The 112,824-nt window shown below is 48.0% G+C and overlaps 9 protein-coding genes across 33 annotated transcripts; 5 read left to right on the top strand and 4 right to left on the bottom strand.

The window, feature by feature from the left end:
* Window positions 1-5,001: 5,001 nt before the first annotated feature.
* On the bottom strand, window positions 5,002-5,955 carry Olfr523 (olfactory receptor 523). The gene has a single exon (NM_146518.1). It carries the CDS (start codon window positions 5,953-5,955, stop codon window positions 5,002-5,004), a length of 954 nt encoding a protein of 317 aa, NP_666729.1.
* Window positions 5,956-19,110: 13,155 nt separating this feature from the next.
* Olfr522 (olfactory receptor 522) lies at window positions 19,111-20,049 on the top strand. Its single transcript, NM_146952.1, has one exon. It carries the CDS (start codon window positions 19,111-19,113, stop codon window positions 20,047-20,049), a length of 939 nt encoding a protein of 312 aa, NP_667163.1.
* A 7,350-nt stretch (window positions 20,050-27,399) lies between these two features.
* On the top strand, window positions 27,400-31,431 carry Sprn (shadow of prion protein). The gene is made up of 2 exons (NM_183147.2): window positions 27,400-27,510; window positions 28,387-31,431. Exon 2 carries the CDS (start codon window positions 28,402-28,404, stop codon window positions 28,843-28,845), a length of 444 nt encoding a protein of 147 aa, NP_898970.1. The 5' UTR covers window positions 27,400-27,510; window positions 28,387-28,401; the 3' UTR covers window positions 28,846-31,431.
* Window positions 31,273-44,495, bottom strand: Mtg1 (mitochondrial ribosome-associated GTPase 1). 3 transcript variants are annotated; one of them, NM_199301.2, is made up of 11 exons: window positions 44,286-44,495; window positions 43,676-43,740; window positions 41,759-41,863; window positions 38,241-38,321; window positions 37,662-37,718; window positions 37,339-37,429; window positions 36,000-36,061; window positions 35,152-35,248; window positions 34,725-34,806; window positions 32,199-32,311; window positions 31,273-31,904 (listed from the first exon to the last, which is right to left on the bottom strand). In NM_199301.2, exons 1-11 carry the CDS (start codon window positions 44,392-44,394, stop codon window positions 31,786-31,788), a joined length of 981 nt encoding a protein of 326 aa, NP_955005.2. In that variant the 5' UTR covers window positions 44,395-44,495; the 3' UTR covers window positions 31,273-31,785. The 3 variants fall into 3 exon arrangements, with proteins under 3 accessions (NP_955005.2, XP_030098195.1, XP_006536233.1); XM_030242335.1 differs by lacking the exon at window positions 44,286-44,495 and adding an exon at window positions 44,212-44,282 and having other exon boundaries at window positions 31,444-31,904; XM_006536170.1 differs by lacking the exon at window positions 44,286-44,495 and adding an exon at window positions 44,006-44,205 and having other exon boundaries at window positions 31,444-31,904.
* A 3,229-nt stretch (window positions 44,496-47,724) lies between these two features.
* On the bottom strand, window positions 47,725-66,324 carry Paox (polyamine oxidase (exo-N4-amino)). 11 transcript variants are annotated; one of them, XR_001785516.2, is made up of 8 exons: window positions 56,177-57,042; window positions 55,244-55,733; window positions 54,352-54,551; window positions 52,789-53,041; window positions 51,762-51,862; window positions 50,300-50,412; window positions 49,521-49,678; window positions 47,725-48,049 (listed from the first exon to the last, which is right to left on the bottom strand). XR_001785516.2 is itself a non-coding variant. In XM_011249839.3 (8 exons), the coding sequence occupies exons 2-8, from the start codon at window positions 64,707-64,709 to the stop codon at window positions 47,906-47,908; spliced, it is 1,365 nt and encodes a 454-aa protein (XP_011248141.1). In that variant the 5' UTR covers window positions 64,710-64,812; window positions 66,119-66,264; the 3' UTR covers window positions 47,725-47,905. The 11 variants fall into 11 exon arrangements, 10 of the variants coding, with proteins under 10 accessions (XP_011248141.1, XP_030098194.1, XP_017177592.1 ...); XM_011249839.3 differs by lacking the exons at window positions 51,762-51,862; window positions 56,177-57,042 and adding exons at window positions 64,703-64,812; window positions 66,119-66,264; XM_030242334.1 differs by lacking the exons at window positions 51,762-51,862; window positions 56,177-57,042 and adding exons at window positions 64,703-64,812; window positions 66,119-66,262 and having other exon boundaries at window positions 55,244-55,668.
* Echs1 (enoyl Coenzyme A hydratase, short chain, 1, mitochondrial) lies at window positions 65,638-76,349 on the top strand. Its single transcript, NM_053119.3, has 8 exons — window positions 65,638-65,752; window positions 68,926-69,123; window positions 69,513-69,640; window positions 70,264-70,363; window positions 71,416-71,520; window positions 71,953-72,072; window positions 73,908-73,975; window positions 75,682-76,349. Exons 1-8 carry the CDS (start codon window positions 65,665-65,667, stop codon window positions 75,745-75,747), a joined length of 873 nt encoding a protein of 290 aa, NP_444349.1. The 5' UTR covers window positions 65,638-65,664; the 3' UTR covers window positions 75,748-76,349.
* Window positions 76,350-77,226: 877 nt separating this feature from the next.
* Fuom (fucose mutarotase) lies at window positions 77,227-84,248 on the top strand. 7 transcript variants are annotated; one of them, XR_003946558.1, is made up of 6 exons: window positions 77,227-79,791; window positions 80,390-80,458; window positions 80,657-80,727; window positions 80,871-80,969; window positions 82,107-82,256; window positions 82,353-82,589. XR_003946558.1 is itself a non-coding variant. In XM_030242965.1 (6 exons), the coding sequence occupies exons 1-6, from the start codon at window positions 79,668-79,670 to the stop codon at window positions 82,522-82,524; spliced, it is 525 nt and encodes a 174-aa protein (XP_030098825.1). In that variant the 5' UTR covers window positions 77,227-79,667; the 3' UTR covers window positions 82,525-82,589. The 7 variants fall into 7 exon arrangements, 5 of the variants coding, with proteins under 5 accessions (XP_030098825.1, XP_011248157.1, NP_001273146.1 ...); XM_030242965.1 differs by having other exon boundaries at window positions 82,107-82,180; window positions 82,437-82,589; XM_011249855.3 differs by having other exon boundaries at window positions 82,107-82,180.
* Window positions 84,249-84,855: 607 nt separating this feature from the next.
* Window positions 84,856-88,663, bottom strand: Prap1 (proline-rich acidic protein 1). Its single transcript, NM_009475.2, has 5 exons — window positions 88,591-88,663; window positions 86,961-87,027; window positions 85,857-85,909; window positions 85,279-85,385; window positions 84,856-85,177 (listed from the first exon to the last, which is right to left on the bottom strand). Exons 1-5 carry the CDS (start codon window positions 88,596-88,598, stop codon window positions 84,963-84,965), a joined length of 450 nt encoding a protein of 149 aa, NP_033501.2. The 5' UTR covers window positions 88,599-88,663; the 3' UTR covers window positions 84,856-84,962.
* A 10,824-nt stretch (window positions 88,664-99,487) lies between these two features.
* Caly (calcyon neuron-specific vesicular protein) lies at window positions 99,488-112,179 on the top strand. 7 transcript variants are annotated; one of them, XM_006536235.4, is made up of 7 exons: window positions 99,488-99,597; window positions 100,521-100,666; window positions 107,959-108,118; window positions 109,361-109,474; window positions 110,362-110,475; window positions 111,395-111,747; window positions 112,026-112,174. In XM_006536235.4, exons 2-6 carry the CDS (start codon window positions 100,659-100,661, stop codon window positions 111,710-111,712), a joined length of 714 nt encoding a protein of 237 aa, XP_006536298.1. In that variant the 5' UTR covers window positions 99,488-99,597; window positions 100,521-100,658; the 3' UTR covers window positions 111,713-111,747; window positions 112,026-112,174. The 7 variants fall into 7 exon arrangements, with proteins under 7 accessions (XP_006536298.1, XP_011248155.1, NP_081045.2 ...); XM_011249853.3 differs by having other exon boundaries at window positions 100,521-100,678; XM_006536236.4 differs by lacking the exon at window positions 99,488-99,597 and adding an exon at window positions 99,630-99,966.
* The last annotated feature ends 645 nt before the right edge of the window (window positions 112,180-112,824 follow it).

The following is a 112,824-nucleotide window of genomic DNA, read 5'->3' as shown; positions in this document are numbered from 1 at the left end:
CAAGAGACAGCTATATCTGGGTCCTTTCAGCAAAATCTTGCTAGTGTGTGCAATGGTGTCAGCGTTTGGAAGCTGATTATGGGATGGATCCGTAGATATGGCAGTCTCTAGATGGCCCATCCTTTTGTCTCAGCTCCAAACTTTGTCTCTGTAACTCCTTCCATGGGTGTTTTGTTCCCAATTCTAAGAAGGGGCAAAGTGTCCACACTTTGGTCTTCGTTCTTCTTGAGTTTCATGCATTTAGCAAATTGTATCTTATATCTTGGTGAATAAGGAAATGTCTAGAAACCATCTAAACATATACTAAACCACTAACATGCATAGACATGCATGCTTTAATCATAAGGCAAACCAACAGGCTTTCTCAAATCTTTTCAAATTTCACATGTCCATTGAAAACTTTGTATCAATCAATTTTTTGAAATTAAGGAATCCAATCAGGCTCCTTAGTGAACTCTGTCAAACATGTTGAAGCAATACAGTTCTCCACAGTCTGTCTAAGGAGAGTGGGCGGCATTTCCTGAGTCACTGTGCATGGCAAGCATCACCCTAGCACTTAACCCTGGCAAGGACTTTGTGAGAGAGTACTACAGGTGATCATCTCCCATGGGCACAGACACAAAAATTCCTAACAGAATATTGACATATTTTGCTTATTTCCAAACATAAGCATGTCCTGGATATATTACATTGAGGTCTAATAGTACGCACAGTTACTATTAATCAGAATAAAAATTAAGTGGTACATATTAGTATAAACAAGTGGTTAAAATTGTACATAGTGTGACTGGGTGTGGTGGTATACACCTTTGATCCCAGCACTTGGGAGTCAGAAGCTGGTGTGTTTCTGTAAGTTTGGGGCTAGCCAGGGCTACATAGTTAGACCTTCTCTTGAAAAAATTAAAACATAAAACTATATGTAGGTGTGAATGAATGAATGAAGACCAACCAGCAGAGATCAGTAAACGAAAACCATCCGTCACTATGTAGTCTTCCTGTTGTCATGGAGATGTGGCTCCTACTGGCCTAGAACAACACAGCTATCAGCTTTCTTCTTTGTCCTGGTTGGATTTTTTTCTCAACCTAGCATAAGATATAGTTATATTGCCACTCTGCACCTCTTTTTCCTGACTGTAATAATAAAGAACCTGGTCCAGAAAAAAAAAAAAAAAAAAGAGGAACTCAAACCGAGACAACACTTTCATCCAGATTGCCTACAAACAAGACAGTAAGAAGTTTTATTGATTAGAGATTGATGTGGGAGAGCCCAGTCCACATGGGTGATGTCACCAATGGACAAGTGGTCCTGGGGTGAATAAGGAAGCAAATGGAGCAGGTGTGGAAGGACAATCCAATAAGCAACACTGCTCAGTAGCTTCTACTTCAGTTCCTGTCTCCATTCCCTGCACCGAGTTCCTGCCCTGCACTTCTCTGATGATTGACTGACTGTGATGTGGAACTTCAAGTCACTCCAATAAATCTGGTGTGGATGGGGCGTGTGTGTGTGTGTGTGTGTGTGTGTGTGTGTGTGTGTGTGTGTACCTGCTACATCCACTCCAGTAGTGACAAGCGTGACAGGCCCCGAAAACCTGGACGCTGTCCCGAGGCGAACAGTTCACGAAAACTTAGTCTCCTAGAATCGTGGCATCCTGTATAAAGAATGCTCCAATGTCCTTGCTTTAGTTGGAATGGATCTGTGTGCTTTCCCTTAATATTGCTTTATTACAAGTGCTCCTAACGATTGATATTTTGACATATAGTTAAGTTAGATTCTAGGCAGTCCTTGATCCAACCTTGGGCATGGATAGCTAAGTCACTGCCCTACACAGAAATTTACCATTATCTAGGAAGAAGGAAGTTTGTGGCCTAAAGAGGAACCAGAGTAGGTACTTAGAACTATAGATAGCTGAGTTACACCCAAACACAAACAAGTATTTACAATGGCCTAGGGGGAAGGTGGACTATACAATAGACTAGAGTAGAAACTATGGCAAGAGCACAAAGCCCTTGGCCCTGGCTTCTAAGATTAAGTGGACCTTAGGTGGAGCTGTTTTTGATCCCAGTTGTTAACACTGAATTTTATCCCAGTTGGTTCCTGCCAGTTCTTCCATGTTTGCATTCCTCTGTTTTGTGTAAGAATCCAGTGACCTCTTTGTACCTTGCCGGTGTGTCACCCAACTTCCCTATTTTCTTCTGTATAAAAAGCTTGATGCTCGATTTGACAAATTACATTCAGATCCAGCACACTCTCTCGTTTCTGTGTCTGTCAAATCCCGCCAACTCTATGCCCATCTGTCCGAACCCCTATTCCCACTGGTTGAGGGGGCCGATGTCTGTGGCATGCATGTGCTCATGTGTGAATATAGTCATTGTATCTGCTCTGTTTCTTTACACAGCCCTGACTAATATATTCATCGTATGGAGAAAAATCAGTCACTAGAAAACAATACAAGGCTTTCCCTTTTAGCATTCAATAACCATCTAATTTCTAAACATAAGAAATAAATTCTGCTCCAAAAAGCTGAGTTTCCAGAAGAAGCTAACTTTCTTGGTTGGGAAAGGTGAAGTCCAGGAAAAACAGACCTACAGATGCCAAGGGACTCTGGACTCCTGAGAACTTAGTGTTCTGAGGACACTGCAGGGCCCATTTAACACCCTGAGCACTGCACCGCATAGTCTCCTGTCACGGCTGACAAAACTCTGGGACATTGCCAGGGTTGAGGGGTACTAGGTGGCCTCTGTTGGGCTAAGCCCAAAGATGGGAACCTCCACCCAAGGCTACATCCAAGTAAGTACCTTGACCCAAAGTAAGGTGGCCAAGGAGACATTGATTGCATTCTCTCTCTCTCTCTCTCTCTCTCTCTCTCTCTCTCTCTCTCTCTCTCTCTCTTTCTCTCTCTCTCACTCACACACACACACACACACACACACACACACACACACCAATTACCTATTCTGTCTCTCTTTCTCAGGGCCACCCAATAATGGCCATAATTTTCAGGGAGAGGATTGGTGAAGAAGCCCCTGAAAGTAGTGTCATTTCAGAAGGACAGGAGAGCGTGACTAAGGGGGTCCCTGAGTGCTGTCCCTGCTATATGGCCTCAGATGCATCAGTGGGGGCTCTCAGAGAGTCTGGCTAGCCAGCAGCACAGAGGCTGTTGCACAGCAGAGCACAGATACTGAATACAACACCCCTCATCCCTGACGTTACCTGTATCCCCCAGGAGTACTGGGGCCCACGAAACCACATAGGTGTAGTGTGTTATTGACTTCTCCATCAAACAGGAGTGGTTGAACTCAGTGCACTTTAATTCACCATTTGGAAAGTAACCACAAAAACAGAGTATGCAAGTTCCAGCAGCAGAGACGGCTGAGTGTACAAATTCAGTTGAGTGTGCAAGCCTGAGGGTCAGCACTTCCTCTGGCTCCAGACCTTGGGAGAAGAGGAATTCTAGGTGGGTGGCATCTTCACCTGTGGCCCATCCCAGGTAGGGGTCACTGCAGAGAGGAGCTTCTATGTCCTACTTGGGATTCCACTCTGGAAGACGGTAAAGAGAAAAGTCCGAGTGGATCATCTAGGCCTCAGACATGGGCTGGACAGAACAGAGAAGCCACAGAGGTTAGGACACAGGAGCCAGGAAAGTGTGAAAGCAGTCAGCCTGTGGTTAGACCCAGACGTGGTATTCGAGAGGATATGGAGGCCATGTCTCAACTTGGACAAGAGACACTCTGGCAACAATTCTCAAAAAGCCCAAAGTGCAAACTCTCTCAGAGCCACGGGGGCCTCTCCAAATCCTGACAGCCAACCACTTATTCTCAATATGGGCCACCTAAGGAGTCCAGTTGCTCTGGGGTCCCCGGGGACTGAGAGATCAGGGTGGACACAGGCACTATTGGTTGTCCAGAGTAAAATGAGGACACTAAGGGGACAATCTGAGCTCTGGGGTGTATAGCTCAGTCAGCTGAGCGCATGTTCAGCATTCACGAAGCCCTGGCTTCCATCCCCAGAACCACAAAACAGAGCATCAGTGCCATTTGGGAGGTAGAGGCAGGAGGGTCACAAGCTCAAGGTCACTCTCAGTTACATACAAAGTTTGAAACCAGCCTGAGAGGCGTGACTTTAAATAGACAGACAGGCAGGCAGGCAGGCAGACGGACCAATCTGAACTGCTTTATCTACTAAATTATAAAACAATATTAGTGGCATTTTTCTGGCCCTGTTATATCTAAGCACTTTGGACACACCAAGTCATTAATACTCTCCAGGTTTCCTTGAGACGGTACTGTCATGGTTACGTTTATGGATGAAGAAACAGGTTCGGTGTAGTGATGCTCTGTTTACCCCCAGGAGAATTACAACCAGAATCTGAGGCCACACAGGCATCCAGGGCCCCCGCTCCCTCTGATCCCTTCCTGTACCTCCACTCCCTACAGACAAAGACCCAGAAATGCAGTAGATACACCTTGAGACCCTAGTGCAAGCCCAGCAAGCCCTTGCAGGACCTCAGCTTCCTCTGAGCCTTCTGTGCTTGTTTGTTTGTTTGCTTGCTTGCTTGCTTGCTTGCTTGCTTGCTTGCTTGTTTTTCACCATGATTAACCTCTGTGAGCATGGACCCCCTGATGGCCTGGCATGTCCTTCCTGGAGATTCCAGGTATGGCTTGGTGACATCCATAGGGTGGTGAAGAGCCTATTAGGCCAATGCACAGGGGTCTGGCCAGAACTGGCGCACAGCTTCTGGTATTTATATTGGAGGTTTAGAGGGACCTCCTAGGGACTCAGAATCCTGTTTCCCTTCTAGTATCTTCCTGGAACTGGGGGCTGGAACAACAAGCACTCCTGAACAAAGCCATAAACATATAAACTAGGATAGATGTCCCTCTGAGCTCTGTAGAGAGAAGGGTGCAGATCACTGACTGACACTAGTCCAATCTGGCCCACAGGCCAGCCAATGACAGTCCTGCAGAGCAGCCTCTGACAGGAGATGCACACAGGGCCGTGGCTCACTTCCCCTTCATTGTCCTGCGCAGAGCCTCCTTCACATCCTTGTTCCTCAGGGTATATATGAAAGGGTTCAAGACGGGTGTGACAATGGTATTGAGCACTGTGACAGCTTTGGTGAGGTCCAAGGAGCTCTCTACCGAGGTCCTCACGTGCAAGAAGATAGTAGAGCCATACCAAATAAGCACCACAGTGAGATGGGATGAGCAGGTAGAGAAGGCGCGGTGCCGGCCCTGGGCAGAGGGAATCTTGATGATGGTAGTGATGATGTAGGCATAGGAGACTAGTGTGATACCACAGGAGCCCAGAATGACACAGAAGGCAATACCAAAAGACACTAGCTCTACCACCTGCGTGTCCGTGCAGGAAAGCACTATCCAGGGCGAAATGTCACAGAAGAAGTGGTTGATGACACGTGAGCCGCAGAAAGAGAGGCGGGCAATGAGGGCAGCAGGAACTATGATTGCAGAAAAGCCACACAGCCAGGATCCCAGGGCCAACCGTGTCGCCAGCCCAGGTGTCATGATGCCACCGTAGCGCAGTGGCAGGCAGATGGCCAGGTAGCGGTCATAAGCCATCACAGCCAGCAGGAAATACTCGGTACAGCCCAGAGAAAAGACGAAGTACATCTGTGTGGCACAGCCAGCCAAGGAGATGGCTCCACCCCGGGGAGCAAACGTGGCCAGGGTCTTGGGCACGCAGGCTGTGGTGAACCAGATCTCCAGGAAGGAGAGGTTGCAGAGGAAGAAGTACATTGGTGTCTGTAGGCATCTGTGGGCACCCACCAGGGAGATGATGGCCAGGTTTCCAGCTACTGTAAGCAGATACATGACCAGGAAAAGCAGGAAGAGCCCAATGCGCATGCTCCTTGGCCCCGGGAAGCCCAGCAAGATGAATGGTCCTGGTGTGGACAGGTTCTGGCCAGTACTCCAAGCCATTAAGTATTTTGAGGACATGGACTACCAGGCTGCCAAGAAGGGGGCTCAGCAAGTAAGGGGACTGGCCCTTTTCTGTTCTTCGTGGAGTCTACTCACCTTGTCCTATCATCCCAGGACCCACACAAGCCCAGCTCCCCTTGGGAGTACCTGGATAGACAGCATCAGCCATGCCCGTGCTTGTAGGAAGTCATCAGCATGCCATCTACCCACTGCCTGTCACCTAGGGGAGGGGGGGACTACAGTGTTTGTCTCCTGGCAGAGAGAGGTCCTTGTTCCAGAATCAGAGAGCCTAGGAAAAAACAAGAACTATCGGATCTCCACAAGTGAAATTATGAGAGCCTTGCTCTTCAGCATCTTTGCCCAGCACCCAGACGAGGCTCCTGTAGAACACTCCTATTGCACCATGGAAATGCCCCACACAAAAAGAGATATGTTCAGGAGTAACGGCCATAGGTCACTCCTCCTCTTCTTTTTCTCCTTCTCCTCTAGCTCCTCTTTGACTCAGGCTCTAACCCTAGTTGAGAAAGAAATGAGGCAGATTTCCTGAAATGTGTATTTAAAAAGCTGTCAATCTGAGCTTGTGAAGTGGCTCACTAAGCAGAGGCACTTGCTGCTAAGCCTGATGACCTGAGTTGAATCACCAGGACTCACATGGTGGAAAGGGAAAAGTGACACATGAAAAGATGCACACACACACACACACACACACACACACATACACACACACACACACACACACACACACACACACACAAAACTACACACACATACACACCACACATATACCATATACACACACTACATACACACACACACAACACACAAACATACCACATACAACACACACACACACCATATACACATGCCACACACACATACCACATATACACCATACACACACATACCACATACACAGTACACACAGTACACACATCACACACTCTCACATACCACTTAATGGACACATATTGATAAATAAATCATTTTGAGCTGTCACTCTTACTCCTCCTAGCCAGAGGCTGATGGGTGGGGCCTGGAAGCTACAGTGTGCATGGATGTGTTGCTGGGTGAGAGGGGTGTTTAATGGGTTCTGCAACCCAAGAAGCCCAGGGTTTCAGCACACTCCCCCAGCCCCTTCTCAGAGCCAGCAGCTCTGGACTGACCAGGAAGAAGTCAGGTGACCCTCTGTCACAGAGCCCAGAGGTGTCTTCCTGCCATGTCTCCCTCTTCCCAGCCATGCACAAGTGCACATACTACACAACAAGCACCTGAGCTGCCACTGGGCCACCACGCCCCACCTCCTGGGCCACCATGCTCCACATCCCGGTACTTACCCTCTTCCTGAACACAAAACCCACAGTCCCTCGCCCAGAAGACCTGAAGGTGCCTTGGGGGAGTTGGCTGTACCCTGCCCCAGATCCACAGCAGCCCTACATAGCTGCTCTTAATCCACATAGTAAGTCTGCAACCAAAACACAATGTACCTCCTTAGGCCTGTTCCAGATACTTGCTATAGAGAAGAAGTTCCCAGCAGCCTCCCTGGCCATCACCTCTGCAAGTCCATGGTTACCTCCATCATACCAGTGACATCTGGCCTGCTCAGGGAGGCAGTCTTAACTACATGGCACTGTCATCTACCCTCAGCCCAAACTTAGACAAGCTAACTTCTCATTTAGAAAAATAGTTTCATGGTTACCAAACAATGCAAGGGCCACAAAGAGAAAGAAGAAGCTGCCAAGCCCTGTTTTATGTGGAAGGTTACACTCTCAAGTGTGATGTTTGAGGACAGCCTCCTGCTTCTTTCTATACCCTACACACAGTGTTGCATTTCCCGCCCACCCAGAGCCATGTATGGATGAGGGAGGTTGCTTACCTGTGTGCGAAGGACACCCAGACATCAGAGTCACCTCAGTCATCATGCCACACAACTGCACCTGGCATGTGTCCCCTGATGCTCAGAAGACAAGCTTGAAGTTGGAGATTGTGGTCCCCAGCCAGAGCGGGGTCCATCGCCCTACTGCATATGATACTTGGATGGGTCCAGAGGTGATAGACTACCCATATGCCCAAAGGTGGCCTGGCTTCTCAGAGGTCAGGGATAAGCCTACAAGGATGAGAACTCCCTTGTCCAAGTTATCACAGAGACAGACTCAGTCCCTGTTGAGGCAAGGGATACAGGACTACCTTCCCAGGTCTTCAACATGCTCCCCTAAAGCAGCCAGGAAGCCAGAAGGTCAGCAGTAGCAACACCAAACTCTCTGGGCAGGGATACTCCCAGGCCAAGTGCACTGAGAGCAGCCACAAGCCTGGCTGACCTCTGGCTTGCACTGGGGTTTCCTGTGGGCTCAACCCTGCTGCTCCCATCCTACAGTCACAAGTCAGCCTGGACACTTAAGGAGCAGTTCAATTCCTCGTTCTGCCTTGGCCATTCATCGCTGTGGCCAACTGCAGATTTGGACTACAAACGAAGATACGGGCATGCGCTTCCTCCTTGGAATGTGAGGATCTCCTTTCAGCAGACTGGCCCCAGGTCCACAAAACTACCCTGATCAAACTACCCTGGCTGTGGTCACTGGGGAGTGACCACTAATAGCCCCACCCAGGTCAGACCTGGTACCTGAAGGATCGTGAAAGGGGATGGCTGCTCTGGTCCTTGGGATCCATCCCGGTTTCAAACAGCAGCCACAGAGGTCCTCCAGGGCCGAGGCCTGGAAGCAGTGTCTCCACCAAGCTCTTTCTGCAGTCAGCCATGTGGTGACCAGAACCCACTTGCACCCTGAGGCTGCTGTGTTCCTCTCCAGCCCACAAGCATCTGATGAGGTGGCAGATGTCTCCACCTGCCTGTGAGAGCCAGGCCAGCCCTGGGCCTGGCAGGAACAGCTTCCTGCACATGGTTATTTATGCCTCTCCCCGTTCTGGGTCTGTGAGGGCACTTTTGCCAATTATGTAGCTGGCAACAGCCAGGCCCTGGGGACTTAGAGGATCCCTGAGGGTAGACCTTCTGCCCCTGGGCTACACCACAGTTCTCACCCTTATTGACTTTCTCCTGGCACTGAAATTCAAGCCAGGTGCCCACACACCTGTGGAGCAACAGCCTGGCATATGCACCACCATATGGGATGCAGTTTATCTGCCCACCAAATGCTGGGTGCCACTGGAGGATTCCCTGTGCCTCAGTTTCCCTCTATGTAAGTAGGACATTGATATCCTGCATACCCAGGCAAGTTGGGAAACAAACTATGAGCTGTCCCTATTCTAGCACCCCTACAGCCTTCTGGAAAGAGCTGCTGCAACACATACCAATCCAGACTGGGTTTGCCTGGTCCATCCTGAGGCTACTCCTCTGAGGGGAGAATACCTCTGCTCATGTGGACAGGAAAAAGTTGTGATCCAGGCAAGGAACTGCCACTGATGACCATGCAGTGTGGGTCATGGCTCAACTCTGAGCTCTGTGAGCATCAACACTGAGAACTGCCTCCACCCCCCACCCCCCCCACCCCCCCCCCACCCCCGGCCCATACCTCTGGAACTCTCTTGGGTACCAGGAAGCAGCATGAGGCTTACAGCCACAGAGTGTATGGAGCTGGTCACATGGGGCCTGGGCATCAGTGGCAGAGACTAAGCAACATGGAATGGGGCCCCGGAGGTAGGACAAATGCCCCTGCCACCCTCAGTCCATTGCTTCCCTACAGCTTTGGGATTCCAGGACAGGGAATGCTTGGCAGCTGTTCAGGAAATGCATAGACCTCAATGGGCCACAATCAAGAATGGCACTGCCCTGGGGATGTAGCCGCCACACAAGACCCTGGATGCCCTAATAGGTAGCTCATTAAAACTGTTGCAAAATCTCTCCAAGGCCCCATCAATTGGCAACTGCTACAGGTGCTGCCTGGTCTGAGGAGACACGGGGCTGCCTTCTGTTAGGCTGGACATGCTGCCTCCCACTACGATGACACGGATACCTCAAGGATGAAGAAGGAAGGTTTCTCAGCACAGAGTGCTTGGAAGTCTGGATGTTGCTTGCACGTGGCCTAGGTTTTTCTCCCACGTGAACTTTCAGGATTTGCATTCTATGCACACACCCTAAGTTGCTTTCTCATTTAGCGTGAAGCACCCAGCATTCACAGAAAGTGGCTTAAGGACACCTCAGCTGTGGGAAACTCTGAGTTTCCATTCCCTCAGATGGTTGGAGCATTTAGAATTAAGTCTCTAGCTCTCCATTAACATAGCTATTCTCATGCAGGGAGAAGCTGGGAGACAATGAGCCTGGCACTCATAGGACACCCTACTCTTGGAATTCCATTTTCTATAAAACAGGTGGAAATCTTCCCCAAATCTCAGCCCCAGAGCTAAGTAACAGGACACCAAGTGGGTCTATGATGTACTAGCTTGGCTTTTGCAAAGAACAGTACATAACACTATAGATAAATGTCCTTTAATGGTGTGTGTGAGAGAGAGAGGTGGGGGAGGGGAGTTGGAGGAGCTAGGGGATAAATACATCTGTCACAGGCATTAGAACAAGGCCTGTCCTGAACCCATCCCAACTTCCACAATAAGGTAGCAGGAATATGTCCATTTTAGAGCTAAGAACCATGTCTGTGAGCTGTAGGCCTCCCACCCAGCTACAAATGGCTCCTGAGTGGTAGCCTCAGGAGTGGAGTGAGCTGGCTTACGTAATTTCATGCTATGGTTGGGGGTCACCACAACAGGAGGGACTGTATTAGAGGCTCACAGCATTAGGAACATTGAGAACCACTGCCCTGCAGGAAGAGCCTCTCTTCTGATCTAACATCCAGACTACATAAAAACAAGCGACACAAATAGGATCGACCCACCTAGAAATGAGCAAAAGACTTAAAACCAGACATCTCTCCTGAAGGAAAGGAGGACACCGAGGGAGGCTGGTCAGCCCTGTGGAAGGAAAGACAAGGCCTGGCCAGCCTCTCTCTGGCACTGTACTCTGTGCCCTACTTTGCTTCCTAAAGTGAACAACATGACCATAGCAACTTGAGGAAGAAAGGCTTTATTAGGCTCAGAGGTCACAGTTCATCATCCACAGAAGCTAAGGCAGAAACCAGCAGGCCGGAACTGAAGCAGAAGCCATGGAGGAATCCTGCTTACTGGCTTCCTTCCAGGCTCACCTTCAGCTAGCTTACCTTTCTTTTTTATTTGTTCTTTGACAGCTCCATATATATGTATGTGTATATGTATCTTATATAAATATGAATATGTATGGGTATATGCGTGTGTATTGTATATGATGTATATGTGTATTGTATATGATGTATATGTGTATTATATTATATATGGTGTATATGTGTATTGTATATGATGTATATGTATATTGTATATGATGTATATGTGTAATGTATCTTGGTCATATCCATCCCCAAGTCACTCTCCCAGCATATATTCCCTCCACCTCTATTCCTTCTTCCATTTCTCACTTCTTATTAGTCCTTTGAAAATATCAACACTATATTTTAGTCATATTTGTCCCTGCCTCCACTTTTCCCAGAGCCATCCTCCCTTTCCTCTCCACCCACTTGTGTGCCCTCTTTTATTTCTTTTAACCCATCATGTATAGTTGGTGCTACCCATATGCTCTCTGTGTTTGGCCATCCACTGGTCAACTTTACAGAGGCCACACCCTTAAAGAAAGCTTATTCCTCCTCTCCAGCAGATGCCAAGTGCCAATAGCTTCTTAGCTAGGGCAGGACTTCATGTTCACCTCCTTTCTCCATGCTGAGGTTTTATCTGGTTTGAGCTTGTCAGGTCTTGCACATCCTGTCACAACTGCTATGAGTTCATATGTGTAACTGCCCTGATATGTCTGGAAGACACTGCTTCCTTGTAGCTATTCACCACCTCTGACTCTTACAATAGTTCTTTCTCCTCTTCTGAAATGATCACTAAACTTTGGGAGGAGGGAGTGGGTGGTGATTTAAATGAGACTGGCCTCATAGGCCTCTGCGTTTGAATCCTTGGTCTTCAGTAGGTGGAACTGTTTGGGAGGGATTAGGAGGTGTGGCCTTGATGTTTCAAAGGCCCATACCATTCCCAGTTAACTCTTTCTGCCTCTTACTTGCAGATAAGCTGTAAGTTCTCAGCTACTGCTCCAGTACTATGCCTGCCTGCCTGCTACCATGCTGCCAACCGTGATAGTCAAGAACTCATCCTCTGAACAGCAAACACCCAATGAACTCTTTCAGTTGCCTTGGTCATAATGTCTCTTCACAGCAACAAAAAAGTAAGACAGGGTATGATGTAGATGTCTCATTCAGTGCTGAACATTCCACAGTCTCATTATTCTCTGAACCTTAACCAGTGATGGGTCTCTGCGTTGTCTTCTATTCCAAAAAGAAGCTTTCCTCATGAGTGCTGAAAGATGCATTGATGTATGGGTATAAAGATAAATCATCAGGAGTCGGTTTAATACTATGCACATTTATCAGAATAAAGCAGTAGATTCTCCACAGGGCTTACAACTTGTTTACTCAAAAGTTCTTGGATACAGTCCAGACCCACAGTGAGCTGGACCATCCTACATCAATCATCAACCAAGACCAAGAAAATGCTCCCACAGGCCATCTAACTTAGGCAATTCTTCTATTGAGGTTCTCTCTTCCCGGATGTCAAGGTGACAAGTAAAGCCTTTACCCCTTGTGAGTGGCAGTTCTCCAAGCAGAGCGTTCATATAGAAAGCACCCAGATAGTTTAAATTCCACTGAAATTGTAGACAAATGGGATGGCAAGGTTAAAAAAACAAAAAAACAAAAAACAACCCACGGTGGCACTGGGTCGTCACCCTTTGTCCTTTTTGACAGACACTGGTTACTGGCCTCTGTAACTGGTCTGGTAAGTACACCTTTAACTACTATGCAAGGAGCTAAAAGGAAGCTGGGCTTGATGGTTAAGTCTTGCAATGGTTAGTTCAGTGACCTATAAGAAGACTTCAAACAAGCAGATGAAGGAAGGAAGGAAGGAAGTTGGTACAGGATGTGAATGAAAAAGTCACATGGATGAAAAGAACTACAACAAGGAGAAGGAGAATCTGAAAAACAGCAACAACAACAAAAAAATCAGGCCGGGCATGCATGGCGTTACAAGCTTGAATCCCAGCACTTGAGAGGCAGAGGCAAGTGGGTCTCTGTGACTTCAGGCCAGTTTGATCTACACAAGTTCCAAGACAGGCAGGGTTCTGGAATCTAACAGAAATGTTAGAATGATGAAAAGCCCCACCCAGTAAGTCAGTCTGGAAAGCAATTCCAGTAGACCACATCAAGCAACAGAAAGAGCACTGAAGACTGAGGGGAAAGCTAAAGAAATACTATACTCAGATGAGTGACAAAGGAAAAAATAGCACCAGTGAAATGGCTCAGAAGGTAAGGGTACCTGTCACCAAGCCAGATACCTTGACCTCACAGATATCTGCTTGCCTCAGCCTCCCAAATGCTGGGATTAAAGGTGTGCCCCACCACCACCACCCAGTAACGTGACCACTTTTAAGAAATGCAGAAGTAAAAACTTTCTAATAAAAGCACAGACTAAAACAATCCATGACCAATATGCTGCTAAGAAGAATGAATATTCATAGATGATGGGTGGAATATTCTCCAGATGTCTCCTATGGCCTTCCAATCTGTGGTGCAATTTAATTATGTGCTTTCTTTCTTTATTGATTCCCCCCCCCCAGGAGATCTATCAACTGATGATAGTGGTATATTGAAGCCACTTAACTATTATTGTATCATGGACTATTTTGTCCCTTTAGGTACAATAAGACTCAATTTATAAAACTATGATCACTGGGCATTCCAATATTCAGAGAACAATATTTGTTTTATCTTCTTGAAGGATTTCTCCGTGTATTAATATGTAGTAGTGTTCCTTAGCTCTGAGTTTTCCCTGAATTCTATTTTTACAGGCTTGAACCCAGCTGCTTCTGCTTATTTTGGGATCTTGGTTGCCTGGCATAGAATTCTCCATCCTTTTGCATTTAGACTAGGTGATCTTTACCAGTGAGAATGAAATCCACCCCACATTCCCTCCCCCACCCTGCTTCCTCTTCTGTTCCCCCCCACTTTTCCCTCCCTACTTTATGTGCCTTTAAAATATCCACTGAGTCCATTTAATGCTATCTGTGTGCACCTGGCTATAGGACAGTCACTGGAGCATAGGTAGTCCCTCCGAGACTGCAGCACTGAAGAAAATTGACTCTCTTTCCCCAGCAGCAGCCAACTGCCAGTAGTTCCCAAGACAGGGATGACCTTCATGAGCCCCTCCCCCATCCGTGCAGAGATTTTCTGCAGATATTGTGTGACAGACTTTTCCTAGGGAGATGCCCACAACACCTATGTCTACTTACTGGAGAAAGTGAACCCATGAGAGACCAAAGTCCAACTTGATGAACCAATGGATTTTATTGAAATAACTTATAGGAATATGGCTGAGTGGTTAGTTACAGGAACAGAAACTACTTAAGGACAGCTGCATCACCTAAGCCCATCTCGACATGAGTGAAAGCCCACAAAAACACTAGAAGTGTGGACCACTCTGTACAGCCTACAAGTAGCTCAATAGGCTGGAGAGTATCCTTTTCAAGTAGCCCACTTGGTCTGAACCTCTTTCAGGTAGAATAGCTAGTTTTTCTTTCTTCTAGGCAGTTCAGCTTGTCTCTGCTGCTTTCACATTGTTCTCTTGGTCTCTACTTCGAGGCTGTCTGTTTTGTCTAAGAATCTTCATTTTAGTTTGTCTGAGTCTCTCAGTAGTCTTTTCTGTTTATATAATCTTGGAGGAGGGGGCTAGAAAAATCTGGTCAGTTTCAGGGACTTCCTGAGGCTATTTGAATTGTTCACTTCCTGTGTTAATGAGCTTAATTGTAGTGTGGAATGTTTCAACAGACCCTTCCTCAACTATGCTGTGATTTTTGGCTGGCTTGATCTTATGCAGGTCTTATGCATATAGACCCAAACACTGTAAAATCAGACATACAACTGCACTGCCATGTCTAGCAAATACTGTTCTCCTACAGAGATCTACTATCTCTAGATCTTGTAATGGTTTCTGCTTCCTCTTCCTACATGATCATATACCTTTGTCAACTAACTTCTTAGCTTTCAAGTGTGATTTAGTTATTGTTACTATCTTTAAGTTGACTTATGATATATAAATATATACATATTCACTCCTTGGTCCTGTTCCTCTAGAGAACCTTGACTAGATAGTCAACTTCACTTAGAATCACCTAGAAGACAAGCCTCTAAGTGTGTTGTTCCAAGGAAGTTTAACTGAGAGGAGAAGACCCACCCCCAATGTAGGTGGCCCCATCCCATGGGCTCTGGTTACAAATTAAATCGAAGGGGAAACAGGAGAAAGCGGGTGAGCTTCCTTGCCCGTGCCAATGTCCAAGCTGTTCCTGCCATCGTGACTCCCCTCCACAATGGACTACATCCCTGTGAACAGTCAGAAGAGACTCTTCCCTCGAGTCTTGTTTTGTCAGATATTTGATCCTTGAAACAAGAAAAATAAATTAAAAAAAAAAAAAGCTGGGCGGTGGTGGCACACTTTAATCCCAGCACTCGGGAGGCAGAGGCAATCGGATTCTGAGTTTGAGGCTAGCCTGGTCTACAAAGTGAGTTCCAGGAGAGCCAGGGCTATACAGAAAAACCCTGTCTCGAAAGAAAAGAAAGAAAGAAAGAAAGAAAGAAAGAAAGAAAGAAAGAAAGAAGGAAGGAAGGAAGGAAGGAAGGAAGGAAGGAAGGAAGGAAGGAAGGAAAGAAGGAAAGAAGGAAAGAAGGAAAGAAGGAAAGAAAAAGAAAAAGAAAAAGAAACTAATACACTTTAAAGAGGGACTTGGAAAGCATGAAACGCACTCTTACCCACTGGTGAGCAGATGACAGCACACAGCACTGGGGACAATGGCAAAAGGTGAGAGCCACACAGAAGTCAAAAACATGATGCTTTACACCATGACCCCTCAAAGAGTGCACAGTGTGTGATCTGGCATGGCTCCCGGCGGCATACCAGCATACCGGTGACACAACACAAAGGGCCCAAGGCTAGGATGGTGGCTGCTTCCTCTGTCACATGGAATCTCCCCAGGGGACTGGACCCTCCCCTGCAGGCTCACAGACAGACTCATGGACAGGCAAGTTAGAGTCTGCCAAACAACACTGGTTACACCCCAATTTGCCTTTGAATGCATAAAGAAGCCCTAACTGACTAAAAAGCTTATAAAATAAACAATAATGTTAGATCTGCACTCTGATGCTGGTCTCCAGAGTCTAAATCCCTGGCATCTTCGTGGGCTCCATCTCCATTTCCCCCACTTTGCAGTGTCTGTTCCCACAGTATTTTTTTAGATCTATTTGCTTTATTTCACATAGAAGAGATTATTTTCTGCACGTATGTATAAGCACCACATGTTAGCCACCCACAAGGGTGGGTCAATTATGGGCATTTGATTTCCTGGAACTGGAGTTAAAGCTGTCAGCCACTATGTGGGCACTGGGACCTGAACCCAGGTCCTCTGCAAGAGTAGCCAGTGCTCTTAACCATTGAGCCAGCTCCCCAGCCCCAAAACAATGAGACTGACTTGGCAAAGATTCAGAATTTGGCCATGCCATCTGGGCAAGGACCCATAGCAGATGTGTGGTTGATGTGGTCACTCTGAGAAAAGACTAAGACCTTCTTGCAAAACTTCCAAGTCCAACTCCGATATCCTCTTTCTCAGGTCTGGATCCAAGAGCAACTTTCAGACTGCAAACAAGAGCTATGTGCTGAAGTGTCACCCGGTGCTCTCCTCAACCGTCAAAGGCTGGAAACAGCCCAAGTGAGTGTGCTATGGTCACACCTGGGACAGCACACAAGGTCAGCTGGAGGGAGTGGCCCAGGAGGAGAGGATCTTGGTAACAAAAAGCAAGAACTGAGAGACAAGACAAAGTAACACCCTCTGCCATATCCTTCAAGTGCACACAAAGCCCAGCCATGTGGGGGGACAGGTCAACCATGGCAACCAGTGAGCGCCCCCTGAGAGGAAGGGGACTCAGGTAGGGAGCTGGGGTCATTTTGCACTTTTCTTCTCTTGTGTTGATTGTTCTTCCTGTCCCTTCATAAAATGAATGCGTGAACAGATGTCAGTCCTGAGGGGAAAAAATGAAAGGGGCTCTGAGATCTGACGGAAAAGCTTCTTGGTTCTCAGCCAGCTCTGGAACCGAGGACCCTGCGGGAAGCCTGGGGCTGGGGAGAAGACAGGAGACTTCCCAACTGAGCACAACTCCCCCTGGGCCTGCAGGAACCGCCACAGAACTCCACAAATTGTCCTGAGAACAATTCTGGTCCTAAGGCCTAGGGAGAGCTAGGCCACTAAGGAGCCCATAAAGATAATGGAGGCCCAGAGCAGCAGGCCCTGCGAGATACCGAGCACTTCCCCAAGACCTGCAGCTAGAAACAGGCAGAGATGCTGCAGGGATGCTGCCTGGCTTGCTGAGAACTTGAAACAAAGGGTTCAGGGAAAGCAATACCTTCCAGGGACCCTCATCTGCTGCCACAAGCCTGGTCAGACCTGGGAACTGGAGGTCCCAGCCCCGAGGCAGGGGTAGCATCCATCCTGTGCTAGGCTGCCTGCCTTTCATAGTACTCCGGTACTGTGAATCAAGCATGCAAGGGATCAGGCTGAAAGGCTTCCACCCCCAGTTTGCAAGTGGGACCCCTTCTTGTTTTGGTGACCCACTCCCTTTCCATGGTGACAGCCCTCAGGCTCCTCCCCGACTCAGCTCAAACCACCAGCTGGGATTACCAAGGACCCTGAGCAGTGGAGATTAGACCAGCAAGACCACAGGCTCCGGTGAACCCACGAGGGGCCATTGCCTGCTGTTAGTGAATTCACCATACCAGAAGAACCAACTGCCCAACCCAGGAAATAAGAACCAACTGTGGTGAGAGCTGCTCAGTTTGTGAAAACTACACTCATCCAGCAATCACCATGTCCTGTCCAGGAACAGAGAGCCTGGTGCTAGATGTGATCAAGGGACTGGGGCTGCTCCCCTTCCATAATGGGCCAAGGAAACCATGAAGTCTACTGCTCTGTTCCAGATCTTCCCGTCTGCCCTCAGACACCTAGTGACAGAGATGTCTCTACGGGAAATTCCCAAACTGCATATTTCACTTGAGAATTGGTGACAACACTTTCCACTCAATCTCCAACAGTAAGTTTGCTCCTTGGGAAACACAGGGTGGGAAATGAATTCTGGCTCACCAGTATCTGGGCCATGTTAGGTCATCAAATGTGGAGGTGAAGTCAGATGGAATCACATACCTGTAGCCCTGAGTACTGACTCAGGAGTCGGATGCCGGAAGATACTGAGTTTGTTGTCCACCTTGGCTACAGACACTGTCTCAGGGAGAAGAGAAAGGGAGAGGAGACAGTGAAAGTAGAGTGAGTCATCTCCCCCCTGCAACCCTCTGCTCTGTTCTCTCCTCCATTTGGTGGCCCTGTGACTAGTGGAGGCATGGCCTTTCACTCTGAACCTCCCGGGTTCCCTGGTCACAGGAAAAAGCATGAACTCACCAAGGTACCCGAGTCTTCAGACAGGATAGCAGACAAAAGCCAGGCCCTATGGCCTCTGAGCAGCACATGAGGCCAAGCAAGTTTTTTTTCTGGAACTGTATGTGAGCATGTCATGTGGTATGAGCATGTGTGTACATGTATGTATGTGTGTGTGTGCGCATATCTGGTATGAATGTGTGTGCAGCCGGAAAGCATATGCCTGTGTATTGGGTCAAGGAGGGTTACACATATTCACAAATGTGTAATAAGAGGGGGTGTTCCTGCTCATACTGATGTTCAGAGACCCCATTGCTCAGGTGTCAGCCCTTGGTAGATGTGGAAGTGAGTTTCAAGATGGAAACGAACAGTGAGAACTGTAGCAGATCCTGAAGGTGCACAGTGAGAATTCTCTCTGACCCATCCCTGCAAACAAGGCTGACCCGTCCTGGGAGCCCCAGCAGAGAAACATCCCTCGGTCCTGGGATGGTGTGGCAGCACTTGCCTTTGAGACTCCAGCAGGGCCTCAACAGATCTGACCAATAAAACAAGGGCCCATCACATGGGACACTTGAGGGCACTTGTTCCAGGGTGCTCAGAAGTGGCCTCTCCAGCTAGAAAGGGCCATGAGCAACTGCAGCAACAACGCTTTGGTGACAGAGTTCATTCTTCTGGGTTTCCCAGAGCTGTGCCATCTACAAGGGCTGCTATTTGGGTTCTTCCTCATCATCTATGTGGTGACTGTCCTAGAGAACCTGGTCATTGTGGGCACCATCAGTGCTAGCCGGCAGCTACACACACCCATGTACTTCTTCCTGGCCAATCTGTCTGTGCTCGAGACCCTCTACACCACAGTCACAGTGCCCAAGCTGCTTGCTGACCTCCTAGCAGGGGCAAAAACCATCTCCTTCTCGGGGTGCCTCACCCAGCTGTTCCTCTTTCTTTCTCTGGGCTCCTCTGAGTGTTTCTTACTGTCCACCATGGCCTGTGACCGGTACCTGGCCATCTGCCGTCCACTGCACTACCCAGCCATCATGGATTCAAAGCTGTGCCTGCATCTAGCTCTTAGTGCCTGGCTTGGGGGCTTCTTGGCCTCCTTTGTGTCCACGGCTCTCATCTCTCGCCTCAGGTTCTGTGGCCCCAATGCCCTCAACCACTTCTTCTGTGATATCTCACCTCTGTTGCAACTGTCCTGCACAGACACCACTGCCATTGAAATGCTGGACTTTGTGGCAGCTTTAGCAGTACTTGCAACCTCTCTGATAGTGACCTCAGTCTCCTATGTCCACATCATTGCCACTGTCCTGAGGATTCCAGGAGGGGCAGGCCGCAGGAAGGCCTTCTCCACCTGTGCCTCTCACTTGGTGGTGGTCTTGATCTTCTACACCACCACCACTTTCATGTATGCCCGGCCTCATGCCATAAGCTCCTTCGACCTCAACAAGCTAGTATCTGTGATTTACTCGGTAGTGACCCCCCTGCTGAACCCTATAATCTACTGCCTGCGCAACCGTGACATCAGAGAGGCATTTACCAAGTTCCTGCAGCCCCTCAGGTTCCCCTGAATGCCAGTTGCTGGAACTGTGGGTCCCTCTGCTCAGCTCACAGAGATGCCCCACCAGCCAACAGAGGCTGTGCTCTTCTTCTTCCTCTTCCATGATGACAAGTCCCTCCTTTCCCCACAAGTTAGAATACCCAAAGGCACATGTGACTATTAGCCAGCATCAAACAAGAAGAAGTGACCAAGACCTAGAGACTCTAGGCTCTCCCAGAAAACTCAGCCCCAACCCAGGGATAGCTGCTTTTGTTAGCAGCCCAGGCAGGCCCTTTGTCCTGAAATTTTCAGTCTCTACTGAAGCTGAATCCCCAGGCAGCTCCCTGTCTACCACCACTTCCCTCAGCACTGAGGGGCACTTTATGCCCTTTTCCTGACCAGTCTTGCAAGCCTCACTTCTGAGGCCCTGGGGTTGGCCTTCTTCCCATGACATCTCATCTTCTGAGCTTAGACCCTAAGACAGTCCGCTCAGAGGAGAGATCAAGGACTCTTGAGCCAAGTGGAAGGATGCCAGCAAGTCCAGGCAGCACCATTGAGCACGCCCCCTTCTCACAAATGCAAGGATGGCTGATAACATCCTCTCCTGTGAAGCTCGGTGGGTCCGACGAGTAAGGGACATGCACACGCCTGCTTTTGCTTTCTTTTGTGAGACATCAGGGCAGAAACCGTAGGGCAAGCATTTCCCTTCCTGGTGGCTGTCACTGTTACCCAGGCCAAGTTCTTTCTTGGTTTTGTGGTTGTCCTTTTCTTCATGGCAGTCACCTGGAATGGTGAGTTTCACTTGTGTCTTTGGAAGCATTTAACAGATACTTCAAGTCTGTGCAAATATTTTGTGTTGTTTTTACAGCCTGGGCTTTAATGTTTTACCTTGTACTTGTGAAGTTCCACCAAGGTGCATGCACATTTAGGATTGTCTTGTCACTCATAAATGTAACCATAACTCATAAACGTAATAACTCATACATTTAATCATTAAGAAGTACCCTCCATCTCTGGCACTGTGTCTGCCTCAACACTGAAAGCTTGGGTTCTGCTTTGGTTTAATACAGCCATGTCATCTTCCTTTCGGTGTCTGTGTGATGCATGCTTTGTTCCTGTGCTTGTTTTTTGATCTACTCACTGTAAAAGTATAGGGATTTTTTTTACACCCTCCCTTGTTCCTGAATAATGACACAGAGACTTTATATTTATTGGTGAGCTTCGGGCACGATAGCTGGGCAGATTCTGATCTATTCTAACCTGACTCTGCTGCCCTTAGACTACTTCCCAGCCACTTCCCAGCCAGATGGCCATCTTGGCCATCTTGGTTTTACCCTGGCCTCCTTCTTCATCTGTGTCCTGATGGCTACTCACTGAGACCCTCGCTGTGGCTTTCTCTGGGCTCACAAGTCCTGACTTTTTCTCCCCTGCCCAGCTATAGGCTAATTGCCTCTTTACTGACCAATCAGAAGATGATGGCGAACAATGGCTGACAAAATGCTGAGTCAGGAAATGTTTCATAATGATAACAATACCAAAACTCTGGACTGCACCCAGGTCTCTGGGTACAGAAGTCAGCATTCAAATACACAGTGCCCAAAACTATCCCACAACCACTGTCTCTCTGCTCCTGACTGCGGTCCAGGCAGGGACTGCACAAACCACACTTCTGCCACACCAGAAGCTCTGTTAAGAACTCTGCAGTCAACCATGTTTATACTTTGTAGGTAACCTGTGTGTCTTCCACTTCCGTAAGCTTTGAGCTTTTCCTGCCTGGTTTGTAACTGTCTTTCGTGTGTTTCTCTTTGTATCTGCTGCCTTTGGTGTCTGCAATGCTTCCAGAACTTGTGGCTCACACTGTCATCAATTTGTGAAATATATCAGCCATGGCTTTCTCAAATTCTGCACCTGCCTCAGTCTCCTCTTTGCTTGCTCCAAAACTACGTGTGTGTCAGACCTTCTCACTATAGCCCCTGTTGCCTCACATGCTGAACTAGAGACTCCCTTTTCTGGACTTTTTCCCCAGTCTTCCAGGTTTCCAAGTCTCCAACTATGTCTGGAATTTTTTGGGGGTGTATTTCGTTTTATTTTGTTCATTCTACGATTTTGTTCCTTTTCTAGGTTAAAAAAAGAAAGAAAAAGAAAAAGAAAGAAAGTAAAAAGAAAAAACTCTTTCTCATAATTGTCAATCATCACAGAATGCACTTGTGACCAAATGTGTAGGGCAGTGTCCCCATTCACCAATCAGGCAGTTCTGCAGCTAATGCAAGGCGGGGTCTTCTAACTCAGTTAAACTCTGACGCTGACTGCTCGGAGTTAGCACCATTCTTACATGGCTTAGCTGAATGCCTGACAGCCCTGCCTAATTCAGAGGCCAGCTCCAAGTCCTGGGAGTTCTCGTGTACTTATCTGTATTATCTGTATTTCTCATGAAACAACTACAAGCGAGGCTTTCCATGATCCGTTACTTAGGTTCTGCTAATTTGCTAAAGGAGCCTGCTAAACCCCGGGGAACATATGTTTACATGTGACAGCTTAATTACTAGAACCACGATGGGACTGGTTAGGCTGCTTAGTCAGGAAGGTACTTGCCTTGCAAACATAAATTTAATCCCCAAAGCCCACATTTAAAAAAAAAAAAAAAAAAAGCCAAGCATGGTAATACATGCCTGTAATCTCAGTGCTGGGGAGGTAGAGACAGGCACGTGCCTGAGACTCACTAGCCAGCCAGCCCAGCCTACTACTTGGCAAGCTCCCCTTTCTTGACTTAAGGATATCATACCCTCACATGTCAGTTCTTCTCTCTGTACAATCTGTCACATCATCTCCTTGGAGCATGGTTCTAATGACCCTGTCACTTCCTTAAATGAGGATGCTATTGTGGAATACAGCCACATTCTGAGGTGTTTGGGATTAGGATACAAATGGGAATGACTCAGCTTCTACAAGTGCCTCTAAAGACATCCTGGGGAGGGCGCAGAGGGAAACTGATGAATGCAGAGCAGATCTTACTCTTGAGGTATCAAAATTCATAGGACAAACTGGGCGTGGTGGCACACACCTTTAATCCCAGCACTTGAGAGGCAGCAGCAAGAGGATCTCTATAAACTCAAGGCTAGCCTGATCTACACAACGAGTTCCATGCGGGAAATGGAACCTTCCGGGAACATGTGAGTCAAAGATGCATGAAGTTCTTAGCAGTGTCCAGAGAAGATGGACCAACAGCACCAATAGCTGGCACCTCTAAGAACAGGGCAGGACAGCTGAAAAACAGACACCCTCAGGAGAGGTTGGCAGGCATGCACTGAAGTTTCTAAGAATAAATAATTTAGGCACCAAAGCATGGAGAAAGACCACCTCCACATGGGGAATGCTTGGTTTCAGACCCAGAACAAGGGACTGACGTGAATATTTTATACATCAAAGCAGACCTTGCCTCCAGGTTCTTCCAGTATCCCTCAGTCCCTGACTGGCATACCCTGCCCCCAACCTTGAACTTTCCAGCCCAGGAGCTGACTGCCCTTCCCCTAGAGGCTCCTTCCTATATAATCCAGATATATATATTCTTTCTTCTCTCTCTCCCCTCCCCTTTTTCTTCTCTCCTCTCCTCCCCTCTCCCTTCTCCCCTCCTCTCCTCTCCCCCTCCTCTCCTCTCCTCCCCCCCCTCTCCCCTCTCCTTTCCCCTCCTCTCCTCTCCCCTCCTCTCCTCTCCCCTCTCTCCCCTCTCCCCTCTCCTTTCCCCTCTTCTCTCTCCGCTCTCTCCCCTCTCCCCCCTCTCTCCCCTTTCCTTCCGTCTCCCCTCTCCCTCCCCTCTCCCCTCTCCCCCTCCCCTCTCCCCTCTCCTTTCCCCTCTTCTCTCTCCCCTCTCCCCTCTCCTTCCCTCTCCCCTGTCCCCTTTCCTTCCCTCTCCCCTCTCCCTTTTCCCCTCTCCCTTCTCCCTTCTCTTTTCCTCTCCCCTCTCTCCCCTCTCTCCTCTCCCCTCTCCCTTCTCCCCTCTCCTTTCTCCCCTCTCCTTTCTCTCCCCTCTCCCCTCTCCTCTCTATAACCATACCCTTTCTCTTTCTCTTCCCCCCCACCAACCATCCTTTCCCATGGTGACTCCTCTGGTCTCAATCGCCAGGGCTAGTAAACTTGCCCAAGAACAGTTTCCCAATAAACCTGCCTTTAATACAATTTAATCTGGCTTAAATTGACTCCTTTCACCAGCATGGAATAAATAACCTATCAGGGAATACTCCCAGACGCACAAGTAGGAAGGGTGGAGAGAGAGAGAGAGAGAGAGAGAGAGAGAGAGTCCAAAAACGATTAACACTGGTCAGTGCTGAGCAGAACTGCAGTCAAACTCAAATTCGGGACTGCTGGGTCTGAACAGCATATGCAACATGATGCAGTGGTGAGAAGCCATCTGGGGTGGGACTGAGTCTGCCACTTTAACAGTCAAAAGTCCTTGGCATGATTATCCCATCTCCAAGAACTCCAAAAAAGGTTGGCTTGGACATTGAGTGCTACTCTGGAGGGCTGGTCTAGCTCCAGAGGAAAAGCTGAATCACAAGCAGAGTCCCACAAGATGGGGAGTTACTTTAAGTTAAAGAGAGAAATGGCAGTCGCTTCTGGGTTGGAGCTGTCAATCAGGGAAGCTACTAAAGAGCACCCAGAGGAATAGGGGCACTTTATGTCACTAGATAGGGAGCTGAGTTGTGGGAAACTGGAGGCCTTGAAGAGTGGGACATGTTCAGAAGGCTGCATCCCCATGGGGCTTCCCCACCCCACAGCCAGGCATCTGAAAATGCAGGAAACTAGGACCATCTGGTGCCAAGTTTGTAGTCTGCCCTATCCTGGGATGCAGGGTAGCTGACAGAAGCTCTAGTTAGCTAAGCAAACACAACCAAGGTCATACAGTTAAGACATACAGCACCCAGCCCATACAACCTCCACTCTCACTGGATGATGAGCCCAGGTGGCCTCAGAAGAGCTGGCCAGCAGAGGTCAGCATCTTTCATTGCTCTCCATATGACTGACCCCTGAAAGGATGAGAACCTTGTCCTCTTTTAAAAAAAGAAATCAGGACATTCCCCTTCCCCTTTCTTTAAGGTGTGTGTGTGTGTGTGTGTGTGTGTGTGTGTGTGTGTGTGTGTGTGTGTGTGTGTGTACATGCAAGTGTATATGTGTACATATGTGTACAAATGCCCACAGAGGCCAGAAGAGGGTGTTAGATCCCTCAGCGCTAGAGTTACAGGAGATCGTGAGCTGCCTGATGTGGATCCTCTGGATTGAGCAGTGTTTTTAACTACTATCGCAAGTAAATAATTCACTTCCAAGGTTAGTTTTCTAGCACCCCCCATCCCTATAAATGGGGTTGGGGGATCAAATGTTTTGTCTCCTTCTTCTGAGACAATTATGCCTATTTTTCTTCCTTAGTCCATCAAGCAGGAGCATGTGTTGGCATATTTTGACTCTGCAATAACACTTCCTAATGCCCCAATGGCATTTTTTTTTTGCTAATATTTTAAGAGCTTCTGTGTCTATTAAAATATCAAGTCCTAAATGCTATTCTTGCCTCCATGGGCTCCTTGCAGCCTGGCCCAGTGGGAAATGACCATGCCTTTGTGTTTCCTACTGTGTTTGATCTTCTGCTCTCTTTGGAGCAGCCCTCGGGTTTTAGAATGCCTAGATTGATCTCCTTTCCCTTCACAGTCTTTGGCTCTTGCAGGATATGGCCTTGGCTTTGTAACTCAATGCATCTCTTCCTTTTTCCAGGAACAAAAATGTTTTGATGAGAAAACACCTTTCTAATTGTTTGTATTCTTTTTAGCTATAAACATAGTGTGTGCTCTGCTCTGGTAATTCTGAGTGTGTGTGTGTGTGAGTGTGTGTATGTGAGTGTGTATGTGTGTGTGTGTATGAGTGTATGTGTGAGTGTGTGTGTGTATGTGAGTGTGTGTGTGAGTATGTGTGTGTGTGTATGAGTGTGTGTGAGTGTATGTGTGAATGTGTATGTGTGAGTGTGTGTGTGTGTGTGAGTGTGTGTGTATGAGTGTATGTGTGAGTGTGTGTGTATGTGAGTGTGTGTGTGAGTATGTGTGTGTGTATGAGTGTGTGTGAGTGTATGTGTGAATGTGTATGTGTGAGTGTGTGTGTGTGTGTGTGTGTGTGTGTGTGTGTGTGTGTGTGTGTGTGTGTTACTGTTGTAAGTTTCCCTCTGGATTCTCAAACCTCTTAGGTTAGGTTTTTATACCTTGTTACTGTTGTAAATTTCCCTCTGGGTTCTCAAACCTCTTGGGTTAGGTTTTTATACCTTGTTACTATTTTAAGTTTCCCTCTGGGTCCTCAAACCTCTTGGGTTAGGTTTTTATACCTTTGCCTTATGCTTGTGTTTTGCAGTGGGCCTTGAATGTCTAAGACACCATATTTGCTCTTCACATTTTAACATGAAGCAGGGAAGTGAAGGAGCACCTGGGAGCTCTCCCTGCCTAAACTAAATGGGGGCATCCACCAGCCTTTGGCTGGGGAGGAGGGTGCTTTCAACTTCACGATAAAAGAAAGCTCAAAAGCACAGTGGCTTCAATGAGAAGAACTCCATACAGTAACCACCCCCTTCCTCCCCAGGTCTTGCCCCAACCCATGAGGCTCCATACCAGGCCTCAGCCAGGACAGGGAAGCTCCCGACCGCTCCGACTGTAATCTTGGGCCTTGGAAAGCAAGCCTGGCACAGATGAAAAACGTTGTGGCTGTCTGGAGCTAGGTTAAACTTACCCTACAAAAGCATGGAGGCACTGCAACCAGTCAGCTTGAAAATAAAGGGGGGCTGGGTCTCCAGGGGTCTATTTTCAGAAGGTTCAGGAAGGTCAGATCAACAAAGGTCTAGTGCTATTGGGATCCTCATGGCTGTACATCAAACTTCCAGGAGAGCCATCTGGCAGGATGTTGGAAGCCCTACACTACGCGCCTAGAAAGTCAGCCCAGTGGTCCTTATGGCTGGCGAAGAGGAGTAAGTGGAGCTGAGGTTCCATCAGAAGAATGGGAGAGGAGGTAGATAATTCATAAGAACCGTAAGAATCGATGCGGTGGGCAGGTAGGGAGAATGGAGAGGAAGAGGCCATGAACAAAAACGCTGGACCTACTGGAACAAAAACACACTGTCTATCCTGGGGGCTGGGGCTAGTGGCCATAGGGGAAAGAGAGATTGGGCAGGGCTGTGGCGGGGATGGGAAGATGGGGGGATGGGATGAGAGGGTGCTGTGTGCAGTGCAGCGAGGATGGGGGCCGGGCAACGAGAAGGGCTGTGGCTGTGCTTTTCTGAGCTTTCAGTATCTCCTCCCTTCACGTCTCCCGGGGCTGAGCCTCCGCGGCTGCCCGCCCCTAATCTTCAGGCGGAGGCTTCAGCAAAATCCAGTCGTGAGCTCTGCCTAAGGAAAAGGGTCCTCGCTGCCGCACCTTTCCGCTTGGCCGGTCACGGCCCCTAAATCGCTCATCCGACCTAGGCTTGTGACCAGTAAGTAGGGGAGGTGGATGAACCCAGTGATGCTGGGAGGGAGGGGGAGGGGAGAGAGGACCTGAGGAGGATGGAGCTGCCGCCACCGAGATGGCTGGTCCACAGCCAGCCAGAACCCATCCTGATCGGTTTACCTGTCCAGGCTACTGGCCTGGGCAAACCCAAAAAGGGTGGAGCTGGAGCGGGGAAGAGACGTAATTACCTAGGGTCTGGGCCTGCTGGGCGGTTCACCCATCGCTAGTTGTTTGCGTTGCAAGGAATCGCTGATCTGGATTCTGACCCCCACCCTCACCCAGTGCATTCAGCCGCAGCCACTGGCTGAAAGACTATCTCTTAAGGCATCAGGAGATCCAGATGCCAGAGCAAAAGTCACAAGGCTGTCCATTCTAACCATAATCTGGGGGTATTGAAGGCTCTCCATTCCAAACTAGAATCCTAATCCACTAATCCATCCCCTTCCAGAGACTCGTGTGCAGAGCGGGGGATTTGTGCCCCCCCCCCCCCAGGCCTGAGCCCCACTGTAGGAGCTCCACAAACCCCATTCTGGGACCCATCTCCACCCTACCACAATAGTAAAACGGCCGCCCTGTAGTGAAACCCTTTCCCCACCACCCCATCTCCACCTGGTTATACAGCAGGAACCCAAAACCAAAGTCCTGATGCTGGAGTTTAAAGAACCCCTTCCCCAACCCTGAGCCCACTGTCCTCCAAGATGCTGGGAGCCCTCTATCGGATTACCACAAAACCAGAGGCTGAAGTAGGTGTCCCCAGGTCCAGATGAGCCTATTCCCAAGCCCTGATACCCTCTTGCCCTGGTCCTAAACCACGCTCCACCCCTGCACAGAAGCTGAAGCCCCTTCCACCCTCTTCTCGCAGATTCTGCCCAGTAGGATGAACTGGACTGCTGCCACGTGCTGGGCTCTGCTGCTGGCCGCCGCCTTCCTCTGTGACAGCTGTTCCGCCAAGGGCGGCCGCGGAGGCGCTCGAGGCAGTGCCCGGGGGGTGCGCGGAGGTGCACGCGGGGCATCAAGAGTACGCGTAAGGCCGGCGCCCCGCTACGGCTCCTCTCTGCGCGTGGCGGCTGCAGGGGCAGCAGCAGGGGCTGCAGCGGGTGTGGCTGCGGGCCTTGCTACCGGCTCTGGCTGGAGGAGGACCTCAGGGCCTGGAGAGCTAGGCCTGGAGGACGATGAGAATGGGGCAATGGGAGGCAACGGAACCGACCGAGGAGTCTACAGCTACTGGGCCTGGACTTCCGGCTCAGGGTCCGTGCACAGCCCACGTATTTGTCTGCTTCTGGGCGGCACCCTTGGTGCCCTAGAACTGCTTCGGCCTTAGACCAGGCTAAACTCCATCCCAGGTCTAGCTCCTAGCCTGTCTTAAGGCCCCTAGGGCCCACCCTAATGGCCTCCTGCCCAGGGGGTAACTTCATTTTGCTAACTATGATTCCCCAGCCCAGAGAAGAGTCTGGCCATTCTGGGCCCACAAGGCCTCTTGCAATTTGTGGATGTAGTTTACTCTCTTGCCCATCCCAGTTTCCCAGTCTTCCACTCTGGCAGGAACTAACAGCCCTACTACCAGAGAGGCAGGCTGCCCTTGACTCTCCAGAACTGCCCAAGCAGGCATGCCTGTCTGCTTGCCCACCCTGACACGAGGACATGAACAATGCTGACCGCCAAGAAGAGGCCATCCTTGGGTGGGCCCGTCTGATTCTGCCACTAAAGCCCCCAAAGACCTTGAGCCTCCCATGGAACCAGAGGGACTTATAGTTGATGAAGAGAGCATTCACTTAGACTGCAGTGTGAGAAATGTCAGGTGCTAACCACCTGCCCAGAGCAGGTCCCAATGATGTCATAGCTCAGAAAACATCCAGAGCAGTAAAATAACCATCCCAGGACGCCCACCATGCTCCTCCTACAACATGCTACCAAAGCCAAGTAGTATGTTTCTTCCTGGCAGACTGCCTAAGAGACCTTGTGTCAGAAGGGTTTCCACTTGAAGCCACTTGGTCCTAAAATCCACTGAGGGTAGAGGTTTTGAATACACTTTCAAAAACATTCCATTCTGCTTGAGCTTAAGGGTCATGAGTGAGGGTCACTTGGATATAATACCAATCCTGCTGGGGCCTTCTTTGTATATAACCCAAACTGCAAGATTCCCATAGTTCCAGTAGATAGCAGCATTTTATGTTGGGAGACCCCTCCCTTGGAAACGGTTGGACGGGGTTGGGGTGGGGAGGTGAGACAGAGCATGGCACAGCTGACAGCTGGCAAACTGAACAGTGGAAGGGGCAGCAGATCTACAGCCCCACTGTGCCAGAACAAAGCTAGCAGACAGAAGAACCAGCCTCAGCAGGTTGTGAGCGTGGGTTAATGCTACTAGCTCTCTCTGACCATCCATATACATCCTGAGAACAGAGCTGATGTGCTGAGTGGCCTTAGAGAGGTACTCTATAATCCTCACAAGAATCTACCTTTAAGCAGACTGGCTTCTTGCTGTTCCAGGGACCCACTAGCACATCTTTGCCACATGGAGTGTTGGGTCTTGGGATTCAGTCAATATATGCTAGCTCAGCATACCTCTGGCTAGTGTATAGGTTTCAAAGCTATTGGCAGGGCCCTAGCCAAGCATTTTCTTGACCAACAGGTTGCAGGATACAACTCCCTGCAACTTCTATTCTCACTGCCGGTGCTCACAGGCACAGTCAGCCCAGATGCTCCTATGTCTCTAATAGACCAAGCTCAAAACCACCAAGACCAGCAAGCTAAGGGCCAAGCCCACTAAGGTCCTCAAAGGCAGGTGCTGATGCGTCAAGTCTGGTATAGGGAGAACCACCAGAGCCCCTTCAACTTGTCCAACACCCATGAGGATGGACTATGTGGACCAGACCTTTGTGTACCACAGAGTACCATGTGTTAGTTCTGGGTATTGTGGCATTATGAACACATCACCTTTCGATGATTATTTTACATTCACCAATCTGACTTCTCCAGCGTGTTTAGCATCTGGCACAGCCACACATCTTTAAATACCTTCTCCACTAGCAGGAACTATAGATGCTGAGGGAGAATCTCAGAAGAGACTTATAATACTGCAGCCACAGCAAAAGGCAACAGTGGGAGGCTACCCCTGCTATCAGCCATCCACAAGAAGCAGAGAGCCTATTGAGCATCCAAGTACTGGTTCAAGCAACTATGGAAAGCTCAGGTCAATACCGAACAGAAGAGACTAAAACTCCTGAGCAGGGATAGCCCCCTGGCCCAACAGCACTTCCTATCTGTATCGACCAACCCCTTGCCTTTTCTTTTTAGACAGCAAGCTGCTGGCAGCAACATCTTCTAGGTGCCTACAGGTATTTGGAGGTCAACCATGCTGGTACATGCCCTCTGCACCGCCCCTGCAGCCACCATGGTTTCAATGGCTAGACTGTGAGCCCCTTCCAGTGATCCTCTTGGCCTGTACAAAGTTGAGCTACAGCAGCAGGCCTCCTGAGGTACAGGCCCTGAAGTGCAAGGGGAGATGACATTCCTGGACTTCTCTGCTGCAGACCTCCTGTCCGTGTCTGTGCACTTTATCAGTGAAGAGTTCCTTGTGAAATAAAGCCCTCTGCTGGTAACAGGCTTTTCCCTCATTGCAGGACTTTGAGACACTTGAGAATCTGACTTAGGAACCCCAGGCCTCTAATCTACCACTCCTCAGCATTCATTGATAGAAGGAGATTTAACTTATGGGCTCACCATACTAAGTGCACAATGAAAACGCCATCAGAAAATAGGTCTTTTAATCGGTTGTCATGGCACACACCTGTATAATTCCAGCACTCAAGAGGCTAAGGCAGAAGGAATGTGTTTGAGACCAGCCCAAGCCACATGATGAAACTTTGTCTGAAAATGACAAAAAAATAAATAAAGTAAAATAAGAGAAGCCAGAGAGAGATTTTTTTTTAAAGTGGGCCTTTTAACCCATTTTATTTTAAATTACAGATTATAACTTAGACTCCTCTGAGATAGCATTTGTCTCTTACTTGAGATGGAGAAAACCTCCTGACCAAGCCACATACACAGCACTCCTGGGGTCTCATGGTAGTAACCAGGACTGACCAGGCTCTGATAGACAAGAGAACATAGCGCCCTTTGGAGCTGGGGCCTGAGCCTCAGTTACCAGCACAGAGAGCTTCTGAACTGGAGGAACAGTCCTAAGCATTAAACACTCCAGCTGCAGTCACATGGACTATGCAGGAGACCATACTCCAGCCAGCCAGTCCAGGGGTTAACGTCATCAGCAAGCAGGTATAATGTCACGGTCCAGCATCACCTGGCCCAACAGCCCACTGCGGAAGGTCCGGAGGAAGTCTCGGGCTGCCATGGCATAATCAGGCTGGATAACATTGACATTACCTGAGGACAGAGGATCTGATGAGAAAGGGGCCCCTAAGACAGCCCGGCCCTGAGAGACCACTAGGGCCACCCCCTGAAATCTAGGGACCAGGGCATGTTCAGAAAGAACACAAGCATCATAGCCACCCAGCACTGTCCAGAGCTAGGACCACCCTCCAAAGCCTAAACTACAAGGTCCTTCCACCCTAGAAACTTCCACAGTGTCCTGCCCACAGGTTTCCTTCTGTGTCTCACTCCTGTCCCCAACAGAAGGCAGAGTAAGGGCCTCATACCATACCGTGCAGCCACACTCACCTGTGCCTGTGAGAACCTTCACTTTCCGCGTCTTCCTCAGCTTGATAGCCACGTTCTTCAGCACCCACTCTATTTGGTCACAGGCGCTGGCCAGGGCATAGTGCTGCACATACCTGGAAGCCCATAGCTCAGGTCAGACTTGTGAGGCTCCGAGCCTGAGAAGGAGTCACACTCACCCACACCTCAGATGAGCCAGCGCCTGGGTTCCTGGGAAGACCAAATTGCTTCCAGGCAATTTAGTGCTCTAGAACAAGGCTCACAGATTCTTACAGAAACATAAGGACTTAATCACCTATCAGTGTAAAATTCAAATGCCTGACACCCAGTCAAAAGTGACCAATCCCTCACCAAGACAGTACAGGACAGAAGTGTCCACAAACAGACAGAGACAAAATGGATTCCCAGCAAAGGCAGAAGGACAATTTAGTGAGGAAAAGTCTTCAACAAAATTTTCTGGACAGCCAGTCATCCATGTGCAAAACTAAGAACTTCATAGTTGTGCCATACACTAGGCATATGTTGATACATGGCAGAGGCAGTCATACACCTAAATGTGATGCCTAAGCTGCCACTCTTCAAGAAGAAAACAAACCTCTATGGCCTCAGGCTAGGCATAGCTCTAGGTATGAAGCAGCACCATTATGAAGTATATTCTTACTAAACCAGAATCCAAAACTAAGAATACAGTGTGAACAGAAGAAAAGGCAAGGCCTAGACTCCTGAAAAACTTTGTATAGACCTTATCCCTCACGGTGCAACTTAAAGATAAGAAAATGGGTTGGGAGGCAGCTCAGCAGTGGAACATATACTTACTATATTCAGTCCCAGGTTCAATCCCCAGCATCGGGAGACAGAGGCAGAGACAGAGAGACAGAGAGGAGGCCGAATATGGTGGTGCATGCCTTTAATCTCAAATGCAGGAGGCAGAGGCAGACAGATCTTTGTGAAAAGCCTGGGCCATGTGGAGAGACCCTGTCTCAAAAACCAAAAACAAAAAGGGATGGTGGTCTAGAGAGATGGCTCAATGGTTAAGAGTACTTACTGTGCTTCCAGAGAAATTGGGTTCAATTCCCAGTGCCCACATGATGGCTATAATACCAGTTTCAGGGGACTGGACACCCTTTTCTGGCCTCCATGGGCACCAGGTAAAATACCCATACACATAAAATAAAATTTTTATTTCACTTTTTTAAAAAGATTTATTTATTTAGTGTATCTGAGTACAGTGTCACTCTCTGCAGACATGCCAGAAGCGGGCATCAGATCTCATTACAGATGGTTGTGAGCCACCATGTGGTTGCTGGGAATTGAACTCAGAACCTCTGGAAGAGCAGTCCATGCTCTTAACTGCTGAGTCATCTCTCCAGCCCCAAAATAAAATTTTTAAAGGAGAAAAATATTTAACAGACATTTTCTCAGAGAAGATACATTGATGGCCCCATAGATACAGGAAAAGATGCTCAGCATCACACTAGTAGGAATATGCACCAAACCCTGCAGACTGTGAGGCTAAAGTTAAGACTGCATCACACTAGTAGGAATATGCACCAAACCCTGCAGACTGTGAGGCTAAAGTTAAAACTGGCCAGGGCTGAGACATGGCTTGGAGGCTCTCGCAGAGGACCTGGGTAAGTCTCTCAGCATCCCCGTGACTGCTCACAACGGTCTATAATGCCAGGTCTAGGACATGTGATGCTCTCCTCTACAGGTGCTGCATGCATATGCTGTAAAGACATGCAGGCAGGCAAGCAAACTTCATAAACATTAAATAAAACAATTAAACCCAAAAGTATAAAAGACGAGCCACAAGTGTAAAGAGGATGCGGGAGAGTGTGGAGCCCTGTTCTCTGCTAGGCGGTGCACGGCACAGGCCAATGCTCTGGAGAACGGCTCAGCATCCTGTAGGAAGCTAAAGCTCACCATTCTCGAGTGGCTCCGACCTTCTCCTGCATTCTACCCAAGACAAGGAGAAACCCACATGAACGTCTCCAGAAGCTTTGTTTATAGCAGCCAAGGACTACACACACCCCATGTCCGCCAGGGTGAACAGATAAACCAAGTGCAGATGTCTGGGTGATAGACAACGAGCTGAGCCATCAAAAGGAATGCAGAGCCTGGGAGGCTCGGGACGCTTGTGCTGCCCAGGAGGGGAAGTTGGGGGTGGGGAGGCATCCTGTACAACGTCACTGACAGAATTCTCATCTTCTCCACTCACCCACAGGGGCTTAGGGAAGCGACAAAGTGAACAAGGGCCATGCTACATATGCAGCCCAGCCAGTCCCAGACTTATGATCCCCCTCTCTCAGTATCACACGTACTAGGATCTGGGACATGGACCACCACACCCAGCAGAATGTCCGCTGCCTTGGGTGACAATATGATGTGGTCACATATCAAAACTTATCAAATCACACACTTGTAATAATATGTAAATTATATAATAACTTAATGACATATTTCTAAAACCATACCTAGACAGCATGAGCAAGAAGGGAACTACAGCCCCCCATAGACACTGCCACTCACCCAAAGAGCCCATGCCTGTTGAGGGTGTAAAGGAGATAATCGGCCATGGTCTCTTCCCCAACAAGGTGGTCCAACACAGTTCCTGCAAGACACGCAGCTAATGGAAGCCCATGGTACAGTAGGCATCTATGCCCCACCAAGCCTGAATGCCTCCTAGTTGAAGGCAGAAGGCCTCAAGCTTAAGGAGCCTCCCAGCAGGTCAGCTCACAGTGTTGGCCTTCTTCCTCTATGGCATGTGGCTTGGTTGTCCAGCACGGACTCTCTGTCTACCCCTACTGCAGGGCAGAATGGCAGCCAGCACATGCATGCTGGGAGCTAGTCGCCCTTTCAAAACTGTGCAGAGCATCTGGTATCAGGAAGGGAAGAGGGAGCAACAAGTCCTTCTACCGAGGGAACAGTCAAGGTCAGCAGTGGGGCAGAGGCTTACCACACAGGGCCAGCTTCAGGCCTGTCTCCACGCTTTCAATCCGAGGAGCCAGCACCCCAGGAGTATCCAGCAAGAATACCAGTGGACGCTCACATACCTGTGCAGCAGAAGGTGGGTCAAGTCAGGCAGCCTGTGCCCAACAGCCAAATCATTGCCTGAGACTCTGAGGCAGGCCTCTGGATAAACCCACCACATAGGTTGGCTTTTGCACTGAGGTATAGAATCCCCATAGGGTATAATTTCTGCTTAATTTGAAGAACTACAAGTCTGAGGTCCATGAAAATAAAAGGGAATGCATAAGTGTGGCTCTGGGAAGAAGGCTGCCTTTCTGATGGATTTCCACAGGGGCAGAAGCACTGGTGGGAACATGAAAATAAAAGGGAATGCATAAGTGTGGCTCTGGGAAGAAGGCTGCCTTTCTGATGGATTTCCACAGGGGCAGAAGCACTGGTGGGAACATGAAAATAAAAGGGAATGCATAAGTGTGGCTCTGGGAAGAAGGCTGCCTTTCTGATGGATTTCCACAGGGCAGCAGCACTGGTGGGAACATGAAAATAAAAGGGAATGCATAAGTGTGGCTCTGGGAAGAAGGCTGCCTTTCTGATGGATTTCCACAGGGCAGCAGCACTGGTGGGAACATGAAAATAAAAGGGAATGCATAAGTGTGGCTCTGGGAAGAAGGCTGCCTTTCTGATGGACTTCCACAGGGCAGCAGCACTGGTGGGAACATGAAGGGAGAGAAAGGATGGCGGTCAGATCACAGCCAATGCTGTGCTCACTGGAGCCAGACTCGGCAGAGCCTGCAAAGCTCTGGACAGAACTCTGGCCTCAGCTACCAGGGACCCCACCTGGATTCTGGATGTCACAGCTCTTGTGATTCCTGGCTCACCTCCCACTCTGGCAGCTTTTCCTGAAAAGACACAAAATGTCCATCAAATCTGTGCATACAGCAATGAAACAAGGAATGAAAGGTATTTCACTAACATATCCCACGAGCAGATTGGAAACCCAGACCTCGTAAGTTTGTCAAATTATAATTTGTTCCTTACTCAGTCTCAAAGAACACATGGCAAGGGTTTTCAAGAGCTAGGCACAGTGGCCAAGGGCTGACAAATGCCCAGAGCTCACTTCCCAGTGCAGCTCACTTCCCACCCTAGTGCCAAGGTCATGCCAGAGCTACTCCTCCACCTCAAAGCCTCTCCTGGACTCCCCTACTCTACAGCACTACCCACAGCAGGCAGGCCAGCACCATCCCTGATCCAACACTGTGGTTGCCTGGCGTGGACCTAGCCCATGTACCCCTGGGAAGCTAACTATTCACTGTCAAACCATCACAGAAATAAAAGGATAAAAGTGTCCATCATAGATGACCAGAGGAATAAGGACAGAGTAGACAGCAGAATAACTTGGACCTAAGGAGGAAGGAACTGCTGATAAAATCCCAACATAACCAAACCTAGAACATTCTACTGAGACAAGCCAGCACCAGCACTCTATTGACACAGTTGGACTGAGATAGAACAGGGCTGCCAGGCACTGGGGCAGAGAACAGGATGCTGTGCTTGGAGCTTCGGTCTCAGGTGGTTTAAAGTGTGGATAGTGGGGATGCCGGCACAACCCTATAAACAAACTTAATGCCTCTAAACAGAGAAGATGCGCACTTAAAGGAAACAACACTTAAAAATTAAATGACTGTGACAGCTCTGCAATTAATACCCCAACAGCTCCTTTCTAAAGTGATACAACATGATTTAAAGCTCTTGGCCTTTACACTATAAATGGATTTTGTTGTTGTAGTCTTGTATTGTATTTTGCAGACAGGGCCTCTGCCTCTCTGTCTCTGCCTCCCAAGAGCTGGGTTAAAGGCATGTGCTACCATATCTGGCTTTGTAAAACAAAAGAAAAAAGAAAATAATTAATAAAGACTATACTATTAGTACAAAAAAAATGAAGGCAATATAAATTTATCCCAAAGTCTAAAATACATACACTACCAAGAGCATGTGAAAGCACATAAGTACACACTGTGTAGCCAAGGGCTGTTCACCATCAGACCATGAACTGTCCTTTTAGCGGACAGAGCAGGCCATGAGCTATGGAAGGAACGCCACAAAGCAACATAGGGCTGACCTCACTCTTCCACAGTGCCCTCTAGGAATGGAAGTCAGCACAGCAGAGACTGCCTACCTGTCCTGAGGTGCTGCCGCCTCAGGGAGTTGATGAGGGAGGATTTGCCTACATTGGGGACACCGACCACCATGATGCAGTATTCTGGGGTCTGTGGAAGCAGAAGAGTTTCAACTTTATCCAACCCAGGTTATGAAACCACAGCCCAGAGGAAAGGGACATCAACACAAAGACCAGCATTTCCCACTAAAGAACAGTAAAAACAAAGGCTGGGTCCTGGCTGGGACACAGCCCAGTCTTCTGTATTAAAGAAGGCTCAGAACGGCAGGTAGGAAGGGACTGGGTAACTCCACATACCCACCCCAGCTCTGCACCCAACCAACCTCGGCTCGATGGTAGCGGTAGCTGCACCTGATCAGTTCCATGACTTTTGGGACAATCTGCAACAAACAGGCCACATCTTTTGGTCATGCATCCCTCATCAACCCACTTACAAATAACAGGGTCAGAGAGCCTGTCCTTACTGACCCCTCGCTTAGGAGGGTAGAGACCTCACACACACCTCATTACTCATCCCGATCATGGGTATCCACCTGTCCAACAGTCAGCTAATTGGAATTCATCCACCCACTCCCAACCCAACCCACACACAACCCAGGAGTGTGGCTACCTCAGGAGGGCTCTTCTACAGCAACTATAACCACCTAGTAGACATTCCACACATCAACTCATGGGGATCCATCAAAACAAACAGGAAAATAAGCTACCGGGTTCTGCAAGAGGCTCTCATTAATTACTTAGAACCCCAGCAGACTCCCTCAACACTCCCTCAGACTGTGAGCACACACAGAGGAGACAGGCAGCATCCTGCCCTGCAGATCCTGCATCCCTGGGCAGCTGAAGCCAGATCCAGGATCTCATCCCGACTGTTTAGCAGCTAACGTGCACAGAGCCTTACCAACCTGCTTGATGTTTTCATCTTTCACACAGTTCGTGAAGAGAACGTTGCTCAGGCCTTTTTCTTCTAAGCGCTGGACAATTTTCTGAAAGATACATTTCTATTTTAAATACTAAATTAAATTTAAATACTAAATTAAATATGAATGGTATGACATTCAGACGTGGTGGTATATGCCTTTAATCCCAGTACTACACAGAAAGACCCTGTCTAAAATAAATTAAAAATTAAAGTGTGTGTGTGTGTGTGTGTGTGTGAGAGAGAGAGAGAGAGAGAGAGAGAGAGAGAGAGAGAGAGTTGGGGGGGGGGGGGCGGGTCAGGAGATCAGGGCAGGAGAGATGGCTCAGCAGTTAAGAGCACCGGCTACTCTTCCAGAGGACCAGTTTGATTCCCGGTACCCTCCTGGCAGCTAACAATAATCTATAACTCCAGTCCCAGGGCATTCAATGCCTTCTTCTGGCCTCCACAGGCACTGCATAAGTGTGGTGCATAAACATAGAAGCAGGCAAAACACCCATTTACCAAAAAATAAAAACAAAGATTAACAAACAACAGCAAGTAAACATTCAAACATATACACATATATACACATGTATGTATATATATATACATTATTTACACATACACACACACACATATGGTGTGATATATAAAACTCAAGGTTCTGAGCTTGGGGCCAGTGAGATGGCTGGTAAAGGCGCTTGATGCTAAGCCTGACAACCTGAGTTCAATGCCCAGGCCTAGAGAGTAGAAGGAAAGAACTGACACCTCCAAGTTGTCCTCTGACCTCAACCTGTATGCCATGGCACACACACACGCACACACGCACGCACGCGCACACGCACGCACGCACGCACACACACACACGCACACACACACGCACACACACACACACACAAGTAAATGAATAATAAATGTAAAAAAAAAGCATGGTTTTTAAAAAGTAATCTGGTTGGCCAGGTGGCACCTGCCTTTAATCCCAGCACTCAGAAGGCAGACACGGGTGGATCTCTGTGAGTTGACGTCACCCCTGTCCCGACACAACATGTTCCAGGCCAGCAAGTCTTACAGAGTGAGACCCTGTCTCAAAAACAGGTAAGAAGTTAGGTAAGGCTCTAAGCTTGAAAGGACACTGCAGGTGCTCTCTGCTCTGCATCAGCCCTAACTCTAGGAGCCCGGCAACAAGACGTGGGTGCCAGCAAGCACAAGGAAAGGGCTCTGAGGAGAGAGCAGGGGGAAGAGCCCTCGGGCAGACCTAGCTGTGCTGTATGTGTGCCTCAGGCTCTGCCAGGGTGAACACCAGGGGGGCATGGCCTGCTCACAGGGACCTCAGTGCTTCTGGGGACAAAGCGGACTGAACCAGGTCACTTCGGCCTCTTCAGCACCAAGCTCACAGGTGCTGGCTTCTCTGAGGAATCCGTCACTTTCACGTGCTGTATCATATAAGACTCCCTTGGGAAGAGGAGGGGAAACTGAAACAGGCTTTCACTATGTAGCCTTGGCTGGCCTGGAATTCACTATGTAGACCAAGCTGTCCTGGATCTCATAGAGATCTGCCTGCCTCTGCCCACGTTTTAGCAAAAAAAGCGTGTACCATGACATCCAGCGTGGGACTTTACTGTAGACTGAGATGATATTGAGCTCGATCTTATTATAGAAAATAAGTAGTGACAAGAGAACATTAGAGCTGGCACAAAGTCATTACGTTTAATAGTCAGTATAATCAGTATACATCGTTTATATTCACATCTATCAATATGCGTTGAAAGTCATGATTGTGTTTGGTCATCACTAACCACAAAGCATATTAAATGCTTAAATAAGCAAAAAGTAATTCATTAATGCTGTCAGTTTAATATATTTTGAGTTATTTGTCACATATGATACAATTAAGATACTTGGGGGGGGGAGTCGGGGGCTGAAAGGTTAAGAGCACTTTCATGCTCTTGCAAGTTTGGTTCCCAGCACTCATACAAATCACGATTCCAGTTTCAGGGGATCCAACACCCTCTTCTGGCCCCTGCGAGCACCCGGCACACATGTATATTGCACATACATACATACATACATACATATAAACATGGAAAACACTCATACACTAAATAAATAAATAAAGTAATTAATTAATTAAATCTTGGAGGGAAATAGAATCGGTACTAGCCATGACAGAGACTGATCTCTGTTATCCAAGAAAATGTACTCAAACGTCCCTCTAGTACAGACCGTGGGGGTGGAGTCTAAGGGCCTTCAAAAGCCTGGTACTCGGCTCACCTTTGCCTGCCCAGTAGAGGGCAGCGTACACCAGTCTGTAAAGTCGTGCTTTGACGCACTGAAGCAATTCCTAAACAGCTAGAATCTCGATTAATAAAAACCAGGGGAAGGCACTTAAAGATAAAAGCAAACAAACAAACAAACAAACGATGCAAGACCGAGATACTCGCGAGACAGACAAGCAGCGCTGTCGATCTAAGCCTGGAGGAAGGTGCTGCCCTGGCAACCGCCTTGGAGAGCCTCCTGACCTTTCCCTAAGAGCTGCAGCTCTTCAGTAAAGGAAAAAATTTCTGTGTCACTAACAAGCTAGCAACTTTCTAAAATCTGGCTTGAATTCAAGGCCCTGTCATCCCCCTTTCCAAAGAATTTGACAGCACAGTGATAAAAAGTAAAGCCAAGACTTCAAATCCATTCCTGGCTGTCATTTTTTACTTGCAGGCTGTGTAGAAAATACACTGCCCTGTGACCCAATTCTGCCTGAATTTAGAGCATTGGTTCTCAACCTGTGAATCTCGACCCCTTTGAGGTTCGAATGAACGACCCTTTCCCAGGTGCTGCCTAAGACAGTCACAAAACACAGATATTCACAACTCATAACAGTAGCAAAATTACAGTTATAAAATATCAACAAAACTGTATTAAAGAGTCACAGCATTGGGAAGTTGAGAACCACTGCGCTAGACACTGTTGGGTACTTTGGGCTTTTCATATCCCAGTCCCATACCCAGCCCTTCCAATTTCTGGAACACAAGTGTGCAGAAAGCAACTAGCAGCAGAAAACCTGAGATCAGGCTGGGTACATAGTCAGCTAGGGACACTGCAGCTACCACAAATGAACTCCGGGCTACACCAACGGTGACCAGGGCTACATACATTAACCTTGCGAATCTCCCAATTAGTTAGAGCTAAGTAAAATGTAATCAGCCCCCTTTGCTTCAGTGGTCACATGTGCCTACATGGGACAAGGTGGACAGAGCATCCATCAGAAAGGTTGAGGGTACAAAGTGGCTGTAGTGGTCCCCAGAGGTCCCACAGCACACCAACCCACTTCCCACAGGAGGTGTGCCCATCGTGAGCACTTAGGTGATACTTTCATACTGAGGGAATCAGCTGTTGCTAAAAAGCCAGGCCAGACGCCTCCATCAAAGCCAGAAGTTGTTTTAAGTTACAGCCTCCCCGGGGGCATCACAGAACTCCTCTGTGTCTGTGGCTCTGTCACGTTGCTGCTGGCATCTGTGAGAAGGAGCTCACCTGCTGCTCTGTAAGATCTGCCAAGTCCATTTTGTTGAGGACAAGCAGATGCGGTTTCAGACCAAGCAGCTCTTGGAACAGAGGGTTTCGACCTGAAAATGGGATGTGCTGATGATGTTAAGGCATAATCCCTACAGAGTTTACCAGTGGCTAGTCCACCAGGAGATACAAACAAAGAAGCCCATCTCAGAGCAAGTGCAACCATACAACCCATCTTCCTGCCCCCAGACTTGGGAGGCCAACCCTCATGTTGCAGCTTGTGAAGGGTGTGATTTAGGGAAGGGACTGTCACCTAACTTCTCAAGCAGATGGTGAAAAGAATAAAACCAAAGTTCGAAGAGAAGCCATTGTTTGGATCCCAAGGAATTTAAATTGAAAGTGAAATGGCCCGAACATTTAAGAAATGGTGACTCCTGTGAAATCCCACCCAGATAACCTCAAACACCACCCATCCTCACTGGAGATGCTGCTGCCCACAGCTATCCTCAGCTATCCCAGTCTGATGTGGGACTCCACCATGTGACATAGGCAGAATGGGGCTTCTGCCCCTTCAGCCCTCCCAGTAGGATCTGGTACAAGGATCCTAAGGCCTCTGCCTGTCCCATCTGGCACCCAGTTAAGCTGCTACCTCCATCTAGATAGTCCCTCTTTCACAGCTGACCAATCCATTCACAAACCCAAGTCTCCAGGCTCCTGTCCTAAGATGCTACAGAAACCGCTACCCAGCACAGACCTCCTGCCACATCCTAGATTCAGTTAAGTGTTCCAGAGACTGAAGGAGGACAGTTCTCTCATCATACATGCTGAAAATAACAAAGTTTTACTTTTTAAATAATCAAATATTGGGAGGAATGGTGGACACAACTTTACTCCTTGCACACAGATCTATGTGAGTTCCAGGTCATCCTGGTCTACATAGTGAGCTTCAGGCCAGTCAAGACTACAGTGTTAGACCCTATGTCAATAGTGGTGGTTGGCGGTGGTGGTGGTGGTGGTGGTGGTCACATCTGGCAGCAGGTGATATTAGATGAGTAGACATGTATAGCCTAAAACAAATACACCAGATGTATTATTGCTAAAGTTCCTGAAGTTCTCTGAAGGCTGAAATAGTTCCTATTCTCCATGACTATTTCCAGAGACTACCACCAGTGGCAGCAGGTCCCCACGCCCACCACCAGCTGCTGTTCCAGGGGCCTGGTGGTCTGGCATCCCCACGCTCTTCTAAGGCTAAGTAAGCAGGATGAAAAACTCACATGCCAACAGAAACCAAACACAGCTTAAATGCAACAAACAGTCTGAGAAGCACCTGCCAGTAGACATGATTGTAACTTGCCAATTCTTCAATTAAGGACAAGAGGAAAGGACAGGTTAGTAGGATCATTTCATCTCCGGTTTCATAATTTACCCCTAAAAATATCAAAGTAAACAAGAGGCTGAGACAAATAAGATATCAGATGGGCCGGGCGTAGTGGCACACGCCTTTAATCCCAGCACTTGGGAGGCAGAGGCAGGCGGATTTCTGAGTTCAAGGTCAGCCTGGTCTACAGAGTGAGTTCCAGGACAGCCAGGGCTATAAAGAGAAACCCTGTCTGGGGGGGGGGGGGGGGGAGAGATATCAGATGGGAGCCTAAAAATAAAAACACCAGCCTAGACCCCACGAGGGAGATTCTGATCTAAAAGGGCCCTAGCTATTGATGTAAAAGCCTCCCGGGAACTCTAATGTGTAATGAGAATTGGAAAACACTGCTTTATGTCCCAGTAATTACAAAAGAAGCTGTCGCAGCTGTAGACATAATGATGGACCAGAGGCAGAGCAGACTAAACTGTCTGAAGGAGATGGAGAGGAACCAGGAAAGCATCCTGCTGCTGCCTTTACAGTCGAGCAGAGGTGCTCCCCTCTACAGCGTAAAAGGATATCCTGGCGTCATGAACCTCGATAACACAATCCACCGACTTCAGACTGCTCTGCATCTTCTTTAGTCCTAGAAAATAGAGGGGCACTAAGGAAACAGCCAAAGGGGGCAAGTTTAAGTTCTCCTAGGGGAATACATCTGAGAACCATCAGTGCACACAGGGTTAAAGGAGGCAGCATTCTGAGCCACGTTCCACGGTGCCCCGATGGTTCTGGAAGGTACATTTCACACAAGATGGTCTTAATCAGGAAGTTCCTGATACTGTGCGGACTTAATACCCTCACTGCACAGAAACACTGAGGCTCCGCACCGCAACTGCCACCTGTCCACTCACACTCCCGGCGCCTTTTCTGCCACACACTATAATCTCGCATGGCTGCGGCAGCCAAGACCACAGCAAACAGCAGCCTAGGACCGCACTACGTCTACAGCTGCCTGGGGCCAAGTTGTGACCTATAAACTCAGACATCAGCTTGCATGTGACTTAAAGGGACCACTCAGTGCGTCTCAAAAGTATCAAGCACAAAACAGCTCTCCAACCCGATGCCAGGAAGGCGAACCAAGGAACCGCCAGGACCGGCGCCCGTGCCGCCTGCAGCCCATGCTGGCCTCACCCTTGGCCATGTGGCCGGGGAACCAGCGTGCTACATCGTGACCTTGCAGAGGGAAGCACTCGCGCCAAGCGCCCCGGACGGCACCCCATGCCTGCGGCCACAGCCTCATGTCACTGGTGTCGGAAGAGTTCGCAGTCGGACCGCCTCCGCCAGGGCCTGGATCTGCTCACAGGGTTCCGGCGCGCCTGGGTTCCGTGCGCGACTGCGCATGCGCCTGACTCGAGCACTCTGGGATAAGCAGGGGCACGGGGTTGGCCCGGTAGTGCTCCATTCTCAGGATTCCTGAGCTTATGTGAGGTTCTTTTCAGGGATTTGAAGATAGTCTCCTTTTTTTTCTTTTGGAAAGACGATATATATATATAAAATATTATATTTGCTCTTATGTTGTGGTTGCGCACACTTTTTATCCCCAGCACCAGAGGCAGAGGCCAGTAAGTGGCTCTCAGTGTGCTTGAGACCAGCCTGGTGGATTCCAGAGCCAGTGCTACATGGTAAGACAGAGAAAAACAACAACAAAAAGACTCAATTTCATTTATTTATATTTTTTCTCATTTTTAATAGGTATTTTCCTCATTTACATTTCCAATGCTATCCCAAAAGTTCCCCATACCCACCTTCCCACTCCCCTTTTTTTGCCCTGGCGTTCCCCTGTACTGGGGCATATAAAGTTTGCAAGTCTAATGGGCCTCTCTTTCCAGTGATGGCCTACTGGGCCATCTTTTGATACATATGCAGCTAGAGACAAGAGCTCCGGGGTACTAGTTAGTTCATATTGTTGTTCCACCTATAGGGTTGCAGTTCCCTTTAGTTCCTTGGGTGCTTTCTCTAGCTCCTCCATTGGGGGCCCTTTATATTTTTATTTGAAGTGTCTGTGTATGCCATGTGTTAGCGGATACGCCCAGAAGCCAGTGGATCCTCTGGACCTGGAATTACAGGGGCTTTTGAGTTGTTTGACTGGGTGCTGAGAATTGAACTTCAGTCCTGTGCAATAGCAGCAATCATTCTTAACCTCCAAGCCATCTCTCCAGTCCCAATCTGGAGATTTTTCACTATATTCCAAATCTTTCAGGTTTGAGGATATATAGCATGGAGGATAACAAGCTGGCCTGGCCTAGCATGCCCAAGATTCTAGGGTTTCATAGGGAAGCCAGAAGAAATTGGGCTGCTGGCAATGAAGATGTGGCTTCTCCATGGTGGGAAATTGGCCTAGAAATTTAAACTTAAAATCTAGGCACATTTTTCTTCCTTTTGAGACAATATCTCACTTTGTAGCCTACGCTACCAAAACTCAGGCAGGTGTGACAGCACACACCAGTAATCCTAGCATATGAGAGATTTGAGGCAAGAGGGTCAGGAACTCAGGGTCAGCCTGAGCTTCATGAGGCAGTCTAAAAAAAGTCGTCTTTCTCCCTCGTATACTCATATAAATCAATGTAAGGAAATTGAGTTGTCCCCTATCAGTTCCCGGGCCTGCCTTAGAACTTTCAAGTGTTACACACACACACACACACACACACACACACACACACCTGTAATGCCTCCATTTTCAAGTGTGACATTTTAATGTAACTGTTATAAATACCGACTACATTCCCATTAATACAATGAGAGTGAAGTGGGCTTCATAGTTGTAAGACTAAATGCAAATCCAGCTGCTCCTGGTAGAACAGGCCTGTGATACCAGCTAAGGATGATAGAGGCCAGGGGAAGCCAGGCATTAGAAACTACCCTAAGAGAGACACTATCTCAAATAAAAGGGGTTGACATGTAACTCAATGTTATAATGGTTGCCTTGAATGCAGGAAGCCTTGGGTTTGATACCCAGTACTACTATCACCCCCAGGCCTCCAGACAGGCACATACTATAAGCCCAGCCCTTGTGAGACTGAGGCAGAATAGAAATTTCAAAGCCAGCCTGGGTCAGAGTGAGATGTTGTCTCAAAAGGAAAATGGGGGAGTCCAGTGAGGGGATGTGCCCAGATTGTAAGTTTAAAGTCCTAGGTCTGTCAAGGCAGTCTCCATCATGGAAGAGCCCCAACCCATCCCTAGCAGCTCAGATCCTCCTGGCAAGCCTGTCCCCCGTCCCGCAAAGTCACTCCTCTGAAAACTGAAATGTGTCCCTGAGTGTCAACAACAAAGACTTTTGCCCTTGAAAGATCTGTGCTTTCTCAGTCCTCAAGCTGTAGACTACAGTAAAAACCTGTTAGAGTACTGGCTTTCTTCCATGGTGTTGCAAGGGCAGCCTGGTGACATTAAAGCAGGAAGTGTCCTTATGATATAACATGCTTCATGACAAACTGCTGGGATGGGGGCTAGGGCAAGCCTTAAAGACCTGAAGGATGAGTAGCCAAGCAGAGAGCTGGACTGGACTGGACAGAAGCAAGCCTAGAGCTGTTTCAAAAGTGTAAACATAACAAATACAAGCAGGAGGGCTTGCCCTCAGCCATGCCAAACCTGGGGCTAGTGACAGTACCATGCTGTGCAAGGATGGGACAAGCTGGGACAAGCGTCTCTGCAAACTCTTCGAGCTCCCTCTGGAGCTCCACCCTTTTGAGACAATATCTCACTAGATAGGCTCGCTACACCAACCTCTCCAGCCTCAACCATCTCCAGAGGAGATGTGCAAGCCCTGTGGCAGCTACAACATGAGGAAGTTAATAGTCTAAATGTCCTGTCTCCGCTGTAACCAGGAGCAACAGACCTGTCCTCTGCAGCTGCTGTGACGACAATGAGACCAGACTACAAAAATATCCAAGAGCCTGACCTACCTAGCACACTCCTCACATCTACCACACACACCTGGCTCCCCAGCACCCTTACTCCATATTCTCTCATTCACCACGCCCTCCCTGTGTTTGGCCAACCTAACCCCCAATAGTCTTTAAGCCTTTTTATTCTTCACCTTCTCCCAAATCCCCAAGCCAGGTCAGGATAGGCTGTGTCATCTCCTTGCCTCACGGTCTTCTCAGTTCTACAGGACCATTTAGCCTACCAGTCTAGGGCACCTGACACCAATCCCTTAATGATCAAAGGAAGATTCATTAGCCATAGTCCTGGACAACAGCTGTGGGGAACCCTGGGAACGCCTCCAATAACAGGACAAAGGGCAACCATGGGCCCTAAGGCCCAAAGGACCCAGAGAGGAAAGCCATGGACTAGGGATAGAAGGAGCAGAGACAGGACATGGAATGGGTGGAACAGGTTGAGAACTGGATGCACTATGAGAAGTACTCTAGGGCTGCAGAGATGGCTCAGTGGTTAAAAGCACTGACTGCTCTTCTGAAGGTCCTGAGTTCGAATCCCAACAACCACATGGTGGCTCACAACCATCCATAATAAGATCTGACACCCTCTTCTGGAGTGTCTGAAGACAGCTACAGTGTACTTACATATAATAAATAAATCTTTTTTAAAAAATGAGAAGTACTCTACACAAGGGCAATGTTAACTGCTTTATGCGTACAACACTTAACGGGGCATCCATGATCAGACCAAGCCAGACTCCAACAGATAAGAAAAACAAAACCACTTCCCCAAAATTAAAGCTACCAGTAAGATCCCCAAACCTCAAACCAAACAGAGCTTGGTCAGCCCAAGTGGTGGAGCAGAGCAGCAGGCACTCACAGCCTGGGCCGCGACTGCTCCACCTGTGAGTCCCACAGACTAACGAGGCGATCAGCTTCTCTCCAGCCAGACAGGAGGGCCCCATGTGTGGTAGAATAAAATGTCCGATGTGTGGCTTCCCCAGCAAAGAGTACCTGGAGCTGCAGGAAAAGGCCCAGTTAGAACAGGGATGCAAGTGGGACAGCTGTGGAGATACACACAGACAACAGAGCCCCTGCCCATCCATGGGCATCTACAAATGGGCAGAAGCCATCGCTGCCCGTGCCAGGCAGCTGTGAATGCTAAGAAACACCCGGGTGGTAGGTCCCCGAACCATGATCAGATGAGTTGCTAAACTATCATGGGAGACAGCAGCTAAACCTAATACATCACAGATTGGTTTGAAGTCCCTGCCTACAGCTAAAAGTGGTGTGACAAAAAGCAAGCTAACTGATTATGGGATGGTTTCCTGCATATGGCAATCACTAGATGGTCCATCCTTTCGTCACAGCTCCAAATTTTGTCTCTGTAACTCCTTCCATGGGTGTTTTGTTCCCATTTCTAAGAAAGGGTAAAGTGTCCACACTTTGGTCTTCGTTCTTCTTGAATTTCATGCGTTTGGCAAGGGGGGGGGGGTTGGGTATGGGGGACCTTTGGGATAGCATTGAAAATGTAAACGAGGAAAATACCTAATTTAAAAAAAAAAAAAGAAAAGAAAAAAAGCAAGCTAACAGGGACCGTGAGACACCTGGTCAACTGAACAGTGAATACCGGGTAATACTGAGTAGCTGTCTTAGAGATACGCACTGAACTATCTACAGGGATAACTACTCAGTAAGTTAAGGGAGAGTGAGTGGGTTCTGCCCACTGTGGTAGAGGGGAGAGGTAGTGGGCAGAGGAAGGGGACAGCACCCACTGCTCTACCCATTTCTCTCCAGCTGATGGTCTCCATAATTAAATCGTTTTGGAACCGGTCTCAGCATGTGGATCTGGCTGGACTGGCTCTCATTTGGTAAACCAGACTAGCCTAAAATCGGGAGTGATCTTTTTAGCTGGGATTACAGATGCATGAGCCCCTGGGCCCACCTAGACTTTTGATACTAGAATCAGGTGGTAGCATGCTTGCCTGGTGTGCTCACTCAGGGCAGCCCCAATGCAAAAAAAAAAAAAAAAAAAAAAAAAAAAGAACAGCTGGAAACATAGTCTGGACACTGGGAGAACTCCCTGCCGGCTACTTTTGTTTCATTTTATTTCTGTAGTCAGCACCATACAATGCCTTAAGCCAAGCCATGTAATTCTGATAGGAATAACACATTTTAAGTGCTTAGTTTGGGTCTGAATTTGTTGAGACATAGTCTTATTAGCCTTGGTTGTCCCCCCCCCCCCCCACTAACTTGTTCAATAGACCAGGCTGTCTGTGGACTCTTAAACAGTCATCCTGCCTCTGCCTCCTGAGTGCTGAGACTGTGAGCGTATGCCAGCACATTCAACTTGAAGTTACTCCTATTTTCAAAAGAAACTGGCTCTGTGTCTGTGAGATCCCAGCCCCACCCATCACTCACACCACATCACCTTTAGGCCTTAATTAGCAGCAGGATCCCCGGTGCCCCACACCAAGGCAGGCCACTATACCTGGGTGCCAGTTCCATCTTCAGGGAGGGGCTGAGCCATCAGATCTAGGTCATCGCCAGTGCTGCCCACAGCCACATAGCTGTAGGAACCTCGGGTGTACGGGGCACTGTGCCACTGAGACCTTCGTACGCTCTTGGCTGCTGGCAATTGTGGGTTTCCTGAAACACAGAGATGTGGTAACAAGCCAATGCTTGTTTTCCTAAGAGGCATCCTGTCTTAGCTGCTCTCCAGCACTACACAGGGACAGCTGGTGCCAATAAGCAACACCGTGAGATGCCTCCTGTAAGTTTCCTTACCTGAAAGCATCTGACTAGGGACAACAACTGCATTTATTTGGGGCAGAAGATTTTAGAAAATAAAATTACGAAGTATTTGCAAACCATGGCTTGCCCAGTGCCCAGGAAGAAAGTTGTCTTGGAGATGTGCAGAGAGGAATTCCTTCTCTGCTACAAGTTTACTTCCTTTTTAGAGATTGGCCAATAAGATATATAGCTGGGGGCTGGAGAGATGGCTCAGTGGTTAAGATCACAGACTGCTCTTCCAGAGGTCCTAAGTTCAATTCCCAGTGACCATATGGTGGCTCACAAACATCTATAATATGATAGATGCTCTTTTCTGGCATGGAGGTGTACATGCAGATAAATACTTGTATACATAAAATAAACAAATAGGATATAAAAAATAAAATAAAAAATGAGGAATACAGAATATATATATGTATATATATATGTGTGTGTATATATATACATACATACATATATATAGTGGAGGTGGAGTACCTGTCACTCTCCGGAGTACTTGGGTTAGAGACAGAAGCACTTCTTCATCTGACAGAGTCTCCATAAACTCCGACTCCAGCCCAGCAATAAACCCACAGAGCACATGTGAAGACCTATATAAGCATAAGATGGGAAATCGGTCTGCTGGCCACACAAACACTATGCCAGGACCGCCACAGGCCCCCAGAGCTCTCCTAGAGTCTTAGCTCTCGAAGTATCTGGCTATTTTCACAACCCTAAAGCAGCCTGTGCCGTTTCCACCTTGTCACTAGTACCAAATGTGCAAGAGCAGAGCAGGAAACTGTCCCTCAGAGGATGGAGGTACCAACAAGCCAGACCAGTAGGCATCCTGTTCTTCACCACCACGCACACAGGGGGGTGGGGGGGCGGCATCGGGGATGCTGATTTCACTTGATAAGATCCTTAATGAAATAGTAAAGTTACTGATTTGGGGAGCTGGAGAGATGGCTCAGTGGTTAAGAGCATTGACTGCTCTTCCAGAGGTCCTGAGTTCAATTCCCAGCACCCATGTGGTGGCTCACAACCATCTGTAATAGGATCTGATGCCCTCTTCTGGTGTGTCTGAAGATAGTTACAGTATACTCACATACATAAAATCTTTTTTTAAAAAAAAGTTATTGATTTTATTAAATTTTGGCCATCGAGTGCATTTTTTCCCATGTCTGTGAAGAAACGGGAAGAGGTATAAAGGTTTCTGGTGTGCTGTCTTCGAGTCTGGAGCTGCTTCCTTCACACACACCTTCCTTACCTACAAGGACACCTAGGCAACCATGGTACTGAGCAGATATTTTCTCAGGAAAAAAAAAGTGCATAGTATGTATTAATAAAAATGAAATGTAAGCTCTCGAGCAAAAAGCAGAATTTCAGCAAAATTGTATCTGTTGCCATCAGTGTAACAGCTTCATGATACTGACAGAGTTCTCTGACATCGGAGGTGATATTGATGAATTTAACTCTTGGCATTACTGCATGAACCAACATTTCTGAATGACCCCAATTACAGAGAGGTGAAAGTCAGTGAATGAGCTACAGGTTCAGTGAGAAACCCTGCCTCAAAACATAGGGTGCAGAGCGATAGAGGAAGATCCCCGAGACCCTCCTCTGACCTCCCCACACCCACACGTTAGTAAGCACACACACATACACACACACGCACACAAAGACGGGAAGGGACAAGCATATTTTCTCAAACTGAATTTAAAAGGTGGCAGGGTTTTGCTTGCCCATGACTCTCATTGATAACTGGCTAAGGAGAATACACGGGAGTCTTAGCTACTTCTGCGCTCATTTATATTGATCTTTATCCACACAGATACAGGATTAGGAAAAGAAAATAACGGAGCAGAAGAGAAAGCTCGGTGGTAAAGAAATACTGGCTTCCCTTCCAGAGGACCAGGGTTCAGTTTCCAGCACCCACGTGGTAGCTAACAGACCTCCCGACCTGGAGCTACAAAGGATCCGGCACCCGCTCTCGGCTTCTGAAGCTCTGCAGGCATGAGGCTCACAGACACACACGCAGAGAAAGCAGCCACATGATACACCCTGTGAAGAAGAAAAAGGAGGAGGAAGAGGAGAGGTAGTTACAGAAAAGAGAATAAAATTGATATAATTTTTCAAAAAAAATGTAGTTTTTCAACGCTACTGGGACCCACAGTCTAAGTTCCAAACAGACAATTGCAGCACGGTCTATTTGCATCTTGAAAGTCAGTTGAGCTCCTGTGGAAATAACTCCCTCTCTCCTTTCCTTCCGGGTGGAAGGCTGCTCTGCAGCTGTGGGCTCCTGCTGCCACCCATCCTAGTCTTTTTAGGCTAAGAACAGGGCCCTTTCTTGCCAGATCTCTAAGTGGAATGTGAACTCCCTTCCTTCACATGACAACAGCTCAGTGTGTTCTGATATTATCAGACATCAGTCCTTGTCCTAGGCTATGCCTGGGGGACACATAATACCTAGAATTAGTACCTAGAAAAAGTACACTCCTTTATAGGATGGCTGAGCCACTAGTTGAGACCTTCATCTGTAGGTCTGTCTGTTATTTTTAGATAGAGTCTGACATATTCAAACACATGTTCTTCCAGCCTCAGCTTTCCTACTATTAGGAGTGGATCACTATGCCTGGCCAACTGAGGGTCTCTACTTCCATTATGTAGGAGGCGCTTTAGCTCCCATCTAAGTACTATTTCTACAGGTATAGACAGATCCATACTTCAAATACCAAGTTTTAATACCACACACACACACACACACACACACACACACATATCCCTGGAGTCCAAAAGTACATTCTGGGTCTCCATTTGTCTCTCAGGGAGCCAGGATATCTGAAACCAACACTTCAGGAGCACATGCTCCTCCTCCAATCAAACACTCAGAAATACCTGACAATGAACTATACACAGCTGAGTACTCCAACAGACTAAACTAGTGAGCCAGCAGGTGCATTCCCTAGAACTCCTGGATGCATACATACTCAAAAGAAGGCTGGACCAAAAATCCAATGAGCTTCTTGAACCAGGTGTCTTGGAGTGAGAGGGCTGTGTCCTGTAAGGGCGATGTATCTTCCCACACCACCTGGATGAACTGGCAGTCGGGCTCCCAGAAGGGCTCTTCAAACTCCAAGAAGATTTTGTTGTTGGTACCAAAGCCTAGTTTTTTGATGGCTTCTGCTTTTTTGGCAGGCAGTGGTGGCTCAAAAAAGGTATCTTGGTGTTCTTTAAGAAAACCTGCAATTCAGAACAGGACGTAGTTTAAGACAGGTCTTGTGATGCATGTCTTTAATCTCAACACACAGGAGGCAGTGACAGGCATGGTTCTCTGAGTTCAAAGCCAGCCTGGTCTACATAATGAGTCCAGGACAGCAGGGGCTACATGATAAAAGGAAGAAGAAGAGGAAGAGGAGGAAGAGGAGGAGGAAGAGGAAGAGGAAGAAATAAGTAAATAAATAAGTTCGGTTTTAACTAGAATCTACATCAACAGGAATCTGTCCTGATTGTCTAGAGAAAAGTGCTTCTAAACATCCCGTACATTCATTCGGGTACCTGGAGACAAATTCCAAAGGCTGGACCTGCCAATCAGAACTCAAGGTTGACTGCTACCATATTGGAGGGAAACTACAGACTCCCTGGTCACAGAGGGACAGTTAAGTGGGACTCTGAGGAACATCTCACTCCTGACTTTCTATCTCTAACTGCCAGTCACACTACTCAGGGGCAGTCTGTGGTAGCCACCACACAGATTTCACGAGGAAGCTTGTCTTGCTCTTTACTAGAAATTGAACCCAGGGCCTCATCCATGCAAACACTCTGCCACTGAATACACTTAGATAAGTCTAAGTAGGGAAAAAAAAGAAAAAAGAAAAACAACCCACAGTCAGACAAACAACAAAGACAACCCAGAGGAGAGAACATTTGCTTGAAACCAGTACGAAAGCAAGAAGGCCTTGAATCCCAGCACTTAGGAGGCATAAACAGGTAGATCTCTGAGTTTGACACAAGCTTGGTTTACACAGTGAGTTCCAAGCCATTCAGGCCTACATAGTGAGACCCTGTCTCAAAAGACAAATTAAAGTTTAAAAAAGGAAGGAAGAAAATCAGTACAACAGGAAGCCTGCAGGGCCATACCCAGGCACATGACAGAGACAGTTCCCGAATACACAGGTCCTGGGAAGAAAAGTCATTCTATCTAGATCTTCAAGAACAAGCCACATAAGCACTTTGAGATTTTCATGTAACACCATCTGAAACAGGGAAGTAAGAACTACCGAGTTCCCACCAGCATTTATTAATAATGGCTTCTCTATACAAGACAGTATCAGCCAGGGAAGGCAGCACAGTGACTCCAGGTGAGGCAGGACGGCTACAACTGCCAAAAATTATGGTGGAGTACTTTTATTCACCTGGAGATCCTTAGCATGAAAACATGAACTCAGCAGCTCAATAAATATCCAGAGCCAAAGAAGGAGAAGAACCAGAGGCCTGTGATGCCTGGGATAGGGATATAGACAGGCAGCTTAATCAGGATAAGTGATTTCTACCTAATGGCACTGTGACAATGACATGATGTGCAGGCAGGCGGGCACCATCTTCACACTCCACCAATACGGGGAAGGTCTCCCCTGGAAAAGCAGCTTCCTGGAAGGACCCATTCCAGTGAATGGTCTTCACCGGCTTGTCAAAAGCGACCGTATCCTTGGGCAAGGAAGCCAGTATGCGGTCGGTAAGTCCTTGGTAGCCACTAGGAGAGACAGAAGTTGATGTGTCTGTGAAACAGGCCCTGGAAGGGGAACTGGCAGAAATAAGCCACCCAAGATGCCACCAGCATCCAGAGGAGCATCGCTCAGAGCCAGAAAGAGAGGCAACCCCTTAAAACACAGAACCATTAACATCTGCATCCGGACTAATGAGGGTCCCATAAGTCAATGAACACAACACTGACTGGTTCCCATGAGAACCGGAGTTCCCCACCACCACACCAGCCCCAGGTTTGCACACTTCCTACATCACAAATCCTATCTCCTAGACAGAAGCCTTGGGCCTGATGTTAGGGGTGTGGGTGGGAGGTATAGGAGACCAGCCCCGCCCAATCAATGTCTTTGTTCCTAGAAGCAAGCACAAGCCTGCCTGCCATAGGGAAGGAGCCTGCTTGGCTTCTCTGCACTTGAAGGCCCTTGAGTAACACCTGGCACAGGAGCTACCCTAGGATATCAGAAGAAATGAGCATTCAAGATACTTCCTCCTCAATTCCCTAGACGAATCTTTGCTTAAACACAACTAGGAGAAAGAGAAACCAATCCCTCTGAATGGGGAGGGCAGTGCCCTCACCTGCCCGCTCCAAGCCTCCTCCTCTCTCCCCTTCTCCCTCCTTTCTCCAGTCTAGTGCCTCTGCCTGGACAGTAGGGACAGAGCTGGCAGGGCTATGGCCCATACCCAGCCAAGATGCAATCCAGCCCAGGCAGCACTGTATACTCCCCGAACGGTGCAAGAGCCACCAGGTCCATGCTGTGGGTGCCGCTCACACAACACTCTATGTTGAAGAAAGTATTCAGGATAGCCAGCTTGCGCTTTCTGGTGTCCTCATCATCCTCGGTCCAGCTAGCCACCTGCTGACTTATCTCCTTCTTCAGGAACTCTCCAACACTGGCCATTGGGGTTTCAGATTCATTCAGGAATTCTCGGGTCCGCTCTATCAGTCCATAGAACAGACGGGCCATCTCTGTCATCAGCTCCAGGCTCACACTTGTTCCAGAGCTGGACCAGATCATGGAGGGCAGGGCCACGTGCCCTCCTGTATCCACAAGCTGGTTCTCTTCCGATAATTCTTTCTCCCCCAGGAGCCCGAATTCTGCAGCCAGCTGGAAGACAGGATTGTCCTGGGAGGGCCCATGGATCCAGTGTGCACCCAGCTCCACTACACCACCTAGGAGGGCACAGGAAATGCTACCTGGAGGCCCTCTCCCCAGAAAAAGCAGCCCCACCCTTTCGCAAGCATACTCTAGGAACACCTTGAGAGTCACATGGTCCCCTTGTATACCAGGACCAAGGGTCCTGTTCCTCAGGGTAAAGTAGTTCCTAAAGGCATGGCTTGGTCAGACCAGATTTCGGGAACTCCTGGGGAGGGGCGAGACAGCCTGTACAGGCTTCCTTCACTTAAGGAGAAACCCGAGAAACCCCAAAGCTGAGCAAAGCAACTGCGGGACCCTAGGTTGCCTTCCCTAGAGAGTACTCTCCTAACTTTAGGCAGTTGACTTTCCAGGCTCAGTGAACGGAGGGTGTGTTCCTTTACTCCGGGAGCCAAAAAAGGAAGGCTTCCTGGCTCAGTAGGAACCGGATGGGGTCTGGGGTCGACCAAGGAGCGGTTACCGAAGCAGCGTTCCGAGCGGATGCGGCCCCCGGCGCTGGCGGTGGCCTCCAGAACCCGCAGGTGTGGAGCAGCCCGGTGGCTGCAGAGCTTCTGCGCAGCGCCCAGCCCCGCGATGCCGCTGCCCACCACCAGCACCCGCGGGCCAGGGAACGCCATGGCTAGCTCAGGGTCCTCCAGAGACCTGGCCTTAGGCGCCTTAGCAGAGGCGGGCGGGGCGGGGCCAGAGGCGGGGAAGAAGGCGGGGTTGTGTAGAAAGGAGCGAGTGAGTGTGCGTGGGACTGGAGGTGGGACGAGGGGCGGGGCCTATGGGGAGCAGAGGAGGGGCCAAGACGGGAGGAAAGCCTTGGTGAACATTCGGAACTGGACTGAAGGAGAGGAGATGGATGTCCCTTGGCCTTCACTGTGTGGTCCACGTAGGCTTGCGGCTCCCAGAAGCGCTCAAGCTCCAAGTGCTCTGAGCAGCCCTCCTCCTGTTTGGACCCGCCTATAGTCTACTTAAGAAGGGTGTGGCTGTAGCTACTACTAGGCAGTGTGAGCCTAGAACCCCATAGAGATGCATAGTCTTCCAGAAGCATCCTTCCTGGTTCGTATCAGAGCATAGAGTGCGCCATAGCTCTAGTCTCCTTTCCACTGGCCTGTCGGCTCACAGTGAATCAACCCGCTTAGAAGATAAGTTCTGTCCTGTAACCATGCTGACCCAAAGCACAAAGACAGGGATCTTGTAAGCTAAGAACACTGTTTTGGCCAACCACTCAGCAGGCTGAGGGGCAAAAATGTCCTTGACCAACGTACTTGATCCCCTCATTCACTCAGAGCTACTAGCTGTGGTATAGAGAAATAAAACTCACTGGTTGTATGCTATGGGGAGGGGGTGATGGCTCTGACATAGATGGGAACTGGGCATAAATCCGCGTCTGAAGAGGATATATGGTAAGGGCAGGAGGCACATGCCCTCCCCTCAGCTACAAAACATCACTCTTGTTCACTTTCTAAGTTAGAGTGTTTAACTGGATCTTGGGAGTTGGGAGTTGAAGCTGCCCTCCCAAGCAAAGATACCAAAAGCATCCCACCCTACATTGAGGAAACTAACCTGGAGACAAAGAGCTACCTGGTCTGGTTCATTAAAAATGCCAGTCTTTAATACTCACTATTTTCCTCTACACAGTTTTAAAACTTCTAACAAGTTGGTTTCACAAGACATAGAAAATCAAGTTGGAGCAGACATGAAAACTTCCCTCCTGCTTGCTAGTTTGCATAGTGTCAAAAGCTGCTATGCAGGCTGCTGTAGGAAAAAAGTTATCAGCGGCATTGCTCTGTGTCAATTCCCACATGCTACAGGACTGTCAGGGACCTTCTGCTGTTTTGCTAAATGATCCTGTTATCAGACTGCCTTTTAAATGTTGGGTTTTGCCTTTAAAATGTTGGGTTTTCATGCTTCTCTCAACCTTGGCCAGAGGTGCTTCTTCTGCAGTGAGCAGCAACTAGTACAGAGACTCACAACTAGTCCGCGAGCTGAGAATAAGTGACCTATGAGTGTACAACATTAAATGAAGTATCTGTCTCAGCCTCCCCACCCCCACCCTCAACGCTCAGGGAACATCAAGGAGAGGAAAGGGAAAGAGTGTAAGATCCATGGAGTGGAGAGATCCCACGTTGCTCTTCCAGAGGACTGGAGTTCAGTTCCCAGCTGAGCACCCACATCAGGTGGTTCACAAGCCCTGTCACTCTGGCTCCAGGAATCCCCCTTCCAGCCTCTATGGGCAACCATGCATGCATGATGTACACACATAAACTAAAAGCTAATAAATATTTTTAAAGTTTTTCTTAAAAATGTAACAACCAGAAGATCAAGACGAATGTTATGAGATGCTGACTTCTGGCCATGAGGTGGCCATGAACATTCTGTAGCAATGATGACCTACACAGTATCAAGCCAAGATCTATCAACATCCTAACAAGCAGCACTAATTAGATTCAGTGAATTACAAAAAGGAGGAGGAGCCACGAAGAGGGAGAGGATATGTTGAAGATGCTTGGGGGAGTGGGAAAGAGAGTTAAAAATAAATATCATCAAGAGATCTCATTTATATGTATGAAAATGTTACAAGGTAAATAAAAGATCCTTTAAAATTCTGTTAATAGAGAACAGCCTGGGACCCAAGTACCCTTCCCCTACAGACTGGATAAGTTAATGTGTATATTTCCTAGCTTCTCTTTAATCTTTTCTACATAATTGGTTTTATGTTTGGGAGGGATCACAATCATGAAAAATGGAGATCTCAGTTAGCCCAGGCTGGCCTGAAACTTGCTATGCATTTTCTGCACTGCCCTCATGGGGTTGCCATGCACCCACCATGCCTGGCCTTTCCTGTACCATTGTGACCCTGCTAGAGGAAAGGCGGAGTCTGCGGTCAAACTGTGAGTAGACAGTTCATTTACTAATTCCTATTTTAATTTCTGTGGGATACAGGAAAGTCGAAGTTGAAACTTTTAACAAAGTGGCTGGTAGTAACACGCTGGGCCTCTAGCGGTACAGGGCAGGGACAGTTTAAACAGCCACATCCCCTGGAAATAGCAAAAGTCATAAAGCTAGCAAGCTGCTTGACACAGTTCCAGCCAAGCTGAGTGGAATGCTGAGCTTGCTGTCGTTCTGTCTGTCTCTCAGTTTTAGGTTTTGGTTTCTGTGTGTTGTGTTCTTGGAGACTTTCTGCATTGTGACTCGTTTTATGTCTTTTCCTGGTTTTATGGAACTAGCTTTAGCCACTATTTGGAAGTCTTCCTTGTGCCTTGAAGATTCTGATAAGCTCAGTGTACTGGCTGGGTTTGTGAGTCAACTCGACACAGCTGGAGTTATCACAGAGAAAAGAATCTCCCTTGAGGAAACGCCTCCATGGGATCCAGCTGTAAGACTTTTTCTCAATCAGAGATCAAGGGTGGAGAGCCCAGCCCATTATGGGTGGTGCCGTCCCTGGGCTGGTAGTCCTGGGTTCTATAAGGAAGCAAGCTGAACAAGCCAAGAGAAGCAAGCCAGTAAGCAGCACCCTCCATGATTTCTGCTTGCACTCCTGCCTCCAAGCTCCCACCCTGTGTGAGTTCCAGTCCTGACTTCCTTTGGTGATGAACAGCACTGTGGAAGTGTAAGCTGAATAAACCCTTTCCTCCCCAACTTGCTTCTTGGTCACAATGTTTTGTGCAGGAATAGAAACCCTGACTAAGACACTCAGATAAGCAAAAGCTAGGCATTTATAATGAGGCCATGATTCCAGGAATCTTCTTGGGGTATCCGCAGCTAAGCAAATTCAAACAGTATGATTGGCACAGGGGTAAACAGAGATAGCTGACAATTCTGACCAAGAGAATTAGTAACAGATCCTTGCTTCTTTTTATGATATGCTTAGAGCTCTCTGAAAATGTAGTTTAAAGAAAGGGGGCTGTACAGAGCATACCCAGGAGGAATAGACGTCAATAAATAAGATAGATTGACTAAAATAACCTTTTCCTACTTTCAAGTGAGATGGTGAAATGGTTCACAATAGGAGTTAGCTGTTTGTATTTGCTGTTCATAAAAAGACTGGCTCAGATGTTTTCTGTGTGTCTGAGATGCTTTTAAAACTGCAGATATTAGGCTAGAGAGATAGTGCAGAGGTTAGGAGCACTGGCTGCTCTTTCAGAGGTCCTGAGTTCTATTCCCAGCAACCATATGGTGGCTCACAACCATCTGTAATGAGAGATCTGGTGCCCTTCCGGCCTGCAGGCATACATGCAAGCAGAACACAGTATACATGATAAATAAATAAATCTAAAAAAAAAAAATACAACCAAGCAAACAAACAAACCTGCAAGTGCTGCCATCCTAAAAGCAGGCTGCAAATAATAAATGTGCTTGCTTTAGTGGAGACATTCCGTAGATTATTTGAACTGAAGTTTAGGGCTAATAATAAAAATAAAATCAGTTCTATGAGTACTTTCTAATTGTGACTGAACTTGTAACCCTGAACGTGTAATGAAAAAAAAAAAAAAATCAGAGAAAACTAATCTAATCTGTGCTCCTGGATGATCATTAGTCTGTCTTTGTTCTGTGAGACGTGTATAAATAAAGCAGCAATCGGATTCCTAGTGAGTCAGAGCTGCAAGGTTCCCCTGACCACTACACCTGACTCACTTCCCTCACCGGCCCCTTATCTCCTCTTGGCCACCCTGTCAATGGGCCAGGGCTGGCCCCAAGCAGACAATAGTGCTTCTTGTCCCCTACACATAGTGCACCGGTCTGAAGCAAAGGCTGCCCTGCAGCTGGGGTCATCATATGCTCATTAAACAGACCACTGGAGAGTATGCAAATACCATGGCATGCTTGTCCAAAGGCAGGAGGGCTGTCCGACACCACAGAAAATATCTTCCAGGTGACTAAACCAAACTGGGATTGTTCGTTTAAAAAAAAAAATAGCCAGCTGGGCGTGGTGGCGCACGCCTTTAATCCCAGCACTCGGGAGACAGAGGCAGGCGGATTTCTGAGTTCGAGGCCAGCCTGGTCTACAAAGTGAGTTCCAGGACAGCCAGGGCTATACAGAGAAACCCTGTCTTGAAAAACCAAAAAAAATAAATAAATAAAAATAGCCATATCAATATGGAATTTTCATGCACTTCACCCACATAACGAGAGCAAGCCAGCGGCTTTCAGCATATTGGCAGAGTTGTACAGCCATCATCACAACTGAGTCCAAAACCCTCTCATCACCCTATTCTGGCTGGTTCATATAAAGAGTTAGAGAGGGGGGCTGGAAGGTCGGAAGTTCAAATCCCAGCAATCACATGGTGGCTCACAACCACCCGTAATGAGATCCGATGCCCTCTTCTGGTGCGTCTGAAGACAGCTACAGTGTACTTTACATATAATAAATAAATAAATAAATCTTTAAAAAAAAAAAAAGTTAGAGAGGATGAGGCACACTCTCAAGGTTTTCCACATACAGTGTGTGTTAGTACTTCGCCTTTTCATCATGTATATGCCGTATTTACTGTGGACTTCAAGGCTTTCTGCATGCTAGGCAAGAATGTTACCACTGAGCTACACCTTCAGTCTCCACCGCACATTCTAGTCAGTGGTATCTATTTGAATATGTTAATACCTAAGTAGCCAGGTGTGGTTCTGCTTGCCTTTAATAACAGCATTTGTGAGGCAAAGCTTGGGCAGATTCTAGGCCAGCATGAGTTATATGGAAAACCCCATCTTAAAAAAAAAAAAAAATCTAAGGCAGAGGACTGGAGAGATGGCTCAGCAGTTAAAATCACTAACTGCTCTTCCAGAGGTCCTGAGTTCAATTCCCAACACCTACATGGTGGCTCACAACCATCTGTAAAGGGATTTGATGCCCTCTTCTGGTGTGTCTGAAGAGAGCAACAGTATACTCACATAAAATAAATAAATCTTTAAAAAACAAAAACAAAACTTAGGCATCTGCAATGGTTTTTATATGCTTGGCCCAGAGAGTGGCACTATTAGGAGGTGTGACCTTGTTGGAGTAGGTGTGTCACTGTGGGCATGGGCAACCCTCACCCTAGCAGCCTGGAAGTCAGTATTTTGCTAACAGCCTTCAGGTGGAGATGTAGAACTCTCAGCTCCTCCTGCACCATGCCTGCCTGGACACTACCATGCTCCCACTTTGATGATGATGGACTGAACCTCTGAACCTGTAAGCCAGCTCCAATTAAATGTTGTCCTTATAAGAGTTGCCTTGGTCATGGTGTCTGTTCACAGCAGTAAAACCCTAACTAAGCCAGTGTCTGTTATACAAGTATAGAATGTTTGATGGACATTTAGGCTATTTCTATTTTTTTTTTTTTAGTCCTGTGATTATTGCTGCTGTGTACCTAGGAGCTTCTGTGGAGCCATGTTTTCATTTCTCTTGAGTATGCACCTGGGCGTTGGTTTGCTGTTTTAACTTTCGCCACAAGGGCAGGCCATGACAAGGTAGTGTAAGGCCAGAGTTCAGTCTCCAGGAACATCTACATGCACCTCACAAAGGCCAAGTGGCCACGCCAATTTGTACTCCCATCACTGAGTAAGGCAGGAAAGAGCAATTGTTAGGTACGGACTTATTGACTTATTTAGTGACTTAAAGCACTGCTTGTTCTGCATATTTGGCAAGCATGACTTCAATTGCTATCTGAAACAATGAGTCATTGATTGCCCTTAACAACTTGCTGATGGCCACACAGGCTTCTGTGTAAAATCTTGCTGGCTCACCCCACCTTGGGGCTTTGGAATATATAATTAAAATACAAACAAGACTCAGCATCAAAGCCTTTCAGGAGCTGTCCTGACTCCAGCTCTCTGGAGGTGACATCCCTCTCTTCTACTCTCACTGATGTCTAAAAATATTCCCCAAACAACTTTTCTTTTCTTTTCTTTTCTTTTCTTTTTTGTTTTGTTTTGTTTTTTCGAGACAGGGTTTCTCTGTATAGCCCTGGCTGTCCTGGAACTCACTTTGTAGACCAGGTTGGCCTCAAACTCAGAAATCTGCCTGCCTCTCCAACTTTTCTTTAAAAAAAAAAAATTTACTTATTTTTAATTTTATGTACACTGTAGCTGTACAGATGGTTGTGATCCTTCGTGTGATTGTTGGGAATTGAATTTTTAGGACCTCTGCTCGTTGCAGTCAACCCCGCTCACTCCCATCAACTCTGCTTGCTCAGTCCCTGCTTGCTCTAGCCCAAGGATTTATTTATTATTATAAGTAAGTACACTGTAGTTGACTTCAGACACACCAGAAGAGGGTGTCAGATCTCATTACCGGTAGTTGTGAGCCACCATGTGGTTGCTGGGATTTGAACTCAGGACCTTCTGAAGAGCAGTCAGTGCTCTTACCTGCTGAGCCATCTTGCCAGCCAGGCTCCAACTTCTCTACATGCTTTCCCACACTCACTGTTGACTTAAAAAATTTTTTTATTGTAGTCAACCTAATAGGTTTGAAGTAGATTTGATGTGTATTTCCCTAAAGGCTAATGATGTTGGGCATCTTCTAACATCCCTCAAACAATTACTTCGTTATTGAAGACATGTATGCTCATCCTTTGCTCTTTGTGGTTCCGATATCTTTTCCTATTCCATTGTAAGAGTGTTGTGTTATGTGTTCTTGACACAAGACCTTTACCAGATGTAAGACTTGTAGAAAAGTTTCTCTCATCTTGCTTGTGTCTTGTGTCTCGACCTTGATGGTCTCCTCTGAAACAGAAGTTTTTTAATTTTGCCAAAGTCCTTGATAGTTGTGGTGGCTGTTCTTAATTGCCAATGTGACTACATCACAGGGAACATCTGTGAGGGATTTTTCTTGGATCATTTGAGGTAGGAAGGTAAGCCTATATCTGGTCTTCTTACCTCGAATGATCCAACCAAGAAAAATCTCTCATGCACCCTATATAAAGAGCACAGAAGAAAGAAGTCTTTGCTTTCTGCCTGCTCACCCTCGTTCTCACTGGCCAGTTTTTACAGCCTGATCCTGAGGATTTCCTCATCAATATTAGAGCTACATCTTCTGGATTCCAACTACGCTGAAGACCAGCTGAGCCCTCCAGCCTTGTGGACTGAACTATTGGATTCTTGAACTTGCTATCAGGAGACAGACACTATTGGGTTAACTGGGCCAAAGCCTGTAAGCCATTCTAATCATAAGTACACACACACACACACACACACACACACACACACACACACACACAAAAGAGTCCCAGATCTCATTACAGATGGCTGCAAGCCATGTGGTTGTTGGGGATTGAACTCAGGATCTCTGGAACAGCAGCCAGTGCTCCGAATCTCTGAGCCATCTTTCCAGCCCAGTATTTGCAGTTTTTAAAGCATCCCAGAAAACGTGTGTGTGTGTGTGTGTGTGTGTGTGTGTGTGTGAGAGAGAGAGAGAGAGAGAGAGAATTATATCAGTTCTATTCCTTTAGAGAACCCTGACAAATACAATATTCTCACTCTTTAGGTGTTTATTCCTTTGTCCCTAAACTCAAGAGAATATTAGGCACCTAACCTCAACACCAGTCCTGGGTTGTTAAATAAATTGTGTTTGAGACATTTCATTTTGGAACTACTGTCATGGTTGCTTAGCCTATGCTAACACAGAGACCTGGAGCAAAGGTTTGGTGGTGGTCTGTTTCTGTTTATATTCTATCTTAGTCTTGAAATAAAGTTTGCTGACTGTTCTATTCTGGTTTGGATTGTTTTCTTTAAAGTATTGAGAATCCAAACCTACTCCATCTTGGGACCAGCCTCTATCTAAAAGAAAAAAAAAAAAAAAGCCTGAGAACTTGACCTACAGAAGAACCCAGGTTGTACCCACGTACCAGGAAAGACCCCATGGCTTGTCCTTGGCCAGCGTTACTCTGTAGCTACTTCCTAACAACAGTAAAACAAAGACTAGCCTGATTGTTTCAGATGCACTTTCAGACCCTTTGTGACTGAATACAGTCGGCTTACAATAGACCTTCAGTTAGATACTTTCCAAGATGGACACCCCCTCTCTTACCTTCCATTTCTTGTAAAGCCCTGTCCAGATGAGAGTTCAAGGCTTCTCTGCCTTCCCTTCCTGTCCTGCTGTGTCAGGGTTGAGTTGGAGGAGAGGGCCCAAGCCTGAGCCTGTAATAGAGACCCTAATACTATTACATCGAAAAGGCTCCTTGGTGGACTTTTGGGGTTCACAAACTTCCCGGCATAACAGTATCAAGCTTGCTTTTGTCTGGAGATTCTGTCCTTTATCTCTATCCTAGGGTTTGCAGGACCAGGGCAAGAATACAAATGAAGGCCTGATAATACTTGCTAAATATTTTTAAGTTATAATTCAAGATAATTTACGTGAACAAAACATTGGCTTTCTTTTAAATTTATGTGAAATCTTCTCATCTTGTAAAATCACAGCTATTTCTAACCTGGTGTTATGAAGCTAGTCAGTTGTCATGTAAAGAATACCTCTGGAGCAGGGTATAATGGCTCATGCCTTTAATCCAAGCATTTGGAAGGCAGAGGCAAATGGATCTCTGTGAGATTGAGAAACAGCCTGGCCCATAAGGAGGGTTCCAGCCAACCAGGGCTATGAAGTAAGACCCTCACACAAAGCTAAACAAAACCGTCTTGCACTTTACCGCTTTATGCTTTATTACTGTATCTGTGATCGCGTCTTCCCGTAGTTTTTCCCCTGGTCAAGAACGAAAGCATACGGCCATCACAGGGGAAAGGGCACAGCCATGTCTCCCAGTCTGGCTTCGTAAACCGGGCACCCGCCAAGGGCACACCACCAAAGTGATGCAATTAACAGACTACTCCAAGAACCGCAGCCCAGCACCCCACGCTGCCCCACCCCGCCCTCTGTACCAGCCCGCTCAGGTCACGGGTCCACCCCTTAAGCTTCCGTCTTCATCCCGCCTGGGATCTGGGGCGGAGCGATTCTGCAGGCGGGGCGATTCTGTGGGCGGAACACATCGTCTCTCCGCCATGGCGGCCCTGCGTGCTCTGCTGCCCAGAGCCTGTAGCTCACTGTTGTCCTCAGTCCGCTGCCCAGAACTACGGCGCTTCGCCTCGGGTGAGTGCGGACACCGGCGGGGTGCGTCACCCCACCCACGTTGGGTGGTTTCTCCACCCATAACCTCTGGGTGGTCCCTAAACCCCGGCCTGCACGCATCCTCACTTGATCCTGGCCCTTCTCTCCTAACTCTAGATCTTTTGTCTGACCCCCTACTTCCACAAGCATGCACTCCCAACACTTGACTCTGAAGTACCTGGACCCTGGATTCGAGTACGCATCCCCACACTAAACCCAGATTTCCTGCAAGTGACCACTGACTCTAGCTTGGTGATCTTCCTTCTGAGCCTCCAACTCCAGCGCTCGACTGACCCCTTCCCAATTCCTTACCCCGTTCCCCGCTCCTCAGTCTGACCTTAGTCTCACCTTACAAGCCCAGCCAGATCCTAGCACCTCGAAGCCATGTCTAGTGGGAGGGCTCTGGGTGTAATAGCTTCTCAACGCTCGAACTTTTATGAGTGTCAGCTGGGAACATGCATGTTGGTTGTGAAATCCCATGTGTTTAGGTAGCTTTAAGAGAATGTGAAAGTAGGTTAAGTAAGACAGCCTGGGTATTGGGAAAGGTTTGTCCATAGTGCCTCCTGTCTAGTCTCTGCTGTTTCCACAGTCTCTCCTGATCGTGTCCTTCAAGCCACCCAATCAGCGTAGCCCATACCGACACACCCACTTTCCTTCCTAGCCAGCTGAATAGTTCCTCCCTTCCCACTCCTTGGCTCAACTCCTCTACAGACTTCTAGTACTCCACTGTGAATTTTTTTTTAATATTTTTTATTTAGTATTTTCCTCATTTACATTTCCAATGCTATCCCAAAAGTTCCCCATACCCTCCCCACCACTCCCCTACCCACCCACTCCCACTTTTTGGCCCTGGCGTTCCCCTGTACTGGGGCATATAAAGTTTGCAAGTCCAATGGGCCTCTTTCTGTTGATGGCCGACTAGGCCATCTTTTGATACATATGCGGCTAGAGTCAAGAGCTCCGGGGTACTGGTTAGCTCATAATGTTGTTCTACCTATAGGGTTGCACCTTTAGCTCCTTGGGTATTTTCTCTAGCTCCTCCATTGGGGGCCCTGTGATCCATCCAATAGCTGACTGTGAGCATCCACTTCTGTGTTCGCTAGGCCCCGGCATAGTCTCACAAGAGACAGCCATATCTGGGTCCTTTCAGCAAAATCATGCTAGTGTATGCAATGGGGTCAGCGTTTGGAAGCTGATTATGGGATGGATCCCCGGATATAGCAGTCTCTAGATGGTCCATCCTTTTGTCTCAGCTCCAAACTTTGTCTCTGTAACTCCTTCCATGGGTGTTTTGTTCCCAATTCTAAGAAGGGGCAAAGTGTCCACACTTTGGTCTTCGTTCTTCTTGAGTTTCATGCGTTTAGCAAATTGTATCTTATATCTTGGGTATCCTAAGTTTCTGGGTCCACTGTGAATTCTTAACCACGTTCTGGGGCAAGGGTTCCTCCTGAATCCCAACCTGGATTGGCTGTCATGTCCTGCTTCCCGGAATGGTAGACAGCCTACTGTTCAGTAACGTACCTCACACTTAAGTTACAACGGAACAAATCACCCAGAACACAGACCTTCACTCTCAGGTTTACCTCCCTCACCTTAAGTCTGTGGGCTGCACTCCCCAAGTCTGAGCTGGTTGGCCCTCCAGATCTCCTAGAACAAATGGTGCATTGGATCAGTCTCTGTCCCACCAGGCATACTGCTCCAGCAGGCCCGGGCTCTGGCTGGCTCCCGCCTGCTGTCTGCTCTGGAAAGTGCAGGCATATGGGGAGAGGGTGAATGTTCTGTGCTAGAGTTTTCCTTTTCGTTCCTTTGATCGTTTGTTGAGACACTATCTCACTATGTAGCTCTGGCTGGCCTGGAACTAGACCAGGTTAACCTGGAACTCAGGAAGATGCACCTGCATCTGTTTCCTGCGTGCTAGGGTTAAAGGTCTGTGCCGCCGCCACCATGTCTGGATAGATCATATCCAGAGCTACAGGCTGGAGCAGTAAGCATAGTACACAATTCCCTGTCAATACCTGTTTCAGTACAGAACTGATAGAATGAATATATATATATATATATATTATCTATTCGTTGGGAGGGGGGGTATTAGAGTGGCTTACAGGTTGTGGTCTGAGTAGTCCAACAATGGATGTTTCCTGAAAGAAAGGCCAAGGATTCAGTAGTTATTCAGTCCAAGAGACTAAATATCTCAGCAGGCCCAATCTGATTTTGGAGTCCAGAAAACTGCTAGAGAGCTGAGGGTCTTAAGTGTATATTGGAATCTTGAAGAACTAGGTTCAAACACCAGAGAAGGAGTGCCTTAAGAGTAGATTAGTTACCTGGTGGTGGCACACACTTTTAATCTCAGCACTTGGGAGGCAGAGGCAGGCAGATCTCTGAGTCCAGGCCAGACTGGTCTACATAGTGAAATCCAAGACAGCCAGAGAAACCTTGTCTCAAAACAACCAAAACAAACAAACAAAAAATTAGGTGAACTTGCCATCAAGAGTGAGAGCAAGCAGGCAAAGATCAAAAGTTTCTTTCTTCCATGTTGTTGTTGTTCTTCTTCTTCTTCTTCTTTTAGATTTATTTATTTATTTATTTATTTATTATATGTAAGTACACTGTAGCTGTCTTCTGACACACCAGAAGAGGGCATCAGATCTCATTATAGATGGTTGTGAGCCACCATGTGGTTGCTGGGATTTGAACTCAGGACCTCTGGAAGAGCAGTCAGTGCTCTTAACCGCTGAGCCATCTCTCCAGCCCCCTTTCATGTTCTTTTATGTGGGCTACCAACAAGTATGACCCAGACTTAGGGTTGGGTCGTTTCACCTCAAAAGAGCCATTTAAGAAAATCTTCCGCTGGGTGTGGTGGCACACTCCTTTAATCCCAGCACTCAGGAGGCAGAGGCAGGCGGATTTCTGAGTTTGAGGCCAGCCTGGTCTACAAAGTGAGTTCCATGACAACCAGGGCTATACAGAGAAACCCTGTCTCGAAAACCCCCCCCCAAAAAAAAAAAAAAAGAAAGAAAGAAAGAAAGAAAGTCTTCCACAGGTAAGGCTTGGGTGTTAGTTGATTGGCGATGTGGTCAGGTTGATGACCAAGATTAACCAACCACGGTGACTTTAATATCTTTATGATGACACTTCCCTTTGTCCTCTTGACCTAGGTGCTAACTTTCAGTACATCATCACAGAAAAGAAAGGAAAGAATAGCAGCGTGGGGCTGATCCAGTTGAACCGCCCCAAAGCACTCAATGCACTTTGCAATGGCCTGATTGAGGAGCTCAACCAAGCACTGGAGACCTTTGAGCAAGATCCTGCTGTGGGTGCCATTGTGCTCACTGGTGGGGATAAGGCCTTTGCAGGTGTGCAGCCATGGTTGTGGATGGGAGGGGAATGCTAGGGCCTGTGGGAAGCAGCAAAATGGACCAGTTTCTCTGTGATGAGAGGGGTGCCTTAAGATATACTAACCTGTAAAGTAAGCTGTGTGGAAGAGCAGGGCATGTGTTGAACATTCAGGTATGCTCAGTTCCTTACTAGTCAGGTAAACACTGGTCTAAGCCGGTCCTCCTCTAAGTGTACCTGCCACCCACTGCCTGACACAGTCCTCAACATTACCTTCTTAAAACAGATGGCTTGGTGAGTTGTTGGTCCATGTCTCAGCTGTCCCCACTGTGGAGGGAAGTGCCCCCAAGCCTTGAGGACTGAGAAGTTCTTTAATGTCTGGTCATTGAACCCGCACTTCTACCCGTAGCTGGAGCTGACATCAAGGAAATGCAGAACCGAACATTTCAGGACTGTTACTCCAGCAAGTTCCTGAGCCACTGGGACCACATCACCCGGGTCAAGAAACCGGTCATCGCAGCTGTCAATGGTTATGCTGTAAGTGACAGCTCCCCAGGGGCCTCCTGTGCCTTTAAAAGCCAATAGTGTCTTTTGCTATCTGCTTTGTTTGATGGAGGCCCGTTGGCGAGTTCCCAGATGCCTTAGTGAACTTTTCTGTTTCTTTTTAATTGCTGCAGTGGCTAAGCTACTTGTGTGAAGGCTGTGAGTACTCTGTCTGGACGCCCACAAGGGTTCCTGTTTCACTAGGCTATTGAGAAATGCAGCACTAGCTTAGCCCATGGAAAAGCCATGTGATTATTATACATGCTGATTATTGAATAAAAGCCATCCTGGTAGGGTTGGTCAGCCACTCAAATTCATGCTTTTACCCTCTGTGGCTGATTTGGAGCCACTATGCCAGACTGAGTTATTCACCACAAAGCCACAAATATTTACTGCCTGGCCCTTTGCATAAAAGTCTATGCACCCAGCTAAGGGGAGCAACATTACCCTTATGTTTATCCTACCACTTAAATCTAGTTTTGTTCAGCTAAGTTAACATTTGCTCTTATCTGACTCTGTTTCATGGTTCCAGAAAAGTTCTATAAGCAAACAGAGTGGTTTTCTGCCTGGGCTCCTCTGGTCAAATCCAGCTGCTTCTGAACATTCTTATTTTTCAGCTTGGTGGGGGTTGTGAACTTGCCATGATGTGTGATATCATCTATGCTGGCGAGAAAGCCCAGTTCGGACAGCCAGAAATCCTCCTGGGGACCATCCCAGGTAAGAATATGTGAGCTGGGGGCTGGAGAGATGGCTCAGTGGTTAAGAGCACTGACTGCTCTTCTGAAGGTCCTGAGTTCAAATCCGAGCAACCACATGGTGGCTCACAACCATCTGTAATGAGATCTGATGCCCTCTTCTGGGGTGTCTGAAGACAGTGACAGTGTACTTACATATAAATAAATAAATCTTTAAAAAAGAAAGAATAGGTGAGCTGTAGCAGGAGAAGCCTGAGTCTTAGCCTTTCTTGTCCGTTCAGTTTTCTCTCCGCCAACCGGCACCTGAAAGACAGCATATGACACTTAGCGCAGTCTGGAAGCCTCAGGACATGCCCATCTCTCATGAATATACAGATCCTAAATCCAACAGTATCATAAACACAGAGTTTACTGGCTTGAGCCACAATGGTTCTTTCCTGCCCATGATCCACACACCTTTAAGAGCTTTGTATGTCACGAGCTTGGGACAAAGATGAGTAGACTTGGGTTTACACCGAAAACTCTGTCCCATGTGAGTCTGGCTCTGTCCATTCCTATGCCAGTGGCGTAACAGGTCAGGAAGCTTCCCTGAGTTCAGCACAGCGGATTGGGGGATCCTCACTCCCCACTGCCTGGGAAAGCCCTAAGATATGGAGGAAGCAATAGCATTGCCCTCCAGGAGCCACTTAGACCTGGCAGGAGGAGATGAACATTCAGAGAAAGGACTTGAGCCCTCAGAGAAGAGACCACATTCAGAGGAGGTCTCTGCTACTCTCCAGGCTTGACCAGGCTTGACCAGGCTTGTTCTGAGATTCTGAGCAGAGAGAGCAGTGTATTGGTGCAGGCCGACCTGGAGAAGGCAAGGCCGACCTGGAGAAGGTAGACCTGGAACCTTCTTCCATCATGGTGGGAAAGGAGCCAATTTGATTTTTCTTTCTTCCTTTTTAATGCCGAGAAGGATCCCTTGGCCTCGCGCTAAAGCCTCTTCTGTCACTGAGCTACATCCCAGCCCTGGGTTTCTTCTCAGTGTCACCTGACAAAGGGCCAGGTGAGACCTCAGCTCTCTCCCTGTAGGTGCTGGAGGCACTCAGAGACTCACCCGAGCAGTCGGCAAATCGCTAGCAATGGAGATGGTCCTCACTGGTGACCGCATCTCAGCTCAGGATGCAAAGCAGGCAGGTGAGGTATCTGATGCTGGGAGCTGGGGAAGGCATAGGCTGCTTCAGGTGTCCCCGTGGGTAGCTGGTGTTGGAGCCCTAAGGTTCTGTCCTTAGCTTTTATATCTTGAAATACATCATATACCAGAGAGTGGCAACATATGTTCAGGTTAGAAATAATAACAACATCTCTTTCCACTGCCTTTAAAAGCTCTTAAAGGCCAGCCTTTTTTCCTGCCCTTGCCAGTGACCACAGTCCTCAAGTCCTCTGTTCCATTTGATCCTGTAGACAGCATGTGACTGGAGCCCGTCAGTGGAGAGCCCAGAGTCACCCACTGCTGGGGACAGCCATCCCTTGTTAAGGACCCAGGGAACTGGCCTCTCGATGTCACTGGGTTCTAGAGGAAGTGGACAGGGATATTTCTGCATAATACTCAGACTTTTCATGTTTTAGGTCTTGTAAGCAAGATTTTTCCTGTTGAAAAACTGGTTGAAGAAGCCATCCAATGTGCAGAAAAAATTGCCAGCAATTCTAAAATCGTAGTAGCCATGGCGAAAGAATCTGTGAATGCAGGTAGGAGTCTGCGGGGAAGAGGCCACAGGACTGCAGAGGTGAAGTTGTGAGGTTCCAAACTACCCTACCTTGTCCCAGGCAGCAATGGGAAAGTTCTCAGAATTGCGGTTTGCCATAGTGTTCCAGGTTTGGTCACTCAAAGGTCTAATAAGCTATTCTGAGTATCTCTTTATACCAGGACCCAAGGCTGGGCCAGGCTAGGAACATAATGGCAATGCAGTATCAGGCACAGAGGGAAGACTAAGAGTGTAGCCACAGCCCTGAAGTTAGTGGTCTGTGCTTCCTGGGACAGCTGTCTCTGGGGATCTGAATTGAATGGTTCCCTCCTGTGCCCATGTTCTGGTTATGCAAGTGGGCTGTAGCCTGGGGCCTGCAGTAGCATAGTTCAAAAGAAGCATTCCATCAGTTTTCTCACCTCATGACGCTGGTCTCACTTGCTTTCCTCAGAGCTACCTCAACCTTTTCCTTCTTCTTCTCTTTAAATAGACCCGTGTAGTTATATATTTCACATTTTAACTTACTGAGGGGGCATCCTGTGGTGCACATGTGGAGGTCAGAGGATGATCTGAGGAGTCAGTTACCTCCTTCACCATATGGGTTCCAGAGATTGAATTCCAGTTGTCGTTAGGCCAGGCAACTCGGGCTGTTATCCACTGAGCCATCTAACTCATCCTGTTGTTTAGATTTTGAGACAAGGTCTCTCTATATAACTGAAGCTGCCCTCAAACTCTGCATTCACCTGCCTCTGTTGCTAGGATTATAGGCATGTTTCACATGTACCACATCCAGCTTGGAGTCTTTTCTTAGTAGAGTTCTGTTATTTATTAACATGTATGTGAATTTATATGCACGTGTGTGTGTGTATGTGGGTCTGTGTGCCTTTTCATGTGTGGAGGGCAGCAGATCTCTCAGGGCTAGAGGTAGAAGGATTTGTGGAATACCATCTGAGTGGAGTTTTTGTGGTTGTTCTAAATTTTTTATTTTTATGTGTGTTTGGTTGCCTATGTGTATGTACATCACATGTGTACATGGTGCGGTGAAGGACGTTGGACAGTCATGAGCCTCTCTGTGGAGAGAACCCAGGTTCTCTGCAAGAGCTCAAGTGTTCTTAGCCACCGAATCATCTCTCCAGTCCCAGGAATGGAGTCTTAATGTAATAGTTTATCTCAGCATTTGGAATGGCACTGTGTTTCTGCTTACATGTAGAGTCATCTTGGGGGCAAAAAAAAAAAAAAAAAAAAAAAAAAATGTGACTCAGAAAAGTTGTTGCTACCTCCAGAGGGTACACCAGTCTTTCAGGGTTGCTGTTGGCCACAATCAGGGGAGTTGGTGTTTAAAGAGCCAGCTATTTGTGGAGCACACAGGGCACAACTAAGGCTTCTGGTAAGGTCACGGTGGCAGGCATAGTCATAGCTCAGATCCTTCAGAGCACTGCTCTACAGGACAATGTTCTCCATTGGAAGAAGATCCCAGCGGGTGCTGTCCCTGCTGCATAGCCACCCTTCTTCTGCTTCTTATCCTTTTCTGTGTTTCTATGTTCAGTTTTACCAGCCACCTCAGGTCCTCTTAGCTGGCCAGATTCTGCTATTTGTACTTTGTTCAGTTCTGGTGCTTTTCTGAGATCCCTGGACCACTACTAAGGTGTTTGGGTGGCCTAGGAGAGCAGGGTATTCATATGGCTACATCAACACAGGCCATTCACTTGAGAAACGGGGAGAGCTGGGTCAGTGTGGAGTCCATGCCAAGCCTGTAGCCCTTTCTGTAGGTCACAGTCAGCCTGGCATGTACCTACACGTTTGGCACTTCAGTTGGTGACGCCGGGGTTTCCTTTCCAGCCTTTGAGATGACGTTAACAGAAGGAAATAAGCTGGAGAAGAGGCTTTTCTATTCCACCTTTGCCACCGTGAGTAAAACATTTTCTGCTTAGGATTCTAGTCTGTTTCCATTGCAGATGCTGCTGGGGATCTCTCACTGCAGGAAGGCCCCGTGAGTCACACCACTAAGCATCAGCTCCTGCGTTTAAAGTGGATTTGTAGCTGGCCACAGTAGTCCCCGAACTTTGGAGCCTGGGGCCAAGGATAATTGCTTGAGCCCCAGAGTTTGAAGCCAGCCTGTGCAACGCAGAGAAACCATCTCTAAATAGTATCTATCTCATATGTATAAGTGTTTTACCTCTGTGTGCGTAAATACACTGTATGCATGTCTGGTGCCTGCAGAGTCCAGAAAAAGGCCCTGGCTACCTTGGAACTGAAGTTACAGACTGTTGTAGCCACCATTTACGTGTTGGAAACCAAACTCAGATCCCACTCAACAATAGCAAGTGCTTTTAGCTGCTGAGCCATCTCTTTTTTTTTTCTTTTAAGATTTTATTTTATGTATGTGAGTACACTATATCTGCCTTCAGACACACCAGAAGTGGGCATCGGATCCCATTACAGATGGTTGTGAGCCACCATGTGGTTGCTGGGATTTGAACTCAGAACCTCTGGAAGAGCAGTTGATGCTCTTAACTGCTGAGCCATCTCTCCAGCCACTGCTGAATCATCTATAGCCACCACCACCTAATTCTTAAATTTTATTTTATTTGTGTATTGGTTTGAGACAGAGAGTCTCATTATGTAGCCCTGGCTGGTCTGGAACTCACTATGTAGACGAGGCTGGCCTCGAAGTCACAGAGATCTGTCTGCTCCTGGATGCTGAGGTTAAAGGAGTGTGCCGCCTTGCTTGACTACAGTTCACCTCTTATCAGAAGCTCACGTCCAGGTGTTTTAAAGAATCGTCTGATCACCAGATAGATGCATTACCTATTGCACCACTGGCCCAGTGCTCAGTGTTTTATAAAAGAAACATTTAAAGCCGAGTGGCGGTGGCATACGCCTTTAATCCCAGCACCTGGGAGGCAGAGGCAGGTGGATTTCTGAGTTCGAGGCCAGCCTGGTCTACAGAGTGAGTTCCAGGACAGCCAGGGCTACCCAGAGAAACCCTGTCTTGGAAAAAAAAAAAAAAAAAAAAAAAACATTTAAGGAGATAAATGACTTAGCATGTACTACTATTCCAGAGGACCTGAGTTCACTTCCCAGCACCCACACCAGATGGCTTACAATCACCGGCAACTCCAGTTCCTCTGATACCTCACTTCTGATCTCTGTGCTGTGCGCGCGCACACACACACTTAAAAAAAATAATAATAAAAAAAGTTTAAGTGGCTTGGTCCTTTAAGGAAGAAGTGAAGATGTTTGCACATAGCGTGTCCACTGGCTAAGGAAGGGGCGGGTGAAAAGCAGGGTTCTGTTGCTGCCCCACAGCTCTGTGAGAGATTCCCAACTCAGACCCTCCCAGATCCATAAGCATGAGTTTCTGGTACTCTTGTTATCACTCCTGATTGTGTCCTGCATGGTTTACAATCCCCTGTCCCGAGCTTAGCACTGTTTCTGGGGAATCCCATATTTCATGGGCCACAGGTAGGCCTACTGCAGAATCACCGTCTTGTTGATGAGCTCAGAGAACAGGCAAGGAGGGAGACACAAGAGCACCTTGGAGATGCAGGCAGTCAGCTGAGGGCCTCAATGGGAAGATTCAAACTTCATCTCTCTCTTCCTTTCCTGCCAGGATGACCGGAGAGAAGGGATGACTGCATTTGTAGAGAAAAGGAAGGCCAACTTCAAAGACCACTGAGAACTGGCAGCTATACCGTTTGCCACCCTGGAAAGCTCAGCCTGTCCTTTGAGAGGCAAATAAATGATCCAAAAGGGTAGTAGTGTCGGCCACAGTTCCCACCGAAGGCTTCAGGGCTGTGGCCACAGCTTGGGTACTCATGGCGTGGCCTGCAGCCTTCACCAGTTGTTGGAAGTCAGGCTCACCCCGTCTTCTGAATCAGAAACCTGGGAAGCTTTCAAGGTGTCTTGATTTTTTTTTAACTTCACTGTAAGGGCAGGTGCACGCTTGGGCCAGCCACTCCCCTGTGCATTCTCCGCAGCTCATAGCTCAAGATGTGAGCTTCAAGAGGGAAGTGGCCCTCTCTGCTGATTCCCAACTCAAGAATTCAATGAAAGTAACTACTTCACAGTTTAGTTTCGACTCACCTGTAGTTGTCTCTAGAGAGCCAATGTGGTTTTTTAAAATTATTATTGCTATTTTCTTATGGCTAAGGTTTCACTGTGTATCCCTGGCTGCCTGGAAGTTACTATATAGACCAGGTTGACCTTGAACTCACAGAGACCAGCCAGTCTCTGTTTTCCAAGTGTTGGGATTAAAGGTGTATACTAACCATGCCGTAACTATTTGTGTGTTTTTAACTTCATCATCTTAACCACATACAGCGTCAAACACTTTAGAATCAGTGTGCAGCCATCCCCACCATCATGCTCTGGGGCTCTGGTCTCTAGACCTTCATCTTCCCAAGCTAAAACTGTCTCTGTTAGACACTGACTCCCAACCCCACTTCACAGCCTCTGGCACCAACCCTTTTACTTTATGAGAATGGGATGACTCCAGGTGCCTCAAGGGTGAAATTAGAAGCCAGGCAGTGGTGGCGCATGCCTTTAATCCCAGCACTTGGGAGGCAGAGGCAGGTGGATTTCTGAGTTCAAGCCCAGCCTGGTCTACAGAGTGAGTTTCAGAACAGCCAGAGCTATACAGAGAAACCCTGTCTCAAAAAAAAAAAAAAACAAACAAAAAAACAAAAAAAAAGTGGAATTAGAGTAATTGTTATGGTGCTTGTATAAAGCAATGCACAGTATTCCCCCCCCCCCCAACACACACACCTCTCTCAAGGTGATGTTCTTAAAATGCTAAAAGTTGGGTAGGATTCATGAGTGGATTTGTAAGACCCTGAAGGAACTCTTGTAGCCCTTTTCCTATGAAGTTGAAATGAGAAGGGGTGAGGAAGGGCCAGGAAGTCTGTCTCCACCAGACAGCAAATCTCCTTCGACTTCTTGCTTCTAGAACTGTGAGAAGTTAATCCATTGAGTTGTAGCATGTCAGAAGTCTAAGCTAAGACAAATATCCTCTGAGTTCATTCGAGTTGTAGTAGATGTGTTTAAAGCCTAATATCTTATACTGAGATGAAGACTTGTCATTTATTCTCACAGTAATGTGATACTTATTTTTAAGCCATCTCATATGCATATTGCGTATACATATTGATCAACATGTATATGTCTTGAACTCCCGAATGTAAGCAGTCCTGATTCCGCCTTCCAGATAACTGTGACTGCACTTGCATTCCCCCATCCTGAGCCAGATAATACATATGGACAGTGCCTGGCTTCCCACCATCTGGGCTACAGTGCATGGTAGGACAGTGTCTTAGTCAGGGTTTCTATTCCTGCACAAAACTTCATGACCAAGAAGTAAGTTGGGGAGGAAAGGATTTATTCAGCTTATACTTCCACATTGCTGTTCATCACCAAAGGAAGTCAGGACTGGAACTCAAGCAGGTCAGGAACTTGAAGGCAGGTTATGATGTAGATGCCATGGAGGAGTGTTGTTTACTGGATTGTATCCCCCGGCTTGCTCAGCTTGCTTTCTTATAGAACCCAGGACTATCAGCCCAAGGATGGCACCACCCATAGTGGGCTGGGCCCTCTCCCCTTGATCATTAATTGGGAAAATGCCTTACAGCTGGGTCTCATGGAGGCGTTTCCTCAAGGGGGGTTCCTTTCTCTGTGATAACTCCAGTTTGGGTCAAGTTGACACACAAAACCAGCCAGTATAGAGAGTGACCTTCTACCCTGGCCCTAGCATTTTGGTAGAATTTTGGCTAGGATCCCAAGATCTGCTATGCCCAGAGCGTCCTTGTGGGGAAATGACTACCTAATTGCTGTGGCAGAAGGGCGTCAGAGCCACTCTGCAGCACCTTCAGTACCCATCAGTGTGAGAGTGGAGACTCATACGGAAGCAATTTCCATCTGAACTGCAGATGTTTGCACAAATTTCACCCAGTGGGGAAAGGCCAGCTGGGGGCTACATAGTGAGACCTTATCTCAAATAAACAAGAATGGGGTTTGGAGAGTTTGAGGGTTGAGACCTGCCTAAACTCCAGATTAAGACATACATCATAACCAAGTACTCAAAGTTTGTTATGAAGTTAATACAGAGTCCAGACCGTGGTAAGTGACATGGTCCACCGTGTCACCCAACCAGAGCTTCCTGTTCTGGGAGCCAGACCTCAGGGCCTTTCTCCTGGTAAAGCTCACTTTTCCCTAGAAGAGGGCATTGGATTCCCTCAAACTGTAGTTATAGACAGTTTCGAGCCACCACGTGGGTGATAGGGATCAAACCTGGGTCCACTGGAAGAGCAGCTAGTGCTTTTAACCATTGAGCCATCTCTCCAGCCCCAGTGTTCACTTATTAAAGCTGGGCACACAAGAAAGTATGTGTTAGCCATTGATTGACACACAGCATAGAATAAACAGGCAAAGATGGCAACCACCCAATAGGGGAAGCCTTGAAACTGACGCATTGAAATCATTAATCATTCGTTTTATTTTGTTCTTTTTTTATTATTATTATATGTAAGTACACTGTAGCTGTCTTCAGACACTCCAGAAGAGGGAGTCAGATCTCATTACGGATGGTTGTGAGCCACCATGTGGTTGCTGGGATTTGAACTTCGGACCTTCGGAAGAGCAGTTGGGTGCTCTTACCCACTGAGCCATCTCACCAACCCCTATTTTGTTCTTTTAAAATATGCTTTTTTGCAAATGCTGTTCCTGCATTCATCCCTGTGTACCACATCTGTGCCTGGTGCCTCAGAGGCCAGAAACAAGCTATGGATCCCTTGGAACTGGAGTTACAGATGGCTGTGAACCACCAACCCCAAGTCCCTTGGAAGAGCAGCCAGTGCTCTTACCCACTGAACCATCTCTCCAGCCCCTCATTGGTTTAATTTCTGTGTGTTCACTGAGCACATACCTCAGTCATTTGATTCTGAAAAGTGGGACAGTGTTTAAGATGTCTCGTGGGAAATTCGGCTCAACCCTGGGTCTAGCATAGCTCTCCCAGGCCGTTGTGTTAGGTCTGCTCTAGCAGAATAGGAACCCACCCAGAGCCATCAGCTTCTAGCTGACTCCTGGCTTTAGAGTTCAAGAAAATTCGATGTGTGCAGACTACCCTAAGAAGGCTCTCCCCTGGTGATGCTCTCAGCTACTTAAAACTATTTGGTCTCCAGGCCCAGTGCAACCTGGGGGTTTGATTTGGTTTTGCTTCTACTGGCTTGCCTCCTGGACTGGTCCTAATCCCTTGAAGGCATTCACAACCGAAGCAGAAAGCCCTCCCCTTACCTCTCACACTTTACCTATCACTGCCACCAAGCTGGACAGCAGTGGCCAGCCATACCAGAGCCATCTGGATTGGGGCATCAGAGATCATTGGGCTAAGGCTGTGCCTGACCAGTTTTCACGGATGCTTCTTAAGGCATTTTTCTGCTTCCCACACAAACTTATTTTCTGAACTTTCCCGCAATCTGCCTGGCTTCAGAGTTTTGCATGTCACCCCAGTTACCCAGCTGTTGGGCCCGCCTCTCCTCTGGCCCCGCCCCAATCCATGTGGCACCGCCCGGATGACAACACCCGCCCCCTACCAATCCTGCGGCCATGGTTGCGCTCAAGGGCATCCCGAAGGTGCTGTCTCCTGAGCTGTTGTTCGCGCTTGCGCGGATGGGGCATGGAGACGAAATTGGTGAGCACGAAAAGCTGGCAGCGCGGCCCTCTGACAGGGGTGCGATCCTCGTAGGAGCCCTTAACTGGTAGCGTTCAGGAAAGACTGTGGACACTGCCGCAATCATCTTGCCCTTCGGAGCAGGAAGCTATTCAGCTGCTTGAGGAAAGAGCTGAGCTGAGGCCTGAGATTGGACCAGGTCATAGAACTACAAGAAGGGCAAACCAGGTCCAAGTTCAGCGGCGGGGTAATTCCCAGACGTCCCACATGACTTCCCAGGCTACCGGGAGATCTGCCCGTTTCTTGATCCGTGGTCAGGTGCTCTAGGGCAAGGCGGGAAAACACAGAGGCCTCTCTCTCTCTCTCTCTCTCTCTCTCTCTCTCTCTCTCTCTCTCTCTCTCTCTCTCCTTCTCTCTCCTTCTCTCTTTCTTTTTTCTTAACCATCTGAAAGGGATTACGGGGTGGCCCACGATCTGACCCACTAACTGGAGTGAGAGAGATATACTGGTCTGGCTTGAGGACATCCCAGATGGTGGGTGGACTGTGCTAGTGCACAGGGATGTGTGGCTTGTAGATATCTGTGACTATGTAAGGTGACCATCTGGGAGGGAGAACTGCACTGATTCCAGCCCATCTTTCGCCTTTCTGTCTTTCCAGTCCTTGCTGATGCGAACTTCCCTACCTCCTCCATCTGCCAGTGCGGACCTGTGGAGATCCGAGCAGACGGTGAGCACCACGGGGCTGGGGTATGAGCACCACAGGGCTGGGGTGCAAACAGTCCTGGTTCCGTGGCCTCTCTATCCTGGCCCCTCATTCCGGTTGGCTGGTTGCTTAAATTTTGTGGTCCAAAAATGAAAGTTGTAGACAGGTGGGGTTGCAGGTCATGGTGGGAGCAAAAGCCTGAACCCAGCTCTGCCCTCCTAGGCCTGGACATCCCACAGCTTCTGGAGGCTGTGCTGAGGCTCCTGCCCCTGGACACCTACGTGGAAAGCCCGGTGAGGACCAAAGGCTGAGCTGCTGATCCGGGCCCGTTTCCCCTTTGCTAGATTTCATATGGCTATATATGCCAAAAGGGCCCCCTCCCTCAGAGGAGCCAGGGAGGTGCCTGAGGCCGCAGAGCTCACCCCTGTCTCCCCAGGCTGCTGTCATGGACCTGGTGCCCAGTGACAAGGAGAAGGGCCTGCAGACCCCGATATGGAAGCGTTATGAATCCCTTCTTCTCGAAGCTGACTGTAAAGTGAGTGCAGCCCCAACCATGGGACGCTCTGTCTCCTGGCATCTGGGCTCTGAAGGGTGAATCGTGGGAGTGGACAGGGAAGAGGTGTGTCTGAGCCCTGTGGCCACCTCCCTCTCTTCCCAAGCCTCTTCCCCCCAGAATCCTGACTTATCCTATCCGCCCTGGGAGTTGGTCCCATTTGAGCCAGAGGATTGTGGGCTCCAGGATGGGGTCCCCTCTAACCTATAGATGTACACCCTCACCCTAGGTCTTGCTCTTTGCCACCTCATTCTTGCTAAGGTCTGCCTGTCACACAGCCCACATCCCTGCCTGGCAGGGGACACACCTATTCTCCAAAGGAGCCGTTTGGTCTGAGCAGGACCCCTTGAGTACTCTTGTCCTAAGCAGGGGACTTTGAAGGCAGATAAAAAAACCAAAGATATTTATGTAACAATTTGTAACAGTACAAAATTACAGTTATAAAATAGTAATGAAAATAATGTGGTTAGAGGTCACTTCAGCATAAGGTATTAAAAAGTAGTCACAACATCAGGAAGTGTCTTAGGGTTTCACTACTGTGAACAGACACCGTGACCAAGGCAATGCCTATAAGGACAACATTTAATTGAGCTGGCTTACAGGTTCAGAGGTTCAGTCCATTACCATCAAGGTGGGAGCATGGCAGCATCCAGGCAGGCATGGTGCAGGCAGAGCTGAGAGTTCTACATCTTCATCTGAAGGCTGCTAGTGGAAGACTGGCTTCCAGTGAGCTAGGATGAGAACTTAAAGCCCATGCCCACAGTGACACACCTACTCCAACAAGGCCACACCTCCAAATAGTGCCACTCCTGGGCCCAAGCATATTCAACCATGACAGGAAGGTTGAGAATCACTGATCTAAAGGCTTGCTGAGCTGAGTTCATACCCAACAGGCACCTTGTCCATCACAGGCTCAGACAGAGAAGAGATATAAAAGATACCCCTTGTCTCTGGATCCTTGAAACTCCAGCATCAGGAGAACCAGAAGATTGGAGCCTAGAAGACCAGGGTTCCATTGCTGCTGCCTCCTGGCTATCTCCTGATGAGGGACTCAAATCAGGAGTCCACCTAGAGGACTTTCAGACAAGGTCCCTCCAACCATGCCTTTTTGTCTTCTAGAAAACCCTGATGAAGCTAGAGAGATTTGAATTTTATGAACGTGCAAAAAAGGCATTTGCTGTGGTTGCAACCGGGTGAGTGTGTCTGCTGCATCTGGGTGACTTATTCAGGTCCCTGGGAAATGCCTCCACTCCTGCTTTGCCCATGAAGGTGAGAGGGATTGCTGAGCAGGTGGGATAGAAGCAGAAAGGGATCTGTTTTCTCTGAGAGCAAAGTTGGAGTCCCAGCACCCTGACCCTCCTGCAGGGAGATGGCACTCTATGGAAACATCATCCTCAAGAAGGGAACTCTTGACCTCGGACCCTCATAGAGACCACCTTCCCTTGGCAGCAACCAGACCTGGACATCAGCCTCGGGCTCAAGAAGATGGCAGATCTTGAGAGACTCTGCTGACCCTGACAAATTCCCCCTTCCATGACTTGTGAGATTGATCGGGGAGGGAGTCATTGTCAAGCTTTAATCTAAAGGTTTTGTAGTCATGAACTTGTCTTGTGGTGAGTTCCATGGATGCCATCAGCTCCCAAGGAAGCATCCCCTACGTGCCCGTGACGAATCCTCAGTTAGGAAATCCACATGGAAAGAAGCATGGTGATTTGAGGGCTGGGAGCTGAGCAGGAGCTAGGCCTGGGTAGGAACCTGGGAGCTGGACAGGGTCTGTGGCTGTGGCCTGGGCCTAGGCCCAGTGGTTGATGTTGAGTAAGATGCACAGCAGGGGGCTGGAGCTGGTTGCACTAGGCTTGTATGGGGTAGGGGCTTCTGTATTAGCCACTTGGATTGCAATATACAGTGATTCTTGAGTAGGCCCAATCTCTGAGCTCGGAGCCAGAGGGCAAGTGACAGCCGGGCCGGGCATCTTAGATAGAAGGCCTCTGACACTCAGAGATGACTGCTCAGCTGCTAGTAATGGTAAACTGTCCTCTCTGGTTCAAGGTCAGAGAGGTCTGGGTGTGGGCTGGATCCCATGCAGATGTTTGGTAGGTTGAGCACCCCACTACCTATGCATGAGCAGCTATGTTAGGCCCAGGAACTCAGATGCAATGTGGCTGCTCCCAGCTTTGAATCCTCAGTTGTCCCAGGAGGTAAAGGATCAGCTGAGGCTCAGTATAGCCAGAGATGAGGGGAAGAACCCAGGCAGACAAGAAACTGTTTCCCTACTGAGTGCTTGGACTGGATCTCCAGCACTTGTCTACAGACAACTGGTGAATGTTCGTAGCAGCTTTGTCTATACTTGCCAAAAGGGGCAAACCAACTGAGTTCAGTAGGTGACTAGACAGTCCCTTTGATAGAGCAAGTGCTCTTATCTCTCCAGCCCCAGTTACATCCTTTAGGAGGAAATGGCCCCAGAGGTTCCTGGCTCAGGCAAAACTAGAATGAAACCTGGTCACAGTCACCCTCCTGGGCCAGTAGATGCTTTTGGTCCCAATAAAACACCAGGCACTTGGAACACCAGCATCTGCAGGTCCTCTACTTAGATTCAGGGAGTGGGGAGGTGAGACAGCTCAAATTTTGATCATGGATCCAACCTCACGGGCACTAGACAGAGTGTTTCACAAGGCACTGTTTTCAGACCACCTGGGCCTGGGTTATTCTCATGGTCTCTGGCCATCTCTAACTTGACGGAGGAGTGACAAGAAGAGGTTTGATCACAATCTGCATGGTCAGTTCTGCTCGATTGAGAATTGCCTGGAAATGCTAGCAAAGCATCTCCGAGTCGATCTGGAGGTGCTCAGAGGATTACCTATGCAGGGGAAGACCTGCCCTCAGCGTTTCCAGGACTAGGCTGGAGGTCACGAGTGCTAATACGAGAAAGGAGAGCAGCTGCGGTGCCCTCTGGGATCTGGTGCTACCTGAGACCTGAGCAGGATGCTGGCGCCTCTGCAGAGGCTGCTCTACCGAGGGTGGGCCACGGACAGATTCATTTAGGTCCTTAGCGGGATGACAGGTGGGACTACTCTGTGATGAAGGCTAGACCTTGAGGTCACTGTCAGAGCCTGGCAGTTCATCTTCAGGACCCTGGACTTGTCTGTAAGATGGAATGTTGGGCTGTAATGTGGGGGTACTAAGTTTTTCTGTAATGCGGACTCATCTGCAGCGTGGGAGCAATGGGATCAAATAGTTTGAAGACCCCAGATTCAACTATGAGATAGAACCTGGGTTCCTGCTTTGTGGGGCTTGGAGGCCAAGGTGCGCATGAGGCTTCACTCCCCCGCTCATGTCCTTGGAGGAGTGGGGACAAGAGACTTGGAAGAGTGTGAGACTGGTAGATAACCTATGTAGCTGCCTGGGCTTGGGGTGCGTTGAGATGGAGAGCTGGTGGCCTCTGTTAAGATGTTTGTTCCGCCTGAGCTACCGGGGCTGGAAAATGTGTGCCTCTGGGCCCCTTTAATGCGTTTCACTGCACAGATGGGATTGGTAGTCACCTACACACTCATCAACCTGTGTCACACACAACCTTACCCCTCTTCAAGCATCTCCTCAGACTCCTTTGTGGGAAGTCCAGGATGGGCTTCCCTTCTGAGGCTGATGCTGCTAACTGGTCTAACTGCACTGACTGCTTGGCACATCTATCACTTCATCCCTATGTTCAGAGAATTGGACCCAAAGAGAATTGTTCACGAGCTGAGGGTCAACTAAACCTTGTGCCCCGTCCATCAGAAGCCTCTGGTGAGCCATAGGTAGGACAGCATAGTTCTTCCTCCAAGATGCAGCTTCTCTGTCCCAGAATTGTTGGTCTTAAAGACACGCATTCCTCCCACCAATTTTCAGGTATTTATTTTTTTTTTTTACTAGCTGGGGAGACTCAGTGGTCACAACAGCCTAGACCTCAGGAAAGGAGTGGAAGAGTGGTTAGGGCTTTCAAGAATCCTCCATAGAGTGGGCGAGGTGGTCAAGGTCCTCCTCTGGTCCCTGCAGCACCTGACGATACAGGATGGGCCGTGACTGGGGCACTTCTTCATCCTGGACATCGTCAGACATGGGATGGTCTATGCTGTCAAGATCCAGTTCTGGACCCTGAAGAGGACTGCGAAGATGGCTCAGGATATCCTCAGTCTCCACCCAGGTCATGGCATCTGTGGAGAAGGAGACGTAGATATAGCCTCCCTCACAAGATCCTTCCCACTAGCCTCCTGTCCGAATGGGCCCCATGATGTGACCTCGATCCCGCTCTGACCTGGACGCTTTTCCTCGGCAGCTGCAGGCTTCTGTTTGGGTTCAGGAAGCAGTGGCCCCAGCTGGTTGTCCTTTTCAAGAGGCTCCAGGGCTCTAGTATCCCAGACCCTGCCAACCCAAGTAGAATAAGGTTCACACTCAGATGGGGAGAGTTAGACATGGCTAGCCCCACTTTCAAAGACGTTCTCTGCCCCTAGACAGCTGCTGGCCCTGGGAAGCCACTCCACACCCACCCACCTTACCTCTCTGTAAGGCCTGGGACAAGTTCATGGCTCTGTGACCCTAGCATCTCTAATGCACTAAGAGCAGGGATGGGACCCAAGAAGGTTAGAACCTTCCCTGAGCAGGGTCCTCAAGGGCAAGGGAGTAGGTAATATACTGTTCTAAAACATGGCCCATTGGAGGCTGCAGGGAGAACTGGATCTGGAAAATGGCCTGTGGTCCCTGCTCCTGGGAGGGAACTCCCAAGGAGGGATGCCTGTGGGATTTGAGTATCACTTCCTCCTAGAAGCTTCTGAATAGCCATGTTCTCCAATTCCCCCAGTGCACCAGCCCACACTTGCCCTCTGGGACACTTACTTCTCTGTTTCCTGTTCAGGGAACACATGTTTGCCTTTGGTCTTGACAGGGACCTAGGAGAGGGAGTCACAGGTGGGGATTCTGCTAGTTAGTGACCCAAGGTTGGAGGACACCAGGGAGAGACCCACCAACAGGCTGGGCTTCAGTTCAACTGTGTTTAACTCTAGGGGATGAGGATTATCATGGCTATCAGAACTGCAGAGAGAGGATTTAGGACACCAGCCTGTTCCCAAATTGCCAGCCTTCCCAAAACCCAGCCAGCTTAGGAGAAAATAGAGCTCTTCTGCTGGTACCCAGGGCTCACTGTGGACTCTGCACCCTCACTCCACCCCAGTATTTTGCACTAATTAAGGCTATGCTTGCCCCTCCCCATCCTGGCTAGTGGCCCAGAAGGTAGTCAGCTCCTCTGAATGCAATACCTTAATGAAGACAAAGTACCAAGAAGGACGTGAGGCACAGGGTGACCCTGGGAAAGTGCCCAGCTCCAAGAAGCTGTGGATGGCTGTGGAGGGTGGGCCTCCCTCATCCTCTTTTTTCTGCCACATGTGCAGAGTGAGTGGACTTGGCCCAGGGCAAGCTCAGTGAATTTTCAGCCAGGGCAACTGTTTCTAGTCTATAAACCATCCTCTAAGTGAGTGTGCCCAGGGTAGTATGGAGAGGACCCTCTCACACAGGGTCTTCTGAGGCATTTGGACTGCCACGTCCCTACCCATAATCATCTGTGTCATGACCAATATCCTCTCATCCTGGGGCTGCCTGAACACCAGGAAGGACCATGTTTTCCCATCCTGGGGTCACCTGGGTGTCATGGAGGCTCACATACGTCCTTCTGGTTGCCCGGCTGTTATAGAGACCCATGTCCTCACCGGTTAACCTCAGTGTCTTGGAGATTTGCCCAGGAGACCCCAGAAGGGCTCAAACCCTTCTCTTCCTGAGGCCCCTCATCTGTGCTCACATGGTGCCGCTACCAGATTCACCACACATCCCTGCTTGCCTCGCCAGCTTAGGGGGTGGAGAGAAAGAAGTCCTTTCCGGTATTTCCTGCTAACTGGGGCAGAGGCCAGCAGCCAGGAATGGAGCTGGACAGAGGGGCCCCTTGCATACCTGGTGTGCTGGAGCTGCGCCTGCCTCCCACAGCAGTGCAGCCACCAAACAGGTGGCCAGGAGAAACCTAGGGGACCAGAGAGAGAATGTGAGGTGGTGAGGGAGTCAAGACCTGCTGGAGCTGCTGGTGTGTGTGTGTCATAGGCAGAGAGACCAAGGTCGGTCTCTGCTGATCCATTGTTAGATCTTGACTCTGGCCTCACAGAAAAGGACCTGCAGGCAGAGTAAGCAAGCAAAATGCTCAGGACACCCCTGCTCTGTGTCTTGATGCCAAGCTCTCCACCTGTGGCCAAGACACCTCATGCCCTGCTATGACAGGACACTGGCAGTGCTGAAGATTCCAGAGGCTACACAAGGACACACATGTGGGCTTGCACACACATGCATACATATGCCTGAAAATGTTGACAGGGGTGGGGGATGGAGGCCCTAGCACATGGCCATGCCCCACAGTATCCCTGAGGCCACAATCCATGGTATTGGGAATAACTTCTAGTGGCTAGTAGCCCCAGCCCCATCATGAAGACGGAAGAAATACTGAACACGTGGGTCTAAAGAGATGTGCATGTATGTGAAGTATATGTGTGTTTGTTGGTATATGGCATGCATGTATATACGTGTGTGTGTGTGTGTGTGTGTGTGTGTGTGTGTGTGTGTGTGTGTGTGTGTTGAATGAAGCCTCACAGAAAACTCTCGTCTCTATGATTCAGCCCTTTGGGATAGGGTTCAAAGGCCTCAGGTAAGGACCTGGACACAGACTTGAATACACATGTCTCACCTCAGGACCACTAGGCAAAGGCCTATTTGTGTGCTGGGAAGAGAAATAAACATGGAGACCCTCATCCTAGCCTTTGTACTGCACACACACACACACACACTCTCTCTCTCTCTCTCTCTCTCTCTCTCTCTCTCTCTCTCTCTCTCTCTCTCTCTGCTTCCTTGATAACTAAGGTCCTGCAGGGGACGTAGGCCTCCCTGAGACACAAACCCTAGCTCCTGGGTGACCAACTCTCAGGTTCCCTGATTCCTGCACTGCCTCTACCCTGCCATCCCTCAAAGGCCTGCTACATATTCCCCTGCCTCGCCTACCTTGCTACTGTCCCTTTTGGGACATCACAGCCTGGAATGTTGCTTCTTCCCAGGGGAGATTTAGGACCTAATGTTCCTCTGGCTCAGGGACCCCATGGGACAAACCACCCTCATGCATAGTTGGAGGCCACTTGGAGGTAAACCCTGAGCTGCAGACCCGAGGGTGAGTGTTTTGCAGAAAAGAGGCCTTTCCCTCCCTCCCTCCCTCCCTCCCTCCCTCCCTCCCTCCCTCCCCTTCCTTTTTTCCTTCCTTCCTTCCTTCCTTCCTTCCTTCCTTCCTTCCTTCCTCTCACCCTCCATCCCTTCTTGTTTCCCTCCCTTCCTCCCTCTCTTCCTTCCTCCCTCTCCTCCTCTAAGACCCTCTCCTGGAATTAGGTTTCCGGTTGAGATGGAGTAACTCTCAGGGCCTCTCTCTAAGCCAGAGCTCCTAGACTCAGACCCAGTATGACCGTAACCACACAGCCAGGCCCACCCTGATCAATGCCCCCAGCTGCCAGCTTTTATGAGTAGAAAAGTTTGGGCCCAGAGGCCACGGCATCACCTCTTCATGACTGGGGCTCCTTTTCAGTGCTCTAGGCGAATGGCGAAGCTGTAGATCTCAGGGTCCAGGTGCCTGGTCCTCTTCCTTCTAACCCTGGTTTTATCTTTCCTACATGGGTGTGTCTGACCAGAGGTCAGGGGCCAGCAATCACTGAGCCATAAGCCACGCCTGCCCCACCATGTAGCGTGAGCAGAGAGCATAGACTGAGCCCCCAGGAGACTTTTGATCTCCCACCTGCCAGTTCTAAGACCTGCCCACTTTAGCACTAGACTTCCAGCCACAACCACAGCACCACTAACTAACTCCTACATTCCCCTCTCCTGCATAGATAGGCACTTGGCTCTGTGTCCTCTGTTATGCCTCAGCCCTCTATGCTATACTCCAGACTGCCAGCCCCAATACTCTTGTAGCTGAGTGGTCCCAGAGCCCCACCCCTTTCTTTTGGGACTTGGGATAGAGCAGTTGTTACTCCAAGAAGCAGCTGTACCTTGCAGTGCTCCCACCAAATCCCAGGTAAATGAGCACATCACCCTCAGAGAGGCAACTATATTCAAAGCTCAGGAAATGGATGTCCTCCTGGTGGGGACAGGCAGTGACTGCAGATAGCCAGAGCTTCAGGGAGTCCCAAGAACAAGGAAGCCCCTGGCCTGGGGTATGCCCCAGACTGTTGAAATTCAAAGAGACAATAGTGAGAAGCTACTCAAATACACAGTACCAAATATGTCATTATAACAACCCTCTTCAGAGTGATGGGGACAGGCACAGCATTGGAAGACTATGGTCCAATGTTTCTTCTGTAAGTCCAAGGTTGCCTTGTGTGGTGGTTTGGATAAAAATGTCTCTTTCATGGGCTTATGCATTTTAACACAGTAGCCTCGGCTGGTGGAACTGTTTGGGAAGGATTAGGAGATAAGGACTTATTAGAGTGTCATTGAGGGCAGGCTTTGAGGTTTCAAATGTCCATGCAGGGCCTGGTGAGATGGCTCAGCGGTTAAGAGCGCCGACTGCTCTTCCTAAGGTCCTGAGTTCAAATCCCAGCAACCACATAGTGGCTCAAATGTCCATGCCATTCTTAGTTACCTCTCTCTCTCTCTCTCTCTCTCTCTCTCTCTCTCTGTGTGTGTGTGTGTGTGTGTGTGTGTGTGTGGTGTGGTGTTGTGTATGTCTCTCTATGTGTCTGTTTGTGTCTATGTGGTGTGTGTGGTTTGGTATCTCTCTGTGTGTGTCTACCTTGTTATGTATGTGTCTATATGGTGTGCAGGTCTATGTGGAGTGTGTATGTGTGTGATATGTGTGTGTGGTGTATGTGTGTGTGTGGTATGTATGTGTCTGTCTCTGTGTCTGTGTGTGTCTATGTGGTGTGTGCATGTGTCTATGTGGTGTGTGTGTGGTATATGTGTGTCTGTGTGTGTGTGTGTGTCTATGTGGGGTGTTGTGTCTATGTGGTGTGTGTGTGTGTGTGTGTGTGTGTGTGTGGTGTGCCTCCTGTTTATGGATCAAATGCAAGCTGTCATCACCTGCTCCAGCGCCATGCCTGCCACCTGCCATGCTCCCCATCAGGACCGACATAGACTCCAGCCCTTTGAAACAATAGGCCCCAAATTGGACACTTTTATAAGTTGCCTTGGTCATGTGTCTTGTCACAGCATTAGAAAGACACTTGGACACTGCAGTGTCATGAAAGCTGCAGACCAATAATCCTCCACAAATAAAATAGTGTCAAGTAAAGTACACAAGAATTGATCCCAAGAGTGTAAAGTTGGTCTAGTGTTTAATCTTCTAAGCTGTAAACGAAGGACAAAGAGCATGAGCTTTTTTTAAGAGACAGGGAAAAAGTGCACTTGACAATTCCGGTGTCCATTTATGCTTAAAATGGGGGTGGGATGGAGCTGTGGCTCAGCAGTTGAAAAGGTACAAAGCTTGTCAGAATGTCAAAGGCCAGGGGGTAAACAGAGGCAGGCATGGAGCTGCGTTGTCAGTGCTGATGGTGACCGACAGGGTCTGATGGTGACCGACAGGGTCTGATGGTGACCAACAGGGTCTGCTGCTGATGGCAACCAGCAGTCAGAGAAACCACTCAGCACACTGGTCTCCAAGGGAACGAACAAAGCTTGATTGGGCCTGGCACTCAGTGACCAGTGAGAGACTCAGAACTCTTAACTGTCAGGTGCCAACGAGAAAGAAAAGGAAGAAAAGAAAATTCACACACACACACACACACACACACACACACAGGCTGAGAGGATGAAGCAAAAGCAGTCTCTAATAATGTCACACATACAAATATAGACAGACAGACAGACATTCACACACTGAATGGATGGAACAAAGCTCCAACAAGCAGACTCCAACCATTTCACACATACACATGTATACATAATCACATATATACATAACACATATATACATAACACATATATATATTTGTACACATGCACAAATGTGCGCATGTACACACAGCTGGAGGATGGAACTCCAGCACACTTTCCCTCCTCTCCCGTAGCTTCCGTAGCCCAGCAAAATCTTTCAAGCAGCACTGAATTACAATGGGATTAGGTCCCATTTATCTTCTAGTGAATGACGATGAAAAACACAGTGTGTTCCCCCGCACCTTTACAGAAATAACATTCCGCAGTACAGGTAAAGAAAACAACGTGTTCCCAAGAACTCACGGACATTCATAACTAAGCAACTTGTCATAGATTAACAAGTCTGAGCAAGCAGGTAGTTTCCTCGGCCAGGTTCTCTTACTGACAGGCAGCAACTTGTGGTTAAAAGACAGAATCGAGTATTTTATTATTTATCTTAAAAAGTAATGTTATAAGAACCTTAAAGGAATCGCAAATCTAAACTTTTATATAAAATGTAATCAGTCACACCTACTTTAATTCCTCAGAGGGCATTACTCTCATCAGCAATTACTCGTCAATAATTGTTATGAAATCAATAAGGAAGCTGAGGTCAAAAATAAGTACAAGAAATCAATCATCACCTGTCCAGCCTCAGTGAGAGTCACGTCACTCAGTGCTGCTATTGTTCTTGTTCCCTGACCTTTAAAACGCCCTAGCTTAAATATTAAAAGTATGCTTTTCTGAACTTCAAATTGCTCTCTAAGATTTTCTACATCAGAGTCCCTAGCAAAAACACCTTAACCTAGCGTCACTAACAACTTTATTTATCCAAATGCTTTCTAAGGGTGGTGGCCATTGCTGAGAATCTACATCTCTTAAGTTCTTTCCTAGGGTGGTGGATACAGCATTAGCCTGCTCCAGCAGCAGTGCCTGAAAGAGATCAAGCACGCTTGTGAGTGCCAGATACTGCCCAGGGAGGGGCTGGAAGCCCCCTCAGAGTTTTCTTTTGGTGGGGGATGGGGTTCGAGACATGGTTTCTCTGTATAGCTCTGGCTGTCCTGGAACTCACTTTGTAGACCAGGCTGGCCTTGAACTCAGAAATCTGCCTGCCTCTGCCTCCCAAGCGCTGGGATTAAAGGCGTGTGCCACCACCGCCCGGCCTTTTTTTTTTTTTAACTTATTTTATGTATTCAACTGTACTATAGCTTCAGACACCCCAGAAGAGGGCATCAGAACCCATTTCAGATGGTTGTGAGCCATCATGTGGTTGCTAGGATTTGAACTCAGGACCTCTAGAAGAAGAGTCAATGCTCTTAACCGTTGAGCCATCTCTCCAGCCCTCCTGTATCTTTATCTTTAGTCTCTTAATAATGTAACTTTGTGAGGGGTCAATATTGTTGCTGCAAGCAAAGCATGTTTATCCACAAATGGAAGAGACACGAGGCTTCTGATGAACTTCTAAAACTCATGAAATGAGGAAAGAAAAATCTAGAAGCTTGAATTCCCTGTCAAGATGCTGGAAGCAAATGGCTGTAAGTGAGCAAGACAGACACAAAATTAATACAGTTGACAGGGAGACGAGTAACCCTTGCATTCAGCATTAATAACAACATCCCTCCAACATCTGATGGTCAGGAAGCCCTCTCCAGGACAGGAGCCTGGTCAAAGGGCAGCTCCTAACTTCATGGCATTAACAAAAAAGAGCAAGGGCAGGAAGACCCTTGTACTGACCATCACTGTTAGTAAGTCTATGGGGTCTTCACCAGGTTAGTTTTCTCTGCCAGTTAGAGAATTAAAAGGCAGTTCAAAGCTGGAGCACAACAGGTAGCTGCTAGGAAATCTCAAACATCACAGACAGCAGCAGCAGAGAAGTTGAAGAAAGAGTTTATTGGAGTGAGGAGAGAGAGAGAGAGAGAGAGAGAGAGAGAGAGAGAGAGAGAGACCCTTTGCAAACTAGAGTGGGCTCTGGAAGCCAAAAGATCCGATTGTCTTCTCTAGGGCTGGGATTTATTTTTTAATTTTAAACAAATTTTTTATTAGATATTTTCTTCATTTACATTTCAAATGCTATCCTGAAATTCCCCTATACTCTCCCCGTGCCCTGCTCCCCAACCTACCCACTCCTGCTTCCTGGCCCTGGCATTCCCCTGTACTGGGGCATATAATCTTTGCAAGACCAAGGGGCCTTTCTTCCCAATGACGGCAGACTAGGCCATCTTCTGCTACATATGCAGCTAGAAACACGAGCTCTGGGGGTACTGGTTAGTTCATATTGTTGTTCCATCTATAGGGTTGCAGACCCCTTCAGCTCCTTGGGTACTTTCTCTAGCTCCTCCACTGGGGGCCCTGTGTTCCAAACAATAGCTGACTGTGAGCATCCACTTCTGTGTTTGCCAGGCACTGGCATAGCCTCACAAGAGACAGCTATATCAGGGTTCTGTCAGCAAAATCTTGCTGGTATATGCAATAGTGTCTGCATTTGGGGGCTGATTATGGGATGGATCCCCTGGTGGGGCAGTCTCTGGATGGTCCTTCCTTTTGTCTCAGCTCCAAACTTTGTCTCTGTAACTCCTTCCATGGGTATTTTGTACCCCATTCTAAGGAGGAACGAAGTATCCATACTTTGGTCTTCCTTCTTCTTGAGTTTCATGTATTTTGCAAATTGTATCTTGGGTATTCTAAGTTTCTGGGCTAATATCCACTTGTCAGTGAGTACATATCAAGTGAGTTCTTTTGTGATTGGGTTACCTCACTCAGGATGATATCCTCCAGATCCATCCATTTGCCTAAGAATTTCATAAATTCATTGTTTTTAACAGCTGAGTAGTACTCCATTGTGTAAATATACCACATTTTCTGTATCCATTCCTCTGTTGAGGGACATCTGGGTTCTTTCCAGCTTCCAGCTATTATAAATAAGACTGCTATGAACATATTGGAGCATGTGTTCTTATTACCAGTTGGAACATCTTCTGGATATACCCCCTGGAAAGGTATTGCTGGTTCCTCTGGTAATACTATGTCCAATTTTCTGAGGAACCACCAGACTGATTTCCAGAATGGTTGTACCAGCTTGCAATCCCACCAGCAATGGAGGAATGTTCCTCTTTCTCCACATCCTCACCAGCATCTGCTGTCACCTGAATTTTTGGTCTTAGTCATTCTCACTGGTATCTCCTTGTACAAAGCTAAAGTCTAAGTGGATCAAGGAACTCCACATAAAACCAGAGACACTAAAACTTATAGAGGAGAAAATGGGGAAAAGCCTCGAAGATATGGGCACAGGGGGGAAATTCCTGAACAGAACAGCAATGGCTTGTACTATAAGATCGAGCATCAACAAATGGGACTTCATAAAATTGCAAAGCTTCTGTAAGGCAAAAGACACTGTCAATAAGACAAAAAGGCCACCAACAGATTGGGAAAGGATCTTGACCAATCCCAAATCAGATAGAGGACTAATATCCAATATATACAAAGACCTCAAGAAGTTGGACTCCAGAAAATCAAATAACCCCATTTAAAAAATGGAGCACAGAGCTAAACAAAGAATTCTCAACTGAGGAATACTGAACGGCTGAGAAGCACCTGAAAAAAAAAATGTTCAACATCCTTAATCATCAGGGAAATGCAAATCAAAACAACCCTGAGATTCCACCTCACATCTGGGCTGGGATTTTTAAAGTCTCTGCGGAGTTTTCTTCCCCTAATTTAGGACTGGTCAGTTTGAAGAGAATTAGGGTGGTTGATTGGCCCTAACTGTTATGCAAACAAGTCCTGGGGCCTTAATTTTGTTGAGCCAGTTCATCAGCAGGGAGCCTGCTGGAGGAAGAAAAAGCCCACAGGTTTTAAACTGACAGGCTTTTGTGAAGAAGTGGCCCTTTTCTCTGTCTGTCTACCAGAGAGTTTGCCTAACTGTTAGTCTTTCTCTTTTCTTTTTTCTTTGTTTTTGTTGTTGTTGTTGTTTTACTGCTAGTCTTTCAAGCTTGGACAAACGCTGAGATGTATTCTCTATGACAGAAGTTAGTTTTTAGACTACTGGCAGCTCTGAATGGAAAGTTGCTAAGATACACACTCAACAGAACTCGCCTGGACTGGACCTCCTATGATCTCTCTCTCTCTCTCTTTTTTTTTTTTTTTTTTTTTTTTTTTTTTTTTGTTGTTGTTGTTGTTTGTTTTTTGAGACAGGGTTTCTCTGTTGCCCTGGCTGTTCTGGAACTCACTCTGTAGACCAGGCTGTCCTCGAACTCAGAAATCCGCCTGCCTCTGTCTCCAGAGTGCTGAGATCAAAGGCCTGCGCCACCACGCCCGACCTCCTATGATCTCTTAACAGACTTCCTTGTGGGCTAAGAACTGGACAGTGCTTTCACAGCTGAGAGGATGGAGCTGAGCACAGCTCTGGAGGTCATGAGAACACCTTCCTTAACAACCTCAAAGGTTTTTGGCCAGAGCCTATGGCCCTGCCAGGCACTCTGAATGAAGGTTTGCCAGTGAGAGAAATCAACCCTAACACCAGACATGCCTGCCCTTTGAAATGTTACTAACCTCATATCCTGAAAAAAGTAACAAATTCAAACATTGCTATTATATTCCTAATTACTGTCAACTTGGATGGAGTGTGTGTGTGTGTCTGTGCCTGTGTGTGTATGCACGCGCGCATACAATGTATTATTTCTAGATTTTTGCTGAGCCCAACAGTGCTCAATGAAGTTGTTTCATCAAAAAAAACCCAAAAACCAAAAACCAAAAAACAAAACAAACAAACCTCAATAACAAGAAGACAAACACCGGGCGTGGTGGCGCACGCCTTTAATCCCAGCACTCAGGAGGCAGAGGCAGGCGGATTTCTGAGTTCGAGGCCAGCCTGGTCTACAAAGTGAGTTCCAAGACAGGGCTATACAGAGAAACCCTGTCTCCATTAAAAATAAAAATAAGAAAAAAGAAAGAGGGGCTGGAGAGATGGCTCATTGGTTAAGAGCACTGACTGCTCTTCCGAAGGTCCTGAGTTCAAATCCCAGCAACTACATGGTGGCTCACAACCATCTGTAATGAGATCTGACACCCTCTTCTGGTGCATCTGAAGACAGCTACAGTGTACTTACATATAATAAATAAAAAAAGAAAAAAAAAGGAGACAAACAACCTGTTTGAAAAATATTTAGAACAATCTGTATTTATCTTTCACTAAAGAAGACATGCAAAGGACCATTGGCCCCAAGAGAAGATGCCAGGCTTCAGTAACTACAGTAATGTGTATGTGAACTGCAAAATGCACCAGGCACTGCTGGGATATTGCTACTGGCCGAATTGTCTCCTCTAAAGTCCCACATTGACGTTCTAATAATTTAGAATGTATTTGTAGACAGGATCTTTTTTAAAAAGATTTATTTATTTATTTTACTATATGAGTGCACTGTAGCTGTACAGATGGTTGTCAGCCTTCATGTGGTTGTTGAGAATTGAATTTCTAGGACCTCTGCTTGCTCCGATCTGCTCTGCTTGCTCAGTCCCTGCTTGCTCTGGTTCAAAGATTTATTTATTATTATAAATAAGTACACTGGGGCTGGAGAGATGGCTCAGCAGTTAAGAGCTCTGACTGCTTTTCAAGAGGTCATGAGTTCAATCCCCAGCAACCACATGGTAGTTCACAGCCATCTATGATGGGATCTGATACCCTCTTCTAGTGTGTCTGAAGACAGTGACTCTGGTGTGTTTGAAGATAGTGATGGTGTACTTAGATACATAAAATGAATGAATGAATAAATAAATAAATACACTGTAGCTGTCTTCAGACACACCAGAAGAGGGCGTCAGATCTCATTATGGGTGGTTGTGAGCCAACATGTAGCTGCTGGGATTTGAACTCAGAACCTTTGGAAGAGCAGTCAGTGCTCTTAGTCGCTGAGCCATCTCGCCAGCCCAACAGGATCTTTTTTAAAGGCTGTAAAGGGTTAAGAATTATGATGAATGATCTTGGTTCTCCACTTGACTATGTCTGGGATTGATTAAAACCCAAGCTACTGAATGCAAGAAGAAAAACCCTAACTACTGATGGCAGTCCAGATAAAAGGACATGGAAGAAAGAAGCTGCTGTTTGCCGGTTTGTCCTCTCTCCCTGGCAAGCTCATCCATCCTGTGGCTTTGGCACCAGAACCAACTTCTGAATTCTGACATAGTCGGGGTATCAGCAGCTCTCCTCCAGGTCTCCAGGACCAGCTTGGGACTGCTGAGACACCCATCCTCATGGCTTGAAAAATTACTGGATTCTCAGCCTCCAATGTGAGACACTCATCGTTGGACTGACTACTCAGATTGCATCCTCTAAACCAACCTAATAAATCCCATCTATACATATACATTAATTCAATTAGTTCTGTTCCATTAGAGAACCCTGGCTAATTGGTAGAATGCTTGCCAAACATGCAGAGAGCCTTGAGTCCCATCCTGAGGACCACATAAGTGGGTAGCGTGGTGCACACCTGTAATCCCAGCACTCAAGGGGTGGAGTCAAGAGGACCAAGGATTCTTTGCCATTCTAGGCTACACAGAGTATTCAAGGCCAATGCTGTCACAAGAGCAGAGAAAAAGAGAAGGGAAAGAGAAACAGAAGAAGAGAGAAGGAGGAGGAGAAGGAAGAGGAGAAAAAGAAGTAGGAGAAGAAGAGGAGGAGGAAGAAGTAAAGATGGGATCTTCAAGTAGGCTCTAATCCAGTATGATCGATGTCCTTTAAGAGTAGATTAGGACACTGACAGATACTCTCTACAGAAGTGGAGGAGCAGGCTTTCAGCAGGACCTTCACCAGCACCTTGATCTCAGAGCTTTGGCCTCCAGAATAGTAAGACTAATTTTAGTCTGTGGCAGTTTGTTATTACAGACTGGCAGGATGATGCCAATGTCGATAATGAGACAATAGCAAATATTGATGAATATGGAGAACCAATAATGGGAACAAAAATAGTACAGCCACTTTGGGTAAAACAGTTTAGCATTTTCTTTAAAAGTTAAATGTTGGGCCTGGAGAAGTGGCAACATTATTAAGGACACTTGATGCTCTTGGATTGGTCCAGAGTTCAGTTCCCAGCACCCATGTTGACAGCTCACCACAGTTGCACTTTCCAGCATCTACCCAAGAGCAATAGAAGCATGTGTCTAACGAAGACTTGGTCAGGAATGTTGTTACATGTCATGCAACAGACACAAAGGAGAACAATTCAGATACCTGTCTGCGGACAAGCCGTGATTCACGACAGCAAGAGGGTTCCAGTCAGGGCTGGAGAGATGGCTCAGCGGTTAAGAGCACTTGACTGTTCTTCTGAAGGTCCTGAGTTCAAATACATGGTGACTCACAACCATCCGTAATAAGATCTGATGCCCTCTTCTGGTGTGTCTGAAGACAGCTACAGTTTACTTTTGTATAATAATAAATAAATCTTTAGGCTGGATTGAGTGGGCTCCACCAGAGTGAGCAGAGGTCCTGAATTCAAATTCCCAGCAACCACATGATGGCTCACAACCATCAGTACAGCTACAGTGTACTCATATACATAAAATAAATAAATAAATCTTTTTTAAGGCGGATTCCAGTCAACAGCAAGACAGAACTGTGAACAGAGAGTACTGCTGCCTCGAGCGGAAGACCAGGAGAAGCACGGCCACTAGAGATGCCCTGTGTGAAGCGAGGCATACTATCAACTAAACATCTGTCCAGTGCCTTCTGCATATTACCATTATTCAGGCACCAGTGACCAAGCAAGACAAGGCCAGTCCTAGGAAAGCTTCCAGCCCAGAAATTCAGACATGGAAAGGCGTCTAGAGGAGCGCCCTCTAGGTCAGAGGCCAACCACAGCTGTCCTGACCCCAGCTTCTATTGTGAGATCTCAGGGGAAGGAACAGGCTCTCCCTTAACCCCTGGAATCCCAGCTGGAGGAGCAGCCAGGGCTCCTCTGGTCTCCTGGTTGCCCCCCTGCAGTGAAGTGACATGAGATGTGAGAACTGGTGTGATGTATGCCTTTGCATGCTGTGTGTGTCAGGGGTGTAAATTGTGTATGAAGTGTGTCTTAGCAATATGTAGCCGGGCAGTGGTGGCGCACGTCTTTAATCCCAGCACTTGGGAGGCAGAGGCGGTGGATTTCTGAGTTTGAGGCCTGGTCTACAGAATGAGTTCCAGGACAGCCAGGGCTACACAGAGAAACCCTGTCTTGAAAAACAAAAAACAAACAAATAAACAAAAATCAACAACAAAAAAAAAGAAAGAAAGAAAGAAAGAAAGAAAGGAAGGAAGGAAGGAAGGAAGGAAGGAAGAAAGAAAGAAAGGAAGGAAGGAAGAAAGAAAGAAAGAAAGCAAGCAATATGTGCGTATGGGAGGGTGAAGTGTGTATCAAGTATGTGAAATGTATTTCGTGGGTGTGTGAAGTGCTTGTGTCAGGTGTGTGAGTGTGATAAGAGACAGTGCAGAGATCTGCCGTGGGAGGGGGTGTGAGGCCACCTGAGCCACAGTGGTCCCTCCTCCAGCCTGCATCTCCATGGCAACCACAGCCTCGCTCTCAGGCTTCAGCCCCTAGCCCGCCCCGCCTGGTGGTGAAGCGCCTGGAACTGCATCCTCCGCATCTACACTGCATCCCTGTCCTCCCGCGACTGCGTCCTGCAGCAACTGCCTGTGAGCCATTTCCACGTTTCTCCTTTTGGAATGGGGACGAGGGGGCCAGCATGTGTGCGTGGGTGTGCAAGGGTGCAGGGATGTGAGAGGTGCGAGGAAGGGGGCGGGTGCAAGAGTGTGTGACTGTGCGTCTGTGGGATGTACGTGCAAAGATATGGGTGTAGGGGTTGAGAGTCTATGTGGGAGTGATTTGACTGATCCGATGTCTGCCAGAGCGGTGGAGCACAGCCATCTCCTTCCTGTGGTCTCCACTAGAAGTCAGGTTGGCCCCGCTGGCTCCGGTGGAGGGTGGTCATTAGACCTCTCGGGACAGTTGGGGGCAGCAGCTCTGCTGGCTTGAGGTGGATGGAAAGGTCCCTAGACCTCAAGGTATGTCGAGAAACCCCTACAGGCCAGTGGCAGCCTGGACATTAGGAAGAATTATGGCTGCTCAGCCTGCACAAACCCCATATGAAGCTGCAAATCCTTATCCTGGGCATAGTAGGGTAGCAGGGGCGGCGGGACAGCTGGACCTCATCTCGCCCAGTTCATGGTGACTGCAGACCCCCTCCTTGTGGGCTGGCTCCACCTCTGCAGGTCTGGGAGAGCCAGTGGGAGCTGTGCATCTCCAAGGTGGCCCAGGGGCAAAACCGTCAGCTCCTGTTCGGGTCTGACTGCTGGGTGCTGGGTGTTAAAAAAGGAAACAGCTCGATGGAGAGAAAGGGATTAGCAGAAGGGGTGTTGCCCAGAACATTGAGCGTTAGGGCCTGATGGGGGTCGCTGAGTGAAGGTTAAAGGATGGTAGGAGGTATGATAGCCATTTGTCTCAAACCACCTGCCGCGGGGCTTGGCTCTAGATGCTGGGCCACAGGTGGCTGGTGAGTGTCGGGAGCCACAAGCAGCTGTGCCCCTCCTCTCTGTCCCTCTTTGCTTGGGCCCCACAGAACAACAGCCGTTCAAACTGGAGGCAAACATCTATGACCTAAAAGGCTTGGGTGCAAGCAGACCAGGGTGGGCACTGCGGCAGCGTCGTAAGAGGAGAGCACGAGCCCCCACCAATGTGCACTTCTGTGTGACGCAGCATGAAAGGGTCCGTGTGAACGTGAGTCTGTGACCTCTAACCCAGCTTTTATGGGTTTTCAAATAAAAATTCGCATCCTCCAATATTTGTCCGTCAGCGTCTTGTTGGTGCATAGACCGTGATCAGAGATACCCGCCCCACCACCCCCGGAGAGCGCTGAAAATGAAAAACAAACTCTCGGGAGACCAAATGACAGAGTGGGATAGAGGGGAGGACCCGTGGATGATGTTAGGAAGTCTTCCCAATTCTAAACCTTTATGACCCCTATCATCTTCCCAGCGGGAACCCCAAAATCCTAGATGGAATCTTCTGGTGTGCTGAGAGAAGGTGAGAGTTGTCCACTCTTGGGATGCGATGTTCTGCCTGACGACGGAGGGCTAGAAATTTGACAGGGAGCGAAAGGCCTGCCTTTGTTGCCATGGGAACCCGAGATGACGTAAACTAGCCCTGGCCGCTGCATCACCCAGGCAACCATAGGCGGAGCTCTTGGGGAGGCAGAGGTCTTTTGTCGTAGAGGCTTGAATGCTTGGGACGACATCGTCTATCCGTTCCGATTTCTTTCCTGGTTCTTTTACCTCCTTGTATTACCTGGCCGGCCGTTTATATTCCTTATAATTTCTGATCCATCTCTATCACAATGCCCAGCGGATGGGCCCTAAGCCGTCCGGTTCCCCTTGGGCTCAGGGCCAACCTTGAGCCAGCTGCCTCACTAGGACCGGATCCACCCCATAAGGAAATTCTTTATTGACACTCCATTAAGGCTGGGCCAGGCACTAGGTCACCTATGCCACGCGTCAAAGGGACCGGGTTCTAAAGGGCCTGCCAGAGATAGGGAGGGTGTGCATGAAGATACTGCTTCCTTCCCTCCTCTTATAGCCACCGCTCCCTCATCCCCTACCCAGCCTTCCTTCTCTACTTTCTTGTCCTGAGAAGTTCTGCACCCAGCTGCCCCTGACGCTGTGTTCCTCAGGCTCTGTCACGTGTAGGTCTGGAGGGCTCCTGGCTTTCTGAGGGAGTCTGTCCAAAATAACCACAACTTTTACCATCCTGGAGGCAAGAAGTCCAAAACCAGATTTCCCCAGAGCTGTGTTTCTGTTGAAACGGTGAGGAGAGGGTCTTCCTTTGCTCCTTCCAGACTCAGCTGTCCTGAGCAGTCTTGGATAACACTGCATCACCCCAGCCTGCCACCATCTGCAGAAAACCTTCCTCTTATGTCCAAATCCTCTTGTAAGGGTGCCCACTGTGGAATAACTCCCCATCTCCCCCCATTCTAGTGTGATCTCATCTTAATTCCACTACAACTGTAAGGGCTGCTTAAACATCTCTTTCACTGACACTTACGAGTTAAAAATTGTGGTCCTTTTTGTGGGGACATCATTCAACCCACAACAACCCTGTTGTCACTTGTGGGCTGCAATTATCTCCCAGTTTTGGCTTCTGTTTCTCCTCTTTGAAGGTCCTCTTTGAAGGTCTTGTCTTTATAGGCAAGGATTCTTAATTTTAACATGAAAAGTCATTTTATTGAGATTTTCCTCTGTGAGTACTGCTGGGGAAATCTTTCTCTTCCTGAGACTGTAAATATGCTTCTGCACTGTCTCTAGAGTGCTCTGTTGTGTCGGTTTTCCCTGTTCATGCACCTAGAACAAATTGCTGTATTCACTTGTGCATTGTGTGTGTGCTCATTATCTGCATTTGAATATGCATGTAGTGACCAGATTAGCTTCACCGTTCCAAGCAGACTTTAATTATTAAGATGCAGGCAGCTTCTCTGCTATTAACTGAGATCTGAATGCATAGAATATGTCAAATGGGTTTCCCTCTGCAAAGCATCAACACCACCAGTGTACACTGCTGTGTTCAGGGCAGATACCCAGCAAGATGGACTTCCTTTGTCCAAACATCTTGTGTCTTTCTGCCTTCAACACAAAAAATTTGATGTTTTAAGTTCATAAACAAATTTGTTGGAATTTTGATTGAGAGTTGTTGATTCTATAAATACTGTCAGAGATGTTAGAGCATAAAGACCTCCAAAATCTGCACGATAGTCTTCTTTACCTGACGGAGGATTCAGATGTGCCTTGCTCCCCTCGCCAATATTTCATGGCCTTCCATATGGAGCAACTGCCCATCATCTCTGTCCTGGGGCTTGAAATTATTTAAATGAAATCTTAGCTGGCTCACATCTGGGGAGGCTGAGGCAAGAGAATATTGAGTTCAAGGCCAGCCTTGGACTGTATAGGGCTATAGAGTGAAACCCAACATTATTTTAAAACAAAACAAAACAAAACAAAACACACCCCCAAAAACCAAATGAACAAAAAAAAACAGGGGCTGGAGAGTAGTCTCAGAGGTAGAGAGCAGAGGGGACCTAAGTTGTATTCCAAGCACCCGCATCAGGCAGCTCCCAATTCCTTATAGCCTCGGCTCAGGGATGTGATGCCCTGGCTTCTGAAGGCAACTGCACATACAGACGCAAATAAAACTCCATTTCCCGGGGCAGCAGCGCCCTCTTCTGACCTGTGCAAGTAAGCACAGACATGCATTTATGGAAAACAGTAAATAAATTACACACATAGTTAAAAGTATCAAAATAAACATTTGCCACTGACATATAGAAATACATCTGCTTTCTATAAACTCAAATTTAACTGGACTTTTTCATTTTAAAATTTTTTGTATGTATTAGTGTTTTACATATGTGTATGTGTGTACACCTCATGTATTTCCGGTGCCCCTGAAGAAGAGGCCATTGGACTCCCTGGAACTGGAGTTTCAGATCTGTGAGCGGCTGTGTGGGTGCTAGATATTGATGTGGAAGAAAAAAAATCAGTTCTTATAACCACTGAATTATTTCTCCCATCCCTTAAATATTGTATTGCTCTTATGTATTGTGTGTGAGTAAAATTATGTCACGTTGCACATGTGGAGGTCAGAGCACACCTTGCAGAAGGCGGTTTTCTCGGTCCACCATGGGAGTCCTGGGGACTGAACTCAGATTGCCCGGCTTGGCAGCCAGTCACCCACTGAGCCATCTCGCTGACCCTGGAGTCTTTCAATGTTTACACACACACACACACACACACACACACACACACACGGGATTTGCTTTTGCATTTAAACACAACAGCGATTTCGTCCATGAATAATCAGGACTAGGTTCCAACCCCCTGGCCTGGTTTCTTTGCCCCTGTGCAACTGTGCTGACTGAGCACTCAGGACCATCGTTTCTGGAACTTCACTGGCTGTCTTAGTCAGTTCTGATGCTGTGAAGAGACACCATAACCGAGGAAACTCTTATATTAAAAAGGCATTCAAGTGAAGGCTTGATTACAGATTCAGAGGTTTGGTGCATTATCCAAGGAATGCCGCACTGCTGGAGAAGTAGCCCGGAGCTACATCCTGATCCAACCATAGAGAAACCCTCTGCTAGGCGTGGGCTTTTGAAACCTCCAAGTCCACACCCAAGGACACACTTCCTCCAACAAGGCCACACCTCCTAATTCTTCTAAGTATTTTTTTTTTTCTTTAAGTAGTGACACTCCCTGGTGACTAAGCATTCAAATACATGAGCCTAAGGGGCCATGTGTATTTACGAAAACCACCAGACCAGACAAGGCCATCTGTATTTCTGTGGTCTCAAAAACAGAAAACCCAAATTCAAGTTTGTGTTATGATGCACACCTGTAATCCCGGACTCCGGAGTCTGAGGCACGAAGATCCGGAGTTTAAGACCAGCCTGAGCTATAATGAGAGCCTGTCTCAAACGACAAACCACAACAAACAAACAAACAAACCAAAACAACAAGACTTACACTCAATAAATTTGTTGGAATTTAAGAATATCCTTCTTCCTCTGCCCTCAGTGTGCAAGCACATTTTTAAAATTGTAAGTGAACTTCAAGTCTTCCCAAATATATTTTTGACTCCTGCTAAAATTGCCTAGATAATTTTCTTCTTTATGCTGTTAATGTAAAAAGGAGATAGCTTTTCTTATTTTTATATTTATTTAGGTTTTTTTTTTCAAGACAGGATTTCTCTGTGACAGCTTTGGCTGTCCACAACTCACTTTATAGACCAGGCAGGCCTTAAACTCAGAGATCCACCTGCCTCTGCCTTCCTGAGTGCTGAGATTAAAGGTGTTCGCTGGCTAGTTTTTCTTATTTTTTTAAATATTTTATTTTATTTTTCTTATTTGTATAGGCATTTTGCCTGAGTGTATGTCTGAGTACCGCATGCATGCCTGATGCTTGTGGAGGTCAGAAGAGGGAGACAGAGACCCTCCAACTGGAATTATGGGTCATTGTGAGTCACTATGTAGATGCTAGGAACTGAACCCGGGTCCTCTGTCAAATCAGCAAATGCTTTTAACTGCTGAGCCATCTTGTCAATCCCTTCTTATTTTGTTTAATTTAGATTTATTTTATGTGTCAGAACGGATGTTTTGTCTGTGATGTGTGTTTTATAAAACGGCAGTGTGAGGGGGGTGCCTTGGTGGCCAGTGCCAAGGCAACCCCCTGAGAAATCAAGCCATGCCATATAAAAAGGAATTTATTTGGGACCTGGAGGAAGGGGTAGAGAGAGGGGGACAAAGAACAACAGAGAGGGGAGAGAGAAAGAGAGGAAGAGGGGGAGGAGAGGAAGCAAGCCAGGTAGGAGCCTGGCTGTTACTAGGTAACTGTTGGGCAGAGCCTAGGGAAAATGCTAACAACCTGGTAACTATGTATGTAACCACTTGTGTATCTGATGTCTGCAGGGGTCAGAAGAGACTTGTCAGGTCCTCAGAACTGGCTTTATAGACCATTTTTGAGCCACCATATTGGTGCTGGGAACTGAACTCAAGTCCTCTACAAGAACAAGTGCTCTTAGCTGCTGAACTATCTCTCCAGTGCCTGCCCCCCAGGCACCTTTTGTGTGTGCGTATGTGTTTGTGTGTCTGTGTATGTGATGTGTGCCTGTGTGTTCAGGTACACTCACCTGTGTGTGCATAGGTCATTTTACTTTTTTCCTCGATCACTCTCTGCCTTACTTTGAGAGAGTCTCTCACTGAACTTCAACCTCTGCATTTCAGCTATGCTGGCTAGGTAGCTATTGAGCCACCAAATTCCACACATCTCTGCCCATTTCCTCCCAACACTGGGATTATAGATGCCAGCCACTGGCCCAGCTTCTGTGTGGGCACTGGGGATCTGAGCCAGGTCTCCATGCTTGCATAGCAAGCACTTTACCAACTGAGCCACCATCTCCCCAGCCCCATGGAACTGCTTACCAAATTCCGCACCCGCAATACACACAACCTCCGTGATCTTTTTATATTTTGCTGATCTCAGCCTGCTCAAGTTTCACCACAGGTCTCTACTGTCTGGGATTGAGGGGGGGAAGGGGCGGGGGGGGCGGGGAGACTGACTTGTAAGTCCTCCTTCTGAATGTGCTTGGGAGCTGGGAGGGAGGAAGAAGGGGTTGGCCTCAGGAGTTGATGAGAGCTTCTTTGTTCTTTCTCTGGAATTTCACAATACGTTTACAGTATTTCCTTTTAAAGATGGTTATACTGGGGGCTGGAGAGATGGGTCAGCGGTTAAGAACACTGACTACTCTTCTAGAGGACCTGAGTTCGATTCCCAGCAACCACATGATTGATGGCTCACAACCATCTGTCATGGGATCTGATGCCCTCTTCTGGTTGTCTGAAGACAGCGACAGTGTACTCACATATATAAAATAAATAAATCTTTAAAAAAAAAACCATACGTTATTATATTGGGCCCAGTGTTGCCCAAGGGGGGGGGCATCTTGTGGAGGAAATGGGGAGAGGGATTTGTAAAAGTGGGCCTGGGAAGAGGGGAAGGAGTGGGCTGTGATGTGAATAAAGCGATGTGTATAAAGTGATTAAAAAATAAAAATATGGGGGCTGGAGAGATGGCTCAGAGGTTAAGAGCACTGACTGCTCTTCTGAAGGTCCTGAGTTCAAACCCCAGCAACCACATGGTGGCTCACAACTACCCGTAATGAGATCTGACGCCCTCTTCTGGAGAGTCTGAAGACAGCTACAGTGTACTTATATATAATAAATAAATCTTAAAAAAATAATATTAAAATATATGGTTATATTGGTATGATGTCTGGGACTGGAGTTCTATATGAGGGGAGGTTGTTTTGTGATATTTTATTCTATTTTTTGAAGAAGGGTCTCACTGTGCAACACTAGTGGTTGTAACTCACTGTAGAGCAGACTGGCCTTGAACTCAGAGATCTGCCTGTCTCTGCTTCCCAAGTGCTAGGATTAAAAGCAAGCATCACCACATACAGTCTCAAGAGGGTTTTTCATCTGTCAGCTTAGAGGCCCTTTCCCTTCTGAGATCAACATCAGGATGAGAGTATATACTCCTTTTTAAAGTATTTCCTTATTATGTTTACATTCATATGCCTCTGTGTGTGTGTGCACTGTGTGCATATTGAAGCCTGTGGAGGCCAGAAGAGACAGCAGATCCCCTGGAACTAGAGTCACAGGAGGTTATGAGGCCATCACTTATGGATGCTGGAAATCCAACCCAAGTCCTCTGCAGGAGCAGCAAGTGCTTTTAGCTGCTGAGCTATCTCTCCAGCCTTGAAAGTGTTCACTTTTGACTTACCCAGAGTTAGTGGGACCTGCACCCTCCTCCAGACTGCAATGACTGCTTGGCTGGCAGGCTGGGGTCTCAGCTCTCTAAAGGCTTGGTCTTCCTGCACCATCAGGGCTGTGTACTTTTGTCATCTTCATTTGAATTTCACATAGATAATGATGACAGTTAATATGGACATGCCCCTTTTTGCATAGACTACATGTTCTTTTGCTTGGTTGGGGTTTTGTTTGTTTTGATTTAGATTTTTTAGGGTTATTTTGTTGTTGTTGTTTGGTTTTGTTGTTGTTGTTGTTGTTTCCTTTGTTTTTTAAAACAAAGTTTTAAAACAGTTAACAAATTTGCTTTGATCTGGGACTCCTGCGTTTTCAGTTGCTGAGCCTGGCAATCCAACTGATCCCTGGATCTTTTCTTCCCAGTGGAACATGTGCACTTAAAACACATGGCAGAGCAGGCTGGCCAGAGGAAGATGTCTCGGCACTATTTTGAAATGGTCTCTGGCCAGAGGCACCATTCTGCACTGCTGAGAGGTCAGGGGGGAATGAGAAGCCTTGAGCTGGACCTCCCACAACCCATCCTGGAGTTTGTATGAGGATCATTGGAACCACTCTGGGTTCTTACTCCAGAACCAGCTTTATAGCTGTACACAGGATGACTTAAAAGTGATGCCCTTATCTCTCTTTCTAGGCTGGGACGAGGACCATCATCCACCATGGTGAAGCTAGGCTGCAGCTTCTCAGGGAAGCCAGGCAAGGAAGCAGGAGACCAGGATGGGGCTGCCATGGACAGCGTCCCTCTGATCAGCCCCCTGGATGTCAGCCAGCTTCAGCCGTCATTCTCAGACCAGGTGAGTGTGAGCCAGTGTGTGAGGCTTTCTCAGGCTTGTCTAGAAACAAAGAGGCGTGCCTGAGGTTTATGGCTGAAATTCAAACTAATCACAGGCAAGTGTGACCTCCTGGTTAGACCTCCTGGTTAGCGCTCTCACATCCAGGGTTCCTATAGCATCTGAAACAGGGTAAATGGACCACTGGATTCCTCAGAATTGAAACACCCAGACTATGATGTCATCTAACAGGGGCCAGCAAGTTGCAGTTACCACTCGTGCTGGCTAATTTTATATCAACTCAACACCAGTTATAGCCATCTAAGAGGAAAGAGCCTCAATTGAGAAAGGGTTTCCATCAGATTGGCCTGTAGGCAAACCTATAGAGCATTTTCTTAATTAGTGATTGATACGCCAAGCCCATTTTGGTACCACCCAAGGGGTGGTGGTTCTGGGTTCTATAAGAAAGAAGACTGAGCAAACCAGGAGGAGCAAACCAACAAGCAGCATGCCTCCCTGGTCTTGGCATCAAGTCCTGCTTCCAGGTTCCTTCCCTGTTTGAGTTCCTGTCCCGACTTCCTTCGGTGATATACTATGATGTGGAAGTGTAAGCTGAATAAATCCTTCCTCCCCACCTTGCTTTTGGTTGTGGTGTTTCATCACAGCCATAATGTATTTCTCTTTCTTTTCCAGACAGGGCGCTAGGTTCGGGCACAAAATAGGGCTTCTTGGGCAGGTGACAGGGGGTCTTCAGCAGACGTCAGCGAGAAGCAAACAGGAGCTCAAGGCTGGCCTAGCCTGGCCGTTCAAGGAGCCCAGGGCAGCTCTGCAGTGAAATGGGTGACTTTCAGCTGCATTGACTAGAACAGCGAATTCAAACAGCCTAGAATTGCCTGTGTCTAAGCCCCCATGTAGTTGGAGGCTCAAGACTCTGTAAGCTCTCAGAGAAGTCAGGACAGACCCCCCTGGAGGAGGAGCCAGATTGTAGAGCAGTACAAGGGGAAGATCATATAAGAGATCTAGCGCCCTGATTGGAAGGCAGCTGACAGAGTGAGGAAATGCACCCACGGCCTGTCTCTTCCTTGAATATCTGTGGTTCCTATCAGTCTCTCAGCGCCCACCTTCCTATGGCTTCAGCTTTGAGATGCTGCAGCTCTACTGGCCATCAAACAGTACAGACAGACGGTCCTCAGGGTTCCCAGCCCCCTCGGTGCAGGGAGCACTGGGTCCCTGCCAGCTGTCCAGCACGGCCATCTCGTTCTGTAGGTGGTCATCAACACACAGACAGAATATCAACTTACCTCTGCAGACCAGCCAAAGAAGTTTGCAGATTTGGAGGGTCAGAGGCTGGCTTGCAGTCACTCAGAGGAAGGACGCAGAGTAAGTATTTCACCCCTCCCTCACTATGGGAAGTTAGGCCAGGGGAGAGGGTAGATGAGCAACTCAGGTCTTGTTTTTGACTGAGTCCCACTTAGGTCTCTTATTCAGATGTCACCTCTAGTGTTGGCTGGCCCTTAGCTGTCCATCTGTATCCAGTCTTCTGAGCAGCCTGAGCTCCTGGGAGACTTCCCATGGGAAACTCCTGTTTCCCAGATCATCCCTGTCTATGTCTTTGCAGGCTTTCTGTGGAACAGATATGAGCTTTATCTTTTTATCTGGCAAATGTCTCCTCTTTGTCTTCTTTTAACCATATCAGTGATGGTTTTAGTCATTTAATTTAATCATTTCATCATTTTTTTTCATTTCATCATTTTTAACTGTTTCTAATGCTTTTCCATTTTCAGAAGGAACACCTGCCCCCTTTCCATAGTGCTTAGGCCTTGCTGCTTTTTCAGGGGGCAGGGATCTTCCCAGGGTGGTACAAATGCACCTGTCTCCCTAGAAGCCTTCCCACCCCATCCCCAGTGCGCACAAACATACATACAATGTTCCCTGCATTCAGGGTGAACACCAACTTTTGTAGGGGGCACATGGGCAGGGCAAACCTGTTCCTATAGCACCTTCTGGGTCAACTGACTGCATGCAACTTCACTGGCCAAATGCAGTTTACCTGGTCAGGGATGTTTCCAGAATGCCAGCAAGGGTAGGCCTGCAAAGAACAGTTTCTAGACCTTTGGTCCTGGAGCTGACCTCAAGGAAGGATGTAAGGAGACAAGACGTAAGGGCTGTGGTACTATGCCTACACCCAGTCCTGAGGGGTCATCCCCTCAGAGAGGCTGGCCCCAACCCATCTCACCTGCACCATGTTGCTTCTTTTCCTCTGCCAGCTGCCCACCGCAAGGATGATCGCTTTTGCTATGGCACTTCTGGGCTGTGTGCTGATCATGTACAAGGCCATCTGGTATGACCAGTTTACCTGCCCAGATGGCTTCCTACTTCGGGTAAGCCTGAGGGGTCAAAGACCTGGGCAAGGACAGTAGAGACCGCCGTGGTCCTGCTATGGTTTTCAGGCAATGCCAGGATGTGGAGGGCTTTCTGCAACAGCATCAAGGAAAGATGCCTCTCCCATACTTGCTTTCCCTTCTGAATGACAAGGCCGTCCCTGTGTGGTTCCATTTTCTTACTTCCCAGAACATAAGGAGATCCTATCTTTTGAGATTTTTGTGAGAAAATGTTGTTTTAGGGCTAGAGAAGTGGCAGAGTAGGGGAAAGCGCATGCTGTGTGTGCATAAATAAGAACCCGGGTTCAAGTTCCCAGGACCCATGTAAAAAGCCAGATGTGGCTGCTGTAACCCCAACACCGAGAGGCAGGACAGTTCCAAGCTTGCTCCAGCTTCAGTGAGAGACCGTGTCTCAAGGAGACCTCCTCTAGCCAACTCAAGCACAGTTATAGACACACAAAGTAAGCATCTTAAGTTATTTATTTATCTTATGTATATGAGTACACTGTAGCTGTCTTTAGACATGCCAGAAGAGGGCATCAGGCCCCATTACAGATGGTTGTGAGCCACCATGTGGTTGCTGGGAATTGAACTCAGAACCTCTGGAAGAGCAGTCAGTATTCTTCTCTCCGTCTCTGCAGCCCCCACACAAAGTAAAATTTAAGAGAAGAGTGAGAGAGAAGGTGTTTTATCTAAACTGAAGGCAGGAGGTGCTAGTGGAACTGGAGCCCTCCAGCTTCCTGGGAGGAGCCAGTGATCCTTGGGCAATAATCCTCTGGCCCGAAGCCAAAGCCCCCTTTGTGAGTTTTTTGTTGTTGTTGTTTGTTTGTTTTTTTAACTGGGACCCTTCCTCCTCCTCCTCTTCTTTCACTCGGATCCCCGGCCCCCCACGCTGGTCCGGAATATGCATCCGCTGCAGCACAAGATCTGCACCCCACTGACCCTGGAGATGTACTACACCGAGATGGACCCCGAACGCCACCGCAGCATCCTGGCAGCCATCGGGGCCTACCCACTGAGCCGCAAACACGGCACTGAGATGCCCGCTGTCTGGGGAAACAACTACCGGACCGCCAAGGAGGAGCATAAGGGCACTACCCCTGCGGCGATGGCTGTGTCCACTGCAGCTGCAGCTGCAGCGGCAGAGGGCACCGAGCCGTCAGGGAAGTCTTTGGACACGAGAGAGAAAGAAGACCCGCAGAAGGCGGAGGGCGTGCCATCCCAGCCCCCCAAGTGACTGTCTGCCCCGTCCCCGCTCCGCCCGTGACTGGGGTAAGTGTGCTCGGCCTAAACAGGGGCTGACTGGCTCGCAGGGTCACAGGCTTGCCCAGCCTTGCCTTGCCCTGTCTTGCCCTGCCCTTTCTCCCGCCCTTTCCTGTCCCCACGAACCTCCCTCCGTCCCCACCTCCTTCACTTCCGGTCAGGCCCAGAAACCTACCCAGATGTCCACCCTCTCTCAACGCTACCTCCGAGTCTGCGCACGCGGCTTGCCTTCCTGCCCAGGACACCAGCCTTCTACCCCTTTCACCTTGACTCTTGTATCTTCACAGCATCCCTCACCAGCTACTTTGACATGCACACTGCCTGACGCTTCTCCACCCAGTGATTGTGCTCCTGTCCCAAAGCACCCCGCTCAAGTCTCCCACCCCTGGTGGACCTCTGACTCTGTTGCTTTTCTTTAAGTAAAGATTCACATCTATCTGGGTCGTGGTTTCTCTTTTGGTGGCAAACTTTTGTGAACACTTTCATTAACGCCTGGACCTAGGAGGACACCTTAGTGCCTGCTTCTAAGATAGAGGAATAGACCCAGCCCTTCTCCACTTCAGCCAAGCCTAGGGGCCACTGGCCACAATAGAATAAGCCACTCAGGGGAATTTTAGTGGCCCCTGACTGTCCCAGGTGTATACTCTGCTGTATTCAGAGGTTCTGGATCCTCTCCATGCAATAGGGCTGCTCTGTTCCTCTGAGAGGCGCTCCTGGTTTTTAGCAGCACCCACCATGAGTTCTTTCCCTTGGGTAAGTCACTCATAGTAGAAATGACTTAATGAAGAAGGAAGTGAATACTGATCCTGAGTTGGGGGGTGAAACCTTGCAGAGACACTGTCTGTGGTTGGCCTTCTGTAAATTGGAGGGCCCCCTCCTCAGTTCCTTCCCTACCTATTTCCCTTCAGGAGTTAGACAGGAGGTAAGTTGTCTAAAGGTCCCAGGGGAGCTTTCCAGAGTCCCCTTCTTTCCCCACCACAAGTAGCCCTAGGTTCTGCCTGACTCCAACTCTGTCACTCACTCTGGTACCTCTTTTCTGATCACTTCTGTCTTGGGCCTTGATGCCTTGGCTAATGAGGGGTGAGC

Source organism: Mus musculus, chromosome 7 (genome assembly GCF_000001635.26).
Source record: "Mus musculus strain C57BL/6J chromosome 7, GRCm38.p6 C57BL/6J".
Lineage (NCBI taxonomy): Eukaryota > Metazoa > Chordata > Mammalia > Rodentia > Muridae > Mus > Mus musculus.
The sequence above is the reverse complement of the archived record's forward strand: the minus strand, read 5'-3'. Positions and strand labels throughout refer to the sequence as shown.

What these genes read in the sequence shown, in the direction of transcription:
- Caly (XM_006536235.4), top strand. An exon ending in AGCCGTCATTCTCAGACCAG is followed by an intron (nt 108,119 to 109,360) that starts GTGAGTGTGAGC and finishes CTCGTTCTGTAG; the next exon opens with GTGGTCATCAACACACAGAC. An exon ending in CAGATGGCTTCCTACTTCGG is followed by an intron (nt 110,476 to 111,394) that starts GTAAGCCTGAGG and finishes CATCCGCTGCAG; the next exon opens with CACAAGATCTGCACCCCACT.
- Sprn (NM_183147.2), top strand. Translation starts at nt 28,402, where the DNA reads ATGAACTGGACTGCTGCCACGTGCTGGGCTCTGCTGCTGGCCGCCGCC.
- Echs1 (NM_053119.3), top strand. Translation starts at nt 65,665, where the DNA reads ATGGCGGCCCTGCGTGCTCTGCTGCCCAGAGCCTGTAGCTCACTGTTG. An exon ending in TCAGGATGCAAAGCAGGCAG is followed by an intron (nt 71,521 to 71,952) that starts GTGAGGTATCTG and finishes TTCATGTTTTAG; the next exon opens with GTCTTGTAAGCAAGATTTTT. An exon ending in GAAAGAATCTGTGAATGCAG is followed by an intron (nt 72,073 to 73,907) that starts GTAGGAGTCTGC and finishes TTTCCTTTCCAG; the next exon opens with CCTTTGAGATGACGTTAACA.
- Prap1 (NM_009475.2), bottom strand. An exon ending in GCGCAGCTCCAGCACACCAG is followed by an intron (nt 85,910 to 86,960) that starts GTATGCAAGGGG and finishes TCCCTCTCCTAG; the next exon opens with GTCCCTGTCAAGACCAAAGG. An exon ending in TGCCGAGGAAAAGCGTCCAG is followed by an intron (nt 85,178 to 85,278) that starts GTCAGAGCGGGA and finishes CCTTCTCCACAG; the next exon opens with ATGCCATGACCTGGGTGGAG.
- Olfr522 (NM_146952.1), top strand. Translation starts at nt 19,111, where the DNA reads ATGAGCAACTGCAGCAACAACGCTTTGGTGACAGAGTTCATTCTTCTG.
- Mtg1 (NM_199301.2), bottom strand. Translation starts at nt 44,394, where the DNA reads ATGAGGCTGTGGCCGCAGGCATGGGGTGCCGTCCGGGGCGCTTGGCGC. An exon ending in AAGATGAAAACATCAAGCAG is followed by an intron (nt 37,719 to 38,240) that starts GTTGGTAAGGCT and finishes TGTTTGTTGCAG; the next exon opens with ATTGTCCCAAAAGTCATGGA. An exon ending in CCTGAAGCTGGCCCTGTGTG is followed by an intron (nt 34,807 to 35,151) that starts GTAAGCCTCTGC and finishes CGTGTCTTGCAG; the next exon opens with GAACTGTGTTGGACCACCTT.
- Paox (NM_153783.4), bottom strand. Translation starts at nt 56,333, where the DNA reads ATGGCGTTCCCTGGCCCGCGGGTGCTGGTGGTGGGCAGCGGCATCGCG. An exon ending in CTGGATTGCATCTTGGCTGG is followed by an intron (nt 54,552 to 55,243) that starts GTATGGGCCATA and finishes TGTCTCTCCTAG; the next exon opens with TGGCTACCAAGGACTTACCG. An exon ending in AAGATGGAACTGGCACCCAG is followed by an intron (nt 48,050 to 49,520) that starts GTATAGTGGCCT and finishes CTTTTCCTGCAG; the next exon opens with CTCCAGGTACTCTTTGCTGG.
- Fuom (XM_030242965.1), top strand. Translation starts at nt 79,668, where the DNA reads ATGGTTGCGCTCAAGGGCATCCCGAAGGTGCTGTCTCCTGAGCTGTTG. An exon ending in AGCGCGGCCCTCTGACAGGG is followed by an intron (nt 79,792 to 80,389) that starts GTGCGATCCTCG and finishes CTGTCTTTCCAG; the next exon opens with TCCTTGCTGATGCGAACTTC. An exon ending in TTCTCGAAGCTGACTGTAAA is followed by an intron (nt 80,970 to 82,106) that starts GTGAGTGCAGCC and finishes TTTGTCTTCTAG; the next exon opens with AAAACCCTGATGAAGCTAGA.
- Olfr523 (NM_146518.1), bottom strand. Translation starts at nt 5,955, where the DNA reads ATGTCCTCAAAATACTTAATGGCTTGGAGTACTGGCCAGAACCTGTCC.